Below are 144179 nucleotides of genomic sequence, written 5' to 3'. Positions count from 1 at the left end.
ATGCCCCTAACCTAATGTAACGTAATCGAATGTAATTTAATCTAATCCAACCAAATATAACCGATTGAAGGATGTTTTGGTACATTTTTTCGATTTTTAAATTGGTCCTGCAATACAGCAGTAATACCCTAAATTTATGTTAGTTTAGTTCGGATAATTTTTAGATTAAGAGCTTTGGCTTACTGCTTGAGGTGATAACTTGATTTTGTCTTTCTGTGAATAGTTGTTGTATAATAGAGTGAATAAGTGACCCGCAACGTTTTATTATGACAAAAATACTTAATAAAGCGAGGCGGTATACAGGAGTGGAATAAAGGGGGTTCATCCCCGTTGGAAAATGTTGACCCTGAAACCGTTATCAGGAGGCCCTAATCCGGAATAAAATAGTATGTTGCTATGCTCATAGTCTTCGACGGCTACCTGCTTTAGAAACAGTGTTGCCAACAAGCTGATACAAAAAGTCCCAAAATGGGAGATGAAATGACTCCAATTTTGGGTGAAAAGTCGCTATAAATTATAATAGAATTTCGTCTTCTCTCAAATTGATCACAAATATATATATATGAAATCTTTTAGTTTTACGTCACACGATTATGCCGGTTAGACTAAAGGAGATGGTGATGATGAGGAATGAATGAAATGGTGGAATGAAGAAAGTGTAAGGAAACGGGAGAACCCCGAGAAAACCCACGCACACGGTGTTTGTCCACCACAAAGTTCTTTAGGCGGGGGCTGGGATCGAACCCGGGACCCCAAGCACCAGAGGTGTATATATATATATATATATATATATATATATATATATATATATATATATATATATATAAGATTTGTGATCAACTCAAGCCATAGTACTATCTACGTTACAAAAACGTAAGTAAAAGAATCGTGTGTATCTCACAATAATTTCATTTTTAATACAATATATATTTTTAACTTTATGATTAATTTTACTTCAACGAAATCAAAAATGAGTTTATAAAAACGAACAAAAGTAAGTCTACAAAGAAAAAATCTTACAGACTTCACTTCTACTCATGCTTCTAGAGATACGGTAATCGGTAACGTCTTATTTTGTTTTCTCTCAGCATAACTCTGCAAACTAAAGGACATTGAAGGTTCGAGTTCGTTCCCGTTAGAGGGTAAGAGATAACAGCAATCAAAGCGGAAATATGGAGATAAATGCTATGTACTTCCCATCTCGTCAATACTTGCGCTGATGCAAATAAGCAAAGAGAGAAAAAAAAACATATATTTGAACTGATTCGAGCTAATAGTACTTGATTACAGCACAAGTTGTTCGCAGGACAAAAGTAGCTAGATTTGTAAGTAAGTTGCCAAATAGCTATTCAAAAATCATGAAAAAAGTCACTAATCGGAAGAAATATTTTTGTCACTATCCTAGAGATCGAATCTCCTAGATTTAGCGACTTTTCCCCCATATTGGCAACACTGTTTAGAAACAAGATGAAACATGCCTTTTCTTCTTCTTCGTCTTCTTGTCTTGTATTGGCTAGTTATTTGAACCCCCGCCCCAGGCCCCGTCTTGCGAAGCTAAGAACGGAAGTTTCTCATAGCATTGGGTAGCTATTTTGGACCCCCAACCCTTGTCCGTCGTGCGAAGCTAAGAACGGAGGCTTCTCTAGAAGCTTCTCACCAGATTGTATGAAATTATTCTTAGTTACTAAGCTAAATATTGTATTTCATGATTATTTTTGAAAACGTGGGATGGGAAATGGTATATGCAGATGGTCTCATTGGCTGGGCGCTGAGTGGTTAGTTTTGAAACACATTCCCATAGAAAACGAAGATTAGTAATGAAATCATGAAATATGCTGTTGCTAAGTGTTAGGACCCGCCTGTGGGAAACTTTTCGTCCTGGGAACGTTCCCTGGGCACTGGGTTGCTAAGATGAATATCGCAGTTCATGATTGTATTAAAACGTGTTGGATTCCATTGACTGAACATGATCTAATAATGGAAACTTCCCATAGCGTTTCATAATGTTTTGACAACGTCGGATGAAAATCTGTATATTCAAGTCCCCCAGGGGGTTTCTTTTACACGTGATGAGGTATTGATTTGAAACACATTCCCACAGCACAAAGAACTGCACCGTCAACACTATCAAAAAATTTAGTATCGTTCGTATTCCCTGAGATATTGTTTTGAAACACATTCGCATAGAAAACGTTGACTAGTAATCAAATTATGCGAACGAGTTTGAAATTAGTATAGCCTTGAAGTCACACGAGAAATTAGATGTGATTAACGCGACCCCGATTATTGAAGACGTGTGTGAATTTGGTATGACATGTTTTGTCGAAGGTAATCACGTGTATGGGGGGTGTAGGACGGAAAAAGAATAATTGCAAGTGAGAGTTAACAGAGAGAAGCTGTGTTTAGTCTACATCGTCTTTCGCTTCAAACATGTAAAAGTGTATGTGTGTGTGAGTGCTTGTTCCGCTGGATTCCGAGGGCTGTGAATAATTGTGATCACCGGACGTTTTTATTAAAATAGGTAAGTAAAAATATATATTACTAAAAATGTTACGGTCCATGATTATCCCTGAAGGAATAAAACAGTATGTTATGTCTTCATTTAACTATAAAGACACTGGAGACAACAAGGAATAAAGTGTATTTACTCATAGCGTTTCCGTATTTGATAATGAGACGGAATTCTAACGTTAAAAAGACACATACACATACATATAAGCAAATCTGAACTGAATGCTTCTTCTCCTCGTTGCATAGTTTGAAGAGCAAAAGATAAGGTACCAGAGTGCTTTGATGACTCGTATTGCAACCAGCTCACAGCTGTCGTGAGAATGTCTGGAGTCTTGTATAAAGCAGATAGTAAACGTTGAACGATAAAGACGTATCACTTCTAGTTTAATGTTAAAATAATATTATAAAATAAGAGGTATATTATGTGTTCTAATTTTGATAAAATCAAGTTTACCTGTGTGTATGTGTGTCTGTAGTATGTGCTCGGGGACCAGCAAACATTGACGACGCGAGCTGGGAACGAATCAAGAACCCCCAAGCACTGAGCCCATCGTGCTAGTAAGTGAATGATAATAGAATAAAAAATGGGGAACGAGAGAAAAAAGAAATATTTGTGTTTTACGTCCCATGGTTATGCTGGCTAGGCTAATTGAGAGATGAGTGAAATGGTGGAATGAAGAAAGTGGGAGAAAACGGGAGATCCCAGAAAAAATCCACGTACACGGTGTTTGTTCATTACAAAGTTCACTTGGTGGGAGCAAAATTTTGAACCAGGGACCCCATGCACCAGAGGTGAACGAGCTACCACTGAGCCATCGAGGCCCCCTGCCGAAAGGTATAAAAATTTGGTCATGGTCTCAAGACGATGCGAAGATATGTGTGTATTAGCTATTGATAATATCTTTTTATAGTTTTAAATAAAGTGTATACGTTTCTGTCTGGCAGTCTTTGATCTGGGGTCAGAGAAGGGAGCCGAAAAGTTATCAAACTTTGCTCATAGAATTAGACTAAGACGAAGGGTTTTGGGGATGGTAAATTCTATTTCACGTTACTTCCAAAGTTATCTTAATCCTCATGAGGTAAGGGACACCGCCACTAATAGAGGTGGTTTGTCGGAAACATGTAAAAAATAATTTTAAAAGATCGATATTAGTGGCAAATCCATTGTTTTCGGTACTGTTGTGTTCAGTAATGAAACTCCAAACTCATTAACATATCATCTAAGGAGTTGAAGTATGGCGTCCCAAGGGGCTATATCGAGACACGTAAAAATAACTTAAAATGATCGATATTAGTGTCAAATTCGCAGTTTTCTGAGCCGCTGAGTTCAATGATGATACTCCGACTTCATTAGCATAGCATCAATGGGTGTCGGAGTTGGGGTCGCCAGGGGTGTCATCGAGACGCGTAAAAATAATTTAAATGATCGATATTCGTGTCAAAGTCATAGCTTAAGGGGAAACTGTGTTCAATGATGATACTCCGAACTCATTAGCACAATATCTATGGGGGTTGGAGCTGGGGATCCCCATTGGAGATATCGAGACACGTAAAAATAATTTAAAATGGTCGATATTAGTGTCAAATCCATAGTTTTCGGGGCCGTTGTGTTCAGTAATGAAAGAACGAACTCATTAACATATCATCTAAGAGGATGAAGTGGGTCCCAGGGGTGATATCGTGGATCTGGTTACACTATATGTAGGTCTCCAGATATAAGGCGTACAAGATAATATTTGATTGAAATATATTGTACCTTCGATTGGTGGTCGCAAAAATTTTGATTAAAAATATATTGGATCTTGGATCAAGAGGTCACAAAAGTTTTGAATTGCCCTCTAAATTGAGTTTTCCTATTTGCTACGAAATAAGAATATCATAGTGAGTTAAGTGATAGTTTTCGCAATCATTCAGACATCATACCCTCGTAAGAGAAGACAGAAAGAGAGATATAATATTTTTGTTTAACGACCCACAAATATGCTCCTTACGCTGTAAAGCGGACGATAGTAGTGTCAAATACATATTTTTCGTGCTCGCTGGAATTCTGAAAGGATAAGTATAATGTACAGAACGTTTGTACATTAGGCAACACACTTGAAGCAAACTGTGAACATACATTTGTTTCATCCCTTGGAGTACGAAAAGAAGTTTAAAAAATTTAACTACTTAAAAGTATGCTTTTTTCCTTGAAATTTCTGTCTTTTTGTATAACGAATTGAAATCTATCTGTGTATATATAGTGTTTATATTTATTTCGAATATGGTTATAACAAACGAGATGCATTTCTTTTTTTATTTTAGGTTGAATACAAATAAACAAAGATAAGTGTATGTTCGTTATCCGTATCCTTATTGATATTGTTATTCCTTTTGTTTAAATACTTATGTATATATATATGTCCTCTTTTTACATACCTAAATGTTCGTTTAAAGTACTTATACCCTTATATATATATATATATATATATATATATATATATATATATATATATATATATATATATATATATATATATATATATATATATATATATATATATATATATACCATTTTACATAATACTAATATATTGTATATAGTTACATATACATACATATACATACATATAGGAAACTATTCTTTTTCAATTACTTATATATATCTAGGGGTAATAAAATGGAAAACAAGAGTTCATAAGAAGTATTAAAAGAAATTACAGTCTTTATTAACGACATAAAAGAAGGAGAAGAGGACGTAACAAGTAAAGAGACGCAAGTTCTTCTAAGGGAAATAGATGAGGTAATCGGGATAGAAGAAGATGGTGAACATAATGAGAGGAAGAAAGGAGTTCATAAGGAAGAAGAAGATGATGATGATGAAAGGAAGAAGAAAGGAACACATAAGGAAAAAGTAGGTACAAATTAAGATTACCCCCCCCCCCCGCAAACGGTCTTTGGTTTGACAAAGAAAGACTTCACATTCCGTGTTTTCTCTCACTCAGTGACAATTATTTTCGTATGAAACAGAAAATGCGCTGCCCTGTGAGTTCAGGCAGAAACCATTCCTACTGAACACTGGTCGCCAGCTCTAAATTTCTAGTCACCACTTGGCGACCGGAAAATTTCTGCGCTGAGCTATAATATGGTCATTAACTATAATACGTTTGGATCGGGATCCCCTCCCAAACTTCTACCGGGCTTCCCCTAGATTTTTGGGCTGACTACCAGCCTAGTATGTGATAAGTGAAAGGGCCGTAACTTGAGGAGGGAGGGGGCAAATGCTTCCCCAAGGAAGCTCCCCGCCGTTCGAGGGCACCCATTTTAAGACAAAATTTTCTTACTCCGTATACGACACGAACATTAAATTATAAATGAAGCATTGAATATGTCCACTATATTACATAAACAAAACAACACATAAAAGGTAAACAAAACATCACATAAAAGGTAAATAAAACAAAAATGAGTCGTGGGCCCATTTCAATAAAAAAGTTTACTATTAGGGGCCCTAGAAATAATGTTTATTCGTATGGCTTTCATATTTGTCAATATTGTCCGCTTATTCATTTGTCATGTATGGAACAGGCCCAAAGGTGTAACTAATGACCCGGGCCCATAAAGACTAAGAGAAAGATGGAAAGAGGGAGCCCAAGAATTAGAGAAACAACTTTTTTCTAGGAGCACTAAATACGTGTATTAATGCTTACCCTCCTCCCAAGAAAAAAATCTAAGTTCGGATGCTGGATAAATGGATACAGGTGTAGAATACATAAACATAAAAACATTTCTGTTTTTATGTTTATGTATTCTACACCTGTATCCATTTATCCAGCGCCCGAACTTAGATCTTTTTTATGATTAATGATTAATGAATGACTGTGTGTGAAATAGGACTGTACTATTAATTTTTAAAAATTATATTACGTTTACTGTATGTAAAAACGATGGTGCTGTCCTATTTTACGAGTTTGAATTTGCAAAATTTACGAAAGCAGTATGTAATATATTTGTCGGGTTTTTGTTGGATTACGGGGGACTAAAACTACGTAAAAACACAATGTTTATAGGTGGAATGAGTACATGTTGTGGAAAGATAATTGATATTGATATGTGAGTAATTTGTGAACTGAGTAGACTGGAAATCCCTTATGCGGAATGGAAAATTTTGCAATTACTATTTGCTATTAATTAGAATGGACGAATACAACGTGCATTGCGGCGTTCTAACCCGACTTCGTTTGCTAGCGCTCGCTCGTCAAAATTTATTTATTTATTTATTGATATCAGTCATGGCCATTACCGGCATCTATGGCCTTAAGCACGTCACGTTGGAGGGATAACATCCTCGGCGAGCACACAATCACGGTACGTCGGAGGGATATAAGGAACGGATAAGGAAAGAAGCGGCATGAGGCCTGTAAATTAGATAACATCCCGACATTTACCTGGTGTCTCAAATTGCCAATGCTACACGTAGTAAGGAAAAACGAATTGCATCAATTAAAAGTAGATGGTGATTGGACAGGCCGGATTCAGGAAGAATACACGTGTGGGAGTATGAAGGATTTTGGACACACGGCTATATATTTCGCTACCCTAACGACAGAGATAAACCCATATAACAATGCTACAGACACCATGGAATTTTGATATGAAGCAACAAAAAAGATTCAAAAATTAGAAGATTTTGGCTGTGAAATGCACGAAATATGGGGCTGTGAATTTAAAAAAAATTGGCAGGAAATGAACAGATGAAGAAGTATTTTGGTAATTATTCATACACAAAAAAACACCGTTGAATTCTCGTGACGCTTTTTATGGAGGATATGTGAATGCCATACTTTTGTAAGATAAAGCACGAGAGTCTGAAGAAGAAACAATCTCTTACAAGGATGTTGTTAGTCTTTGTCCGTATATAAGTAGAACTAAGAAATTTCCAATTTGTCATCCCACTGTCTATTTACTTGAAGATTCAAATATTCCCAGCATTGATGAAGTAGAAGGATTAGTTAAACTAAGTATTCTACCTCCAAAAACTGTCTTCCACCCAGTATTATTTTACAAATCAAATGATAGATAGATGTTTCTACTTTGTAGTACATGTTGTGATGAATTAAACCAGACACCTTGTAATCACATCAATGAAGATCGAGTTCTACATGGTACATGGGTAGCAGATGAAGTAAGAAAAGCATTGAAAAAAGGATACAAAATAATGGATATTCATGAAATTTGGGCATATGATGTTCAATATGATGAGAAAACAAAAAGTGACGGCTTATTTGCAGAGTACATATACACCTTCCTGAAAGCAAAAACGGAAGCTAGTGGCTAGCCATCATAATGTGAAACAGATTAGCTAAATGAGAAGTACATACAGTAATTTTATGAAAAGGAAGGAATACGTCTAGATGTAAAGAAAATTAAACATAATCTAGCACTTAGGAATTTAGCTAAATTAATGCTAAATTCATTTTGGGGAAAATTTGGTCAACGTGAGAACATGGGGTATGTAAGTATTATTAATGACCCCAAGGAATTATATGAGAAATTAACATCTCATGATATAGATGTAGATAAAATATTTCCAGTAAATGATGACATGTTACATGTATATTGGAGATACACTTATGAAATTCCTGTTTCACTACCAACAGTAAACATTGTCATAGCTGCCTACACAACAGCACAAGCAAGATTGGAATTGTACAAGTATTTAGAACAATTACAAGAAAGAGTATTGTATTTTGATACTGATTCAGTAATTTATACACAAAAACCTGGTGAAAGCACAATTCCAACTGGTTATTTTTTAGGTGAATTAACAAATGAATTGCTCTAATATCGAATAGAGGCCTATATTTCAGAATATGTATCGGCTCGACCAAAGAACTACTCGTTACGTATTTTTGATCCCAGTACGAAGAAAAAGTTTCAAGTATGCAATATACGGGACTTTTCATTAAACTATGGATCTTCTAAATATCTAAATTTTGATGTAATAAAGAAAATGATAGTAGATAATGAAGAGTCAGAAGAAGAAGCTCTTACAACCAAAGTCAAAATTACCAATGAGAAAAAATTGCCGCAGGAAATGTCATACTATCGTCAGCATGCCCAAAACAAAAATTAAAAAAGTTTATAACATAAATTATATATAAGGACGTAGAATTCCAAATTCATATGAAACTCTTCCATATGGCTACACTCCTTCCAACAAAAGAAGAGAAATGTAATAGGCCCTGTATGAATATACGCATGAAAAGAGAATTATCATAATTCTTAACATAGATACGACGTGGAAGCATCCCGTTTCATGTATTGTTGCAGGACCAAGTGGATGTGGAAAAATTCATTCGTAATACGATCCCTGTCTACTTTATCACGTATAGATAATACATCGTTTCGTCATATTTATTGGTACTATGCAGAATAGCAAAATGCATACCGAGAAATTTCGACAAAAATACAATTTATTGAAGGATTACCTCGAACAAAAGACTTTTTACCTGAAACTGGACCTCATCTTATTATTATTGATCATATGTGTGAAGTGAACCACAATATAGTTGGTTTCTTTACCAAGGGTTCCCATCATAGAAATCTTAGTGTACTATTTATTACACAAGACATATTTCATCATGGAAAAGAAAGCAGAGATACGAGCTTGAATTGTTCTTATGTCGTATTATTTAAAAATCCAAGAGATAAATCACAAATTAAACATATGAGTTATCAACTAACTCGTGAGAATCCAAAATTTCTTTAGAAAAGTTTCAACGAGGCTACAAAGTTACAATATAGATATTTATTTATTGATTTAAAACAGGATACACCAGATGAACTTTGTTTTCAAACAAATTTCTTTCCTGTTGATATTTGTCATCACGTTTATGTTCCAACGAAATAGAAGAAGATATGTTTATAATCCTAGTTTTCAACTGTGATTGTTCGCTCTGGCAATATGTCTCCAAGAGTAAAACATGGAGATCTTCTTCGTACGCTGATCAAAGCAAATCCTAAATTACGTAAAGCTGTAGTGACCAATTTAGACTCTTCAGTGATTCGTAGTATTTGCGAATGTTGTTATAATGTATTAAAAGGGAATGTTTCTCTCACAAGGACAAAGAAAGCAAGATCAAAGCGATACAAAAGGGCGCTTCGATATCTTGTGAAGAAAGGAAACTCCATAAAAAGAAGCATTTATTAGTGCAGCAGCAGGGTGGATTCCTACCGGCTTTATTAGCTCCTATTTTAAGTGGTACATTATAAAGTTTACAATTCCGTTAGTGCAATGGAATACGCAAAGAAAATGATTTTAGTTCCACCTGATGTCCTTAATCGTATACAAGCACCAGCGTCATCATCAACAACCCTGGAGAAGCATGAATCTAGAGTGGATCAAGAAATCCAACAGATTTTATATTTATCATCGCTTAGTGATGAAGAAAATTGGAATCAATATAATAATATGCTTCAAAAATATTTACATTTAATACGCAAACAACAACCTGTGACACTTTCGATTACGTCAACCAAATCACAGAAGCCTGAAGTAGAAGAAGAAATATTGTTATCTATACCCAAAATGTTTCGTGAAAAAGCTGAATTACTACTACATAGAATGAAATATGATGATAATATCACATGGGATATTAAAGGAACTATTTTCATCAAAGGTGATAAACTAGAAGGATCGCACATTGTAAATTTAATTTGTGATGTGTCGCGATCACGGAAACACACAAATCCATCTGGATGGGAAGACTTTTGTAATTATTTATCCTCTAATAACACACCTCAAGAACTTATTGGAAATCCAAAAACTTTGTCATTTATTTTGCGGCGAACTAAAGCATCACCAATAACATCATCGTCAAGGAAAAACTACTTCTGAAATCGTTTGCAGAAGACGAAGAAGAGGAAGAAGAAGAACAAAAGGAAAAAGTAATATCTCCTATAAGGAAAAGAAAACGTGCATATAAACGTCAAGATGGAAACCATAAACAAACAGTTAAGCAACATTTACTACAACCCTTCATATCCTGCTTAGTTTTCAACTGCTAAAATTTGTGGATAACTACAAAGAAGAAAATTCCTTTACACTGTATAAGAAAGTGGTTACTAAGGCAAACAACATATATGTTACACAAGGCAGTAAGTCGTCGTTTTGAGATTTCTATGTAGTGAATAACATTGCTGATCAGTAAGAAAGTGATATTAATGATCTTCAATCTCTTCAGAAATTTAATGATGGATATCGGTATATTCTTACAGTGATAGATGTGTTCAGTCGATATGCATGGGCTGTGCCATTAAAATCTAAAAGTACAAATGATGTCTTAAAAGCATTTCAAAATTGCTTTCAAAGACAAAAAACCAATTACATTCCCAACTGATAAAGGAAGTGAGTTTACTAATAAACCAATACAGAAGTATTTAAAAGATAACAAAATAAAACATATTACATCTAAAAATCCTGATATAAAATCTAGTATTGTAGAAAGTTTTAACAGAACTCTAGAAGAAAAAAATGTGGAAGTATTTTACAAAGTATCAAACGTATAATTATTTAAATGTATTACCTCTTCTTGTGAAATCATACAATTAAGGTTATCATTCAAGCATTAAGGTATCACCTGCAAACGTTTCTCAAAATAACCTATTACAAGTATGGCATAATCGGTATGATACTAAAATAAAGAAGAATCCAGATTACTCAGAACATCTTAAGATTGGTGATACAGTACAAATTAGTAAAACTAAATGTACATTTGATAAAGGATACATGCAAAACTGGACTTGGGAAATATTTAAAGTTAAGAAGATAATACCAAGAGATCCACCTGTGTATGAAATTGAAGATTTAAACAAGGAACCACAGGATGGATTATTTATAGAGAGGAATTACAAACGGTGACGCTATTAAAGACGTTTTACATAGATAAAATCATACGTACAAAAAGAAAAGGTAGAAGAAAAGGATATCTTGTTCATCGGAAAGGATATCCTTCTCTCGATTCTTGGATACCTGCATCATCCGTAAAGAAAATCGAAAAGTATAATGGAACCTGATGGAGATTTTTACGTTACGCTTCCCAGTAATAGTTCTATGGAATATTTTCTTGACAACACCTTAACATCATGCACTACTAAACTTCATCAAAGAATGGAATTTCGTGAAAAGTGGGAAGTGACTTTTGTTGAGATTAATTATCCTCATTAAATATTAAATATTAATAAAAAAATATTTTCATAAACCTGCAAAGAGTGATGAATGGAAATTTGAAATTATTCCTGTGCGTTATTACACTGACATTTCAGAATTGATAAAGATAATACGCACAACAGATTCACAAATTTACATATTTCCTACACTCGTGAGAGTAATACCTGCTTTATAAGGCGTCTTCATAAAGACATAGATGTAGACATTGCATTATCACCAAGTGTTAGTGCCATGTTGGGATTTGATCCAAACCTTGATTTAAAGGATATGCAACAAGGCCAAAGAATTCCAAACTTACGTTTTGGCCTTCCATCTACAATGTATGCATATTGTGATTTAATTCAATCCGTATTTGTTGGAGATAAAGTAGCACCATTATTATGTATCATAAATATGAATCCTGTGAATCATACATTTGGAAGTAGTGTTATAGAAATTTTCAATCCTTCACATTATGTGGCTATAAAGAAAATGCATTTTTAACATATCAAAATAGATATAAGGGATAGTACAGGCTCTCCACTGGCACTCACTTTCAGAACTGTATGCGTTAACCCTTTTAAATTTTCTGGCATGTATACACGCCATGGCGTTGACCTTTGGAATTTGTTTTATAAATCACTTGTAAAGCTTTTCACACCGAGTTTTTTGCATTCATTCAAGTGTGGAAGCACCAATGAGCATTTTTATGGCCATCTTGCATTCACGTGTGCGATGTCTGGGGGCAGTGACGTCAAAAACAACAAAGGTGGCTTTTTAGAAAGGGTAACTTTAGAGCTTTATTCTAAATATTTGTGACGCATCTTTATTAATCTTAGAAATATAGTTTGTCTCTCTTTGGTTTCGCTATAAAGTAGAGTTTCCAAATGTACCACTCAAATTTCCCTATTATGTACCAGAAGCGAGAAAATCCCGCACAAACCGAAAAAGGGAATTTTTAAGGAGGAAATTTCACTTTTTTCTATATTTCTCCCCTCAGGGACATATAGACATATTGGAGGAGATACCCTTGGAAACCTACTCTTATTTGGAACAAAGCGAGATACAAATCATGATCCTAGAGTAAATAGAAATGTGCCAGGTATTTTCCAATGTTTGAATTCTTGCTTTATTTACACATTTTTAGTCAATTTGTTTAGTAAAGTATCTACAGTATTATCACTATTTATCCTCAAATCATGAATCAAGCCTCGTTCTCTTCGGCATGAATCGGCCTTTCGAACGGTATAACTTGCCTTTCGAACAATCCCGCAGCGCACAAAGGGGCCCCAAAATAAAAAAGGGATTTTTTTTACAAAATTTTCCATTTTGGGGGAATTTTCTCCCCTCAGATGCACGACACGTATATGCAAGTTATACCGTTAGAAAAGCCGATGCATGCCAAACAAGACGAGGTACGATTCATGGTCCTACAATGATTAGTTTTTATGCTGAAACGGATTGGATAGAAATGGAATGAAAATGTATTATCGAGGGAAAATTGGTAAATCGGCTTTAGCGTTAAGACTACTTTCTTCTGTACATTCTTCTTTCCTCATTATTTTTACAATGATGGTAAGTTTTTTGGCACCATTCGCATGTGCATGCCATATACCTGAGCGGAGAAATTCGCGATAAAAAAGGATTTTGTTTCAAAAAATAACTTTTTCCCACTTTGAGCGGGAATTTCTTGCATTTGGTACGTAATAGGTTAATTTGACTGATCTAGATGGAAACTCTGCTTCATTAGAAAGAAACGAGGTATTGACCATGATCCTAGCGTCAATAGTGTTGGTACTGTAGCTGCTTGACTGAAAGCCTAAAAATTACCTAAAAACCGCAAAAATTTAAAAGGGTTAAACTATATTTTCGACCAGTGCACCAACATCAAAAAATGTGAACAATCCATATTTTCAATATTATCACAAAAAAAAACTATTTCTGGAACAGGAAACGTTTATGTTGGACCATCTTTTCAAGTTGTACATGGTATTGGAAGTTTGTTTGGAGGATTATTTCGTTGTGTAATGCCCTTAGTAAAACAAGAAGCTAAAACAATAGGAAAAGAATTAATAAAATCTGGAGCAAACGCTATTAATGATGTCTACGTTAATAAACAACCTATTAACGATTGCTTTCATCGACGAATGGGTGAAGCGAAGTCCATCTTGCAAGAAAAAGCTAAAAATAAACTGAAATCTATGCTAGGGTCTGGATATCAACGAAGGAAAAGAAGAATTACACATCATTCCATCTTTAACCCTTCATCATTACACACCACCAAACGCAAGAAGGAGAAGAAGAAGGGCAAAAGAAGCATACACAGAAAACAAAAATCATTCTTATAAGAAGAGAAAATTATCACACGATATCTTTATTTAAATCATCATCATGGAATTCTTACATCATGAATCCTGCGAGTGTGTAAAAAGTGAACTAGATATTTTTTCTATAAAACCAACGCACACCATTATATTGGATAATCATGTTGTTACATACAAACAAATCCGTTCACTAGCTGATAATGCACCAATAGAATTTGTCATCCCAGGAACAAGTGACGAATACATAGATCTACCACATATTCTTTTTACATTGAAGCCTGATGGATCAGCATTTGGTGAAAGTAATAAAGCTGTCGCTCTTATTAATGACTTTTTAAATTCTATGTTCAGTGAAATAGAAGTGTATTTAAATAACAAACTGATCTCATAATCATCCAGATCAATCATACATAGAAAAACTGTTAAATATGATGATTCTGTTAAAAAAAATACTCATCTTCAATGTGCATTCTGGTTTCAAGATACTGCTGGACATATGGATGTAACATCTAGTGGTAATAGAGGATTCCAAGAACGTTATGAATTAAAAAATCACAGTGCAAAATTCGACATGCTTGGACATCTTCATTGTGATATTTTTAATCAGGATATATTTTTAAACCAAGGAGTAGAATTACGCATCAAGTTAATTCCTGCAAAGCCAAACTTTATTTTTATCGCTAGTGATTCGTCTGTTGACGCTGAAGTGAATATTTTAGACGCTGCTTTAAATATTAAAAAGATTGATGTTAGTCCTACAATAAAACGCACATAACAAGCTTCTACAATCAACATCCGCCAAATATCCTCAAACAAGACTGCTAATGAAGTCATTCGTCATTCCAAAGGATCTTCAATCAAAAACAATCGATAATTTATGGGAGTATTACCAACTCGACTGATTGTGGCGTTTCCTCAAAATGATGCCTATACAGGAACGATAACATCAAACCCATTTCATTTCAAACATTTTGACATCAATTTCTTCTCATCATACATTGATGGAAAATCTGTACCTTCCAAACTTTTACAACCAAATTTCGAAAACAACCTCTATGTTTCTTCATATCATACCTTATTCTGTTGATCAGGTATTCACCTTTCCAATCATTGCAACAATATTCCTCGCCTTGACTTTCCTCAAGGATACACTATCTTTGTTTTCGACATTACGCAAGATGGAGAAGCCAGCGCTGTGTAACATTGTAATCTAATACGCCACGGATGTGTTCCTCTGGAAGTTCACTTTAAGAGTCCTCTATCAGCACCAGTGTCATGCACCACATATGGCGAGTTTCAATCTTTCTTAGAAGTGACCATCATAGAACCATCATAATGGATTTTTAAAGGTACGTTATTATTATTTTTTAATTACCGTAACATATATGTACATGCCTGCATTTTTATATATGATATCCTCTACACTAGATTTATTGCATGCACTTCAAACAAATTCTTTATTTCATAATCATTTCATTGGCGATTACGCAGCGAATGAGTTACCAATGTATGTTCCACTACCTGCAGCTATCATGATAAATACAGATGCCGCTAATAAAATCGGTACCCATTGGATTTCCGTATATACTAATACTGATGGACGTGCCCACTAGTACGATACATTTGGATTTCCTCCATATGTAATGCAACATATTCAATTTCTACGTAGAAATTCACTTTCTTATACATTTAATTATAAACAAATTCAGTGTGAAATTTTATCTATGTGGACATCATTCATACCTATTCCTTTGTATTAAAGCTAAAGGAAAGTTCTTAAACGATTTTCATTATACCTTCTCATCAACACCAGAAAAAAGTGACCTCCGATTGTTCGATTTATACTACAGGTAATCATTTCTCCTGTATACATATGATGTCTTCATTATTATTATTATTATTATTATTATTATTATTATTATTATTATTATTATTATTATTATTATGGCTATTTCTTCTTCTTTTTCGTTTGTTTTCGATACGTTTTGTTATATATATATAATAAACCTTAAATTCTTTCTATTACTGCAGGTAGTCATTTCTCCTTTATTATAACGTGTTTTGTATACATATAACAATTTTTTATTTGTTGTTATTTTATTTGTTCATCATTATAGACAAAATAAATTTTACATTATGTTTTTCAATTATTTCATTACAGAGAATAAAAGATCGTCAGCGTGTGTATTGGCAGCATCATTGTACAGTATGACTTCTATCTACGTTCCATCATCATCATCAGCAGCAGCATCATCATCATATATGTCATCTGTGGAGTAATCATCAAGTAACCAAAAAAGACTATTAAATAGATGTGCATATGTAAAAATAGTAACTTTTAAAAATAATTCGTACATGAACATGATGAAGAAGAAAGAAGTTAAAAATCTTTTTTCAAAAAAAAAAGATTACTATACTTACCGTCTTTTCTTCTTGTGTAAATATTATTATCATTAATAAATACTTTGTATTCTTTTTTCTCTTTTAAAACAAATGTTTTATTTATTATTTTCTTCCAATTCCTAATAAATAAATATGTTTTATGAGCAATTATGTAATTAAATAAAGATATATGAAACATATTTTTAAACTCATTCAATTAAAGATTTTCATACTATATTTTTAAAAAAAGAATCTATAACTGATCTTTTCTAAATTCAATGATGTAACCATATAACTAAATAATAATAATAATGAATTCAAATACTTAATCAGATATTCTTTCGTAAATTAAAACAAGTATGTGAATTCAGTATTAATATTATTATTATCATAGGACTTTGTTTTAAAATTTAATATTAATTATTGTAGTTTATTTTTTCAAAATAAACAAGGCCTATCATGTTTAAGACAGAGTTGTATAATAATAATAATGATTTCAGATACTAACTTTTATTTAACAAACAGTTCAAGTATTTGAATTCATTATTATTATTATACATAACATTTATAGTAGACAGAGAAAAATGTTAGGATTTTCTTATCATAAAAAACATTAGTACACTAATTAAAAAATCATATCATATTTAAGTGTATGCAACGAGCACAAAACACAAATAAAACATTTCACTTTAACTATATTTTTTATTTTTGAATTTATAACTACACTATTCAGTATAAATCAGTTTTCTTCTTTATGAAAAGACGTCCACTTCGTTGATACCCTCCGAAAGTTGAGTATCAGTTTCCCCCACCATGCTTGTGTCTGTACACTATCAAATAAATCAGCCATAATCGAATCTATGAGTTTTTGTTTGTGAAATACTTTCATTTCCAATTTTAATCTTTCACCGTCAATGTTCACATCACTGTTCTTATCAAGAGGTACACTTGGAATACTGATGTTCATACCGTTAATAATCTGTTCATCTACACATGTATGGGTTCCGGCAAGTTCTCTCCATGTAAGACACTGCGATTGTACATGATTGCGAAAAGTATCTCTACACAAGTCAAAATATTCACGTAGCCCAACACTGCAAACTACTCTTTTTCACAGTATGTTAAATACAGGGTAATATTTCCAAGAAATAAAGCCAATCACTTGAAGTTAAGTACACAATGTTTCGAGGAGCATGAAGTGTTCCTTTCTCCTCTAACATCTTTAATTTTTCACCCATTAGCTTACGCACCACTAGTTCGTTTTTTCGTCCAAGAGATTTTATAAATGTAATTTCCACTTGAGAATTTAAATAGCATGTAACAAACAGGGTCAAGTGTACCAGTTTCTCCCACTCTACCAAATTTAACTCCACGCAAATCACAAGTCCTTTACAACACGATTTACTGGTTCAAATGTATCACTATCCAGTCCAATACAAATTAATTTGGTTTTCATTGAATTAAGTCCATATTCCACATTTAACAAGTACTATTTCTTAGTATCCATAGTTGATGCACAAGCACTCAAAGACATGTTACTTCAGTAGCTGGTCAACACAAAATAACGGCACTATGCATACAGATGACTGCGCATGCATGAAGAGGAGGGGCAAAGAGGAAAATTCATGTTTCATCTTGTTTCTACATTCCACCATACACTTACGATGAATATACCAACTCAGTAAATTCAAGATCGTGCACGTTACGTCCAGATACATTAATCTTCATTCCTTTATATGTTACAAATACATTTTTACTTTATAAAGACGTCAGTAATGCACCATTATCTGCTTCCAATTCTTCAGTACAGCGTCCTGGTAAAATCACTTTTTCGCCTCCTTCAAAAATTACACATGCCTTCCTGCCATATATCGTTGTAACTATCTAACAGTTTACAATACGAAATGGTACTCCAATCTCCAAATCTCGCATTTTTGTAAAGGGTACCATTGATGGCTTATTAAGCTTATGTAATAAATTCATTGACGATGTAATCTTTAATTTGACGTTTCTTCCCTTGCAACAGCTTGTAACGGAATGATCTACAGAAACACATACGTTCCGCTTACGCTCTTCGCAGGAGGGGATGGGGCGTGGGGATTTAAACAACTAGCCAATACACGACGAGAGCAAAAAGAAGAAGAAAAGGCATGTTTCATCTTGTTTCTACAGCTGGTAGCATTTTTGCCGATCCCAAACGTTTCAGCATTCTTGCCAATTTGATATCGAGAACATAATCCAAACTACCCCTGCGGGGCTTCTAACCCGTTCCTACTACTACTACTACTACAACTACTACTACATTAACTGTGGATCTATATAGTACAAGGGCAAACGTACTACTACTACTACATTTGCTGTGGATCTATATAGTACAAGGGCAAACTTATTTTAATGAAAGAAGTTTAATGAAAATTTTAAAACAATGATCGTTAAATCACTTTTTGAATATTATTTTTAATCTTATTTTAACGAAAGAAGTGTTATAAACATTTTTAAAAGTAGTAAAAAAAACTGTCCGTAGGCAGGATTCGAACCCTCGCCAAAAACATTTTCGTTACTAGCATGTTACGCTAGACCACTCGGTTACCAGACCGACAACAATTCTCGTTTACTTTGTGCTATATGTAGATCATGTCTTGTGATATCGCATCTGTATCGACCAATCAGATCAGAGGATATGCTGAAACGTTTGGGATCCGCAAATATGCCAGCTGGTAGGCGTCTAAGAGCATGAGCATAGCAACATACTAGTTTACACCGGTTTAAGCCCCCTGGGAACGTTCCCACGGCCCAAATTTTCCCACGGGGATGAACTCCCTTTATTCTACTACAGGCTGCACCGCTATAACACAAAAAAAAGAACACTCTTTCCAAGCAGAAATCTGTAGTCCAGGGGATAAACGTCAGCGCGGTGAGTGGTAGACCTGGTTTGTATCTTTCCGCCACCACATACCTTTTATTATAATATTTTTATTTATAATTTTACGTAATTAATTTTTATATAAATCTCTTTTTCCAGGGGGAGTGGGACCCTTGTACTTTTAAAAATTTAGAAAATCACTTTTCGCCACATTTTTCCTTCCTTCAATTTACACATTAGAGCGCGCGAATAGTGGCATTTGTTCTCTTGCGAGATCATAAAGTTAACATTTACGAAAAGATCTTTTAAAAATAATGCTTTTTCCAACTTTTTAGTACAATTTTGCAGAAACTCTGTGCACCAAATAATAATAAATGCACATGTTTGGTTATCTAAAGAATCCAACAGTTTTGTATTTTCTTATTTGTTATTTAGATTAAGCTCATCAAATTTATTTTATTTCCTTTCCTTCTTTCAACCTAATGTTCAGTAAGGTTACCCAGTTATTATTTCTTTTTTAATCTTTAAGGCCTCTTGTACTTCGTCAATTCTTGTTGGTATCTTCCTACGGTCTAAGAGCTACAGACATTGATTTCCTTCTTTATATTGTGTCCCTTCACTGGTTTCATCCCAATGACTATAGTTACCGTAACACATACGTTCCTGTGTGTTAAGGGGCCTCATAAACCGAATTAAAGTACCGCTAATTTTATCATTTTTCTGTAACCAAACTTTAAAGTGTTCGAAAAATTGCTTTGTAGGAACAGTAGTGTGCATGATATAGAGTTATCTCGAGTCGGCTAACGGCTTTCGTTAAGCAGAAATTTCTGGAAATCGCATTAACGAAACCAGTTAGCCGACTCGTAATAACTGTCTCATAAGGGGGCCATACACGTACACACTTGCATGACAAACATGCATGAAAGATTTGTTTCATCATACATGTTGCAAGAATTTTTTGACCACACACGTACCAACATGCTGTCCGACTTACTAGTAGTTAGAGAAATGTGGAGGATCAGGAAGAGTCGAATGGCAAGACAGCACACAGGAATAAGTGTGAAAACGTAGTTGGAATAATGATTTTCTCTCTCTCTCTCTCTCTCTCTCTCTCTCTCTCTCTCTCTCTCTCTCTCTCTCGCTTACAGGTTGTTTCTGTGTTTCTTCCTGATCCGACAAAAATGAAAGTTCATCGCAGTACCACAGGGGTGTAGCCACGGGGAACCCATCAGGGCTAGTCCCCCCAAAAAATGATTCAGTAAATGACCAGCTTTTAAAACATCGCAAGACTACCTCGCTTCAGACATTTAAAACTAACTAAGTTTACAATAATTAATAATTTACGATAAATTTTTCACCTATCGAATGTGCTCTCTTACATCTTCCGTATAAGGAATAACGAAATGTACAACCTTGCTACCACGTATGCTACAACAGATTGATCTAGTGCTCCTGTGCGGATCATGTCCAAATGGAATTGAAAAAGTTTCGATAATGGAACTATATTATTATACACCATTTATAATATTTTGTGTGTGTGATTCTTCTTTAGATTTGTGTCAATATAAACTACATAAACAAATGGACTTCGATTTTTTTAAACAGCAAATTACACAATCTACTGTGATCTATATTTGTCAGTTTGAACACAAACATTTTAACAAGGTACTATAAATACTGCTACAAAACAATGGCACTAAACTGATTTGTAAGCACATTATATTTTTATATGCTGTCAAGTCTTTTAAAAAACACATTTTTTATCAGGTGGAAAATATGGTGAAAATTTTTTTTATTCAGTTTTTCAGTTTGGATTTCATTTGCTTTTTTTCACTTGGTGTGAAACAGGAAATGAGATATAGCTGTTAATAAAATAATTATGATGTTTTTAGTTACGAATAATAAATAAATATTTTTTGTCAAGAAATCTTAAAGAAATTGAGTGATTTTTGTTGTTTTTTTTTTTAATTTTTTTATTAATAATCACCAGATACAACTTCTGATTTTACTTTCCACAAACATGGTAGTTCTTTGTATACCTGAATAAGTTCACGCACAGAATCCCTTGTTATATAACACAGATCATCCATCTTCAACGACCTTGTCAACGCAGATCATTCATCTTCAACGACCTTGGCATGCGACGGAGGAGAGAGTCACGTGATTTCTTCCGCTGTCGTGATTGGCGGACCAAAATATAAAACCACCACCTTGCATGAACGAGCCCATACACGGTAAACATGCATGCAGAACGGCAAAAATATCAAGCATGTTTTCAAAAGATTTTCAAGAAAACTTTCAACACGAATGAACGAGGCCATACACGATCAACTTGCCTGCGGTTTTATCATTTTTCATGCAAGTCGGGCTGTTTCTTCAGGCATGTGTTTATGTGTATGGACCGCAATACACACTACTGTTCCTACAAAGCAATTTTTCGAGTTATTTTTCAGTTTGATTACGGAAAGTGGTCATATTTAGCGGTATTTTAATTTGGTTCCTCAGAAAACTGGCCCTTAAGACTCAGGCATTTATTCATCCTGCACACGGATTTGTGGTCCTAAAAAGCAAAAATCGCTGACCAACGCGCGTGCGACATTTTGGCGGAAGCAGCGACGTTACCGCTAAGTGGGCCGACGACGGAAAAAATGTAAAAACTTTGGCGGGCCGCTGTCGATACTGGCCTGAGGCCCGCTGTTTGGCTGCTCTTGGCAGTTGTATGCCCGCTCTCGGCCCGCCAGCGGATTGTCAATGGGGAACGCTGGTGGTGTGCAGACTACAAAGATTTTTTTGACGGAATTAGTGGAACAGTAAATCTGATAAATTAAGCCATGGCTATTTTTTGTTGTTTATAGTCGCCGGTTTGTGGCCATGCTCGCCAGAAATACTGAAGTTGACGCTTAAATTCTATTTTCAACTAGCTGATGGGAAAACGACAACCTGAAAAGTAAGTATTCCGACGGATTGCTACGGCTTTTTTTCTCAGAAGAAAGCGTTTGCAACGGGCAAATTTTGAATGCATAGAACAGTGTTGTTCCTAGTGGCCCTGATAGTGAAGGATATGCTTTCAGGAGGGAAAATGTACTGACTGATATAAGTTTTTAACATTAGGCCGACATGCGTGTTAATTGAATTATTCTTTACTGGCATTAACAGCTGCTTCGCTTTCAAGCATTTATATGACATTCCCAGATACTTTCTCTATATATGGCTCTTAAATCGTACTGAGAATTGTAGAAAAGTACTGCGTATGTACCGAGTACAACAATACTGGTGGGAATCCGCCATGATTTTCATAGCATTGCTATGCACTTGTTCTGCTGTTTGCCAACTGCTCGGAAAGGTTACTTTCCAGCGGCGGTGTCGGCGCATTTTATGCACCTTTCCGGCTGTTTGCCGACTTCTCGAGAGGACCTCTTTTCGATGTCGGCTTTCCGACCCTCCCAAAAACGCAATCCGACCTCTTGCCGCCGTCGAAAAGTGGCCCTTTGGCGACTGGAAATCAATCCTTCAGGAAGCCAAATTTTCACCATCTTTTACAGTAGCATTGTCTAAGTCTGCCTCCGTGCTATGATTTCTCGGCAAGGGCACAATTGCTAGTTCTGAAAGTATGTAATACTTGCATGTCCCAGTAAATTTCTTTTTTGGCTTAGAGTGCTGAAAAAGAAGAAGAAGAAGAAGAAGAAATTTTGTACTGGAACACACAAAAGAAAATACAAGTATTATACTTCAAGAACTTTCAAGGTTGGGGGAAGACTTAGACAATACTGATGTAAAATGTGATGAAAATTTTGTCTTCCTGAAGAGTTATTTTCAGTCGGCAAAGGGCCACTTTTCGACGGCGGCAAGAGGTCGGATGCCACCAGTGGGAGAATCGGAAAGCCGACATCGAAAAGAGGTCCTTTCGAGCAGTCGACAAACACAAGGATATGCGCATAAAATGCACCGGCGCGGCAGCTGGAAAGTAGAGGTGCGTGAAGTTGGCAGAACCACAAACACCTCAAATTCTGAAACTCCGTGCAGAATTTGAGCTCACAGAAAATCCAACTCCCAGAATTTGAGCTTTTCAATTTAAAGGCTCTAAGTCCATGTGAAAGGTGGTCCTGCCAACTTCACGCTGCAGGACCACCGATAGCTCAAATTATCAAACTCCGTTCAGATATTCAGTAGAATTTGAGCTATCAAAAAAACCAACTCCCAGAATTTGAGCTTTCAATTTAATAGCTCTAAGTCCATGTGAAAGGTGGTTCTGCCAACTTCACGCTGCAGGACCACCGAAAGCTCACATTCTCAAACTCCGTCCAAATATTCAGTAGAATTTCAGCTTTGAAAAAAAACAACTCCCGGAATATGAGCTTTCAATTTAAAGGGTCTAAATCCACTTAAAAGCTGCAATTTTGCACACATCGTACCAGGACACCAAAACTCAAATTCTGAAACTTGATGCGGATACTGAGTAGAATTTGAGCTCTCAGAAAAACCAACTCCCAAAATTAGAGCTTTCAATTTAAAGGCTTTAAGTCCATTTCAAAGGTGGTCCTGCTAACTTCACGCTGCAGGACCACCGAAAGCTCAAATTCTCAAACTTCGTCCAGATATTCAGTAGAATTTGAGCTTTCAAAAACAACAACTCCCGGAATTTGAGCTTTCAATTTAAAGGCTTTCAGACCATGTGAAAAGTGGTTGTGCCAACTTCGCGCTGCAGGACCACCCAAAAGCTCAAATTCTCAAACTCCGTTCAGATATTCAGTAGAATTTGAGATTTCAAAAAACCAACTCCCGGAATTTGAGCTTTCAATTTAAAGGGTCTAAGTCCACTTAAAAGCTAAAAATTTGAACACATCGTACCATGACAGCAACGGCTCAAATTCTGAACCTTCGTGCAAATATTGAGTACAATTTGAGTTCCCAAAAAAACCTACTCCCAGAATTTGAGTTTTCAATTTAAAGACCCTAAGTCCATGTGAAAGGTGCTCCTTCAAAAGTCACGCTGCAGGACCACCGAAAGCTCAAATTCTCAAACTCCGTCCAGATATTCAGTAGAATTTTAGCTTTCAAAAAACAACTCCCGGAGTTTGAGCTTTCAATTTATAAGGTCTAAATCCACTTAAAACTTGCGCCAATAACAGCTCAAATTCTTAAACTCCGTGCAGAATTTTAGTAGAATTTGAGCTCTCAGAAACACCAACTCCCAGAATTTGAGCTTTCAATTTAAAGGCTCTAAGTCCATGTGAAAGGTGATCCTGCCAACTTCACGCTGCAGGACCACCCAAAGCTAGAATTCTCAAACTCCGTCCAGATATTCAGAAGAATTTGAGCATTTAAAAAAACCAACTCCCGGAATTTGAGCTTTTAATTTAAAGGGTCTAAGTCCACTTAAAAGCTGCTATTTTGAACACATCGTACCATGACACAAACAGCTCAAATTCTAGAACTTCGTGCAGATATTGAAAAGAATTTGAGCTCTCAGAAAAAACCACTCCCAGAATTTGAGCTTTCAATTTAAAGGCTCTAAGTCCATGTGAAAGTTGGTCCTGCCAAGTTCACGCTTCAGGACCACCGAAAGCTCAAATTCTCAAACTCCGTCCAGATATTCAGTAGAATATGGGCTTTCAAAAAAACCAACTCCAGGAATTTGAGCTTTCAATTTAAAGGACTTAAGTCCATGTGAAAGGTGATCCTGCCAACTTCACGCTGCAGGACCACGGAAAGCTCAAATTCTCAAACTACGTCCAGATATTCAGTAGAATTTGAGCTCTCAAAAAAACCAACTCCCGAAATTTCAGCTTTCAAATTAGAGACTCTAAGTCCATGTGAAAGATGGTCCTTCCAACTTCACGCTGCAGGACCACCGAAAGCTCAAATTCTCAAACTCCGTCCAGATATTCAGTAGATTTTCAGCTTTCAAAAAACGAACTCCCGGAATTTGAGCTTTCAATTTAGAAGGTCTAAGTCCACTTAAAACTTGCGCCACTAAGAGCTCAAATTCTGAAACACGGTGCAGAATTTGAGTAGAATTTGAGCTCTCAAAAAAAACAACTCCCAAAATTTGAGTTTTGAATTCAAAGGCTCTAAGTTCATTTCTACCTTTCACATTGACTTAGAGTCTTTAAATTGAACGTTCAAATTCTGGGAGTTATTTTTCTCAGAGCTCAAATTATACTCAATATCTGCACGAAGTTTCAGAATTTGAGCTGCTGGTGTCCTGGTACGATGTTTCTAAATTGCAGCATTTACGTGGACTTAGACCCTTTAAATTGAAAGCTCAAATTCGGGGAGTTGGTTTTTTTAAAGCTCAAATTCTACTGAATATCTGGACGGAGTTTAACAATTTGAGCTTTCGGTGGTCCTGCAGCGTGAAGTTGTCAGGACCACCATTCAAATGGACTTAGAGCCTTTAAATTGAAAGTTCAAATTCTGGAAATTTTTTTTCTCAGAGCTCAAATTATACTCAATATCTGGACGAAGTTTCAGACTTTGAGCTGTTGGTGTTTCGGTACGATGTGTTCAAAATTGCAACCCTTTAAATTGAAAGCTCACGAGAGTTGGTTTTTTGGAATTCTCAAATTCTACTGAATATCTGGACAGAGTTTGAGAATTTGTGCCTTCGGTGGTCCTGCAGCGTGAAGTTGGCAGGACCACCTTTCACATGGACTTAGAGCCTTTACATTGATGGCTCAAATTCTGGGAGTTGGTTTTTCTGAGAGCGGAAATTCTACTCAATATCTGCGCGAAGTTCTAGGATTTGAACTGTTGGTGTCCTGGTACGATGTGTTCAAAATTGCAGCTTCTAAGTGGACTTAGACTCTTTAAATTGAAAGCTCAAATTCCGGGAGTTGGTTTTTTGAAAGCTCCTTTCGGTGGTCCTGCAGCGTGAGGTTGGCAGGACCACATTTCACATGGACTTAGAGTCTTTAAATTGAAAGCTCAAATTCATGGGGTTGGTTTTTCTGAGAGCTCAAATTCTACTCAATATCTGCGCGAAGTTCTAGGATTTGAGCTGTTGGTGTCCTGGTACGATGTGTTAAAAATTGCAGCTTTTAAGTGGACTTAGACTCTTTAAATTGAAAGCTCAAATTTCTGGAGTTGGTTTTTCGAAAGCTCAAATTCTACTGAATATCTGGACGGAGTTTGAGAATTTGAGTTTCCGGTGGTCCTGCAGCGTGAAGTTGGCAGGACCACCTTTGGCATGGACTTAGAGTCTTTAAATTGAAAGCTAAATTTCTGGGAGTTGGTTTTTGTGAGAGCTCAAATTCTTCTCAATATATGCACGAAGTTTCAGTATTTGAGCTGTTGGTGTTTTGGTACGATGTGTTCAAAATTGCAGCTTTTAAGTGGACTTAGACACTTTAAATTGAAAGCTCAGATTCCGGGAGTTGGTTTTATTGAAAGCTCAAATTTTGCTGAATATCTGGACGGAGTTTGAGAATTTGAGCTTCCGGTGGTCCTGCAGCGTGAAGTTGGCAGGACCACCTTTGACATGGACTTAGAGTCATTAAATTGAAACCTCAAATTCTGGGAGATTTTTTTCTCAGAGCTCAAATTATACTCAATATCTGCACGAAGTTCTAGAATTTGAGCTGTTGGTGTCCTTTTACGAAGTGTTCAAAATTGCAGCTTTTAAGTGAACTTAGACACTTTAAATTGAAAGCTCAAATTCCGGGACTTGGTTTTTTTGAAAGCTTGAATTCTGCTGAATATATGTACGGAGTTTGAGAATTTGAGCTTCCGGTGGTCCTGCAGCGTGAAGTTGGCAGGACCACCTTTCACATGGACTTAGTGTCTTTAAATTGAAAGATCAAATTCTGGAACTTTTTTTTCTCAGAGCTCAAATTCTACTCAATATCTGCGCGAAGTTCTAGGATTTGAGCTGTTGGTGTCCTGGTACGATGTGTTAAAAATTGCAGCTTTTAAGTGGACTTAGACTCTTTATATTGAAAGCTCAAATTCCTGGAGTTGGTTTTTCGAAAGCTGAAATTCTACTGAATATCTGGACGAAGTTTGAGAATTTGAGTTTCCGGTGGTCCTGCAGCGTGAAGTTGGCAGGACCACCTTTCACATGGAATTAGAGTCTTTAAATTAAAAGCTCAAATTCTGGGAGTAGGTTTTTCTGAGAGCTCAAATTCTCCTCAATATCTGCACGAAGTTCTAGAATTTGAGCTGTTTGTGTCAAGGGTCGATGTGTTCAAAATTGCAGCTTTTAAGTGAACTTAGACACTTTAAATTGAAAGCTCAAATTCCGGGAGTTGTTTTTTTTTTTTGAAAGCTCAAATTTTGCTGAATATCTGGACGGAGTTTGAAAATTTGAGCTTGCGGTGGTCCTGCAGCGTGAAGTTGGCCGGACCACCTTTCACATGGACTTAGAGCCTTTAAATTGAAAGTTCAAATTCTGGGAGTTGGTTTTTCTGAGAGCTCAAATTCTACTCAATATCTGCGCGAAGTTCTAGGATTTGAGCTGTTGGTGTCCTGGTACGATGAGTTAAAAATTGCAGCTTTTAAGTAGACTTAGACTCTTTATATTGAAAGCTCAAATTCCTGGAGTTGGTTTTTCGAAAGCTGAAATTCTACTGAATATCTGGACGAAGTTTGAGAATTTGAGTTTCCGGTGGTCCTGCAGCGTGAAGTTGGCAGGACCACCTTTGGCATGGACTTAGACAGTGTTGGGAAGTAACGTAACGCAAGTAACGCGTTACTTGTAACGCGTTACTTTTTAAGTAACGTTTCCTAGTAACGCGTTACTTTTTAAGTAACGTTTCCTAGTAACGCGTTACATTTTTCCCAAAGTAACTGTAACGGTAACGCGTTACAAATTTTTAAGTAACGTTCCTAGTTTGCGTTACTTTTTTCGCGTTACATTTCGGATGAGTAACTACAATATATGTATATTGTTTTTCGGAAACAAATGTTTCTTTCCTGTAAGTGAATTTCTCAGAATGAAACAATCGAGCATGAATTACGTATGTCAGTGACCGACAGTCACCGACACACAGAGAAACAGATAAGTTCGTAGTGCCACTTGCTGTTTTTTTAAGATGAGGACAGCCTCAGGGAAATCAAATGTACTGATTGCAAGCACCTGGAAGAGTTTGTCGTAGATTTTGACAGCTCCAAATCAATACATTCAGTGAGTGAACTAGGAGTGCAATGATACCGGTAGTCTATTTTACTTTGATTGGTGTTGTTTCTATAAAGATAGAGAACGAAAATATCTTACTGTTCGAACATTTGAAAGAATACTTTTTTCTTGAGAGCTGAGGATGATGGTGGACAGAATTTAAAAGTAAAGTGTCTGAAGTGCCCGGCGGAAAATATTTATCAACAACTAGGGTGCCATAATTAACGATTTACAGTAAGGGGTTAATATGAATAAACTGTTTTGATGAGCAGGCCTACTTTATTACTAGACAATAGTTTGCTGATCGTATGCAATATTGGAGTTCTTTCAGATCAGTTTGCTTACACTAGAGTCCCGTTGATTATAGAGTAGTGTAATGTTTCTCTATATTCTTTATTTTTAATTTTACATAACAACATTGTTATTATTATATAATAAGTTTAGCAGAATAATTATAAGCAACCATTTTTTCTAACGGATAGGGATGAGCACGAGTCAAGCTAAAATTCGACTCGACTCGAATTCAAGTCGAGTTTCGAGTCAAGTCAAGGGTAATATCCTGGAGTCGAGTTCCGAGCCGATTCAGTTTCTCGCGTCGAGTTTCGAGTCCAGTCGAGTTTGATAAATGGCTCGTTCGTTTTAAGTCGTCTTGAAATCATGGCCTGATTACACTGGAAAACGAAAACCATGAGAAATGTAAGCTAAACAGTAATATGGAATAATTTTAGTGTTGCTCACGAGATGGGACACAGCTTGCATCTCGTCTCGTCTCGATAGCGAGACCACAAGAGATTTTTTATAACAAGCTCAGCTCGGCTCAACTGGGAAGATGGCTCGAGCTGGCTCACTTAGGGTGAACCATCGGCTCGAGCTGGCTCACTTAGGGTGAGCCATCGGCTCGAGCTGGCTCACTTGGGGTGAACCATCGGCTCGAGCTGCCTTGGTAGGGATGAGCCATTTGCTCGGTTTGGCTCACTTCTCGGTTCTGGTCGATAGTGAATGAGCTGTGAGCCGAGCTGCTCGAGTCGTTGACAATTCTAAACCCGGGCCAAGCAGTTTTGAAGATATTTGGCCAGTGCTCTATAACTTTTAACAGTGTTCGGCTCGAGCCTGAATACTCAACCTAAACCCTCAACCCAAATTCAGAAGCTCGTGAACAATGTCCTTGACTCCTAGACTTCACGACTACCGAGGTTGGCAATCAACTAGCTTTTTAGTATTCAAATACAAACCGCCTATTTTTCTTTTTATATACAGTGTTGTTATAATTAATAATAATAATAATAATAATAATAAGTTGTAATAGTGTTATTGATAATAATTATACTGTTTATGTAATATACTTGAAAAATGTACTCGAAACTACACACCGGATTTGGCTCTAGTCGACTCGAAACTCGGCTCCAATTCGAGTCGAGTTGGAGGAAAGTTCTCGGGTCGAGCTCAAAGATGTCTGTTTCTAGTCGAATCAAGGGTCAAAGAAAACTCGCTCGAACTCGCTCGTGTCCATCCCTACGAACGAGTAACGCAGTATGGCATTTTATCAATGTTACATTATATGAAAATGTTCATATATCAAGTAAAAATTTGTCCTTCCTTTTACATACAGCGATTCAGAAAGTGCAATAATAATAATAATAATAATAATAATAATAATAATAATAATAATAATAATAATAATAATAATAATAATAATAATAATAATAATAGCGGTAGTAATAATACTACGGAAAATTGAAGTCATATTTTTTTTACATTTTTAAAGTTTCGGACTTAAAAGTAACGCGTTACTTTCGAAGTAAAGTAACAGTTACTTTTTGGGGGCAAGTAACGCGTTACTAACGCGTTACATTTTAAGAGAAAGTAAAGTAACTTGTAACGCGTTCCATTTTTACAAGTAACTTACCCAACACTGGACTTAGAGTCTTTAAATTGAAAGCTAAAATTCTGGGAGTTGGTTTTTGTGAGAGCTAAAATTCTTCTCAATATATGCACGAAGTTTCAGAATTTGAGCTGTTCGTGTTTTGGTACGATGTGTTCAAAATTGCAGATTTTAAGTGGACTTAGACACTTTAAATTGAAAGCTCAGATTCCGGGGATTGGTTTTTTTGAAAGCTCAAATTTTGCTGAATATCTGGACGGAATTTGAGAATTTGAACTTTTGGTGGCCCTGCAGCGTGAAGGTGGCAAAACCACCTTTTACATGGACTTAGAGCCTTTATATTGAAAGCTCAAATTATGGGAGTCGGTTTGTCTGAGAGCTCAAATTCTACTCAATATCTGCACGAAGTTTCAGAATTTTTGCTGTTGGTGTCCTGGTACGATGTGTTCAAAATTGTGGCTTGTAAGTGGACTTAGACCCTTTAAATTGAAAGCTCAAATTCCGGGCGTTGGTTTTTTGAAAGCTCGAATTCTACTGAATATCTGGACGGAGTTTGAGAATTTGAGCTTCCGGTGGTCCTGCAGCGTGAAGTTGGCAGGACCACCTTTCACATGGACTTAGAGTCTTTAAATTGAAAGATCAAATTCTGGAACTTTTTTTCTCAGAGCTCAAATTATACTCAATATCTGGACGAAGTTTCAGATTTTGAGCTGTTGGTGTTTCGGTACGATGTGTTCAAAATTGCACCCTCTCAAATTGAAAGCTCAGATTCCGGGAGTTGGTTTTTTGAAAGCTCAAATTTTGCTGAATATTTGGACGGAATTTGAGAATTTGAACTTTCGGTGGTCCTGCAGCGTGAAGTTGGCAGGACGCCTTTCACATGGACCTAGAGCCTTTAAATTGAAAGCTCAAATTCTGGGAGTTGGTTTTTCTGAGAGCTCAAATTCTACTCAATATCTGCACGAAGTTTCAGAATTTTAGCTGTTGGTGTCCTGGTATCATGTGTTCAAAATTGCAGCTTTTAAGTGGACTTAGAGCCTTCAAATTGAAAACTCAAATTCCGGGAGTTGGTTTTTTCCAAAGCTCAAATTCTACTGAATATTTGGACGAAGTTTGAAAATTTGAAATTGCGGTGGTCCTGCAGCGTGAAGTTGGCCGGATCACCTTTCACATGGACTTAGAGCCTTTAAATTGAAAGCTCAAATTCTGGGAGTTGGTTTTTCTGAGAGCGCAAATTCTACTGAATATCTGCGCGAAGTTCTAGGATTTGAGCTGTTGGTGTCCTGGTACGATGTGTTAAAAATTGCAGCATTTAAGTGGACTTAGAAACTTTAAATTGAAAGCTCAAATTCCGGGAGTTGGTTTTTTTTCTAAGATTGAATTCTGCTGAATATCTGGACGGAGTTTGAGAATTTGAGCTTCCGGTGGTCCTGCAGCGTGAAGTTGGCAGGACCACCTTTCACATGGAATTAGAGTCTTTAAATTGAAAGATCAAATTCTGGAACTTTTTTTTCTCAGAGCTCAAATTATACTCAATATCTGGACGAAGTTTCAGATTTTGAGCTGTTGGTGTTTCAGTACGATGTGTTCAAAATTGCAGCTTTTACGTGGACTTAGACCCTTTAAATTGAAAGCTCACGAAAGTTGGTTTTCTGGAATTCTCAAATTCTACTGAATATCTGGACAGAGTTTGAGAATTTGTGCCTTCGGTGGTCCTGCAGCGTGAAGTTGGAAAGACCGCCTTTCACATGGATTTAGAGCCTTTAAATTAAAAGCTCAAATTCTGGGAGTTGTTTTTTCTGAGAGCTCAAATTCTCCTCAATATCTGCACGAAGTTCTAGAATTTGAGCTGTTTGTGTCATGGTACGATGTGTTCAAAATTGCAGCTTCTAAGTGGACTTAGACACTTTAAATTGAAAGCCCAGATTCCAGGAGTTTGTTTTTTTGAAAGCTCAAATTTTGCTGAATATCTGGACGGAATTTGAGAATTTGAACTTTCGGTCGTCCTGCAGCGTGAAGTTGGCAGGCCGCCTTTCACATGGACCTAGAGCCTTTAAATTGAAAGCTAAAATTCTGGGAGTTGGTTTTTCTGAGAGCACAAATTCTTCTAATTATATGCACGAAGTTTCAGAATTTGAGCTGTTGGTGTTTTGGTACGATGTGTTCAAAATTGCAGCTTTTAAATGGACTTAGACACTTTAAATTGAAAGCCCAGATTCCAGGAGTTTGTTTTTTTGAAAGCTCAAATTTTGCTGAATATCTGGACGGAATTTGAGAATTTGAACTTTCGGTCGTCCTGCAGCGTGAAGTTCGCAGGCCGCCTTTCACATGGACCTAGAGCCTTTAAATTGAAAGCTCAAATTCTGGGAGTTGGTTTTCCTGAGAGCTCAAATTCTACTCAATATCTGCACGAAGTTTCAGAATTTAAGCTGTTGGTGTCCTGGTATGATGTGTTCAAAATTGCAGCTTTTAAGTGGACTTAGAGCCTTCAAATTGAAAGCTCAAATTCCGTGAGTTGGTTTTTTTCAAAGCTCAAATTCTACTGAATATCTGGACGGAGTTTGAAAATTTGATATTGCGGTGGTCCTGCAGCGTGAAGTTGGCAGGACCACCTTTCACATGGATTTAGAGCCTTTAAATTGAAAGCTCAAATTCTGGGAGTTGGTTTTTCTGAGAGCTCAAATTCTACTGAATATCTGCGCGAAATTCTAGGATTTGAGCTGTTGGTCTCCTGGTACGATATGTTAAAAATTGCAGCTTTTAAGTGGACTTAGACACTTTAAATTGAAAGCTCAGATTCCGGGAGTTGGTTTTTTTGAAAGCTGAAATTTTGCTGAATATCTGGACGGAATTTGAGAATTTGAACTTTCGGTCGTCCTGCAGCGTGAAGTTGGCAGGCCGCCTTTCACATGGACCTAGAGCCTTTAAATTGAAAGCTAAAATTCTGGGAGTTGGTTTTTCTGAGAGCACAAATCCTTCTAATTATATGCACGAAGTTTCAGAATTTGAGCTGTTGGTGTTTTGGTACGATGTGTTCAAAATTGCAGCTTTTAAATGGACTTAGACACTTTAAATTGAAAGCCCAGATTCCAGGAGTTTGTTTTTTTGAAAGCTCAAATTTTGCTGAATATCTGGACGGAGTTTGAGAATTTGAGCTTCCGGTGGTCCTGCAGCGTGAAGTTGGCAGGACCACCTTTTACATGGACTTAGAGTCTTTAAATTGAAAGATCAAATTCTGGAACTTGTTTTTCTCAGAGCTCAAATTATACTCAATATCTGGACGAAGTTTCAGATTTTGAGCTGTTGGTGTTTTGGTACGATGTGTTCAAAATTGCAGCTTTTACGTGGACTTAGACCCTTTTAATTGAAAGCTCACGAGAGTTAGTTTTTTGGAATTCTCAAATTCTACTGAATATCTGGACAGAGTTTGAGAATTTGAGCCTTCGGTGGTCCTGCAGCGTGAAGTTGGTAGGACCACCTTTCACATGGACTTAGAGCCTTTAAATTAAAATCTCAAATTCTGGGAGTTGGTTTTTCTGAGAGCTCAAATTCTCCTCAATACCTGCACGAAGTTCTAGAGTTTGAGCTGATTGTGTCATGGTACGATGTGTTCAAAATTGCAGCTTCTAAGTGGACTTAGACTCTTTAAATTGAAAGCTCAAATTCCGGGAGTTGGTTTTTTGAAAGATCCTTTCGGTGGTCCTGCAGCGTGAAGTTGGCAGGCCCACCTTTCACATGGAATTAGAGTCTTTAAATTAAAAGCTCAAATTCTGGGAGTTGGTTTTTCTGAGAGCTCAAATTCTCCTCAATATCTGCACGAAGTTCTAGAATTTGAGCTGTTTGTGTCATGGTACGATGTGTTCAAAATTGCAGCTTTTAAGTGAACTTAGACACTTTAAATTGAAAGCTCAAATTCCGGGAGTTGTTTTTTTTTTGAAAGCTCGAATTATGCTGAATATCTGGACGGAGTTTGAGAATTTGAGCTTCCGGTGGTCCTGCAGGGTGAAGTTGGCAGGCCACCTTTCACATGGACTTAGAGCCTTTGAATTGAAAGCTCAAATTCTGGGAGTTGGTTTTTGTGAGAGCTCAAATTCTACTCAATATCTGCACGAAGTTTCAGAATTTGAGCTGTTGGTGTCCTGGTATGATGTGTTCAAAGTTGCAGCTTTTAAGTGGACTTAGAGCCTTCAAATTGAAAGCTCAAATTCCGGGAGTTGTTTTTTTTTTTTTTTTGAAAGCTCGAATTCTGCTGAATATCTGGACGGAGTTTGAGAATTTGAGCTTCCGGTGGTCCTGCAGGGTGAAGTTGGCAGGCCACCTTTCACATGGACTTAGAGCCTTTGAATTGAAAGCTCAAATTCTGGGAGTTGGTTTTTGTGAGAGCTCAAATTCTACTCAATATCTGCGCGAAGTTCTAGGATTTGAGCTGTTGGTGTCCTGGTACGATGTGTTAAAAGTTGCAGCTTTTAAGTGGACTTAGACTGTTTATATTGAAAGCTCAAATTCCTGGAGTTGGTTTTTCGAAAGCTCAAATTTTGCTGAATATCTGGACGGAATTTGAGAATTTGAACTTTCGGTGGTCCTGCAGCGTGAAAGTGGCAAAACCACCTTTTACATGGACTTAAAGCCTTTATATTGAAAGCTCATTTTCTGGGAGTTGGTTTGTCTGAGAGCCCAAATTCCACTCAATATCTGCACGAAGTTTCAGAATTTGTGCTGTTGGTGTCCTAGTACGATGTGTTCAAAATTGTGGCTTGTAAGTCGACTTAGACCCTTTAAATTGAAAGCTCAAATTCCGGGCGTTGGGTTTTTGAAAGCTCGAATTCTACTAAATATCTGGACGGAGTTTTAGAATTTGAGCTTCCGGTGGTCCTGTAGCGTGAAGTTGGCAGGACCACTTTTCACATGGACTTAGAGTCTTTAAATTGAAAGATCAAATTCTGGAACTTTTTTTCTCAGAGCTCAAATTATACTCAATATCTGGACGAAGTTTCAGATTTTGAGCTGTTGGTGTTTCGGTACGATGTGTTCAAAATTGCAGTCCTTTAAATTCAAAGCTCACGAGAGTTGGTTTTTTGGAATTCTCAAATTCTACTGAATATCTGGACAGAGGTTGAGAATTTGTGCCTTCGGTGGTCCTGCAGCGTGAAGTTGGCAGGACCACCTTTGGCATGGATTTAGAGTCTTTAACTTGAAAGATCAAATTCTGGAACTTTTTTTTCTGAGAGCTCAAATTCTACTCAGTATCTGGACGAAGTTTCAGATTTTGAGCTGTTGGTGTTTCGGTATGATGTGTTCAAAATTGCAGCTTTTACGTGGACTTAGACCCTTTAAATTGAAAGCTCACGAGAGTTGTTTTTTTGGAATTCTCAAATTCCACTGAATATCTGGACAGAGGTTGAGAATTTGGGCCTTCGGTGGTCCTGCAGCGTGAAGTTGGCAGGACCACCTTTGGCATGGACTTAGAGTCTTTAACTTGAAAGATCAAATTCTGGAACTTTTTTTTCTGAGAGCTCAAATTCTACTCAATATCTGGACGAAGTTTCAGATTTTGAGCTGTTGGTGTCCTAGTACGATGTGTTCAAAATTGCAGCTTCTAAGTGGACTTAGACTCTTTAAATTGAAAGCTCAAATTCCGGGAGTTGGTTTTTGAAAGCTCCTTTCGGTGGTCCTGCAGCGTGAGGTTGGCAGGACCACATTTCACATGCACTTAGAGTCTTTAAATTGAAAGCTCAAATTCTTGGGGTTGGTTTTTCTGAGAGCTCAAATTCTACTCAATATCTGCGCGAGGTTCTAGGATTTGAGCTGTTGGTGTCCTTGTACGATGTGTTAAAAATTGCAGTTTTTAAGTGGACTTAGACACTTTAAATTGAATGCTCAATTTCCGGGAGCTGGTTTTTTTGAAAGCTCGAATTCTGCTGAATATCCGGACGGAGTTTGAGAATTTGAGATTCCGGTGGTACTGCAGCGTGAAGTTGGCAGGCCACCTTTCACATGGACTTAGAGCCTTTAAATTGAAAGTTCAAATTCTGGAAGTTGGTTTTTCTGAGAGCTCAAATTCTACTCAATATCTGCGCGAAGTTCTAGGATTTGAGCTGTTGGTGTCCTGGTACGATGTGCTAAAAATTGCAGCTTTTAAGTGGACTTAGACATTTTAAATTGAAAGCTCAGATTCCGGGAGTTGGTTTTTTTGAAAGTTCAAATTTTGCTGAATATCTGGACGGAATTTGAGAATTTGAGCTTCCGGTGGTCCTGCAGCGTGAAGTTGGCAGGACCACCTTTGACATGGACTTAGAGTCTTTAAATTGAAACCTCAAATTCTGGGAGATTTTTTTTCTCAGAGCTCAAATTATACTCAATATCTGCACGAAGTTCTAGAATTTGAGCTGTTGGTGTCCTGGTACGATGTGTTCAAAATTGCAGCTTTTAAGTGAACTTAGAAACTTTAAATTGAAAGCTCAAATTCCGGGAGTTGTTTTTTTTTGAAAGCTTGAATTCTGCTGAAATTCTGGACGGAGTTTGAGAATTTGAGCTTCCGGTGGTCCTGCAGCGTGAAGTTGGCAGGACCACCTTTCACATGGACTTAGTGTCTTTAAGTTGAAAGATCAAATTCTGGAACTTTTTTTTCTCAGAGCTCAAATTCTACTCAATATTTGGACGAAGTTTCAGATTTTGAGCTGTTGGTGTTTCGGTACGATGTGTTCAAAATTGCAGCTTTTACGTGGATTTAGACCCTTTAAATTGAAAGCTCACGAGAGTTGGTTTTTTGGAATGCTCAAATTCTACTGAATATCTGGACAGAATTTGAGAATTTGAGCCTTCGGTAGTCCTGCACCGTGAAGTTGGTAGGACCACCTTTCACATGGACTTAGAGCCTTTAAATTAAAATCTCAAATTCTGGGAGTTGTTTTTTTCTGAGAGCTCAAATTCTCCTCAATATCTGCACGAAGTTCTAGAATTTTAGCTGTTTGTGTCATGGTACGATGTGTTCAAAATTGTGGCTTGTAAGTGGACTTAGACCCTTTAAATTGAAAGGTCAAATTCCGGGCGTTGGTTTTTTGAAAGCTCGAATTCTACTGAATATCTGGACGGAGTTTGAGAATTTGAGCTTCCGGTGGTCCTGCAGCGTGAAGTTGGCAGGACCACCTTTCACATGGACTTAGAGTCTTTATATTGAAAGATCAAATTCTGGAACTTTTTCTCTCAGAGCTCAAATTATACTCAATATCTGGACGAAGTTTCAGATTTTGAGCTGTTGGTGTTTCGGTACGATGTGTTCAAAATTGCAGCTTTTACGTAGACTTAGACCCTTTAAATTGAAAGCTCACGAGAGTTGGTTTTTTGGAATGATTAAATTCTACTGAATATCTGGACAGAGTTTGAGAATTTGAGCCTTCGGTGGTCCTGCAGCGTGAAGTTGGCAGGACCACCTTTCACATGTTCTTAGAGCCTTAAATTGAAAGATCAAATTTTGGGAGTTGGTTTTTGTGAGAGCTCAAATTCTGCACTGAGCTTCAGAATTTGAGCTGGTAGTGGTCCTGCCAACTTCATGCACCTGGAATGTAGGCATTCCGAGCAGTCGGCAATAATTTATATATATTAGATTTTGTATTACAGTTATGTCTTTATATATTTTTCTTTCATTCTTTTCTGTAACCATATCTGTAAATATTCTGTGTCCATTTTTTTTTTTTTTTTTTTTTTTTGCCTTTTTGTAAATATTTTGTATGCATTTTAGTCTGTAACTTTAAGATCTGACGATTGAAATGCTTTGGATGTCCTCTGAAGTTTCTGTAATAAAGACGATATGAATATGAATACGCAAGTTTGTGGTGAATAACACAATGTCCGTGGTTTTTTCTGGATCCTTAAGTTTCCCACACATTCCTAAACTACTAATTCTTGTACAATCATTTTCTTCATTGGTCAATATCTATTTTAGTCTGACCTCTTTCATTGATCAGTATAAATGTGTGTCCACATAAAATGGCCTAGCACCAACATTTTATTTTGCCTCATATCACCACGTTTGGTTCTGATGTAATTCCGTCTTATTAGAGTACTCTCTATACTTCTGCCTTCTGCTGTATTACTGTAACCTAATGTACTGTCTTAGCATAGTTAATAAGCCTGTGTGCTTCAAACACTGACATATTTTTGTCTAATATCATATCAATACGCAAACTCAAATACTCCAGAATTTAGCTTCGTTTTTCTTCCCACGTAATCATCATACACTGATGACTTGTCAAAACGTTTCTCTTGCTCTTATGCTAACATTTCGTCTGATTCCATTCATTACTCTGTAATTTTTGTATTTTGGGACAGTCACGAAAGAAAGTATTCATCAGTTGACAATTTTTTTTCTAATAACTCAACAATAAATTAAGCAATTAAAGTATCGATACGGTAAGTTATCAAATTATAACTATTCTAAGAATAACAACAAAAAGATCCAAATTAATTCATTTTTTCAAGATTTATTGAGAGAAGAAAATTTGTCAATTGTCAAATACTTTCTTTTCCGGGTAGACAAGTAAATATCCGTAGTTTGTATTGTGCAGGAAAGTCTGATTCAGTCGTGTGGCACGACTCATACGATTACATTCTATACCATGATAAAAAAGACAAAATACCAGATTGAATTTTAGCAATTTTTTTTTTTTTTAATTAAACTGTGATGCGTATACATTTTGTAAAATGCACAATCTTAGTAAGACCTCGTCAACAAGTGCATAGCATATTCGAGATGTAAGTGCATTAAGATTTACATGTGACCTTACTTTGCCTCAAGTTAAATACCCGTACGACATATCCTTACACGAGTAGTCAAGTGTGCTGTAAAGTAATTTTGTGACACAATACAAAATATATGAAGTACAAAGTTACATTGTGACCGAAAGCTTTCAAGTATGAGGTATGGGAAAGTGAGAAGTATAAGTAATTATATTTGCCAAACAAAACCAAAGTAATTGTTTAGTAATGGGGGGCCAAGACTATTGCACAGAGAAAACAACGCTCTAACCCGCCTTCACTCGCTAACGCTTGCTTGGCAATACTGTCTTAATTAGATGTTATTAACCTTATATAACCGAATGTGAATAGAATATCGCAAAAAGTCTGTTAAAACCCTTGCCTCCCCAAAGCTAAACAATACCCCAAATAAATAAATAAACCATAATATCTAGCAAGTTAGACATAGTTTTTTTCAATATAAGATAAAAATGGGTAAATTTTACAATATATGCCCAAGCTGCGCATCGGCAAGCAGGGCCGCTTCGAAAGGGTAGAGCAAAGTAGATTGGGTTAGCTAACGGAAGTTTGGATCCGTTGTGTTACAATTAATCAAGTGTAATCACTAGTCTTTGAGTAAGGATACCAAATCCAGCGGCATAGTAAAATTAATTAATATTTTTTTTTTCTTTAAATGATTCTTTACGATGTTCTGGAATGGTTTTTGGTGCAGTTTTACTATACGGATCCACAGATTTTAAAATGTACCCCAAAAACTGTGAAAGTCTTTATTGTATTGTATTTATTTCGTCTTTTTTCATACATTTAGCACTGTAATACAATGCATATGAAGTGGACATGTCATTTATATATGAATACAAAAGTAAAAGAAACAATAATAGTGAAAATTACACACACTAGGTTAATAATTAAGCCTTATCTTATTACACTGTACATTTTGCATGACGTCATTGTTAAAAATAAACTTAGTAATTATTATTTGCAGTGTATTTAGAAATCCTCCAACAAATATCTAATGCTAAAAGCGAGTAATGACATTGCTTTACTGTACATCATGTAACATTTCTATTCACTTAGCAGTTCATGTATTCCTCTACCGAGTAAAAGCAAAGTTGTAATAAATATTTCTGGAGTTCCTTTTTAAATTTAGCAACAGAGTTCTGAGTTTTTATTTCTTTCGGAAGTTTATTGTAAAGCATGATACCCGCGTATTTACACCCTTTTTCATATAATACTGTTCTGTGTTCTACAATAGAAAAGTTTTGTTTGTTTCTTGTATCATGATCATGTTTCTGTTCTACACGCGTAAAGATACCTTGTAGGTGTCTCTTTACAAATATCAATAGATTTAAAATATACAAACAGGGTACTGGAAGTATACGAAGTTTTTTAAATATTGATTTGCAGTCATCTTTTGGTTTAGCAGATGCCATCATTCTTACTATTCGTTTCTGTATCGTAAAAATTACTTTGGCCTTGTGTGTATCTCCCCAAAATATAATACCATATGTTAAATTCGATTGGAATAATCCAAAGTAAATTGTTTCTAAAGTAGACTCTCTTAAAACATTTTTAAGTACTTTAATTGCGAAATATATTTGGTTTAATTTTTTACCCAACTTATGTCGAGAACAGAACCCAACGAACTCCTGCGCGGCTTCTAACCCGTTCGTAATACTACTACTATTCCTTTTCCTTCTTCTACTACTACTATTACTTATGCTATGGATCTGTATAGTAAAATAGCATGATATTTTTTAATAAGAAGAAAAAGTATACGCATAAGCGTATAGTAGGGTTAAGTAAATCCGAGTTAGGTTTTTCAGTAGGGTCTAGTGTCTCCTAGAGTATAGTAGGTTATTTTACAAAAGTTGGTTATTTAGGTAGAGTTCCTTAGTTGACACACTACCTAAACAAATCGAGACTTGGAAACGCCTCAGAAGTGGAAGCAGTGGCGGATGTAGCCTGGCGCCGAGGACTGTCCAGTTTTTTGAATGAAAAAATAATTTAAACTGTTATATATATATATATATATATATATATATATATTTGAACTTTATATTAAACTCATGAAGTTTATATTCTAGTTCTAGCTAGCCCAGCTTTTACCTTTTATATCTGCCACTGAGTAGTTCAATTCATATTTAAAAGCATTTTAGAAAGAAAATCTGCAAAATTCAATGCTGAAAGAAAAGAAAGCTAGGAAAATACAGCGTTTTTACAGCTGTATCGCCGGACCACACAAAAATCGAAGAAGTGGAAATATTACTTAGTTTCTGTGCAAAATACTACGTTGTGGTCCTGGCACACTTGGTAGTGATTATTATTCGAAAATACGGTGTGGACGCATGGCATAAAAACTAGTGCATAAAACACGAACCAGCATGTGCTAGGCGGACACTAAAAAGTTCGAATACTATGCAACTGATTCAGGAATAGCGCAGGAGGGGGAACGTCCTTAGGGAGTAAGTGTCTTAGCGGCGCTGGGCATACGGATAAACGAGGATAGTGGAAATACACTTTATATGTAATAAAACGCATGGCTCATATGTTGCACAGCTTTGAAGGACATACTAAATGCCATCCACAAAAGTACAAAAGAGTACTAAATTAGGTTAGATTTGATTAGGTTTGCTTATTTTTTCTGTAGTTTCAGTTCGTTTCTACACTTACGACAAACTCTTTGCCTGTTTAGCAAACCATCCCTGTCAGACAATTTCAACAACTGACACTCGTTATTTTTGTACAACTCGATAAAACAAATACGACTTGTCATTTTCCACCATTTCTACATTGTCTTTCTTTTAAAACATACTAAGTGTACCTTTCCATCAAATAGATCCTTCCGCCTCCACATATTGTGCCGCCTCCACACTGTATGTTGTACAGATAAAAGGCAACTATCAACAACTAATATTTCCTTAACTTCAACTATTCCCCTCACCTGACTTTCAGTTACTTTCTCTCACAAACCAAAATAAATTCCCCAGTTCATCTAGTAAATTTTCTAAAATTTGTCCGGCGATACAGCACTTAACCCTAAACTAGGAAATAGTCCAAGTCGCGTAATGCATAATGTGGCAACTATATAATCATTTCCACTTTCAATTTCATGGGCCTCCTACCAAAAATATTGTTAAAATATTGCTATATTAATATTCAGAATATCCATATCTCTACTAAAACTCAAACAAAATTACATCAAATAATCAGTATTAGGTAGATAGCGCCCCTTCAAAAGACACAAAAGGAAAAAGAATATGGTTTTAAAATCACTCGTTAAAGGTTACCTATAATCAATTAACTCATAACGCTTTGCACAGACAGAAAATACACATTGTATGTCACCATTACGTTTCCAATCAATCACAATGTGTAAAAAGAACAATCATTATATCAACATGGCAGAATCATCAACTCAGTGATAACTGAAATAAAGCAAACTACGCCGAACGAGGGATCAAAATATTGTAAGTAAAGGGAGGAAAATAATAGAAGTCGACAGATAAATGTAGTACGATCCGTTTTCGGTACGTGTATTTATCAGTAAGATTTTTTTTTTTCTGGACCCAAGAAACAATAACTACTGCCCAAAAGACACGAAAGAATATAATCAGAAATCATTCCGACTGTTTAATCAGTCAATGATATAACCACCAAACTTAAAATATTGTTGAATCTGTTTCAATGGGAGCAAGAAATGTCCCTTCTCTTGTACGCATGTGCTTGACGCCACTTCATCTTTTGTCATTCCAAACGACTGCGCCGAATTAACCGTGATATTTTCATAATAATACTAAGGCACTAACTATTTAAAGTCAGCATTCTGTTTGAAGAATGCAGTGGTTTAAAAGGCTGCGTAAGTTTGTTGTAGAGTAATACTATGGAACCTGAAATGAAACTGAGTGCTGCTGCAAAAAGAAAACTGAAATGTATTAAAAGATAAAAGTAGAATTTAATATAACTTCCGAACTTAATATTCTAGAAAAAAAATCGGGAGTTACTAATGACGGAGCTTTAGAAGACAAAATGCCAAATGCATCATCACTTTTCTAACAGAGCAGTGAATGCGGATTTAATGCGTGTGTAAATACTAATATTTCAGTTGTATGAAAGCACGTAATGTGGTGTAGGTAGGAAGAAAGAAGGTTCAGGAATAGTGTTCCTGTAGACGTGTTAAATAATGCCATAAATGGAGATAAAAAACAAGCGAGTTAAGAGACCTTTACATTTAAGTATTGTTAATGAAATGTACAACTCCGTTTATAACTAATTTTCAGTAAAAGTAGATTCACCTTTCATATAGTTTTCTGTAGTTCGCTTTTTGTTAGCGTTTATATTTCCAATCGTATGTCAAAACAGAGAATACTTTTTTTTTTAACACTTAAACAGTGGTATTTTACTTTTAAATATGAAGTTTTCTTTTTTTCATTCAATATAGCCTAGCTTAATACGTATAATAATTTTCTTGTTAAATGCCCCATTCTGTAATTCTCCGCCTCATTGCGAAACGTAAGTTAATACTTTTGTTATTATTATGTTAATGTGTCATCAGACACTAGACTAAATGCAAGCTAATAAATTTTAAAATAGTATGATCATAAGGAATATTCTGTCTATTGCAGCTTTTCCTCAGAGTTTGGTTAACTGCAGCATGTAAGGAGCGTGCTATAAAAAATTTTTGCACAAAAATATTTGGTTATACTTGAAACCACATAAATAATACACCGCAGTGAAACAACTATATTTCTCTGAGTACTACACATATTTTGCACTGTAGATTATATTCTCATGTTACTTATTACTCCGAGATATTGTAATTTTAGCTAGGCTAAAACTCATTTTTGTGACAATCTATTTCTTCGATATTCTGAAAGAGAAAGTATAGTCGAAGGTGTGAGAGTATCTGCTACAAGTTACAAGAAACGAAACCATTTTCTACCACAATTATAACGAATTCTAATTTTAAGGTAAAAAACATGGTAGTCTAAATTGTACAAACACCCTAACAAGTGGTAAACGCTGCAAGATATAATCAAAGTAACAATGTAGCTCGGAAACAGTTCATTAACAAAACTCAAAGCTTGTTACACTACATAATATTAAAAGTTTAAAATCAACTGTCAACTTAAAAACCTGCTAAATTTACACTTTAAAATAGGTTACATAATTAGTACATAATCATATTTTCTACATCATAGACGAATTTTCAATAGGATTCTTCTGTAACAAATCAAAATGAAAAATTACACACATCAGTTATTATTGTGACATTACATTACTATTTTAGTATAAATTTTATGTTGTATCTTCTGTTGAATCTATGGTACCTGTGAAATATTTTTTTAAGGATTTAGTTTTCCTTTTATGATAAACCCAGGGTTCCTTCGAATGAAAAACTATATGAATAAAATTTTTCAATTAACCTCATTAGAAATTTTAAATATGTGTTGCGTGGAATGCGATTACAATAGCATAAAGTGCAAAGAAAAAACACATTCTTTACTAAAGTGAAGTCATAGTCAATGTATTGATTCAAAATTCTTTTAGAGACCATTCTGGAAGAGGTGTACGTACTAACATATATATTTTTCTTTGTGATCCTTACTGAATACTCACTTTTCATTATTAAGCAAATGTTTCTTTTTCTTTCAGAATACACAGTAATCCAGTACAAAAAACGTAGTTGCAGGACGCTTTAATCATGAATGTACATTCCCATCATTTACACTGAAAATGTACTTACGAAATAATAACTTAAAGATAATATTGTAAAGAATTAATTAAAATTTATTACTACTTCAAAGAAATCTATTTAATAGTTGAGGATTTTTACCGAGTAAAGATTAAATTCCTAACTATGGAGCCTGAGATAGTATGGAAGGAAGAACCAAGCGAATCATATTTAAAAGAAGAATCCTTGGAAGAACCTGAGTATGTGTCTTCGATTTCTACAGGAAACATTGGAAATAGACGGGTATTCCCAGGTGATTATATAGCAACTGAAATGGTAAGAGGAGATACTGCAATGAAGTCGAATTCAACATGTTCATCTCTGGGAGATTCTAATTTATTCCTTCAAACCACCACTACCACTGAACATTCACACGAAACATATTCAGAAAGTATAACAGATGATAAGCTGGATGATGCAAAACAACACATCTATGGAAGGTAATGGTAATTTTGCATAGAAGTCGTAGTTTGGTTGATAAAGTGAATAACAAAAATATTAACAGAGAAAATTAATTGTAATATACTTGTTTATTTTGAATATTTATTTGCAATGATGTCATTTTAATTTACGACTTCAAATGAAAGCGAAACAAGTATGAAAAGTTGGTAATAATCTGTTCTAAATTTAGTTGCATGCAACTTTACCATAAGCTTAAGCGTTTCGCAGTGCATTGCCACCACTCTCTACTTTGTAACACCTGCTGTGTGGGGTCTGACGTAGAAGACCAACACCTGACGGGTCAACAGTCTTGTCTTTTGCGTCGATAGTGCACCTTAATTTGATCCGTGAGTCTGCAGTAGTAGTTGAATATCGGACGTTCGTGTAAAAAATCCACCCTACATTCCCAAAACACCGTGGTAAAACCTTCCTTGCAGAGAACCGAACTTTGGCTTTTACAGGCTTTCCTTCGTCTTTCTCTTACTACTCCATGCTGGGATGTAATGATGCACCCGTGTCTTGTCAGGTAACGATGCGATGCAAAAACGCTTCCTCTTTCACGTCAAAACAAGTGTGAAGCACTCAAGCCAGCGAAATCTTTTAAATTTTGGTCATCATTCAGCAGCTTCGCAACTCACAGAGCTCTGATTTTGCGGAAGCCAACTGCTTTATGATGATTAATTGCACACTCCCATAGCTCGCACTAAGTTCGGCCGCAATTTGGCGCACACTGATGCGTCAATTCCATTCGATAGGATCATAAACACGTGCCGTTAGTCATCCTGGTGCGAGGACAACGGGGAAAACATCATTTGCGACACGTTCACGGCCTTGATTGCATTCGTTGCACCACATTATAACTGTTGCTCAGGAGAGGGTATCATTGTCGAATTGGGCCTGCAGTCTGCGGTCAATTTCGGCCAGTTTGCCGTTTTCCTGGGTGAAGAACTTGATAATTAACTCGTAAGGGCTCACTCATCGTAAGGGCTCACTCATCGTAAGGGCTACTAAACGAAGCATGCGACAAGCCGCCTGTCCGAGTTCCTGATTCTCGGCCACCTACGAACCGCGCCTGCAAAATCACACACAACTAACCGCTCCGACGATTAGCCAATCAAGTTTTGTTAATATTTGATCCAACTGCGTATGTATAAATATTGTTTGCTAAAGTAACAACGCCTCTTTTGAAGGTCATATCTCTCTACTGTTAGAGCTTTTTCAAAATTATTATCTTTAATAACGCCTATCAAAGACGACTCGCAAATTCCACTGACCTTCCCTTGATGCTGGTTCTATAATATAAGTCTATGTCTCTGAAATATAACAGGCCAATTTACGAGTGACATGAACTAAAAAAAAAAATTAGCCTCTAGACTGTCACTGCTTACTTTATTATTTGATATTATCCCTTCACAATTTAATATTTTCATATTCTAGATTTAGTTTTCAATTTTAATCAGATATAACCGTACAATCTCCGTAAAGAATATGAAAATAATAAAGTGTAGTGCGTTTCTGCTATATAGCATATTATTTTCATTTTGTAGTTTCATATATACTATTTGTAGTAGTAGTAGTAGTATTTGTTTTAAGTACCATTTGGTAGACGTACTAAGTCTGGATGAAAGCTCGAGAACTTATCCCGCGTTAAAAATAGATCCCTTATCACAAAGAATGACGTTGAAGTCAGATCATCGATTTGGTATTAAGTACGAAGAGTTACATACGCACTCCTCTCTCTAGAAAATGATAGGCACAAACTCAAGACAAAAATATTTTTGCTGATTATAATACAGTTTAAAGTAATTTCTAGAATAAATTAAAACATTAATGCTTAAAGCTTCTTTTTTTTTTTTTTTGTCGACTTACGTAACATTTCCACAAAGAGAAATTACCAAAATTCGTGTATGTAGATGTTTCGAAAACACCCTTTTCTGTAAACTCCTAATCTTTAATGAAAAATGAATATTTATTGTAGACAACAGAAGTATTGTACGACTAGATTTTCTAGCTACTTCTTCTGTTTCCTTTTGCTATAACTTGCTGCGTAAGTAAATATGAAGATTTTTAAAGCAATGTACTATGTAGAACAAGCTTATTCCTGCAACTGTTTTGCTTTCTAACAACTATAATATTTATCTGGATATGAAAAATGTTATAACAGGATTGGTATAGTAGGATAAAGTTTCTGAAACAGTGAAGTGTAACTAAATAGTATCTCAAACGTGTAAGTGACTAAGTTTGCTTTTTAACGTTAAGTTTTAGAAAGTGATGTTTGTAACACAACAATATACAATTATTAGTTTTAGACCATGAGACATATAAGTGACTACATGAACAACAGATCCTTTATTCACTGGGTTCTCTTACATTGTTACAGGTGTTCTGCTAATTTGACATTCCTTGAGAGACAAATGACTCGTGGAAGAATAGATGGCACGGAACCTAGTAAGTACCTTGGTAGAGGAAACGTAATTATATTTGCAAATTTGATTATAAATGCAGCTACATATCACTTTGGCGAGTTCTATACAGTAATTAATTGCGTGATTTTCATACCAAGGACAATCTTCCTGTTTGAAGACCCGCTTTGAGGGCCTTATATAAAAGATCTGGCAGCAATCACCTTATATCCATAGAGACGACGACAACCTGTTTGCTTCTACGTTTAAAAAGTATGTGAAGTAGAAATTAACAAAGGCTAATTTTGCAGAGAGGGAAAATTATATTTAATAATTCTCTTTCTACAAAACAGGATTAACAAGAATTACTCCTTTTCAACTTTCAGTATGTAGTTATATATTTAGAAATCTATCAGACAAGTTATTCACATTAGGCGGTTGTATGATATAGTCCCAGGAACGTACCTTCGTAACTAACACGAACAAAAAACTTTTATAAATAATTATGGAGATTTAATCCTCTTTACGAAGGAGGAACGATTGAGCAGAAATGTTAATTATTTTGATAGGGAATCTGTAACATTAACTCAGATTATCCTGTGCTGTGGCTTGGATCTTTCCAAATTCACCTGCCTCAAAGAACAGTTCCTCAAATGCCTACACTTACGTACAATCAACTCACACTTTCAACGCGATTGGCCAGACTCGTTTTCTACTTCCGACTTCGTATACACGAAAAACGGGGATCTAGCTTGGTCTTTCCAAGCTCAGTGCTGACGCGTCCACAAGACAACGCCGAAGGGTTTACTGTTTATCGTAAATGAAATATTGTTCATATTTTGCCAAGCACGGGAGGACTCGGCAGATTATTGCTAATTTTATATTAAAATTATTATGAAGAAAACAGTAAAATACTTCCTTAATCTACTGCAGATTTCGAGATTCAATAACATCTGTTTTGTTACTATTATTATTATGGTTCTCCGACGATTTAGGTAACACAAATGTTCTTCAACTACATTTCAAATTCATTTACTTGTGAAATATTACACTGAAAGCAAATATGAGAAACTACAAATAAATATGTATATGTTACACTTGTAATAAAAATATAGAATTACAAAATACATGTCGGAAGAATTGAATTGATTTTCAGTTTAACGTCCGTTCCAGCAACGACGCTATATAACACGGGACCAACTGATTAACGTGGAATCTAAACCACATGAACTCTCGCCGGGAATCGAACCCGTGTCTTCCACGCCAAAGGCGAGTACATTAACCGCTTAGCCACGGAGGACCTCTACATGTCAGAAGAGTATAGTGAATTGCCAAGATATGTACGATAGGTTTAAGACGAAGAATACTTGTGGGCGATTTAGAACACTCGCACCCGCTAAACCTACAGAACTTCATGTATACTTTGGAGCTTCTCTGTGGTTATATAAGTAGCAAATGTGCTTTTGGCATCAAACATTTGGACTCAAATCCAGTTCTCTTGTTTACTAATGTTTAGCGTCCTTGTTCAACATTGTGTTTATACGACAGGTAGCCTACAGGTTAAAGTGAAAGCCAGTCAACATGAATAAATTAATACTTTCGCCCGAAAGCGAAGCCGGTAACACATGCACTGGCCCGTAGATCAGTGGGAATATCTGGTTTGATTTCCAGTAGGAGGCTGTGCGATTTAGTTTCTACATTAATCAGCAGTTATATTTTATTGCTGAAAAAGAATGTTCGAATGATTTACTCATTGCCTTTGCAAGCAATCGAACCAATGCTCTATTTTCAGTTCATTATAAAAATACTGTCATACATATTTTACGATAGGTATGAAGTTAGTTATTCTTTTACCCTTACTTTCTTTTCATCAGTTTTAAATTATCGTCCTGCGCGTACTTTTTAGTGCTCTCCGTTTTCTTTCACTTTTTCATTTCATTAAAACATTCATTCTAATCATCATCATCTCGTTTAGACTACAAAGCATTGTATTGAACATAAAAGTGAAGTATTTCATCTCCATTTCAAATTACACTGATATTAAGTGTGTACTATATGTAAGTGACTACGTAATTGAATTACTTTTATAGAATCGATAGAGAAATTACATTGAAAGGAATGAATTTAGTAGTTTTGGTAATGTTAATCATTTTCCAGTTTGTGAATGACTTTAATTCTTCATGCTGAGTAAAGTGTTTATAATCTCTGTTTGTAAGACATATACTGAGTACATAATTATGAAATAGTAAATGAATTATTTCTTCTGCAAAATTTTCCCCAGACATTAGAATCTATGAAAGCCAGTCACAGAGAAAATCACTGGAACTAAACTGGAAAGGGCTTTCCAGATTTTTTCTGTCTCTGCTGAAAAATATTCTGTTTCTGTCTCTGATTTTCTTCTGTATTTTCACTCTACATCTTATGCTTTCGCTTCTAGCGTCTTGAACAACTAACGTGAGGTACGAACTCAACCATAGGTTAGTGAGAAACATGGAAATTTTAAAACTCTTCTCTTCTTTGAGAGAGCTGTTCTATGGTTCGATAAGGTCTCTTCTCCGTAACTGCATCAAAATACTCTATCCTTGGTCTTCCTCTTCCTGGTTTTCCTTCTGTCTTTTCCTCTATCAACACGGTGATCCAATCGGAGTGTCGAATAAGATGGCCAAGTATACTGTTTCTTCTTTTTCCTATTATCTTTATGGTCTGTCGTCTTTCATTAATTTCCTTTAGTACGTCTTCATTCGTTTTCCTTTCGGTCAATGATATACGTAGTATACGGCGCCAACAACACATTTTAAATGCCTCCAGCTTGGATATTTCATTTATTCTCCATGTCCACGTCTCTCATCTGTAAAGCGCCACGCTCCTTATTAGAGTCGTAATAAATCGTTTACGGACGTCCAACGACACCCCGTCTAGAATTTTGAATAACTGTTCCAGAGAGTAAGGAATAATCGGACGTGTTTTTCTCATTAGAAAATTGTAAGCTTATAATTTAGAAGCCACCATAAAAGGGATAAATAATTTTTTTCTATTTTATTTTAATCTTTTCTGACACAAAAGCACATTAGAAGTAAGGGAGCGTGTTATAATTATTCCTTCCTGAAGAATGCTTAACGGAAATTAGTGTGACTTGAAAGCAAGCATTCTCGATTAATGTAAGTCAAACTCAAGATCTTAATCGTATGTATTATACACCGTCTAGCACTTTTTCTCTGACATCAAATCATTGTAACTATTTACGGATGTAATCATGAGTTTATACTTATTAACACTTACAAAATTTAGACATACAAAATATTAAAATGTGTTTTATATGGTGTTCTGCTACAAGCCTTCGTTTTTGTTCTCTCAAACGCATGTAAACCAAAATCAAACAAACAAAAAAAGGAACAGTGTGCGAGTTGTAAAAAGGTATTTCTCCCATACAAACAAGAAATAGTTAATAACAAACCAAAACGTATACAACTCAAAGTAGAAACGAATTTTAAGCAATAACACTAGTCAAATCGTCATTTACAAAAATCCAAGTTTAAACTTAACATGTTTGCTAAGCATGGTGCATTTTCTGGTAATTCTTCACGATGAACAATGTTCTCAGAATTTTTCCCTTATCCCACCATTTTAGCATTATACCTTATTTGTTTTTTTTTTTTTTTTGTTTTTTTTCTGTTTACGAGAAATATTTCTGACTGTCGTTCTGCAAGCCACGAAGATTTGCTAACTGACAGATGGAACCATTTATAATGTGATGGCTCGGTAAGGTGTCAAATCATAGTTTGAGATTAGGATACCATTTCCACTACTTTTTTTTTTATCCGTAGCAACAACAGCTGTAGTTCAACTTGACTACAAGAGCGATGATCACAGGAAAAGTATTTACATTTTCTCGGGAATGGGGTATCTCGAAGAGGACATATCCTAAAAATTTCTGTCATTTAAGGAATTAAAATATTTAAGTTACTGTTGACGAATGATTTTTTTTCGATTAACAGTTGTTTGTGAAAATATTAACACGAAGAAAGAATTACGGGAATGCATTCAAACCCAGCACTACTCTTCAGGCTAGGGAATTTGAATAATACAGTCTTAGCAGGATTATGCATGCGTAGGCTCAGTAGTCCTCTCGGATATGTAAAGTGCCGTGAGAGCGCGGTTTAGGCACTAGAACTCAATGAGTGGAGCGTGGATAAGAAATGAGAAACTGTTGGGAGGATTACTTGTCTATATACACAGTACAATCAGGCCATTGCGTTCAAACGATGGCACATACTTGATTTCTGAATGTTCTCTTTCCCGTATTGTGAAATTGATGCATATCAAGTTATGCGTGTTAATAATGTAACCAGTAGAACTTTATGTACCCATGATATGCAAGAGGATCGAGCAATGTGACCACATCAGAGAATGTAATACATCCTTTCAGCATGGATGTGATGGATCGTAGAGTATCGTCGACAGTGTAAGCTCGATGCTGTAGAATGATAATGGCTTTGAGAGTGAAAAATTTTCAAAAAAAAAAACTCTAAAAATTAAAATACTATTCTTTTAGTATGACGTGAATGGCAAAGGCCTAAGAGGAAACCTCTAAAAAAATTTAAGATTGTAAGTAAAGCGACAGAATTGTGATTTATCACGGCTCCTACTCTACGTGGTGATTAAATGAGGGTCAGAGAAATACCGGAGAGAAACCGAATGTCTAGAAAATGAGATAATTATTAGTTAATTGAGATCCATGTAATCACCGAAACATCTAAACGCCTTGGTTTGCATACCGATGAATAAACTAGGGGATCCTCGTAAAACAGAAGAAATAATCATGTCAGGAAAATTCAGGAAAAATCAAGTAGGATGCCTACACCGTGCAATGAGTATTGCAGTTGTTCGAAACTGGCAAAACTCACACAGAGCGATGCATGTTGTCGACGTGCAGGAGTCGAGAAAAGTTGTTGAAAATTTAGAACAAAATTTCAAACTATAGACTCAAGCAACAAATAAATAAACACGATGTGGATTGTAATCTTTAAAAAGAACTCCTGGGTTTGAAATACACCAAGATACTTGCACGCGACTACTCTCCATTGAGTTTGCTGAAATTAGGGGTAAAAGTAGCAGAAAGTCATTAATTATTATTTTCATAATTATATTCTTATAGACATATTCATGGTGTATTGCGATGTAGTGCTATGAGGTATCACTGTGAGTAGTAATGGGGCGACTTGAGGAAACTTTTTGGCCCCTGGGTCCCTGCCTCAGGACCCATGGTCCCTGGCCGGGGTCAATGACCTAGGGGTACATAGGACCACCCCCTCTAAATTTTGGCAGGGGTACCATGGCCCACCCCCTAAATTTTGGCAGGGGTACATAGGACCACCCCCCTTAAATTTTGGAAATTGCCAAATCTAAAAATTTGGTATGGTAGCCTAGGACCATAGTATGTACCTCTATCAGTATTGGGTGTCTATGTCGTTCCCTTTCATGGGTAAAAAATTGCCAAAAATTCACATTTCGGAGGTTTTTGACCTAATTTATCCCCTTGGATGAGGTGTTATTACCCTATATGGTTATATGGGCGTATACAGGGGTTCATTACCTATCATAAGACATGGGTATATTAATGCACCTCTTGAAATTCCCGGTAGGGGTACCTTGGCCCACCCCTTCAATTTTGGAAATTGCCCAATTTCAACATTGGGTATTATAGTACAGGACCCTAATATGTATTATGATAAATTTGGGTGGTCCACCTCATTCCCTTTTAGGGGTAAAAAATTGCCAAAAATTCAAATTTCGGGGGTTTTTGACCTAATTTATCCCGTTGGATGAGGTGTTATTACCCTATATAGTTATATGGGCGTATACAGGGGTCCATTACCTTTCATAAGACATGGGTATATTAATGCACCCCTTGAAAAATTTGGGAGGGGTACCATGGCCCACCCCTTAAATTTTGGAAATTGACCAATTTAAACATTTGGTATTATGGTACAGGACCCTAATATGTATCATGATAAATTTGGATGGTCCACCTCGTTTCCTTCTAGGGGTACAAAATTGTCAAAATATAAACGTAAGCAATACGTTGTACCACGTGTTTGGTCTTTTGGCCCAATTTAACCTCTTGGATGAGGTTCTATTACCTTATATGGTTATATGGTTATGTATAGGGGTCTATTCCCTATTATAAGACATAGGTACATTTGTGCACCCGGGAGGGGTACTTTGGCCCACCCCTTAAATTTTAGAAATTGCTCATTTTATATATTTGGTATTATAGTACTGGACCCTAACATGTATTATGATAAATTTGGGTGGTCCACCTCGTTCCCTTTTAGGGGTACAAATTGCCAAAATATAAACGTAAGCAATACGTTGTACCACGTGTTTGGTTTGACCTAAGTTATCCCCTTGGATGAGGTTCTATTACCTTATATGGTTATATGGTTATGTATAGGGGTCTATTCCCTATTATAAGACATAGGTACATTTGTGCACCCCGGGAGGGGTACTTTGGCCCACCCCTTTAATTTTGGAAATTGCCCCTTTTACATGTTTGGTATTATAGTATAGAACCCTAATATATATTACTATAAATTTGGGTGGTTCACCACGTTTCCTTTGATGGGTACGAAATTGCCAAATTTTAGTACAACCACGTGTTTGGTTTGGCTCAATTTATCCCCTTGGATGAGGTCCTATTACCTTATATGGTTATATGATCATGTATAGGGGTCCATTCCATATCCCCTTAAATTTTGGAAATTTTCCAATTTAAGCATTCGGTATTATAGTACATGACCTCAACATGTATCATGATAAATTTGGGCGATCCATCTTGTTCCCTTTCATGGGTAAAAATTACTAAAATATAAACATAAGCAATATGTTGTACCATGCGTTTGGTTTTTCGCCCAATTTCTTCCCTTTGATGGGGTTCTATTACCTTATATGGTTATATGGTCCTGTATATGGGTTCATTTCCTATCATAAGACATGGGTACATTGACGCACCCCTTGAAAAATTTGGGAGGGGTATTTTGGCTCATCCAGTCGGTTTTAGAAATTGTTTTAATATAAGCATTTGGTATTATAGTACAGGACTTCAATATGTACCACTATAAATTTGGATGGTCCACATCGTTCCCTTTCATGGGTAAAGAACTACCAAAAATCGAATTTTGGAGGTTATTGACACCTATTTAGCACGTTATATGGTTTATTACCTTTATATGTTTATGTTCCCTTTTAAATTTGGGAATTATCAAATAACAAAATTCGGTAAACGTTTTCTAGGACCCATTGGTGTTCCTCTTATGGCCAAATATTCAAAATTTAAATGTTATTGACCGGTTTTATTATTGAATAAGTACAGGATTTATTACTTTTTTTCATAAGACACAGGTGTATTTGTGTACCAATCTTAAATTTTGGGAGGGGGTACATTTCTTATTGTCGTATCAATAATTGGTAATTGTTCATTGGGTAAATCATTGTCAAATATGAGTATGATCACGTGATCAGTTATTAACCTATGATGGGATTAGGAGTCCAGGACATTGGTACATTAAAACTTTGTAGTATAATTTAAGAATTGTCAAATGAAATTACGTCATTGGTTTTGATTATTCACGCCAAATATAAACGTAAGCAAGACGTTGTACCACGTGATTGTCCTTGATGAGGTAGTGTACAGGGATTCATTTCCTTTGTTGTGGTACTTCTTAAGTTTGAGTACACACACTTCTAGAAAACAGTTGGTTCTACTCAGGTAAACAATTGACGGACATTATTGACCTTATTGAACATATAATAATATGATTAACTCTAAGACTTAGGTATATCAGGAGAAGTATTCTTTAAATTTGGGAATGGTGATAAACAGAATTTTAACATAAGGCGCGAAATTAGAAACAATACATTGAACTTTAGTCACAGCTCATAGTCTAAGATCATTGGTGGTGATTGATTTGAAATCTGATAGCTATCCTTATTGAATCTTATGACTCATAGACGAAAGGCAATACATGCTACAACACTGGCAAAGTTATTGTTAATGCAATTTGATTGGCTGATCACTATCTTTCCTGCAATCTGATTGGTTGATCACTATCTTTCGTGCAATCTGATTGGTTGATGATTTTCAAATCTTTGCTGTATTCAGTTTTAAGTTTTGTTTAACATTTAAAAATCTTGGTTTCGTTCAACATTTTGCACTCACTGATAAATATGATCAAAACCGTTTATTTGTTAATCGAATAGTTAAAAACCGGATAAAGTTTGACGGTTAACCGTGAAACGTAAAATTTTTTTAGTTTGAAATTTTTTTTGCTTGAATTTTTTTTTGTTTTGAAAATGTTTTCGTTTCCAAATTTTTTTGTTTCAAAATTTTGTTTGAGATTTTTTCGTTTGAAATTTTTGTTTGAAAATTTTTTTCGTTTGAAATTTTTTTGTTTGAAAATTTTTGTTCGAAAATTTTGTTTAAAATTTTTTGTTTAAAATTTTTCGTTTCCAAATTTTTTGTTTCAAAATTTTGTTTGAAATTTTTTTCGCTTCAAAATTTTGTTTGAATTTTTTTGGTTTGAAATTTTTTGTTTGAATTTTTTTTCGTTTCAAAATTTTGTTTCAAAGATTTTTGTTTGAAATTTTTGTTTCAAAGTTTGAGTTGACATTTTTAAAAGTTTGTGCACCTATTAGTAAAGAACCGGAACTGTTTAGAACAAAAACCTTTGACAACATTGTGGTGCAATAGTACACGTCAGAACCTGGGGTTGTACTTGAAATGAAAAAACACAATTCATTGAAATGGATCATTTTATTACACTCCACATACATCCATACCAGATAGTGGTTCTGGATATTGTCGATACAATGTATTTTGAACTTCTTGCACTAGTTTGTCTTTAGCATATAATTTTAATTCCAGTTGAAGTCTTTTAAGGTCTAATGCAATATCAATTGGTGGAAACTCAATGTCCATTTGATCACAAATAAACTGTTTATCAATACAGGTATGCACCCACGAACGATGTTGACAACCATCACAATATCTAGATACATGTTGTACAATATGCATAACACATTTTTCAAAATAGTACTTTTTCAGGAATATACTTGTTTTGTTGCACACTTCCACTGCATGTTTCACACACGGAAATACGCTGATGAATTTGTTCCATTCTGTTTGTGTTAGATACACCATGTTGCGAGGGACATGGAATGTACTCTTTTTACGTAACAACACCATCTTCTCTTCGAGGACTGTACGCATCACCACTTCATGATTTGAGCCTAATGATTTGACTATGGTCACATTTAGCTCATCATGAAAATAATCGTTCATTTGGTCGATTCGTGAACATAATATTTGCCATTCTTCACAGGTCAGTTGTACACCAAATTGTTCTGCTTTGCCCAATCGAATCACAGGTTCAAATGTTCTAGCACTGATACCAATTATCACATGTTTTGTTTGAAATATATTTATTGGATAATAGCTTGCGAAGATGAACTCTTTATCGTTAGAAGTACACATCTTTCCTCCTGAAAAGCACTTGCTCAAATGATTTCGTGGGATGACACTGTATTTGCTGGTTTATAGTTATTGCTGACGTCATTGGTAAGGAATGTGCTGACGTTTGAATTCATGATTTCATCACAGTTGCTGACGTCATGCCGACCAACCAAATTCATACAACTACAGCTGACGTCATTGGAAAGAAATGTGCTGATTCATGATTTTGCTGACGAATCTGGCTGTGTACTAAATTCAAGTTGATGATTTTGACCCAAGAATCCTTTGTAACATAAAGATACAGATCCAGTATTTAAGAAACGCAGCAGTTCTTCTTGTTTTGATGCTTCCATGGGTAAATATCTTGCTGGTAAAATTATATTCTTATCATTTTTCAAGCTTCACTACGATTCTTAATCCAAACTTTGTAGGGATCATTTGGCTAGCTAAGATTCTATAAGGTACATTCTGTTGTAAATCAGTAATCTTGGTAAATGATTTCATCACATCACGTGTGTTTAGAAACTGCAGACAAGTAGCCATGATGACGTTATCATGAATACTAACTCGAACGATACTTATATATGATGCAAAACTGATGACGTTGCATTATCATGTTCTGACGTGTACTATTGCACCACAATGTTGCCAGAGGTTTTTGTTCTAAACAGTTCCGGCTAGTGCATACCTGTATTGATAAACAGTTTATTTGTGATCAAATGGACATTGAGTTTCCACCAATTGATATTGCATTAGACCTTAAAAGACTTCAACTGGAATTAAAATTATATGCTAAAGACAAACTAGTGCAAGAAGTTCAAAATACATTGTATCGACAATATCCAGAACCACTATCTGGTATGGATGTATGTGGAGTGTAATAAAATGATCCATTTCAATGAATTGTGTTTTTTCATTTCAAGTACAACCCCAGGTTCTGACGTGTACTATTGCACCACAATGTTGTCAAAGGTTTTTGTTCTAAACAGTTCCGGTTCTTTACTAATAGGTGCACAAACTTTTAAAAATGTCAACTCAAACTTTGAAACAAAAATTTCAAACAAAAATCTTTGAAACAAAATTTTGAAACGAAAAAAAAATTCAAACAAAAAATTTCAAACCAAAAAAATTCAAACAAAATTTTGAAGCGAAAAAATTTCAAACAAAATTTTGAAACAAAAAATTTGGAAACGAAAAATTTTAAACAAAAAATTTTAAACAAAATTTTCGAACAAAAATTTTCAAACAAAAAAATTTCAAACGAAAAAAATTTTCAAACAAAAATTTCAAACGAAAAAATCTCAAACAAAATTTTGAAACAAAAAAATTTGGAAACGAAAACATTTTCAAAACAAAAAAAAATTCAAGCAAAAAAAAATTTCAAACTAAAAAAATTTTACGTTTCACGGTTAACCGTCAAACTTTATCCGGTTTTTAACTATTCGATTAACAAATAAACGGTTTTGATCATATTTATCAGTGAGTGCAAAATGTTGAACGAAACCAAGATTTTTAAATGTTAAACAAAACTTAAAACTGAATACAGCAAAGATTTGAAAATCATCAACCAATCAGATTGCACGAAAGATAGTGATCAACCAATCAGATTGCAGGAAAGATAGTGATCAGCCAATCAAATTGCATTAACAATAACTTTGCCAGTGTTGTAGCATGTATTGCCTTTCGTCTATGAGTCATAAGATTCAATAAGGATAGCTATCAGATTTCAAATCAATCACCACCAATGATCTTAGACTATGAGCTGTGACTAAAGTTCAATGTATTGTTTCTAATTTCGCGCCTTATGTTAAAATTCTGTTTATCACCATTCCCAAATTTAAAGAATACTTCTCCTGATATACCTAAGTCTTAGAGTTAATCATATTATTATATGTTCAATAAGGTCAATAATGTCCGTCAATTGTTTACCTGAGTAGAACCAACTGTTTTCTAGAAGTGTGTGTACTCAAACTTAAGAAGTACCACAACAAAGGAAATGAATCCCTGTACACTACCTCATCAAGGACAATCACGTGGTACAACGTCTTGCTTACGTTTATATTTGGCGTGAATAATCAAAACCAATGACGTAATTTCATTTGACAATTCTTAAATTATACTACAAAGTTTTAATGTACCAATGTCCTGGACTCCTAATCCCATCATAGGTTAATAACTGATCACGTGATCATACTCATATTTGACAATGATTTACCCAATGAACAATTACCAATTATTGATACGACAATAAGAAATGTACCCCCTCCCAAAATTTAAGATTGGTACACAAATACACCTGTGTCTTATGAAAAAAAGTAATAAATCCTGTACTTATTCAATAATAAAACCGGTCAATAACATTTAAATTTTGAATATTTGGCCATAAGAGGAACACCAATGGGTCCTAGAAAACGTTTACCGAATTTTGTTATTTGATAATTCCCAAATTTAAAAGGGAACATAAACATATAAAGGTAATAAACCATATAACGTGCTAAATAGGTGTCAATAACCTCCAAAATTCGATTTTTGGTAGTTCTTTACCCATGAAAGGGAACGATGTGGACCATCCAAATTTATAGTGGTACATATTGAAGTCCTGTACTATAATACCAAATGCTTATATTAAAACAATTTCTAAAACCGACTGGATGAGCCAAAATACCCCTCCCAAATTTTTCAAGGGGTGCGTCAATGTACCCATGTCTTATGATAGGAAATGAACCCATATACATGACCATATAACCATATAAGGTAATAGAACCCCATCAAAGGGAAGAAATTGGGCGAAAAACCAAACGCATGGTACAACATATTGCTTATGTTTATATTTTAGTAATTTTTACCCATGAAAGGGAACAAGATGGATCGCCCAAATTTATCATGATACATGTTGAGGTCATGTACTATAATACCGAATGCTTAAATTGGAAAATTTCCAAAATTTAAGGGGATATGGAATGGACCCCTATACATGATCATATAACCATATAAGGTAATAGGACCTCATCCAAGGGGATAAATTGAGCCAAACCAAACACGTGGTTGTACTAAAATTTGGCAATTTCGTACCCATCAAAGGAAACGTGGTGAACCACCCAAATTTATAGTAATATATATTAGGGTTCTATACTATAATACCAAACATGTAAAAGGGGCAATTTCCAAAATTAAAGGGGTGGGCCAAAGTACCCCTCCCGGGGTGCACAAATGTACCTATGTCTTATAATAGGGAATAGACCCCTATACATAACCATATAACCATATAAGGTAATAGAACCTCATCCAAGGGGATAACTTAGGTCAAACCAAACACGTGGTACAACGTATTGCTTACGTTTATATTTTGGCAATTTGTACCCCTAAAAGGGAACGAGGTGGACCACCCAAATTTATCATAATACATGTTAGGGTCCAGTACTATAATACCAAATATATAAAATGAGCAATTTCTAAAATTTAAGGGGTGGGCCAAAGTACCCCTCCCGGGTGCACAAATGTACCTATGTCTTATAATAGGGAATAGACCCCTATACATAACCATATAACCATATAAGGTAATAGAACCTCATCCAAGAGGTTAAATTGGGCCAAAAGACCAAACACGTGGTACAACGTATTGCTTACGTTTATATTTTGACAATTTTGTACCCCTAGAAGGAAACGAGGTGGACCATCCAAATTTATCATGATACATATTAGGGTCCTGTACCATAATACCAAATGTTTAAATTGGTCAATTTCCAAAATTTAAGGGGTGGGCCATGGTACCCCTCCCAAATTTTTCAAGGGGTGCATTAATATACCCATGTCTTATGAAAGGTAATGGACCCCTGTATACGCCCATATAACTATATAGGGTAATAACACCTCATCCAAGGGGATAAATTAGGTCAAAAACCCCCGAAATTTGAATTTTTGGCAATTTTTTACCCCTAAAAGGGAATGAGGTGGACCACCCAAATTTATCATAATACATATTAGGGTCCTGTACTATAATACCCAATGTTGAAATTGGGCAATTTCCAAAATTGAAGGGGTGGGCCAAGGTACCCCTACCGGGAATTTCAAGAGGTGCATTAATATACCCATGTCTTATGATAGGTAATGAACCCCTGTATACGCCCATATAACCATATAGGGTAATAACACCTCATCCAAGGGGATAAATTAGGTCAAAAACCTCCGAAATGTGAATTTTTGGCAATTTTTTACCCATGAAAGGGAACGACATAGACACCCAATACTGATAGAGGTACATACTATGGTCCTAGGCTACCATACCAAATTTTTAGATTTGGCAATTTCCAAAATTTAAGGGGGGTGGTCCTATGTACCCCTGCCAAAATTTAGGGGGTGGGCCATGGTACCCCTGCCAAAATTTAGAGGGGGTGGTCCTATGTACCCCTAGGTCATTGACCCCGGCCAGGGACCATGGGTCCTGAGGCAGGGACCCAGGGGCCAAAAAGTTTCCTCAAGTCGCCCCATTACTACTCTGTGGAACCCAGTCTTCTAACATGTAACAGCCTAAGTCGGAAGTACATATGGTTGTATCAGTAACGAGACGTCTTGTTTCTTTTATTGCGTAATAGTAGCATTTAATTCCCTTCAGTTCCTTCTGTTACTTAGCAATCAAGGATCAGCACAACCTAGTTCCATACTCTACACGTAGTGATTACTACGTAGGTGGGCTCTATTTCATGTAAGCAAATGTGATGCTTCACTTCCTGTTTAGAAGAATTGGTTTGCGAGTCACCACGTCTTAAGCGTTCTAGTAGCAAAGGCATAACTCTAAACAGAGTGCAATCTATACCTTTTTCTATTCGTTATCAGAAGGGGTAAGAACGAAAAGATTACAAAATGAGTTCATCACTGTTCACAGACATTTTGAGAGAGTGTATTTTAATGAAATAAACTAGTCTCCTTTCAGTGAATGTCTTGCGTTTGACAATATCATAATTTTAAATGAGTCCACTACTGATGCTTGTAGATCGCGTCACTGCCCATGATTAAATTATAATTTTAGCGGACAATATGCATCCTATAGTTGTATGTGTTTTCGAGCAATGGCGCTGTAATCGAGAATGATAGTGCGTGCATCACACAGCAGTAGCTGCTGCGGCACAGTTCAAAGATCAGCAGAATGAAGATGAATAGCTACCGTGACCCATTGAATACCTCCCTTGAGCTTATCTGGTCCGTCTAGTATACATGTATGCGACGCATGTTTCCGATTGCATAATTTCTCATGTAAGAAACTAATGCATTCCACCAGAAATGAAGTAATATTTCTTTTCTATCACTCATGATCTTTAATAACCTTATTTCAAGTAGCATCAGATTTGCTCTGAGGGCAAGAGGTTGTCCAACACAATATAACTATTGTATTTTGCAGTTTTTCCCATTCAATTAAGAATTAACTGTATACACTGTGTGTAATAATCTATTAGTGTGCTATAGCAAGTACAAATTTTGTGATCACATCATGTAATATCATAACAATAAACTAATACATGTTTCTAATTTCATGTAACAAATATAATTGTGAAGTAGTTGGCGAAATTTGTGACTAGCTATTTGGCATTCCTACTAGTGAACTTAATTGTGTGTGTGAGAGAGAGAGAGAAAGAGAGAGTCAAGAAGTTATAATTTTCTCAGATTTTATACTGTGGTAGTTATTTCATTGGTACGAATGTAAATAAGTGGTTATTATGCATGCAATTTATATTTATATTGCAAAAACCTTGCAAAATTTTAAACTTTCATAAAATGCTATTCGTACAATGAAGTACATGGCTCCTTGTGCCATTAATTACGTTTCTCATTAATAGGTGATGATTGTGTGAAGGAAAATCCATTGGATGAGAAGGAGTGGATGTGTCCTAAAATAAGCATAAATAAATCATTTGCATTCCCAATATTGAGAGAAGGAAACCTGGTTGAGAGCAATAATATAAACTCATGTGCTGGAAAATTTTCTGTTGATTTAGAAAAATCTAAACCTGCAAGTCAGCCAAATTCTTTTGCATGCTATAGAGATGTGGAATTATCGGTTGATTCGAAAGAAGATACAGAGAATATTGTAAATAAATCTGAAACACAAAGGTAATTATTATTTGTTGTATTTACTGCAGTTTTATGTTTATATATGCACTTTTCTAATTTTTCTATAAAGTTGTTTACTTCTCTGTTTGCTTTTTGCCGTCTAAATGATTCGATACATTCAATAATGATGACATTTCTATCATGCAATCTTTGTATTTTCATTTGATATTGACTTTTATTTCTATTCTTCAATGATTACTTTGTTCTAGTGCTTGGTATCGGCCTTGCTTCGAACGTGTACGGAAAGGCGTATTTTAACACAGTTTCTGTTTCAAGTAGTGTGAATATTACAAATTATATTTGTACTTTTGTCTTTTTTGTTAACAAAATTCATTTATGACTTTGATATTGAAAGAAAGATAGTCGATCGTAGACTTCGTTCTTGATAGACGAGAACTGAAAAAGATGTAATTTTTCCTGATATTTCTATTAAATTATATCTGATATATGCAGGGGTGTAGCCAGCAGGTTTACGTAGGAGGGGCCCGTCGTTTTTGAAGGGGGGGGCAGCTACAATGTACAAGACCAAAAAAGCGTGTTGCAGCTAGTGTTTTTGAGGCCTGAAAAACCTAAAAATTTGGCTTTCTTCCGAAAAGCTAAAAACAGTTTTTAGCTTATAATTATTGCTATTATATTTATTTATTTATTTATTTTTATTTTTTTTTTATTTGCTTTTCCTTCAGAAATTATATTCCAGGTAGTTTCTATTGTTTAACCAAGAACTACTCCCCGGACCGATCATTATACCTTTGTGCATTACTTTTCAATTTGAGCCCTTGTATATAGAAACTATCTATAAAAGTAACCAAGAAAGTTATATCGCTTTTCCACCCACCAACTCCGAATATCGATGTCAACTGGGGCTAAGACTACCTGGAAGATCAAAAATAGTCCCCATCAGGATCGACGACCTTCTGCCAATATTCTGGGAGGCCATGGATTACATCGCGATAGAACTTCGTGGGCTGTTAAGCCATCGTGATGTTAGTGCTTTTTTATTCAGGAAAATATATATAATTACAATGCCAACTACTCAAAATTGTTATTACTTTACGTAGAATAATAATTGTTTGCCACTTAAGTACTCTTAGATCGCAAAAGTGCGCTGGGGGGGATACCAATTTCGATACGAGTCTAGAATCGATTCTCTGTACTGAATCGTGTTTGTGTTCGCTGGAAAGTGTAGGACCTAAGCAATACGGCAGTGTAACCAAGATAGCAATAACAAATCTCTTCTAACCGTGAGGAACCTAGTACAACTATATTGTGGACATGCCTCGTAATAATTTTACAACTTTTCCTTTACACGCTACTTGTTTAATCTAAGAATATACTTTGGTGGAATGTTAACTACAGTCTAGGTTCTAAAAGAAGAATATTTCGGAGTTAGATTATAGATGATATTTACTAACAAACGTTTTTTTACAGTGCTTGTTTGGAGAACCAATTGCTTTCACATGTAAGCATGAAAACATTGATGTACGGAACCAATTCCTTCCGGAAATATACCATACCCTTTTCTCAGAAAGACAGCTCAGAATATCACAAGCTAATATATGGTAAAGGAAAAGCGTATGATGGAAATCATGATAGTTCATATCATCAGCTCTACAAAAACGAAGGAAACATGTTAATTGAAACGAATAAAAGAACAAACTTGTGCAACTTTTGCGATAAAGGATTTAAACGAAAATCTCATTTAGAGAATCACATTCTAACCCATACAGGTGAAAAACCATATACTTGTAAGGAATGTAATAAAGCTTTCAGTCGAAAAGGTCACTTAAAACGTCATGGTTTCACACATACTGGCGCTAACTCATATTCTTGTAAGGAGTGTGCTAGAGTTTTTGACGAGAAGGGTAAATTGAAGTCACACATGCTAATCCACTCATTAGAGCATCCGTATTCCTGTAAGGAATGTGGCAAAACATTTACATCTAGTTATAGTTTCAAACACCATATATTAATTCACAATAGTGAAAAGCCATTTTCCTGCGAGAAGTGTGATGAAAAGTTCCGATCGCAAAATCTATTAAAACAACATATATTAACGCATTCAGGTCAAAAAGAATCTTATTTGTGTAACAAATGTAATAAGGCCTTTAATTCGAAAAGTAATTTAAGGCAACACTGGTTAATCCATGCAAATATAAAAAGATATTTTTGTAATGAATGTGGTAAAGCATATTTTACGAAAGGTACTTTAAGAGCACACATTATGTCACATACTGGCGATTATCCTTTCTGTTGCAAAGAATGCCCTAAAAAATTTCCTTATAAGTATCACTTGGATGAACACATGCTCATTCATACAGGAGAGACACCATTTGTTTGCGATGCGTGCGGGAAGATATTTTATCGTAAATGTACATTCCAAGTGCATAAGTTAATTCATACTGGGGAGAAGTTGCATTCCTGTAACGTTTGTAATAAGTCTTTCAGTAGAAAACATCGTTTAAAGGATCACATGCTGACACACATAAATAAGACCCCATACTACTGTAATGACTGTGGTGCTTCATTTTTCCAAAAATATGAACTTAAAAAGCATATATTATTTCACAACACTGATAAATCGTAAATTTAAAGGATTTGATTGTTCATTTCAAATTCAAGAATTTTACACGACCTAATTTTTACTTAAATGTATTACAAACAGCAAATATGCGGCAACTATATTAATCCATTCCTCATGAGTTACTAAAACATTTTACTTAATATTGGTTAAGTGCATAAGGGTTCACTGAAAATTCAATGAAGATTCTACTTTACCATAATGTATGTAGGTATTATGAAAGTTCTTACCGCAAAATTAATTTACACTTTTTGTGTTCTGTAATGTAAGCAATAAGACACCAACTACTAAAAAAATCAAGCTTCAAATATTTTATTATTATTGCCTTAGTGTTAGTATATATTTCACTCTCTTAAGTTCGTATATTTCATACTCTCAATTTTATTAGTAAAAAATTTCCGCCTTTTTGGAAAAATAGAAAGGAAATATAATATATATTTTCAAAGATATTGAAGCAAACTAATCTTTTTTTTTTTTTTTTTTTTCAAAGGAGTGTTTCGGAGCTTGAAACGCAAAGCGAGGAATGTAATCATATGTCACAGAAGTAACTTAAAATATGTACTGCTACTAGTAAAAATTTTACAACGAAAAGAAATGATAGAAGCCACACCAAACTCGCAGTATTTGTTATCGAGGTGTCATATACGCAAAACAGTATAATCAATGTTATAAGTCATGTATACTTGAGTTTTCTTTGGGCTCTTTCCTTTTCTTCATTCCACTAATCTCATCATCAGTCGCCTACAGCCTAAACAGCATAACTCTGGAGACTTAAAACTGAAAGCTCTAATTTCATCTACGTCTCAATCTTGTTTTTATTTCCACAAACGTAACTATATTTAGTACTACTATCCCGAAACTTAATATCTTACGTAGTATGCTTAGGAAATCGCTTTCCTCATAAATCCTCATTTAAGTATGGAAAAAACATTGAATGCGCTATTTAAATGTTACTTTTTGTATTTTAACGAGTCAGTACATAAAAAATACCTATTTAGAAACGTCGGTTTATGGAATGGGACAAGCATATTTGCTACTGAGCTATGTACACCGTTTTTTCTTCTGATACGTTACTTTAGAAAACACTTCAATTAAAATAGATAATTACTAGTTTTCAGAACTATACACAGGAATTTCGTCAGAAAATTAACATAAACTATGAATCACTTTCACCTTAGTAACTACACATGTAAGAGATCAGCAAGTGCCTTGAAAGCTACTACCGTAAAAAAATCCTTAATATTTTGTATGGTTGAAACAGAACGCAGGTATGTTGAGCGCATTTGAATTTTGTAGGGAAATGTTTTGAGAAATCTTCAGGTTAATACATTCCTCCTAATATTTTATTCAAATAATTATGAAGACAAATATCATGACATTGCTAGCTTTTCCTGCGTTAAACTCATGAGATTTGAAGCTCTTTCTTAATTTCTGTGCTAACTACACAGCCTCCAAATATCAGGAGACTTGCCAGTCGCAAAAGTGTGATATAATTTGAAAATTCTTATAAAATTCCGAGACAAGAGTGTAACATACATGTATTGCATGATTTTAGATAAATGTTTGACCCTTGTCCGGGCATTCTCCAACTCCGTCCCTATCACAGAAGAATGTTGCAAACACTTTCTCATCCTATTTTTGTCTCTTGAATTCTTTAGACGAGGAAACATGAGTGACACCCAGTGTTCGAAATGGAGAAAAAGCAGGGGCGGCATGTTTTATTATTATCTTGACTCGTCATACCGGTTATATAAATATTGAAATACAGTGGGGGTATATTGCCTAAAAAATTACATTTCTATTTACATACTGACTGAAAACCATGGAAGAGGTTCTTGCCCCCACTCCCAACTCTTTGAGAAAAATTATTAAAAATACCCCTTCGTTGTATTATAGATAATTATGTAGGTTATGTATTATGAAGGTTTCCTTGCTCAAAAAATTACTTTTTATATTAACAATTTTTAAAAATTTCCCGCAGAAATCCCGAACACCCTACTCTAGTAAGAGGCAATCAGGACTACCGGAAGGTTAGCCCCCACAGCAGAAAACCTCTAAATCCACCCATTCTCAAAACATGTCATTTATATGCATTAAACGAAGGAGACCCACGCACATAAGATAGAAACAGTTGAGTATGGCACACCAAATTTAAAACAAGATATAAACTAAGCAAACTTCTTTGTAGACAACTCATTTTTAAAAGAAAAGGTAGGAAAGAGGTAAGAATATCGGTGCTGGCATCTTAGAAATTATTTCTACATAATAAATAGCATATTTTTACATGCAAAGCTATTCGTCAATTACTGTGTATAAAAATGGATTTATTTAAAGTTTATTAGCGTCCACTTTCCAGTGACGCTATGTCTTGATCACTGAAAAACCATAGGTATAGCACTGCCATTCCTGAAAAAACCAGACAGTAATGCACTGCCTCCCATCTCACTTAGACCACTGGTTCTACCACTCCACTGGCTGTTCTTTCGTTTCAGGATCGTAGTGGTACAACCATATTTTATTAATGGATTATTATTCGTCACAGAAATTGATCGTCGTTATGGTGAAAATATAGAAGACTTTCCTTGATGACGTCACACTTTTGATCTGACAGATTTTTGGAAACCCATTATGCCGAGACCTTGCACGTGTCCAAGTCATTACTGCCGACTTGTTCCAGAGAAATGATCTCAATCTCTGCCACCCGTTTTGCTAAAATTTTGCAATTTTAAAGAATAATGTCACGAATTCGAGGACAGTCAATGCTTTTGGTAATCCTGGATGTAAAAAATCACACGTTGAAAACTCGCCACGTTTAAACTGTGCCATACACTTTACCACTGTATATAATGGAGGAGAGTCCCGTAGTATTTCACTATTTCCTTATGAATTTACTTCGATAAGATTCCTTCGTGATACAAAAGTTTTATGACAGCTGTGACCTCGATGTTCGTGAAATTTCCTGATTGGGTACAACTAATGACTTCCGAGAAGTGAAAAACACAATAAGAATTTCATTAATATGAAAATTGTATCTGTAGATAAAAAAAAAAGTATGTTTTTACTCATTGTACCTACACTCTGGGTTGGGCTATAAGTTTTTCAGCAGCCTCTTGTAATACGCATATATATATATGTTTTTGGGATTATCGTACATACCAGACACCCTTACATGGGATGATCATATACTGTCACTTACCGCGAAGCTAAGTCAAGTGTCCTATGCAATTAAAATACTTTCTAACGTATCAAGCCTCTCTACACTCAAAGTAATTTATTTTAGTCTGTTTCAAAAGATATTGATTTACGAAATTACTTTTTGGGGAAACATCTAAAAGTAAAGCAATATTCAGGTTCCAAAAAAGGATTGTAAGAATATCTACCAAATCAAAATATAATGAGCATTACAGGCCAATATTTAAAAAACTCAATATACTGCCGTTACCTTCTCTATACATTTTCCATCTGCTGTTATTTGTAAAGAAAAGCCTAGGCCATGTTCTTACTCGACATAGTGATCAGCACGAATACGACACCAGAAAAAGAGGAAATATTTCATTAATAGCCCACAATACATGCATTTATAAGAAAAGTTCTTAATATGTTGGGATTCTTATATATAACAAATTACCAAGGGAAATTAAAAATATAAGACTAGAAACTCATTTTAAGAAAGAATTTTAAAATTACCTTATGCAACATTGTTTTTATTCAACAGACGAATATCTAAACAAGAGTTAAAGTAAAATCAGAAAGGGAACTAAATAGATACCTCAGTAATACAAGTTTCTCAAGCATACTATGATAGACTCTACAAACTGCAGGTACCACAAATTCATATTCAGTGTTAAGGTAGCATATGGCGGAAGTACAGTACTCAATATTTCTTTAGGGTTTACTGAACAATGTATACAGGGTTGTAAGAAACTATTTGAACAAACTTCGGAAGCTGATTCCTGACACCGAAACAAGTAAAAAAAAATCCTCTGGAACTTCGGTTAGTACTGACGAATAGTTCCGGCGATATAAGGTGCCGAAAGCGTGTGGAAAATGAACTTCAAAGGGTTGTAATTCAAAAACAACGTAACGTACAGAGTGAGGCTTAAAACATGACACTCGAAGTCGTACTTCTTTCAAAATTTAGAAAATTGACTTAAACTATTGCTTTCGTAAAGCTCTGCTTTCTTTTAAGCCCCAAACCAATATGATGGCACAAAGTTTTGGAAAAGGGTGCTACTTTCACTGCTAGCTTCTGATTTTAGATAGGGTATATTTACAACGAAAGGTGTGCACATGCAGCTTTGCACCCTCCTAAATCCAGCCCTGTATGTAGCATATAGTTACTAGGTATGATATAGACGAATGTGTTACTTGCAAAGTAAACGTCATTCAGTGTGTGTTTAGGCTATCAAATGTTGCATTAAAAATATTTCATGTGCAGACGTTATCTTATTGGTTAGTTGAGCATTTTACTTGAATACCTTCAATTTAAACGTTATACGATGAAACAAACTAACTAACTCTATGGCCTATGTAACCCTAAGGTTCAATGCCGTGATCACAAAAGCTCCCCGCTGACTTCTACCCTTAGCCAATTGGATCCAGTTTCTACTTTGTATTCCTCTCTCTGCAAGATCCATCTTAATATTGTCCTCCCATTTGCGCATAGGTCTTCCTAATGGTCGTTTTCCGATTGGTCTTCCAGTCAAAATTTTGAAAGTATTTCTACTTTCTTCCATTCTAGCTACATGACCAGCCCACTTAAGCCTCCTAGACATAATGACCCTAACAATGTTGGGTAAACCGTACAAATTATGTAGTTCCTCGTTATGGAGTTTCCGCCATTCCCCATTCTCGTTCCTCTTGTGTCCGAATATTCGTCTCAGGATCTTATTCTCAAATGCATTCAGTCTATGTTCTTCAACCAGAGTCAGTGACCATGTTTCCCAACCATACAGAATAACAGACATGATTATCGTTTTATATATTTTAAGCTTCAAATTCCTCGACAGAATTCGCGACGACAAGAGATTTTGAACCGAAGAGTTACATGAATTCCCTGCTTTTAGTCTATATTTCATTTAATTTTTTCGTGAATATGATTATCGTCTGTTAATATTGATCCTCGATATATGAAAGTATCCACTTTATCAAAAGTATTATTTAATATTTTAACGTATTCTTACTTTGCTGTATTACGGTCCCGATAAACTTCCATGTATTTAGTTTTCTCTGCATTTGCTTCTAAACCGGTGTCCCTGGAAGCGTTTAATAAGATCTCTGCATTTCATTCTATAGTTCTCCTATCATCCCCTATTAAATTTACATCATCAACATATTCCATAACCTGGTGCATACCGTTCAACTCTAAGCCCTGGTTTCTATCTTTGATTTTCCTTATAGTGTATTCCAGAACAAAGTTGAATAACAATGGCGACAGCGCATCTCCTTGTTTCAGGCCATTTTCGACGTGAAAGCTCGTGGGAAAAAATTTTCCTACCCGGACTTTACTTTGGGATTCATTTAAACATATTTTAATTAATCTAATTAGCTTTCTCCGTATTTCAAGTTCTGTAACAATGTTGTATAATGTTTCTCTCCTAACCGTGTAGTACGCCTTTCTAAAATCAATAAATACCGTACTTGATATACCGGCGTATTGTATTCCCAGTTCTTTTCGAGCATTTGGCGAATGGTAAATATTTGGTCGATAGTTGATCGATTTCGTCTAAATCAGCACTCATAATCTCCAATAATTTCATCTGCGTATGGGGTCAATCTTGCTAGTAGAATATTTGAAAGGATATATAGGATGTTGACAGAAGAGAAATGCCTCGATAATTATCAGTCAGTTTTGTCGCCTTGTGGATTGGAGCAATGATTGATTCTTTCCACTCTTCCTTGTTCCAGATAAGGAGAATGAGTTTGTGTATCTTGTTCCACAATTTTTTGCCTCCAGCTAAAATTAACTCAGCCGGAATTACTTTTACACCCGGAATTTCTTTATAGCGGTTTCCACTTCTATTCGGTTGGGTTCTGGAATATACGGTTGTGCGGTGTGTATCTCCTTGGCTCTACGCACACTAGTTTTTGGTTGCGTGTTAAGCAAATCGTCAAAGATATCTTTCCATCTATTTAACATGCTATCCGTATCAGTGAGAACTGTTCCGTCAGCTTTCTTTAATATATAAGCACGAGGTTGATAGCCTTTCATAAATTCGTTCATCCCCTTATACATGTCCAGAATGTTTTAATTTTTACTATTATCTTCAAGTTCCTTAATTTTAGCTTTCAGAAAATCGCGTTTCATTGTTCTAAAAGTTTTGGAAGTTTCCCGCCTGATGTCTGAGAAATTTTGTGTAGTTATTTCATTCGGATTTTGTAGCCACCGTAATTTTACCTGTTTTCTTTTCTCTGCTGCTTTAATGCATTCCTGGTCGAACCATGGTTTGTTCCTACGTATTTCCGCGTTTCCCAGTTTCTCTTTTGCTGAAATTTTAATGCTATCTCTGATTTCAATCCAAGTATCCTGAACACTAGTGCACTCCGAATCTTCTACAACCGAAAATCTATTCGAAACTTCAATCTGGTAATCCTCTCTTACCTGGCTCTGTTTTAATTTCTTTAAATTAAATCTCTCCGTTTTCGGACATTGAATATTTTCTTTATTCAATGATAATCTCTCTCGAATTATTGCTGCTACCAGGTAGTAATCAGTGTCACAATCAGCCCCTCTAAATGATTGGGCATCAATTATGCTAGATTGCCTTCTATCTACTAAAACGTGATCAATTTGATTATGTGTTTTTCCGTCTGGTGATATCCAAGTGTATTTATGAACGTCGCGATGTGGAAATTTTGTACTCTTCACGATTAGGTTTTTGGATGTTGCAAAGTGCACGAGTCTAACACCGTTGTCATTACTTTCCTTATGCAAACTTTCGTTCTCAATAATTGGTTTGAAAATATCCTCTCGCCCTACCTTCGCATTGAAATCCCCTAATAGAATTTCCATATGGTATCGGGGGAATTGGTCAAATATCCGTTCCACTTCTTCGTAGAAACTGTCTTTTATATCGTCATCCTTATCTTCTGTTGGGGCATGTACATTTAAAACAATAATATCACACCACCGACCCTTAAGAATAATAAAAAAAAGTCTGCCAGTAACAAATTCAACCTGTTAATTGCTGGTAATATTCGTTTGTGAACGAAAAACCCTGTTCCTAATTGGTGTTTTTTATTTCCTTCCCACCTAACTTCCTGAACTCCTACTAGGTCCATTCTGTATTTCTCTTACTCACTCGTTACGGATTTTAACGTGCCTGCTCTATAAAGACTTCTAATATTCCATGTTCCAAATCTCATGTCAATTTTCTTTTGCTGAGGTCGTACCAAGTTATCATTCCTTGTCCGAGACTTTTCTGAATGTTTCTGAATAAGTGCCTTTTTTACAGAATGTGGTTGTTAGCCTTATCCAAACTCCCAAGCTGGAGGGCCACTCCTAGTTGTCTGTCCGTGACTGCTTATTCAGTATATTCGCAGCTAACCTCTATATCTAGAGGCCTTCTCCTCGATCCGCAACCTGAGGACGCACCATGCCGTGGTGATAGGAACCCACGTTACACGGTTAAAGATGAAAACGACAATGAAACACACCTGCGCGCCTGCGAAACGTTGTATTGCATTCCTACTTCTATTTCTACTACTACTTATCTATGGATTTCTACTACTACGAAACAATAAAACCAAAATTTTGGTATGAAAAATAGCCATCCCTCAAAAAATGTATCTGCCCCTCCTTTGCCCCCTAAGAAATTGAAGCTGGCGTCGTCACTGAGCACTATAATGACTTTTTACCTTTTTCGTTGCGTTGTTATCAGTGGTGATTTCTAGGTGTTACAGCGTTTACCGGCGGTAAACAAATAATTGAAGCACATGTTATTGTTTTAGCTTTGGCTCACCCCAAGTACAAATAAAAATGTCTCGTGGCTTTGACACTACTATACATGATTTCTTTTTTGAAAAAAAAAATTGGCAGAGAAAACAAAAATTAGGAACGCAAGTATTAGTACAATTAATAGCACCATCTATATGGAAATTGTGTAATTACAACTAGCTTCGAATGTTCCCAATCTGGTTCAACATGCATTAGCAACTACATACCGTTATGTAGAGAAGCACAGATTATTTGCCCAATTGTGTCTCACTATGCACTGTAGGGTTAACTGTATGTCATCACTGCGCTTCTTTACGAAATTGCAACACCAGCACCTCTTAGCGGATACAAGAATCTGTTGAGCTTGTCGGAGAATGGAGCAAGCAGTATACAGTATAGAGCAAGCATTATAGAGTATATAGTCTTATAAATTTTATATGTGTTGGTGGATTTTGCCGGATTTACAGTAGGTGCAGTGGTGCTTTAATGTTTGTGAGGGAAATATTAAAGTATAAAGTAAAAACTACAGCATGTATCTAAATGAACAGACATTTAAGCATACAGTAATAGAAATCGAAAAATCAGCATATAGGTTCATTATAATAGTCTTGTATAGAATACCTGACAGCTCCTTTCCCCGGTTCGTTCAAAAATTAGAACAACTGTTAACTCTAGTTAAGAAGGAAAGTTAATTAATTGTATCATGTGGTGACTTAAACATTGATTTCCTGACACCATCAAATCACCTAACAATATTATCAAACACTTTGCAATCCTTCGGCGTACAACACACTATAAACACTCCAACCCGCATTACAGAAAACTCAGAATCTTTTATAGATCAAATTATAGTAGATAATGAAACTATTTCCTTTAAAACAAATCATCTTAGCACATCACTCTCCGACCATAATGCAGTTCAAATAAACATAACACTTTAACCCCAAAATCGGAAAATTGATAGAAAAGAATGTAAGTGGGCAAGAAACTTTCATGAAACAAACGTGAAGTACTTTCAATATCTTCTTAGCAAGGATGACTGGACGGACACATTACTAGAAAATAACGTAAACAACAAATACAAACAGTTTATTAATACCGTTAGGCACTATTTTGAAATAGCCTTTCCACTTAAGAAGAAAAAGGTATATTCTAACAAAAATAGATATAACTGGATAACACGACACATAAATTATTCCTGCATGAGAGAAAAGCAATTACATACAATTGTGAAAAAGTCGAATAATAGAAATCTAAAAGAAAATTTAAATAAATATAGAAGTATTCTAAAAGAAGTAATAAGAGAAGCAAAGAAAATGCACACTTCAAACAGGATATCTAAGTCAGAAAAACATCAAAACCCTATGGCAAATAGTAAATAAACAATCAACCGCATCCAAACTGCAGAAAATGGGAATTAAAAAATAATACACCATGGCCAACAAATAACAAATAAACACCATATTGCAAACCTATTTAATGAATTTCTTGCCAACGTTGCAAAAACATACTCAAGTAATTCTAGGGCTGAAAAGAGTGACATAAAATTGTGTAGCAACTTGAAATCTATATACTTAATACCAACCACAGAGTTAGAAACAAGATCGATTATTTAAAAAAATGAAGACAAAAAATCTTCTGGGCTTGACGATATTCCTTGTATTTGCTTAAAATGTGTCTCGAATATTTTCTTATACCGTTGACTGATACATGTAATTCCTCTCTTGAAAAAGGAACATTTGCAAAAGATCTTAAACTTGCAAAAATAAGACATACACAAAAAAAGAATCAACTACTGAACAGGAAATTATCGTCCTATCTCTATTCTATCTGTTTTCTCCAAAATTTTAGAAAAAGTTATTATGTATAACAGATGGAACCCTTTATGGAAAAGAATAATATCTTCATGAAAAGCCAATTCGGTTTTCCAAAGGAAGTCCAAATCAATTAACAATGCTGTAGTTGCTTTTCTAAGTGATATATATAACGCGAGAGAGAGCAGAAATAAAATATATGGAATTTTTCTCGATCTCACAAAAGCCTTTGACCTTGTTAATCACAAAATTTTATTGAATAAATTGCGTAGTTGTGGTATTAGAGGTCATGTCAATTTATGATTCAAAAATCCTATTTAACTAACCGCATGCAATATGTGGGAATAGGTCTAACCAAATCAGAGGTAAGGCACATTAGGCACGGAGTTCCACAAGGATCAATAATAGGTCCTGTACTTTTCCTTATATATATATTAATAATCTCCCCGATTATTAGGTTCCAAACAAGAGCGTACTTTTTGCGGACGATACAAACATTTTAGTTGAAATTCCAAATAAAATTTGCTCCTAGGAATACATATTTAACAACACGACAGAATGGATAAAAGCAAACCAACTCAACTTAAATACAGCAAAAACGACTATAATGAGTTTCAATGAAGGAAAACTGAACTCTTTAAATATTCATCAAATATGTATAGACGGGGAACTCATGCAGGTATCTGACACTTGTAAATTTTTAGGGTTGAAAATAGCCTCTAAGTTAACAGGGGATGAACATATGAATGATTGTTGAGGAAACTAAGAGCGAGAATCTATCTTATACGTAAACTCAGTGAGATTCTAACTACGGAAACATTGAAAATAATTAATTTCGGCTTCATCCAGCCAATTCTACCGTATGGAATCATTTTCTGGGGTAATACCTTTCATACGATGGAAGTATTTACAATGCAGAAGAAACTGTTACGAATAATGTTATCAGTTCCGTTTCACACACCAAGTAGACCACTGTGTCAGAAACTTAAAATATTACCATTGCCGTGTATATACATTCTCGAAACAAAATCATTCATACATATAAATAAAAGAAACTTCCAACTTAATTCGGACCTACACCAATACAACACAAGAACAACCAATCATATTCATATACAAAATTTCCGTCTAACAAGAACTGAAAATTCGTTACAACGCATAGGAATAAAACTTTATAATAGATTGCCAGATCGTGTCAAACGAATGCCAAACTTGCAGGCAAAAAGACACCTCAAGTTGCTGTTACTTAAACATATTTTCTATGGTTTAGATGAATAACTTCAGTGTGATCTTTCTTTGTAATGTAAATATTAAGATTTATTTGAATTTTGAAATATATAAAACAAGGTAAATTTTTTTTTCTAAAAATACACTTTTAGTTTAAGTTTTATTGCTACGCATATATTTTGTATTATTATAATATATATTGTATTACTATATATTATTTTTCTAATAATTGTATTTGTAATTGTAAGAATGTATCTCTTGACGAAGCCACCAACGCAAAGTTCTTACGGCGCAAAATGAAATAAATAAATAAAGCAACCAACATTTGTTTGTCAACTTGATTCTGATTAAGCAGCATGGAAAGCAACACCCTGACGCATTTTGCTATGTCTTGGATCGGCGGCGAAGTTAACCGGTGTAACAAAGGGCGTCGATTTCTCTGTAAATTTGGGGGAGGGCATTCAGATGCAGAAGGTACATATGTAAGAATTTTAAGACAAATTGCATTCCAATTATGCCAAATATTGTATATTCATAAATACAATGTGGGGCCCACATGAGCTTCGGGCTGGATCGGCGCCCTAGTGTGTAACTTGCGAGAAACTAAGGCTTCTGGTACAATTCTTGCGGACGGGGAAGTGGTTTCACTGGTTGTCACGACATCCTATCAGCACATTTGTAATTACCAGCAGACGAAAAATCTGCTTTTTCTCTCTACATAAAATTAATTATATGGTATTTAGCACATTTTATTGTACGTATAAATGAAATTTTTTCTGCAATACCTATTTTTAAAGATGCAAAAATACACAAAATGTAAAATAAATAAAACAGACTTCAGAAAACTACAGCAACCAAATTGTTTTTCATATGAAACTTATGCATGCATTGTTTCTATATTACTCTAGATTCCATCTCAGACATTGGCCTCCTTCAAAATAGAACAGCAAGGGTCAAATTGTGGAACGAAGAAAAAAAAAGGAAAAAGGGAATAATTTAGTTTACGGGGTTGTGGTATAATCAGCAAGCAACGAAACATGTACAATCTATATATCTATTGATTCAGTATGACAAAACGAATCAATCGACCGATTTTAACTACTTCCGCTTTACTGAGCGCAATTTAGTTTCCAGGGTTGGGGTATAATCAGCAACGAAACACGGGCATGGGGAAGCCGTGGAATATCTTCTCTGTGACCGGAGATATTTTAAAGTTTATAGAGCGTTTAATGTGTAGAAAGGTTGCAGACTGTGTGATATTTCGAGCTTAAGTAGGAAAATGTATTTTCTAAGGATGTATGTCTTGCAACTACTGTCTTTATAAAGAATAGAGGGAAATGCAATTCCTTCTGTATAGATTTGCGGGAATTGTGATGGATCTATGCTCACATTTTGGACTTGGTCTCTGAACATCTTGGTCTTGATTCTTGAGTTTCCAAGTGTATGTGAACAGAAGTATATATCATTTTTAAAACATTTCGAAGAGTCCTAATATTAATGTGAGACACTGTATCTTACGATACATATACCAATTGGTAAGGGTCAAAAGTCAGGGTTGGATGCGATAGTTACAATTTGACTGAAAATGATTGAGAACGTTGGCACATAGTTAAATTCGGATTGACGCGGATTACGGGGCGTATTCGCACCTATTGGTTTTGTTTTTTGACCGATTGTGGCAAAATAATTGAATGTAAGGTTTGATATGTCGGTCATGCAGATACAAAGAAAACCGCTTTAGAATAAGCTATAAGTTCTATCGTTGTGTACGTAAATTAACATATGGCAAAATTTGACGACCATGTGTCATCAATATAAAAGCAGTATTGAGACGTATTGGAGACAGTGCATAGAATAGAACTTCCTTTTCCAAGAAGATGTGAACCATGCTTCTACGGCAATATACAGAAGCTTTATTTCTTCGTTTAGTTAAATAAATATATATTCTGTTGCTGATTATGCTCCACTTCCAGTAAATGAATTATGCTCTGTAAACGGGAAGTAGTTGAAATCTGTATCTATCGATTTAATTTGTCAAGCTGGATCGATTAATATATAGATTACATATGATTCGTTGCTGTTTTTACTCCACCACCGGAAACTAAATTAGGCTCATATAACCAGAAGTGGTTAACCGGAAGTAATTAAAATCGGTATTGATCGATTCGTTTCGTCATGCTGAATCGATTGATATATAGATTGTATATGTTTCGTTGCTGATTATACCCCACCCCCGGAAACTAAATTCTTCACAGGAAGAAACTACAGTACAGTAGCATTTGTGATTCTAAGCGTCTGTGTTGCAGTAGTGCCGCTAGGCTTGTAATAGTAGACAGGCAAGAGGGGAGGCAAGAATACTCGTGGAGTGGCCATGTAACCACACTTGTTTTGCTTTGGATATTATTATTATCGGTTGTATATGTTATTATTATTTTATCTTCTGTTGTTCATAGAAAAATGGGGCGAAGGAGGGATGCGAAAAATATTAGGGTGGCGGTAGCCCTTCCTCGCCCCCTGTAGCGCCGCCACTGCTGTGTCGATTGCAAGGTGGGATTATAACCAGCGATGTAGTTCTAAAGTTTTCATAGCATATACGCTGGTTTTGTGATTATCTATGATTATCGTAAAAGACATGGAAGGCACTTTCTAATAAACAAAGTAAAACTCATGTATTAATTAATTGAATTAAAATATAAAGTACACATTACTATTTTATAGTCTAAAGGCATTTAATGCTACCTTCTTGATGACATTCTTTACTTAAATCACACCATTAGTGAGATAAATGGTGTAGGTATAGAGAAGGAACCAATTCACTCCAAGAAGGAACAGAAAAAATAGCGCCTGATGTGCCAGAATTAAGAAAATTGTGTCCAAATTTAACTCAATAAGATCATTAAGACATGATTTGCTATTTCAATTTAAAGGTTCTGTAATACTCAAAGTTATGTATTAACATTGATGTAATATCAAAAATATTCATACTTTAGTTTAAAAATATCGAACAAGTTTGGTTCTCATCAGCAGAGAACAAGGTTTTCAGCAATTGAAATATCACAGCCAATCGACCTTCAAAACGCTTGGATATCTTCTTAGAACAAAAATGCGTCATTTTGCATTGATCTATCCAGCTGATCTTAAAACTAACAAATGTGTGTTTTAATTCCTTCCTGTATAACAACATCGAAGTAATAGTAGCATAATAACAACAGTAACAATGAAAACCATCGATAAAATAGATAATGTGACAATAACCTTGATAAAGTCTTCTCCGGAAGCTACTCTTGAAGTGGTGGCCACCAGTTACTATTTGGTACCAAAATGTTCACAACCCTCTTAGGTACTGATAAACACCAATATCATCTCTCTATAACTTATGGTTCACGAGATATGACTCCTTAAAGCTCACAAAATCGGCCCTTTTTGTGGCCAATATTTCGGGAATGGTAAGAGTGTCGCGAAAAATCCATCGCTTCCTTCAGGTAGTTTTTGATGCTCTCTCGAATGGAGGGCTCAAAATAAAAATTAAAAAATGCAAATAATAGACAGACAGACAGATACACACACACACACATATATATATATATATATATATATATATATATATATATATATATATATATATATATATATATATATTGAGAATTCGGTAACGAACTAAAGCGATATAGTCACTTTATCATTAATAAATATAGATGAAACGAAAGTAGAAAATACTATACGGATTGAAGCAGAAGATACACTCTAATGACTAGGATTAAGCAGAGTGTATACGGTGTGTACCGCCGTGTACCCTCTACTACAGCCCTTGATTATAAATGTTTTTTTTTTTTTATTTATTTACTCTGGTTTATTTTCACTGTGTGCCAGCAACAATATTGAATTTAACTAGGCTTATTTGCCATAAATAAAAGTGTGGATTTTGGAAGTACATCATAGATTGTGATTGTGATCCAGGGCAACCTCAGTAGAATGGAAAAATAAATCTTAATAAAATTTAAATTTAGGCTATCCTATATTAGTTTAAACTGAAAACCGTTTTTAAAGAGGCATTGTAATGCAATTTTAACACTTAAGTTTCATGGAAGCTTTCGAAGGATACTTGCCGTACCTCATGTACTCTGGGATATTCCCAGACACCCTTTGCTGGTGTTCCCGAATCGAAATTCTGGCTGCGTCCCTGTCAACTATTACAATTTCAACAACACAAATCGTCGTTGTGTCCAACAAACATCTTTTTAAAAATAATTTTCTATTTTTATATTTATATAAGAATGCCTGTCCCGTTGATATTTTAGTAAGTTAAAGCTGATAAAGACGTATTTACGCTCAACAGTGGCCCAGGAAAGACTTAATTGATTGGCCATAGTAGCTATTGGAAATGGTAAAGACAGAAAGTTAGATTTCAGAGAGATATTGTCCACATTTGCTCACAGAAAAACCAGGAGAATGCCATTTAGTGTTTGAATGAAGTTATATATATATATATATATATATATATATATATATATATATATATATATATATATATATGCCATTATACAGTTAATTTTGCTCTCTTCTATTTTAATTTATTAGTATATTTATGTTATCATTATATGATCTTTACAGTACATGTTTTGGAACAACGTATCCTTAACATCTCCTTCCAGAACAAACATTAACCGTGCATTTTGATTTTGAACATAAATTATAATTATAGGATTGAATTGAAGCAAATACAACTCATTACAAACGTCACCTGAAATAGTTACTTAAGTATTCTAACGCTATGATAAATTTACTGAAAAGTTTGTGTGTTAATTGAAAGAAAAGATTTTTTTGTAAGCAAAAGCCAGAAAATTACAGTTTTTGTTGTCACTTACATATTGGGTTATAATATTTATATATTCTTATATATTCTATGCTATTACTATATTGATGTACATCAAGTTCAAAATAAACAAGAATAACACTTGATTTCAATAATTCAAAACCATGTTCCCATTAACTTTTTATGTTTTAACTACAAAAGCCATTCACTTTAAAAGACTGACACAATACTAACTTCTATCTTACATTCCATACTTAAATTTAGGAGTAGAGAATAAACTCTGGATTGTTTTTCAGAATACACTAGGGGAAGCGCCTGGGAACACTTGCCCTGGGCGCTTACAACCCGCGCGACGGCTTTGTCGCTTACATACTAGTCTCTCAACAAGTTTTGAAGAAACAGAAGAAAGTGATATGGGACGGTAGTTGTCTGTTTCGTTTCTACATCCCTTTTTGAACAAGGATTTAACGCCTGAGAGTTTTAGTGCATGAGAAAAGATTCCCTGGAAAAATGACTCATTAATGATGTCTGCTAATCCAGGTGCGATAACGTTGATACATTCCTCAAAAGAAACTGCGGAATATCATCCATTCCTGCAGACTTTTTATTATCAAGTTTACTTACTGCTTCCACGATCTCCTGTGGGGAAGTTGGGGTAAGAAAGAATGACCTACTGATGTACTTAAGCGGCTGTAGTCTACTTGTGTCACTTGGGGTAGGTATATCACGTATAGCTTTCTCTGAACCGATACAAAAGTAATTATTTAATTATTCAGAAAGCAACTTTGGATCATTTCTAGTTAAGTTACTGCGTTTTATACGTAACTCTATATTTTTGTGTTTTTCATTTTTCTTTTCTAATTCATACTTTATTTTCCACAACTCTGCTTTTAACCTGTGCATTGTTTATTTTATTACTATAATAGTCCCTTTTGGCTTTATTAATAACTTTTTTGTACAGGGATTTATATTTTTTTATAGTAATCAAGAATTCCTATATTTGCTTGTTTGCTAAGTTTGAATAGCTCTTTTAGCTTCATACTAGAAACCATAATCTCATTTGTAATCCACGGTTTGTTACGTGTGTTGTTTACTTTTCCATTAGATAAAGAGAAGGCACTTTCAAATAATAGTTTAAACCTATAAATAAAATATCTGTTCATGTTATTAACGTTAGGATTGACAGTTTCGTCATTTACAAAATTTTCGCTTTCAAGCAAAGAGAGAAATGTTGCTATTTTGTGTTCGTTATAGTATCTTTACCCTAACATCCTTATAGTTTGTTCGCTATATTTGAAAAAAAACGTGTCAAATTCAGCGCTTGTGCTACGTGGTTATTCAATGTCATGCTAAGAGTATGGGATCTGTAACGATTTAGATGAAGATTTGTAAATATATTGTCAGTTGAACTGCAGGAAGATCTCGTGAAATGAGTTGGTTCAAATATTTTCATACGTAAATTAAAACTTGATAAAATATTGAGGAATGTATCACGCATTGTGGTTGATTCTTTTGTATCTGTTAAAATCACCGCATAGTACAACTGTATCATATTTATTGGCGACTTCACTTAAAACCTGTTGTAGCTTTTTGAAGAATATACGTACTTTGGAGTCTGGTGTGCGATACACTACATAATAATTTGATCAGTCGTTTTATTTGGCAACTCTACTGCAGTATATTCAAAATGTCTATCAGTGATTTCTATTCTATCAATTACTTTGGGGCGTGAAGCGTTAAATGTGTTTTTCATTAATATGCAAACACCTCACACATTTCATTCTGTTTCTACAACAACTAGTAACCACACTATAACCCGGAATAATTATTTGTTCATTTACCTCGAGCCAATGTTCTGAGAGACATAACACCAGGGGTGTAGCCTAGGGGGGCCCATCGGGGCCAGCACCCCCCAAATGGTTTCCTGGCCCCCCAAATGACCAGCTTTTAAAACATCATAGTAAAATTATCTCGCTTCATTCATTTAAAAGTAACAAAGTTTATTGACAATTAATAGTTTATGGTAAAATAGTATGGAGAAATATTGTTTTTCTATACCGATCGAAAAATAGTATATTATCTCTTCCTTATACCGATCGAAAAATAGGATAGTGTTTGTGACAGCAGATTACACAATTTACTGCATTTATATTTGACTGTTTGAAGACAAACGTTTTAACAAGGTACTACAAATACACCCATAAACCAAAGGTACTAAACTGATTTGTAAGTACAGTATATTTTTATATGCTTTAACAAGTGTTTTAAAAGACATAGACGATGGAAAATTTGGTGAGAAACAATGCTTTTATTCAATTTGGATTTCATTCGCTCTCTCTTTTATTTCTACTCAGTGTAATAACATTTTTGTCACGAAACCGTAAAGAAACTAAGTGAAATTTCAAAGAAAATCAGTCTTGTGTAGGTAGGTTCTATATACAAGGTCTTAAATTTAAATATAAAGGTAACCAAGAAAAGTTTTGTTGCTTTTTCACCCACCACCTTCGAACATCGATATGTCACCTAATCTGGAAGATCAAAAATAGTTCCCATCAGCATCGACGACCTTCTGGAAACGTTCTGGAAGGCCATGGAATCCATCGCGGTAGAACTTGGTGGGCCGTGAAACGAAGAAAGTATCAGGTGCATTTTGGACTTTTACTAGGGATTTGAACTGGCGTCCTCTAAGGTGATTGTCCAAAGAATGGAACAGGTGATAATCGGACGGTGCAATACCCGGGGAATATAGTGGTTGCAATATTGTTTCCCATCCAAGGCGAAGAATGGTGTCCTGAGTCATCCTAGCCACGTCGGACTTAGCGTTTTCCCGTAAACGAGGACCCATTTGCAATTCAGAAGTGATAGCTCCAGAGTTTTGAGTTTTTGTTCAGCACAGCTCAACTGTTGACACTACACAGTTGCATTGATACTCTGACCAGGTGGTAGCAGTTCCCGATGCACCAAACACACAGAAGGACCTTTTTCTGGTACAGTGCTGGTTTTGGCTGTTTTGAAATCGGTTCATGGGATGCTAACCAATGGTGACGGCACCGTGGAGCTTCGTATAGGACACACTTTTTATCACATGTCAACGCACTGTCCAGAAATGGCTCCGAAACAGTAAATAAACACAGTTGACTGCCGCGTTGCCTTCTGGCCCGGAGTCAAAATATGAGAGACCCATTGATGGATGTGCTGCAAATGGTTTCTCCACACACTGAATTGTAGTCCCAGTTCCTCTTTGTACATGCGTTGGTATTCTGGCACGTGGTGTTTTCGGGTGTTTCGTCATCGTCCTTAAACTTGTTAAACCATCGCTGCAATGTCCGCGTCGTCACGACACCCTCACCAAAGGCCTGGCATATATTCTGTCCCGCTACAGCGGCGTTTGAACTACATTTGAACTCGTTCAGCATACATACTCTTATGACGCTCTGTGGATGTCCCATGTTCCCTCTGTCTTTACGCAAGTTCACGGTGTGTCTGAATTGCCACAACCAGGTAGTATCTTGGATATACCCACACCAACAACTGATGTTCGCCTTATCTCCACTCGCATTCAACTCACGGTGTGAGGTCCAATTGAACACAGACCTCCACGAGAAGGGACAGAACTTTCTTGGTTACCTGTATAGCTATGCACAAAAGTATAGCGTTTTGTCCCGGGCAATAGTTCTTGATTAAGCATAATAAAAACTTTCTTGAATATAATTTATGGATAATAATAATAATAATAAGAAGAAGAAGAAGAAGAAGAAGAAGCTAAAATAGTGTTTTGAGTTTTCCAGAAGGAAACCAAAATTTTCCTTTCAGGCCTCAAAAACACTAGCAGCGACACTTTTTTTGGCTTTGTACATTGTAGCTGGCCCCCCCTCAAAAACGACGGCCCCCCTACACAAACCTGCTGGCTACACCCCTGCATAATACATCTATATCATATATCTCTAACATAATTTCAAGATCAATTTGTTTATTCCGAACTGATTGTATGCTTTGACGGACTACCAATAATTCATTGAGCTCTGTTTTTAATTGAAACCTGAAATTTATTTTCCATTGAATTATTTTCGTCTCTAAGCCTCTGAATTGAACTTTGTACGAAGGGCAATTCAGAGACGTTCACATGTTTCCCTGTTTCTGCCACGAAAGGAGAAAAGGAGAAACGCAATTTGCACTAGTCTCCTGTTTGTTCTAAATAGCATGGAGAGTTTTGCAATAACGCTCTTACCTGAACTATTTAAGTGTTGTCCGTGGCGTGTGAAATATTTTCTTTCTACTGACTGTTTCGAAAAAAAAGTACAATTTCAAATTATTTACATACCTTTTCGATCTTATTGTTTGTTTTTCTAATAGCAAGATTAACACAGGGGTTTTGTAATAGATCATTTCTCAGTGGTAGACCAACAGCAATCACTTCACTTGTTACATTTCATTTTAGAGTGAAGAGTAGTACTAAAACTGCCTTATTTCCTTCATTATGGGCGACATCATTTGACCCACTTATAATAATTATACAGTGAGAAGAATTTCTGGATGTATCAATATCTTTCATTATTTCATTACTTCTAGCACCTGGTTTCACGTATCCAGCTACAAGCACTGATCGGTTCTTTTCTTGAATCATCTTGGCCAGACCTCTACCATGGCTATCGGCATAAACACTTATGCATTTCTTTCCTTTACCCTTACCTTGTCTTTCATTTTTAGTTCTCTGACTACCACTTTCATTACCGAACGCACCATCACTTTTAATAAAGGAGCCATTTCCGTTACTACTCACAGATTTACCACGCGTCACCGTGATTTCCTTCTGAACCTGGCTCTTTCTTTCTGGACCTGGCTCTAACCTATTTTGCACTCAAGTTACCTGTGTCTTTTCTGGTGGGATTTCATTGTACTCTTCACCGTTTAAAATCTGAAAACGATTTGAAGTACATTCAGATATATTAAATAATAACAAATTTAACTTGACTGTCAAATCTCCATCGCTATTTTTTGTTTGTTTGTTTATTATTAGTTATGTCAATAGCACGAACAAAAATTTAAGTGGCATAATCGAACACAAGCGGTTGAAACTATTTTGGATATTGTTAGAGAGGATATATTGTCTGGACGTACCTGGATTGAGGCCAACGCTGGCAATCTCTTAAGCTCTTCCCACATGGACCTGAACTGGGGCCTCAACCCAGGTTACAACTTGACAGTGTTGCTTCAATCAAACTTTCTGCAATTTATTGTATCCTGAGGTGATGTAGAAGTCTCAGATGATCCTTAAAACTGGGTAGGTTTTATCAGCACAGCCTCTCGTGGCAGCTGTATTAAACAGACGAAAACAATTTGAAGAATGTGTTACGTACAGGACAATCAGCTGTCGTATTCGTAAATATTATTGTTTTCTGTTTAGCAACATGAGTTCATGCGAAGAGGATGAAATAACCATAGCAGTGATATCTGCTCTGTTGTTAGCACAACCCGTCATAAAATTTAAAAAAAATAGGACAGAGAGAGAAAATAGGAGCTGCTCGGCCAGGGAGTGTCTTCTTCGCCGCAATAGTGCACAGGAAGAGCACCGTATTTTCAATGTTAGATAATGAACTACTTGCAGAAGATCGTCGTTCCTACAAAAAATTCTACAATATCGACTATTCGGAATTCAATACCCTACTGGAATTAGTAACTCCGAAAATTCAGAAGCAAGATACGAACATGAGGGAGTCTGTATCAACTTGAACAAGGTTTGTACATCCTTGCATCGACCAGATTGTAGAACTGAAAATCAAATGACTTGACCTAATATTTAAATGAAGGCAATTATCTGTCACGGAAGGCTAAAATACAGCAGGAAGAGCAATTTTCTAGTTTAGGTACTGAGGGTGACCGCTCAGCTCTCTACCCTCTAAAGATACGTACATACTCCATAAAGTAAATTTATACCGCGCTGGGGGCCCCATCTCATACACTACACCCTTTTGTACCCACTTTTTGTATTGCGCCAGCATTCTAGAACCGTTCTTTAAAGTTGCTCGAAGGGCACTCAACACTGTCGAAAATTAACTCTCATTGTTCCTTTTTTAAAACACATTACATATCGTTTGGTAAACAAGTTGCACAATATACTTAAATCACCTATTTTTAATCTTTTAAACCATTAATCGTGCTTCACGTTATTCAAAAAATCATAATTTCTGTATGACTCTAATAATACGATTGATGCTTCGTTTTCTAGGTAGTCATGTTTTGAAATGACGGCAAGAAATGAAGTTCAATGCCGTCAGGCGGTACTCTTTTCTGATTAGTAGTTGCATGCAAGTTCAGGAGAAAATAGAAACTGCTACTATTGCTTCCAAGTTAAATCCAAATAGGGACAACAGAAAATTTCAACCTGAGTGAGGACAAGTCACGTCTCACACGATCGTTAAGTAAGGTCGTGAGTTAAGGATCGTGAATCGCAACTTTACTTCAGGCCCGTCTGAGACAGGCTTTATTTACATTACTGGCTGTTTCAGTTGTATGGCAAGACACTTATTATAACTGTAAATACATAAAGGAAAAGAAGTACTAGAGGGCAAACTACGAATGAACGTTTTATCTACTTATAGTTTATAAAATCTAATGCCAAATGCACATTGAATCTTGTTAAGCCCTCCTCAACAAGTGCATTAGAGGAAAATGCTTTAAAATTTCATATGACTTTACTTCGTCCCAAGTATAACAGAGAGATAAAGCCCGGACAATATATACTAAAACGGTGAAGTAACGGCACTTTATCATTTTTTGCTATGCGAGAGCATCTCAGTCTTCATAAAGTTACCAGTCATGGTATGTTACACGAGCAACCAAGTATTGAGTATATGTGATACGATATATAATATGCGAAGTGGATAGCAAGGTTCTGACTGATAGTGTTCGAGTATATCTTAATGTTGAAAGCGTACTTACAATTAGGTTTAGTCCGAAAAAAAAAAGTTTTAGACAATTTCGAGCAGGTTTATACAATTGTCTTTAAATGATTCCGTAAGGCATTTTAAACTGAAACTAACTCTGTGGCCTATGGAACGCTGAGGTTGAATGCCGCGTTCACAGAAGCTTTCCACTGACTTCTATCCTAAGCCAACTGGATCCAGTTTTTACTTTGTATTCCAATCTCTGCGAGATCCATCTTAATAGGAGATACATAATAGACGTTGCGTAAGGCATTCTAAACTTCTTTTTCCTGACACACGATCATACAGTTATATACAGATTGACAATATTAGTGTAAACTTAAGTTCCACAAGAGTAATTTTGGTGGTTGTGAAGAATATGTCATGAAAAATGTCATATTACGGTTGTAATAAGTATGTGCATATGAACAAGAAGGATCTAAGATATTAAATTAAAGTCTCCGAAAAACGTTTTCACAGTGTAGAGAACTATTTTCTCATGTTTACAAATGTAAAACTATTACAAAGGCTATACTGGGGTAGCTAGAGGGGAATTTTCCTAATCTAGGGAAATTTCATAGATAAATTTACCAAAAAGGGGAAAAAGGAATTTTCCGATAAAACGTCAAAATTTTCTTACGGAAACCTACCAAGACTGTCCTACCGCGGTGATCCTCAAGGTTGCTTGAAATGACAGGTTGCCTCACACGGGATAAACACCGCGGCGTGACGTCACTGAAGGCCCGCTTTCTCCCTGCGAAATCAGAATACAGGCAAAAATCAACTACGTTTGCCTACGAACGTTGCATTTTTACTGAAGTCATTGTTATTGTTTATTGTAAAATATTTCACTAGTGTAAAATATTGTAAAATATTAGTACACACTGCTGTGTCTCGTAAAGAAATTGAAAGGAAAAAGTGAAATACGCTTCGAACTTCCTTCATTTTCTTCCTCCTTCGACGCGTAAATAGCCGTACAACGGAGGATGCAAAAAAATGGTAAATAATAATAATAATAATAATAATAATAATAATAATAATAATAATAATAATAATAATAATAGTATGCAATTAAAATCAAGTGTCATCCTAACATATTTATGGAGTCAATGAAGTGCTCAGAAATGCAGTTTACGAATTCAAACATACCACTTTAGCATATATATAAACGCTTTTTGGTACACCATAGCGGTCGCGTATGTCAACCGAATCACACCAAACTTTGTACACAATTAGTATGGAGTAAAATATTGGTCACAGTTGAAGATAGGTCAAATCGTTGTAGGGGCTGGTAGTCTAGCCTCCCCCGCCCCCCCAAAAAACAGTTATATTAAGCTAGCAGCTGCATTTTTATTCGAATCAAACAAACTTTGTACATTGGAAATTATTAAGTTTCTTTAAAATCTACAATACTTCGACATCTTCCTACCGCATACAGGCCCATGCCAGAATGGATTTCTTGTTTTTATAATTATTAGTTAATTAATATAATTTATTAAGACCTTCAGGCATCTGTTGCTCATTTCGCGATTGAAGGACGTGGCAGGCGCCTATTTTTAAAGCGTACCATTCCCTCATATCCCGGTGAGATTGAGGAGAGATGCTGAAATTTGTTTTCGGAATTTCCATCAGTAGTGTTTGAACCTATGACTTCAATAATAATAATAATAAGGGTCTATTATTATTATTATTATTATTATTATTATTATTATTATTATTATTATTATTATTATACTAAACACACAGATTTCCATACCTCCTTGAGGTACTGCATATGGCGCATTACCTTTTTTTTCAATGAAAGCTTCCTCTGTAGGCCTATGAACCATTTGGAAAAGTATGCGAATCATACTTTACTTAACTTTTTATGTCTTCGTTTTCAAAGATTTCTTTTTCTCGTTCGATTTTTCATTAATATATCTTAATACGAATAATTATACGCTGCTTTACAAAAGTTTTCATGACACTTGAATCAATGCCCTCTCCATATAGCCTACGTGCCATTCTGTTAGAGATATTTGTTATTATACCTTTGCCTTTGGGAATGCCCTCTCCAACAGTTCCTAAAAATACCTCTTCCATTTTCTTAACTTAGTTGAAGAAAGTATCAGTTGTAACAGTCAAATATCCGTATGATAAATGTGAGACCCAGTCTGGTATAGTGTGATCATGGCATGATGGTGTTTGTCCCCGCGTTCTTAGTCCCAAATTTTTATATGCTTTCTTATGCTTCGTGGTTATCCATCCAGCAAGATATTTCAATCCGTCTTCAGAAGTATCACCTATCTGAAGCTCTTTTCTTGGTGATCCAGTCTTGCTAGCTGTGTCAGTATTACTACTTACAGTTAGATGAGAATCCATTGGTAGTTGTTCTCCTTCCATTTCATCTACGTTGTCTATATCTTCCGCAAGGGTTTGTAGAGCGGATGAAACAACAAATTATTCATCTGTAACATCAGTAGTACACACATTTGTCTTAAACATCTTTGGGCTTTTCGCTAAAACTACCATCCGGAGTTTGTATACAGCATTCAAAGGTGACGGACGGTTATCTAAACCTCCTCGATATCTTATTTGAGAAAATAAGCTTTCAAGCTCGTCCTGGTTAACTTTGGCTGTGAGAATATACTTTAGATTATAATCTCTCAAGTCTTGAAGGAGCATTTGAATTGCGTTAATAGACATTAATATGCCTTTCTGAAATACTATTTGTTTTGTTTTCCCTGTGCATTTCATAGAGCTCACAACATCATAAATTTCTAGTTTCTGCTTCTGTACGTCTTCGTGTCTACCAAAAAAGGATTTATATGGATTTATCGCTTCTTTATTGGACGAAATATTCAGTATATCAGTCGTTCACTAGTTTGATAAAATGTGCCGTCTTCACTGTTACTTCCTGGTTTATAATGTTTTAGCTTAGCAACCGCGTGGGACAGCAACTGTGAAGCCAATTTCACATTTTGCTTTTGAGTACTCTTACACTCCATATGAAGATTGTTAATCTTAGGGCAAACATTTATTCCACTCGATGTCCATTCTATCAGAGTTTTTAGAGGCTCTTGATTAACAACTGACCCGTCTTTTCAATTCATTTTATACTAACCGCTCAATTGATTTTAAAAAGCATTCAAAATCAAGGGAGAAAGTACGCTTGAAGCAAGCAACAGAATATTCGCGCGGGGCAACCGGCCTTCAGTGACATCACGTGTGACGTTTGTTTACCTCGTGTGAGGCAACCTGTCATTTCAAGCAACCTTGGGTGATCCTAGCACATATCTGTTACCTCAAGAACAGAAAAATACCAGGGTTGCCAGTGTATTCAAAGAGTAATATAAACATATCCCATGTGTCTCTCTAAAATCAAACTGAACTCGATACCAGTTTTTGTTCTAATATACAACATGATATTTATATTATAGTCTTGTTGAAGCGGCTTTCAGTTTATGATTAATTAATTAATTAATTAAAACGAACAGTCAAAATTTTCCATATTTTCCTATTATCTATCATATATTAGGAGTTATTCCCCTGGAGTTACAATGATTTTTTTATCATTTAGTATCCAGATATCAGTAGTAAAGTACTGTGTTAGCGGCTTTAAAATGATAATAGCTATTTTAGTAATTAACCTCAGAGGTAAAAATTTACTATTTTATTTAATTGTTTACGTTATTACTGTTGTTGGATTTGCTACTATTAGTCATTTTAAAGAGGACTAGTGTCAAAAGAAATCATGCTTCATTTGTAGTGTTCTTCGTTATAGTCTTCTGTTTTATTACCTTAGTGTTTTTAGTTTGTAATTTTCCTATAATATTTTTAAATTAATCCTTTTTGAATTTCTTATGGGAAAAATAATTATCATGTTGTTTCTGGTTAGTGGAAAGCTACCATATTATTATTATTATTATTATTATTATTATAGTAGTAGTAGTAGTAGTAGTAGTAGTAGTAGTAGTAGTATTTACTTGGTTCTGAAGCTGGCTGAGAACATCAATGTTCTAATTACTAATACTGAAATGGTTACAATGTTATCATCCCGGGTTACAATCTATTATTTCTCCCTATTATATGAGCAGTTTAAGGAAATGTAATGGTATGCCTTATTTTATAATTTTCTAGCAAACATGTAAACAAGTTTCAGCATTCGTTTACATTTCGATACAATGATACATACTAATCAAAGTTCTATGGGAACCCATTTCCGAAATAACTTAGTTTCTCCGGAAGTGACATTTGCCATTATTCTCGCTCGTTCCTCTCATATAATAAAATGCTGACCTGGGGGAAAATGTTGATGGATAGTTTGCCGCTTGGAGAAATATTTTCTATGGCTGGATATTCTCTTTTATCTTCATTATAGGCAAACGTTCTTATGAGATTTAGAATAGACAGGTATTAAATACATGTACCTTATTGTTTGGACCGCCTTGCAAATAACTTATCACCAAACGGAATCTCTCCCTATAAATGTTCAAACTTTCTCTACCGAATACTTTTTGTCTCTTTCCTTTTTTTATTGTAGGCAACAGGGTGCGAAATCATTTGAAAATGGTGGGGGGAATAAGTTCAGCGGTCCATATTAATGCCTCACTGTGCTTCACACATGAAGTGGGGGTTCAAAAAAAGTTGAAATATTCATGTATTATTATTATTATTATTATTATTATTATTATTATTATTAATAATAATAATAATAATAATAATAATAATAATAATAATAATAATAAATGTTCAAACTAGTCGTCGTTGTATTTTAAAATACTTTAATAATGGTATTTATTCATTTAACCTAAATTACTACACTTATCTACTGCATTTAATATACAATTCGGTGCGTATGGGCCAGAGTTAGAGTCCCGTGGGAGCACAGTCCCCTTGTGTTTACCATCATAAGGAAAACTACATTCACGAAACTAGTGATGTGTGATCTAGAAGTAAGAAATAATAGCGCGTGAGAAGCGATGTACTAACCAAACATTAGACATACGAAGTTGAAGCGCTCCACCTGATGAACTGCAGAGTCAGAGTATAGTTTTTATTATTATTTGTGGATTTCACGTTTCTTCACTGTATTTAGTGTTTCAGTTTGGTCGGTCAGATATCCGGCCACCTATATAAGTCTAAATAATACTATGTATCTATATCATATTATTAGGAAGAATGTATTATTATAAATAACATATATGATTTCAACACAAATACTTGAAGGCACAACGAAAATCCGCGTTATCTAGTGGTTTATTTGTGGATTTTGTAGAAGGGAGGAATATTTATAAAGAATTGCTACTAAAACATGCAGTTGAATTATTGTACTTTAAAACAGATTATGTAGCCTATGAGAGGGGTAAAATATCTTTCCAGGCTGGGAAGACTGAATTAAACTTAGAGACAGGGAAGTCAAGACTTAGAAGGGGGAAATTCCCAGGCTTCCTGGCTACAAATAAATCCCTGGCGTTATCTCAGTGGTAGAGCGTTCACGTCAGCTACATGGCATCCTAATTTGTGGCAAATTCTACTTGTGGTATATAAACACTGTGTATGGGGGTTTTCTCGGAGTCCTACCGTTTCGTTCCACTTTCTTAATCTACCATTATCATCTATCTCATCATGACCGCCTTCCTTAGCCTTGGTGGATATTCGTAGGACGCTAAACTTTAAAAAAATGATAGCACAAGCACAATACGATTGATTTGGTGATTTAAGTTTAGCATTCCTTTTCAGCAGCGAGGCTATAAGATGTGGAATTGCAGTTTAAGAAAGAATCCAAACCACCATGATCGTTCAAATTTCTGTGAGGCGCTCCCACCAGGAATCGAACCCGGGATCCCGTACACCAAAGATGGTACGCGCGTGCTAGCCAGTAGACCAGTGGGGACAGCCACAAAAATACTAGTATTGAATGATTTATAGACCTAATATATAGTTTGCAGTAACGTATTATCTTAGAAAAAAAACTTCTCCTCTTCACTTTCTTTCCGTGTGTAACGAGAGTTGGACGTGTGATGGTCAGATGAAACCCACGTATCAGTAGCAGTAACAGCATCCCATAATTTTAAAAGAGACCCATTCAGGGGCGGATCCTGGGGGCAATAGCCCCTCCCCTCTCAGAAGAGAAAACTTTCTTATTTGATATATAAATAAAACCCATCCCGGAATTTGGTGCTCTTAAAAGTAGCTCTAAGTAGCAGTATTACAACCCTCCCCCCAGAAAACCGTTCTGGATCCGCCCCATGGTCCAAAATCATTTACCAACTTAGAACTTGACTTGTACTCTCTCCATTCTGACACTGCAGTGTCATAATTCAATCCCAACAATTTAACTGCATTATATAGACCCTACGTCTATGTTACCGTATAAACCACTCATGCTATTATGATCTTTATTTTCAAACAGTGAAAAGCATTTTAGAACATATTTGAACGAAACCTTCTTTCCACTTCGTCTACTAAATCCCGGATTACCTACCTTTATTTGATCAAACTCTCTATCATTACTCCCTGTATCAGACGCTTGTCTGCAGTGCACTAAATATTTTTCCCTTATAGAAACCCCTTATAGAATATAAGGAAGTTATAGACATGCTACTGATTTATTTTAGCACTATTTAGAAGGTGTGACTATAAAGTTTTTTTATTTTATTAATTTATGGCATGTGTTTTCCATCTGTCCTTCCCCACCTACAGAATTTGGTGGGAGGAAAATGCAAGCATAAAATTTTTGGTGGAGGGGGAAATTCCCCCCGTCCCCCCCCGCGATTTCGCACCCTGGTAGGCAATATAAATGGAGAAAGAATAATATTATTTTTGTACGGCAGTTTGTCATTTAGTTGAGCAAAGCAACGGTAATTAGAATTGTTAGCTAAAGACACTCTTCAAATAACAGGAAGAACTCTCAGCGCAACAATATTTACAAAGATAATCAAAAGTCATGTTCCCTTCTCCACTTTCACGAAACATTGACATGTATAACACGCTACGTACCAAAGTTAATACGGCTACTAATAATAATGAATATTTAGAATTTATTATTATTATGCACATTTTGTTTCAATATTTTTGTCAACAGTGTTATATACATATATATTTTTTCTTTCTTAATCACAAGTCTATTGTGCTAAGTCATTCTGTCCTATTTTATCAAATCTCTCCTTAATATTCGTCTGCCGGGTCTAGGAAGACTCGATGTAAGGAAACTCGGTGTAGAAAAATTCGGTGTACAGAAAAATCGGTGTACGGAAAAGGGGAAAATTAGGTGTAAGCTGGATTCGGTGTAATACATATAGCATATTACTGCTTACGATAACTTATAAAACTCTAATTGTGAAAAAGAAAACGGCCTAAAATGCACCGAATAAAATGTTATTACGTATTTCAAAAAAAGAAAATTAATTTTTTGCATTGGGTCCGATATCTCTTACATGTCTTTTCTGGGGGATTACTATAGTTTGTTTTCACCACACAATCAACCTGACAGTTTTTGTCAGAAATAAAACAATCACAACTTGAAGTTCAGAGAATAGTTATAGAAACAGAATTTATAGAAACAACTTAAAACACCTTCCATATAGTGCATCATAGGGCATATGGATCAAAAAATTCTTAGTCGGATGGGAATATAAAGTACGATGGTTTTATCAGATAACAGTGTAGAAATAGTATTGAAATAATAATAGGATCAAAGGCTAAAATAATAATATTAACAAGTTCAGTAAAATATTTACTAGTCCTAAAAACACCTACAATATGGATAATATATACACAACAAATGCGAGATTCAGAATTATTTGCTAAAATGACAAACTATAGATCATTCCTCTTAAATATTGAACAATATTCTTATTTTCAAAAGTAGTTGCAAGCGACTGCAATTTAAAAGTGGAGCATTTGTGTTTCCTCTTACTATCATGGAAGCGACCCCCATGTAACCGCTTTCGGAAAGTCAGCAAATTTTCAACTTTACTCCTCCTACAGTAACCTACATTTATTTTTGGAAGTAGGAAATTCTAGAAGAAAGCTCTAAAACAGCATAAGAACTTAAATTTGAAATTAAATGTCGATAGGTGATGATGGTCGTTTTGCTAAATCACACGGACGAACATAGAAAAAATAAGTTTTTGTCATGTAGGAGCCTTGAAATGTTAAAATCTGTCGAAATCTTGAATTCAAATTATTTCACGATCACATTTCTTTCAATTCCTTATAGTAGGTAGTAGATACAAAGTTTGAACTTAAAATTAATACGTTCCTTTATTTCCAAAGTTTGTCCGTTCCAATTGATCGTACGGTCTACTAAACGAATATTTATTTACACGTAGCATTTACTACACCGAGTTTTCTGTACATCAAATTTTCCGTGCACCGAATTTTCTTACACCGATATTTCCTACACCCAATCTTCCTGCTCTCATGCTGCTACAAGATCAATTTTTGCATAGACCAATATTCATAAATCAACAACAACAATTCTGTCGCAGTTTAAACCAGTGACTCCCAACATAGGGGCCGCATCCTTTGAAGTCGTGCAAAGCGAGCAAAGGGGTTTCACGCTACTGACATAAATGAGTTACTTACGTAATTATAAATACGTTTTACGAATATTGTAACAACGAGCCGTTAAATAAGGTATAAATACAAAATAGGTATTGGTTAACAAGAACTGTGGTTTTATTTAGAACAAACGAGATAGAAAAGTAAGTTCCTTTCTGCAGCGAGACTATATGAGACGTAGACTTGCTGCTTAATATGGGATCCGAAGCTCTGAAATCCTCCGGGAATCGAACCCGAGTCTTTCATGCCAAAGGTGCGTATGCTAACCGCTTAGCCACGAAGGAGCTCATAAGACATATCGAGAAGCTGTATTTTGCAATAGATTCAGCGTCCCAAAATTAGGAACTATCTCTGCCGTTCACCCTCTACTGAAATCAAAAGTGGTTCAAATCAACCATTTCAGGTTTCGGTGCTTATCGCCATAGAACAAAAACGGTAACAGATAGTAATAACCGACGTTTTGCATTCGATTCAGGATCCCAGTTAAGAAAATCATAACCACCCGTAACATACTACCAAAGCCGAGAGTGTTTAAAAATCTATTATTACTTCCGGTTTCAATATTGATGTCTATAGAGTAAAAATGTATGATATATCGAGAAACGTTTTTTTTTTTTTAACCCGCTGGAGCACTTGATGAAATAAGCTAGTTTGTACTAACTATAGATTGAGTGCTGTTTATTGGTCTAATATATTGACTCAAAACACTTTTATCGTCTCTTCTGGTTGAAATAATCGAAGAAGCTATATATTCCTTCCAGGCAATCACTACCCTTGCCCGTTTCTGGATCGGACTGTTTATTTATAATAATAATAATAATAATAATAATAATAATAATAATAATAATAATAATAATAATAATAATAATAATAATAATAATAATAAAGCATTTGTAAGAAAATAAAATCTTTTTGTAGCTAATTTGAGGGTGGTATTGTGTATTGATATGTAAATGGTAGTACGTAATCTCACTAGTAAAACGATTATCGAAAACAGTGCTTATAATAAATTAGATACGTCATTAATAATCTCGATCACCATATGGTCTAATCAGTGGCGTAGCACACTTTTGCGGGGCCCCCCCGCAAAGTATAGAGAAGGGACCCTAGTTGTAAAGCCGACAGAAGTAAGTTTGAAGTTCTATTTCTTTAAATCTTTATTCATCGCAAGACTTCGGGCCCCCCCGCACTGCGGGGGTTGCGGAGGCAGATGCTACGCCATTGGGTCTAATTGTTTTAAAGAGGTTAAGTGAAAAGATATTTAAATGAGCTAGATTTAATGTAGAAAGAGAAACAAACAAAAACAAAACTTTCTACTAACATCAGAAATTTCTGGGGGAAGTACTAACCCCCAGGACCCCCCCTTTGCTACGTCCGTGTTTGAAATGGAATAATGAATCAAGAAAACTACCTATTTTTATCATAAATATATCTGGACAATATCTGCTAGTATTATGACCTTACCTCCGTTAGTCGTGTAAAAATGCTTCATCGATTGTGCTTAGTTACAGTTTCCCGTATAAAATACGTATCAGATTTTGTGAAAAGATATAACTAAAGCAGTGTATAGGACCTTTAAAACGAATACTTTCCTAACAATAATCCCTAGTAGCAAGGTTCGTTGCCCCACCGTTGGGAATTGAGTGAGATTTGGTCAAAAGGGTGGGTGATGGTCGGTACGAGCCTATAGCGGAAAAACTTACATTCACCCAACGTTGGTTAAATATATCGTTGGCTAACTAACTCTTCCCTCGACCTTTACGCAACGAAACTAGAATTGACTGTTTTCTCAACCAAGAAATACGTTACTTTAGCGTTGGCTACATGCCGGGGAACCGCTCTAAAGAAAGCATTTTTCCCACCACTCAGTCACTTTGTTTTATCGTTGGCTAATGGCAGGGCCGGCGCTAGCAGTTTCACCGCCCTGGGCGGTACTTTCACATGCCGCTTCTGTAATCTAGAACCTTTATTTCAACAGAAGACGTATGGTGTCACGGAAAAGAAGATGTACCATTCAAAAACTTGTATGAAATGGAAAAGTAAACAAAAAATTGAAGTACCTCTCTCGAATGCTTACGTAATATTTAAACGACTATATACATGACACAATATTTAGAATTCTTTATTTCTACGATATATAGCAGCGCGTACATAAAATAACAATAATAAAAAATGCTTTAGTCGCGACTAAGAATTTTAATTTTAAGCTTATTTTATATCAAGGAGTGTTTCCAATACAGTTGAGTTGAGTTCAGTTCAGTTCAGATGATTTTGAGTTTTACGTCCCGTTTAGCAGCGAGGCTATATGAGACGTGGACCTACTGATTAACGTGGAATCCGAATCACATGAGCTCCTACCGGGAATCGAACCCCGGTCTCCCACGTTAAAGGCGCTTACGCAAACCGCTTAGCCACGAAGGAGCTCCTGTTTCCAATGGAGTATGGAGCATGAAAATAATATAGTGAATCAGATATTATGGCAAAATTAAGTGATTAGCTTAAGTCTTATAATGTACTAAAACATATTAGAAATACATAAATTTAACATATCTTAATTGAAAGAAACTTTTCTTGCTTTGATATGAGCAAATTCCTTTCTCATATTCACAAAGTCCAATGTTTCAGCCAATTCGAGTTCTACTGATAAAACCGCTGGCCCACTCAAGCATTTTTCAGACATGGATGAACGTAGATAGCTTTTAATAAGCTTAAGTTTCGAAAAACTTAAGTTTCTCCACTTATCGCTGTTACCGGTAAGATTAACAAAATCCTAAGTGCAATACTGACGTTGGGAGCAAAGCCATATTCTTTAATTTTAAAGTCTCTTTAAGGGTAGCGGATAACATTTTCAGTTCGACTTTCAAATCACTGGTGTTTATATATTTCGATTCTTCGTGTGTTAAGATGCTGGCAAGTTTAGTACACTTTTCAGACAAAAGTTCAGGTGGCATATTTTTAAGATTACTTATAACGTAAAGAAAATCGAAGTATTTGCTGTGATGTTTAAGTGCTCAACCCTTTTTCTTAAATCTAACACAATCACGTGTAGAACTTTGTAATAAAAATCGATCTTGTATCTTGTTTGTGGATCTTCAATACCTTCACCCTCTGCCTCGTACTCAAACTCTCTCTCCTTCTTTCGATTTCGAGCTTGCACTGTATTACCTGTACGTGGATCATCCATATCTAATGCTGATGTCAACTCCATCGCATCAACTAAATAAGATTAATTTTTTTTATCATTTCTGCTCCTCTAAGTATACTCACATATATTTTCAAGTAACCTAATAGCATCCAACACATGAGAATCAACCCTATAGAGACTTTTGCTTCTGTTTATGTGGAGTAAAATGTCATAGCAAATAACGAATGAGCAATGGAAAGTAAAGTTACTCTCCTTTGCTATACACACAGCATCGTGGGCGACCATTCTATCTGTTCTATAGTCGTTACTTATTTGAAGTAAGGCATCATAATCTCCCCTATTTGATATCTAAGTGAAGTCAGAGCATCAATTTGGATCTCCCACCTCGGGTGCTTAATAGTTTTAAAGTGAGACAGCTGAAACAGAGACATTCAATTTAAAGAAATTAGAAGAGAGCCAGGTAAGAGAGGAATACCAGATTGAAGTTTCGAATAGATTCTCGGCTTTAGAAGATTCGGAGTGCACTAGTGTCGAGGATACCTGAATTGAAATTAAAGATAGCATTAAAATTTCAGCAAAAGAAAAATTGGGACACGCGGAAATACATAGGAACAAACCATGGTTTGACCAGGAATGCATTAAACTAACAGAGAAGAGAAAACAGGCAAAATTACGCAGGCTACAAAATCCGAATGAACTAACTACACAAAATTTCGCAGATATCAGCCGGGAAACTTCCAAAACTTTTAGAACAAAGAAACGGGATTTCTTGAAAGTTACAATTAAGGAACTTGAAGATAATAGTAAAAATAAAAACATCCGGGACATGTATAAGGGGATCAGCGAATTTAAGAAAGGCTATCAACCTCGTGCTTATATATTAAAGAAATCTCACGCTACAGTTCTCACTGATACGGATAGCATCTTAAATAGATGGAAAGATTTTTTTGACAATTTGCTTAACACGCAACCAAAAACTAGTGTGCGTGGAGCCAAGGAGATACACATCGCAGAACCGTATATTCCAGAATCCAACCGAATAGAAGAAGAAACCTCTATAAAGAAATAAAAGAAACACAAATCTCCGGGTGTAGATTAAATTCCGGCTGAGTTAATTTTAGATGGAGGCGACAAATTGTGGAACAAGATACACAAACTCATTCTCCTTATCTGGAACAAGGAAGAATTGCCACAAGAGTGGAAAGAATCAATCATTGTTCCAATTCAAAAGAAAGGCGACAAATCTGACTGTAATAATTATCGAGGCATTTCTCCTCTGTCAACATCCTATAAAATCCTTTCAAATACTCTATTAGCAAGATTGACCCCATACGCAGATGAAAGTATTGGAGATTATCAGTGCGGATTTAGACGAAATCGATCAACTATCGACCAAATATTTACCATTCCCCAAATACTCGAAAAAAAACTGAAAATACAATGCCCCGGTACATAAACTATTTATTGATTTTAGAAAGGCGTACGACTCGGTTAGGAGAGAAACATTATAAAATGTTCTTACAGCACTTGGAATACCGAGAAAGCTAATTAGATTAATTCAGATATGTTTAAATAAATCCCAAAGTAAAGTCCGGGTAGGAAAATTTTTGTTCACGAGCTTTCACGTCGAAGATGGCCTGAAACAAGGAGATGCGTTGTCGCTATTATTATTTAACTTTGTTCTGGAATACGCTATAAGGAAAATCAAAGATAGCAACCAGGGCCTAGAGTTGAACGGTATTCACCAGGTTATGGAATATGCTGATGATATAAATTTAATAGGGGATGATAGAAGAACAATAGAAAGAAATGCAGAGATCTTATTAAACGTTTGCAGGGACATGGGTTTAGAAGTAAATGCAGAGAAAACTAAATACATGGAAGTTCGTCGGGACCGTAATACAGTAAATGATGGATGCGTTAAAATGTTAAATAATACTTTTTATAAAGCGGATAGTTTCAAATATCTGGTATCAATATTAACAGAGGAAAATCATATTCACGAAGAAATTAAATGTCGACTAAAAGCAGGGAATTCGTGTTACTATTCGGTTCAAAATATCTTGTCGTCGCGAATTCTGTCGAGGAATTTGAAGCTTAAAATATACAAAACGATAATCATGCCTGTTGTTCTGTATGGTTGCGAAACATGGTCGCTTAGTCTGAGGGAAGAACATAGACTGAAAATATTTGAGAACAAGATCCTGAGATGAATATTCGGACTCAAGAGGAACGCGAATGAGGATTGGCCGAAAGTTCATAACGAAGAACTACATAATTTATACGGTTTACCCAACGTTGTTAGGGTCGTCAAGTCTAGGAGGTTTAGGTGGGCGGGTCATGTAGCTAGAATGAAAGAAAGTAGAAACGCTTTCAAAGTCTTGAATGGAAGACCAATCGGAAAACGACCATTAGGAAGACCTAGGCTCAGATGGGAGGACAATATTAAGATGGATCTCGCAGAGATTGGAATACAAAGTAGAAACTGGATGCAATTAGCTAAGGATAGAAGTTAGTGGAGAGCTTTTGTGAACGCGGCATTGAACCTCCGGGTTAGATAAGCCATAGAGTTTGATAGTGAGTGAGACAGCTAATATGTTTCTTTAGTATGGCCCAACGTTGAACTAACGCAGGAAAAAGTCATTAACTTTTTTAACTATACAAAAAATGAAATGGCGTACTGAGATGCTGTAGCTGCATCGTTAACGAAGAGATTTATTGACTGACTATTGCAAGGAACATAGAACGTTCGGGAGTTTATTTCTAAAATTCTCTTCTGAATACCTGAATGTTTGACTTTCATATTGGAACTATTGTCTTATCCTTGGCCCCTCATGTCTTCGATAGGAATGTTCATTTCCTTTAGCTGTTTAATTATTACTTCTGTCAGTCCTAGACCAGTGGTGACTGTTACCGGTACGGAACCAAAAAAGTGTTCGCAAATTTTTTAAAGGCATTCTCCATTATTGTGTGTAATTTTTACAAAACGAACGATTATTGTCATTTGCTCCGTTCTAGAAATATCCGGCGTACAGTTTAGTATTGTAGTACCTATATAATATTTTGCAGTTCTCAACAAAGACAGTATTTTACTCTTAATTTGTTCACTAAGAATTTCAATAATTTCATTTTAGACATCTTTTCCTAAGTAATGGTCGTATTTATTTTGCCCTCCCATTGGTCTTTTATTGTATTCGACCATGACGCAAACTTTGCAAAGAGTTCTACCAGTTTCAGAAAATTACCATTATTATTTGTGTAAAGTTTTCTGATGTTCCGCGTAACGGTAGACATTGTTCACCTATAAACTGTATTATTGCAACTAGCCGTTAATTTACATTCTTCCAATGTTGTGCTTCGGCATTTAACATTTTCTGGTGTCCTACTTCAATAGTCTTATCGAGAGCTTTATCCACCTTCTTTGCCACTCAAGACTAACCAAAGCTCTCAGAAATGAAGTGCCAATTGTTATAGGCATCAAATGTGATATATATATTTTACTTGTGGAAAAAATTTGCAACAAAGGCATCAAATGTGATATATATATTTTACTTGTGGAAAAAATTTGCAACAAAAACAGAAAACAGCATTCTTACTTTCTGAATAAACTAACTACTTTCTGAACAGTTTTGCCATTGCATAATGTGTACTTGTTATAGTTATCTGTGAACCGACGGTTGAAATTATCTCTGGGACATTGCCAAACTTGGATAACTGCCCTGGAGAACCCCTTTTGATTATGGTGGTTCTAATAAAATAAATTTATACTACGAGGCCAAGTCGCAGGATCTTGGTCTATAACATCAATAAGTGTGATATTTGCGAAAATCTTATCTACGCCACTGCAAGGGAAATATTGAACAAGATACGTGTGGTTAGTAGTTTGATAATTGAAAATTAGGGGGAATGTTCTGAATTTTCCGAGTATTATCCTGAATGTGAGTGAAGTAAGTTTCAATTATATTCTCAGGTGAATACAATGTTATTTTTCCATGTAGGCATATTACAAGTATTATACGAGGGTCGTTTCGAAAGTAATGTATTCTATTTTCTTTCATGGAAACTAATGCAGATACATTAATAACAACAGCACAGCTAAACAGAGCAATATTTCAGGTACAGACTGTCATTTTTCCACATAATTCCTACCATTCGTTACACACTTTTGCCAACGATGAACCAGAGCCTGCATGCCGCGCTTGTAAAAATCGGAACTAGCTTAGGCTAACTACTTCCTTACAGCCTTTTGACAAACAAGGCATTACAGCCAACATTCAGCTTTGTTCACAATTCTCTGGTCGTTATCCGGCGATCAGCGCAAATGAGTTGATCAAGACGCTCTTCATTGCGAGGGATGACAGCTGTGCAGGGTCAACTGGGTCGTGGCTTGTCATGAATACCCTTTCACCACCTTGAAAATGCCGTACCCATCACCTCACATTGTTCACGTCTATTGTATCGTCTCCATAAACCTTTACCAAGCGTCGATGGATTTCAATCCGCGCAATTCCTTCAGCAGTGAGGAATGCAATCACACATCGTTGTTTTATACACAACTCCATATCAGGCTCCATTTTGGAACACTCCTATGCTAGCACCAACTACCGCAGAACAACGGGAGCAGCTGCAAATAAAAGAGAAAGGTTCAAACATTAGCACTACACCAACGACATCTGGCACGGACATAAAAAGTCAACACAAAAAAGTAGGAGACCTTAATTTCGGAACGACCCTTGTATTTTGATAAAATTCTTTACTTTTCAAATTTTCCCGCCGAATAGACTTGCTGCCCTGGGCAGTGGCACTGCTCGACCCCCTCGCGCGGGTCCTGGCTAATGGTCGCTAACAACACCATACTTGATGCTGGTAGAATGCGTCACTGCTCATGCGCAGTTCTTTACCGTCATCTTGTTATGTTCCAATTACGAAAACAAAAGACGAGTTCGTGTTGTGTGTGTTGAATTATTTTCTTATAGATAGTGTATAGTGAGCTTTTCGAAAAAGAAGATTTACAAAGCACAATAACTGTCAATATCCAATACTTGTAAAGTGTGTGATTGAAGCCGAGTTGCCCTCACCGCTGGTCTAGTGGCTAGCACGTGCGCCTTCAGCGTAAGAGGTCCCGTGTTCGATTCCCGGTGGGAGACCCTTTGGAATTTTAACTGTCCTCGATATTTCTGTGTTCGTGTTCTTGTCGTTCTAGGTTACTGGAAAAACGAGAAAAACAAATAAAACTAAGTAAACATTTTGTAATTTGCCGTTTAAAAAAGTTGGAACTATACTTGATTGCCAACCGAGCAACAGGGGTTCGCATCCAATACACTGCTAATTCCACTTTTTCTTTTCCTGCACGGTCGAAGTACAACTAGAAATTAATTGAATATTTAAAGACTAACTCCATGAAATAATCAGAATATCTCAGGAATAGCATATAAAAAGTGAAACGTGCCAACCAAATGCATCACCACCGTACCCACCCACCACGGCGACACGTTGGGGAACGTCAGGGAATTATGTTAGATTTGGTTAAGTAAACATCAGCATTTGGATGGTAAACGTCAGCATTTGGATGGTAAAATGGATAGAATAATCGAAAATATGAACAATTTTGACATTTCACGTTAATTAATTAATTAATAAGTCCGAAAGCGAAAGCCGCTTCAACACAACTATAATATAGATGTAAAGGTATAAATCTGGAGATTCAATGATACCAAGATGATTGAGATTGGAGTGGAGTAACTTGTAATATGTGATAGAATAATCAAAAATATGGAAAATTTTGACATTTCATCTTAATTAATTAATTAATTAGTCCAAAAGTGAAAGCCACTCCACCACAACTGTTATATAAATGTAAAGGTATAAATCTGGAGATTCAACGATACCAAAATGATTGAGATTGGAGAGGAGTAACTCGTGATATGTGATAGAATAATCGAAAATATGGAAAATTTTGACATTTCACCTTAATTAATTAATTAATTAATAAGTACAAAAGTAAAAGCCACTTCAACACAACTATAATATAGATGTAAAGGTATACATCTGGAGATTCAATGATACCAAGATGATCGAGAACGGAGAGGGAATAACTCGTGATATATGATTCAAAATTCGAAAAGATGGTAAATTTTAACTTTTCGTTTGAATTGATTAATTACTTATTCATAATGTGAACAACCTTAAACACAACTACAATATAAATATGATGGTGTATATTAGAATACAACCCAGACAACACGTACTTGTACGGCACATGTGCACTATCCATGCATAACCCGTAGATGTGCACATGTGCATTTTTGTATGGATGATGCACACCTACATAACCCGTGCTCGAACCGTACATGTGAATTTGCGTGGATTAAGCACACGTACATAGTCTGTGTATGTGCACATGTGCATTTGCGTTGGTTATGCACACATACATAACCCGTGATTAAGTCGTGCATGTACACATGTGCATTTGCATGGATGAAGCACCCAATTATATAACCGTGCTTAAGTCGTGCATGTGCACATATGCATTTGCGTGGAAGAAACACACATTTATATATCCCGTGCTTAAGCCGTTATGTGCACATGTGCATTTGTGTGGATGAAGCACATTTCAATAGGCTACTGCACATGTGTATGACACATCCATAATACCGTGCAACTGTATACTTTTACTTTCATTTTCCTAGTATTTAAAACATGCAATATAGCTATAATATTTTTAATTAAAAGTTGTCGGTTTTTCTCCAGGTGGTGTTATAGAGACTTTTCGACGAATGACAGCTGAAAAACTGTAAAAAAAAAAACTCCGTAACGTCGGCTGAGCTAGAATATAAGATCAACAGGTTCCAGCACCGTACTGATGTAACTACTGTCAGACAGTTCATAGCTTTACAAAATTATTTTCGTGACGACTACAGCAGAACATATTACGTTATTTGTCACTTGGCAAACATGTCAAATATACTACCTAAAGCGTTGCTCATTGCAAATAATAAATTCCAAAAGTAAAATTCTCACTGACAATTATTAGTTACTTCTGATATACTTGGCAGGTAAGTCTTTGGTGTTCATCTCTTAGGTCGATAGCGATATCGACCACATCAGCTGTGACGTACCAAACGTCACCACGGCTGCTTTTTGTAATCCTGTCCACGATCCTGGAACTTACTAGTCAGATATTCGCTGAGCAACAGCTATCAGACTTATCTCAGCCAAGGGTAGCTCGTTGCGACACGTTTAGACTGGGGCACTTCCTCACCTAGATCACTATCCGAATGTGTGGTCTTCAACCTACTACCTGATACCTATATTTGTTGTATCAACTTTGTGTTAGGTTTTCACTAGCTATGTCTTCTACAGGACACACTACCACCGATCCCGGCTCTTATGTTAAACGGAAGGAACTCCGTGGAAAACCTCAACCTAGTCCTGAACGCTCACGATCGCCTCATTCTAAATAGGAACCTCAGTCAAAATCACCACGTCCTCATACTCTTAGTGCATCATCACCATCTACTACATCAGATCATTTCGACATGGACGCAGACTTCCGATCTTTACTTCCTTCACAGAATCTACTTATAGTCAAAAATCATGAGTCTCCTGTATTCGTTTTTACTTACTAATTACGACCCAAAATATTAGGATCTAAAGCAGCTTTACCTTCGACTCACCAAGTACGTTACTCGTTCAAATAGTCTCAACTCGTAAAACCATCTTCATCAAAAGTCTTGACTCCAATTTGGCTGCTTCACTGTTAAATACATACTCCTATGAAATCTTTGGCAAGAACGCTTATCTTTCCAAACTACCTGCTTCTAATACAAAACAACCTCCACCACCTTGTCGATCACCAGCACTCTCAGTTGTTATTCGAGGAGTACCACCTGACTACACAGACGAAGAGATTGCCGAGGAACTTAAACTTGATGGACACTCTATCCTAAAGTGCATCCGCATCAAAAACGCCTCTGGAAACACGTACATGTTCCGTGTGCTTACCAATTCTTCATCAACAATCGACAATCTTCTTTCGCATGGCGCTTACATATATCGTAAAAAACATAGAACCCTCTAAATCTCCGGCACCCCTCCCCGGCCGTTGTTAAACCTGTCAAGTCTGCAACTCACATCACACTTCTCAATGCCCGATCACCATTAGTCAATTCTTGTCTTTCATCAATTCTTGTCTTCAGAATATCCACCATTTCCTTCGCAATCACATCTTACAACAGGTTCAACAAACAGCTAAAGCCATCTTTAACGTAGAGTTTTAAGCAACATATTCTGGTCCAATTGTCTATTTTCACTCTGATGTGCTCCAAACAGCAGTGTAATTGTTTTACTCATCTATCTCATAAACTCATTTTTGCTGTTGCCTTCATCATGGAACTAAACTTCCTATTTTTGAACATTCGTTCCTTATCTCAAGAATCAACCCCTTTTAGAGCAACTGCTCTGCGAAGAACATGTTAATACATTTCTCTTAAACGAAACTTACCTTGCTCCGCGCCTCCAACCCCGTACTTCTGGCTATCAGTTCGCCATGGTAATACTCTTCCAGCACGTCGTGCTCATGATGGGGTCGCTATCGGCATTTCTTCCAGTGTACCTCTTCGCCAGCATATCAGTACTGGTTCTAATCTTCCTGAACATCTCATTCCTATACTCTATTTTAAACATCTATCTGTCACTGTCGCTACTATATATGTTCGACCTGGCCATCCCATTCCGCACGACTTTTTCCACTATATCTCTATCAACTTTCGCTCTTTCATTATCATGGCCGATATCAACTTCCACAGTCGCTCAGCCCATCAACAGCAAGATTTCCGTATCTATATCACCACTCATACCACTGGGTTCATACATAATATTCCAAAACCAACTCGTCCCGCAAGTAACACCATACCTGACATGGTGATAACATCGTCAAATCTCTTTTGTACGATCACGGTCCTAGACCCACTTGGAAGCGACCATATTCCAATTAAACTCTCTCTGATTCTTTGCCATTATCCTGACAAACGTCAACCTCGCCCTGCTCGCATAATCCTTCGTTTTGACAAGGCCGATTGGGCTAGTTACTGTTGCCATATAGCTGTAGCTCTTGCAACTGTTACGCCTCCGACTACCGAAACTTACCTCTATATAGATCTAGACACTATTACCAACACTATCCAACTCGCATCTAAGAAGTACATACCCCAGTCTACATTCCACCCCCATAAACCATCTCTTCCACCCCAATATCTTCCATTAATTAAGCGCTCTAGACAACTCTATCGTGATTTTACCCGCACTGGCAACCATGAATCCCTTACCGTCAATTTCAACGTATTGTCCATAATTATCTCGTGGCTTACAAACGTTGAAACTGGATCAAAACTTGCAATACTCTTTCCGGCATTTCTCACCCCACGAAGTTCTGAAAGCGTTTCCAATAACTCACAGGCAAAAACACACACACTACCTATCCACTTCTCGATTATACACTCCCTCTTCCCGACGATACTGCTAAAGCCAACACTTTTGCCACATACCTCTAGGACATATTCACTCCCACTGTACCTGACACAACTTTTCGTAGACATCCCACTGACACATTAGATCTTTCATCGCCTGAACTACAAACCGACTCCAGTCATTCACTACCACTCCAAAATCCCCTTACTGCTCCTATCACTTACCCTGATATCCAGCATACTCTCTCCCGCAAAAAGAACACTGCCCCTGGAATAGATCAAATCACCTAGCTAAAGATTTCATTTCATTTTTTCAAATCACCTTGTGCCACTTCTTGCTTTACCTTCTCTCCATAATTTTCACCTCCATCCTTCGCACTGGCTTTTACCCCTTACCTTCGAAAACATCTACTACCTTAATGTTTCTCATACCTGGCAAGCCACCTCAATCTGTCTCATCATACCGCCCAATTCAACTCACCCTTGTGTTTAGCAGCATCCTCGAACGTATCCTTATCACTCGTCTTCACACACATCTCTCGATACACAATTTACTTCCTCTTTATCAAGCAGGTTTTCGTCCTTCCTTTAGCATCTCCGACCAACTTCTTCGTCTTACTACACTCATCACTAATCAGTTCAATACATCTAAACTCTCCTATCTTATATTATTCGATCTCGAAAAAGCTTTTGATAAAGCATGGCTTTTTGGCCTCCTTTATAAATTTTCCTCTTTTCATCTTCCCCGCTGTTATATTCGCCTCATCCATCACTTTCTTTCCTGTAGACTTAGTTATGTTTAAATAAATAATCTCCCTCTCCCACCCTATCTTCCTTCATTCCGGTGTTCCCCAAGGCTCAGCTCTATCCCCTCTTCTTTACGTTGTATACGTTGCAGACTTCCCCACTCTTCCCCCGAATATTGCTCTCTTTCAATATCCCTACGACACAGCTCTCGCCACAGGAAATACGATTCAACGCATTAATCATTCTCTCCAATCTGCCATAGATTACTTTCTCTCTTTGTGTCAGAAGTGGCGTCTTACCATCAATGCCGCTGAAACGCATCATCTTACCGCAACGCTCACATGTTCACCGCAATCCTACTAACCTCAAGCTCCATATTTCTCACACGCCCGTCACCGTCAGTAAAACAGTTAATTATTTAGATGTTACTTTCGACCAACATCTTAACTGAGCTCCATACCTCAAATATATCTGTACCAAAGCTTACTCACGCCTTAATCTTCTTCGTCGCCTAGTAGGAACTACATGGGGTCTCTCTGCTGTCACTCTTCTAAATACATACAAATATTTCTTGCGACCAGTCCTTACCTACGGCTTCACGGCTTGGATCGACGCCCCATCCTCTTTCTATAAACGCCTCCAAATTCTCGAACGTCACGCACTCCGACTTGCTTTTCGTATCCGCCTTCCAAGCCCCACCCGTGATTTGTATGACCGTACTCCATGTCCACATATTCTATACCACTTTGAAACTCTCCGTTTACGCTATATTTCTCAGCGCTTCCACAATCACCACGCCTTACTCTTTGATACCATACACTCTGCCGTCACTTTTCCCCAAACAGAACCATTTCGCCATACTCCGTTGTCTTTGCTCTTCACGCTATATCATTACTCACTGCCACCTGACAGCATTGATCTTCCCCTCGTTGCCGATTTCATCACTCATCTCAATTCATCTTTCCATCTACTGCACAGCAGTCCTACTGTCTCAACAGGCCTCACACTGTCTTCATCACGATTCAGAGTAACCCTAGATCAGAAGACAACCAGCATTTGTCTAATTAACCCTATCCTGGTGTTGTGATGTCTACTGCACTTCCTCCTCATCTCATCATTCTCCTATGCTATGATCATGGTTAAAGGCCATGATGTCCTGCAGCTCTCCTAGTTAATACCAGTGCTGCAAATTGATGACTTCCTCCAAATGTTCTTAAGACTTTGATATAAAAATAAAGTTATAATAAATAAATTAAACCTAGCTTCCACCATATATCTTTCTCCTCTCCGGAGATTTCCTATATTCCTCATCCCCTAATAAAGGGCATGACCTTTTGTGCGGGGCTACTCGTGCGCGAATAGCAAAAAAGTCTGTGGTGTTATAGACCCGCATGTTAGTGTTAACTAGCCAGGTCGTGCGAGTTTTCATTCCGTTAAAATCGTGTTTTCCGCAAGGGAAAAATAAACTTTTGGTGAAAAATAAACATTTACCTAACAACATAAACATTACGCGAACGATTTGTAAACTCTCGTTCTGTACACAGTGCTATGATAGTGGAGTGGAGTGCATAGTTAGTATTCAATAGGTAGTGAGTGCATGTCGCATGCTGTATGCAACAAAGAAGAAAGCACTCCCCACACCCACGCCGCGCAAGAGCACGGACGAAAACGAAAGCGCCTTCACCTGATTGGCCAAGCCAGCTCTAGTCATCACATATACAAGCAGATTCCACCGTATATCTCTGCATAGTGCTTTACGAGCACCCGGCAGGGTGCGTTAGAACAAAATGGATGCTTGAACATGTGAATAAAGACTGACTATATTGATTCAAGAAGACAAGGCGAAAAGAAAAATTCTGCCTATCCGAGCAAGTCTAATACGCTCATGGCCAGTGTTATCAGAACAATACGAACCAACAAATTACTACCGACCATAACAATAGAGTATTGTTCAGGCCTCTTTAAGAATCACTTAGACCCGTCACATTGCGGTCCTTTTCTGAGCCAATATGCATTATCCCAGTGTATATAATGTCCACGCTACCCTAAAAGTGCAGTAAAGCCCCCCGGGCCAGGCAAAGGAAATTAAAAAGAAGTTCAAGGGACTACGATACACAGATCTCGGCACCGGTCCCCGCCAACGTGTGTCCCTTCCAACCAGCAAGCTAGACAATTGCAGCCAAGAAGTGATAGAAGACAGCCTCCATAACACGGAGCTGTATGCTCCAATTGATCCCACCGCACTAAAAGCTACCATAGCGTCCCCCCTGAAGAGTAGTCTTCTGCTAGTGACCCCAGTTTCAGCTCCCCAGTCGACTTCTCGACACTGAACATCGGCGACCTGGTGGTAGTGGTGGACATGGACGATGCCACAGGCCAAGCTCCAGATCCCCCTGGATTTCAATATCCCAGAAAGACGTCGTGAACTCTACCTGAGGGCCACATCTCCTCCCTAATGAAGTTTAGAAACGTTTTCCCCTGAGTGTCAATGCCCAGAGTGATGAAAATGCAGCCTCCACGTCGAGAGCGCCTCCACCGGCAGTAGCAGCCAAGAAGATCCCCCCGTTCTACATCTATAACATCACCAACAAGTTTGTCTTCGAGAAATTCATATTCAAGACCTTATCCGCCCCTCCCAAACTGGAGCAGCGTCTCGACTGTGTCAAGTTTTAATGCAATACACCGCGCGACTTCGAGAAATTGGACGCCTTTTGCTCCAGCCAACGACACTCCTATTCCACGGAACTTTCAAAAGCATCCCGACTAGACCTCCATATATTTAAAAGACCTGGTCATTCGTCGCAATTCCCATATACTGAAGTGTCCTATCGTAGTTTCGCGCCGGACCGCTTGGTGCGCTGCTTATCGGCCATCCTTCACACCCTGATTTCGTTCGAGCTTTCTAACTCTCAATCGCACACAGCGTATTTGTGTTCATTTTTTTTTAGTTGTTACAGAAGTTGAAAATAAAAGAAGTACAGACAACATACATAAATAGATAAATAATAGGAGATACAATTTTAAACTATTGAAGAGCTTACCTCATGACGAGTTTCCGTTTTTTAGATCCATTCTTCACATATATCTTGCCACTACACTATAGTATATAACTTGCTTGCCACTGTACAATATTCACAAAATTGACCATCAGTTAAAGAACACAAAATTATCCATCAGTTTAGTAATATAATTATGAACACATTTGTCAATTAAGCTGGAAGCATAATTAATGGAAAATTCACGAGTTTCGAACACAGCCATTTTTTTTTAATTCACTACAAAAGCGAAAGCTCGGTATGCATAAATTATTTTATTGTAGATTCTGTTTTGGTATGCAAAAACGCTCTTGAATCCCTCTGAATATTTTCGAAGACGAAATTAATATCTGGAACACATCATACTATTTAGTTGCTACACTTTCAACACTTTTGTTGATAATGGCTTTGTACGAATATCGCGCTTCGAAAGTCTTTGGAATTCATTTATATTTTGAAAATAATTACTGATGTACGGTCGCAGAAATTTATTTAAAATAACACTACACAACTTCTTCACGTGATTTTCATCCGCAGAAGCGTTCCAGCAGATCATGCTGGGATTCATAGAGTTCTAAGTTTGAGGAGAGGTTTCTGCTGCTTATAAACGTGAGGAATTGCTGCTGTAGCCGCTCGATCTAATGCAGACACTACTTTCAAGAACTCTGGAGTGGGAAATAAATAACCACCATGATCTAAGTTTTTCAGAAGCTGTAGAATGGGAAGATCAGAACTTGTCGACACGAACATAGATTTGCAATCTTCGCAATTGATATTGTCTTTCACTGTTCTTATAAGATAGCTAGCAATAACGGCTAATGTTGCTGACTGTAATTTCGGTTGTAAGTCAATATTGATGCTTTCAAGTAACTTCAACTGAGGTTGAAGTAAAGCATGAAGGTCCTTCTCTTCATTGTCCGTGTGGGAGGTTTCAATTTTACGCTTTCTTGTGTAATTAGAGACAGTGGTATCTACTCTTTCCTCTTGGGTGCCGGCAACATTTGCGCTCTGAGAGGAAGCAATAACTCCGGTAGCCAGAATTTTTTGCATAGCTTGAAGAACCACAACAGCATTTGTTTGATCATTGCTTCCCCCAAATCTTCTCCCAGAACTGAACAAAATTTCGATCTGATCGCTTGAAAATTTTCTGGTAAGAACAAAATGAAATCCGTAGCTTAAAAGGTATCTTACGCAAAGAACTGTAGAATTTGTTGTCAATACTATAGCATCATGTGTAGCTTTACTGAGAAATTGCGTCTTAGGGAATTTACATGCGTTTTTCCACTCATTTAAGTAATTGAGGAAGTCTCTTTCTAGCCACTCAAGCCTAGAATCGCTGATTTCGAAGAAATGCATTGATGTTTCATCGCGCGAATGAACATGGTACGTCGTGTTCTTCACATTGTGCATCTTAAACCATCTTCCCATTGTTTCTAAGAATGTAATTGTTGCGTCACATGTTTGGAAGCCTTCTAAGCCGAATAATTCCCCATGATCCTTCAGGACTTTAAGAGACGCTGTTATATCTTCTGAAAAAATCTGAGTAGCTCTTTTGACATTCATTTTTTTTTCAAAATTGCTCGGATTTAGGTGTTTTTCTGATAAAAATCTAACAGGTTTCCACACTTCTTTTTTCTGAATTTCGTAAAGCATCCTGAGATACTTTGGAGTAATTTCTTGTCGTTTGTTAGTTAGAGTTCTTTTGGAATCAAGAAAAAGGTTCCTAACATTTTTTATTATATGACAGTAGTCATAGGATAGAAATAATGGTCGTTGGGGGTCACAAGGATGAGGGATTTGTGCTTTAACGTCGCCTTTACACATTTCTGCAAACATTTTAAGATTAGTGGGATGATTATCAGTAACAATTCTAATTACTTTAAATCCAGAATTTTCTATGCTTGTAATAACTCTCAGAGTAAGCTCATGAAGTTGCGTCCCAGTTACATTGTTGGTAAAAAATATTGAACGGGGATTGCGAAATGAGTTCCTAGCCCTTAGAATACGAAACACGTTAAGTGAGTCGCAACATTAGCCTCTTGCCCACTATTGTTTTCAAGTCCATCTATCTCAACTGTACCAATAACTGAGTCACTTGATCTTACGTATTGTACTTGTGGTCGAATTGTCATATCATCAATTATTAAGGATCCTAACGTCTCTTCATCTAGAGCAGACTGACGCAGATCATAGAGTCGCTCCGATACTAGAGACATTGTGTGCTCTTTAGTGCAAGTTCCTATGTATCGCTTAAGAGTAGATCTACTGGGAATAGATAGTAGGGGTATGTCGCGAATAAAGTCATAAGCAGACGGAGACCTACTTTGCCACAGGACACAGTATCTTATAATAACCTCACTCCACTTATGTTTAATTTGCCCGAATGCTTGAAGCTGTTCTTTGAGAAAGATTGCTTTAATATCTCCCTCATCTGCTGCCGATTCTAATGCCGAAACATTTACCATTTCAAGTTTATTTCACAGTTCACTGCATGACTTTTTTAGTGTTTTCACTGTGGCTTTTAAAACTTTAATTCTACCTTTTAACCTGCGATTAGCACGTTTCAATGAAAGAATTTGTCTGGTTTTCAAGGCAAGGGCCAATGATCGGTTATGAAGTAACGTCCGCTGGTAATTTCTACCTGGTTTCGTTAATTCAATGGAATTTTCATTGTTTATGTCGTTGTCATGGGAAGTCACACAATTAGATTTAATTTTCTTTTTTTCGCACAAACATTTTGAAGGGAAGTCCTGCGTTTCTTTTTAAAGGTCTTCTCGGGGATTTACGGGTATCTTGCATATAACTAGGATAATTTTGAAATAGGGATGGAACACTACCTGTTTTTAGGATTCTCCTCTTACAGTCACTTCTATAATCTTCCTGTCGAATATGTCTGCTACAAACTACACTGCGATCGGATGGCTGCCAATGTCCTTTGTCAATCGTACCTCTGGAAACAGCCTTCAACCATTTTTCTCTTAAACTTAAGTCACACGGAAATTCGTGAAATGAAACATCTTTGTCTTTCCCTTTTGTGCTGTTGCACCGCGGAACACAACAATAAACCATTTCACTTTTATACAGAAAGCAATAACACAACTCAAAAACACTTCCCCACATGCACTTTGTATAAACGCCTTCTTTCACTTCCCACAAGCACTATCTTGCATGGCTGAACAGTAGCGCCACGGCAAAAAGAGGAACTACTAAAAGCCGGACACGTTTAAATGTTGAGTGACCAGGTCTTTTAAATATATGTAGGTCTAGATCCCGACCAATGAAAGCGGTCATACGCAAGCTTCCCATAGACGCTGAACCGAAGGACATTTACGAAAATCTAGTGGACTAAGAATTCCCTTCCGGTCATTTCGGTGACCCAGCTTCAAGGCAGATCTGACAGCACAGGGCAGCGTCCTCGCTTCCCACTCTTTATGGTGCACCTCACTAAGTCAGAGGAAGCAGAAAAATCTATCGCCTCCGCTATATCCTGTGCTGTAGGGTGGAAGTTGAGCCCTACAAAGGCGCGGACATCTTAGAGTGCTTCTACTGCCAGCCCTCGGGCACTCCCAACTGACGAGCCGAGCAGACGCCCGATATGTAAAAGACAGCGGCCAGCACCATACGTCGGATTGTCTCAAGAAGACCCGTGAATCGCCAGCGTAGTGTGTCAACTGCGGCGGCAATCACCCCGCCAGCTACCAAGGATGTGAATATATCGAAACAGCCAAGAGCAGAAGAGCAGCCAAACAACAACAGTTCAACACCTGCACAGAACAAGCTGCTGCACCACCCAACAAAAAAGCTCAAACTGCTTCCAGCCCTTCAACGACCCCAAAGCAAAGTCCACTCGTCAACAAGACCACCTCCCAACCATCAAAAACAGACCCGCAGCAACCACATAAGAACACTTACAGTGAAACTAGTGACAGTGCAACCAGTGACAGTGCTAAGATTACAACAAACACCCAGCCAATGCGACCCACGGATACCACCGCCAAGCACTTTCGTACTAGCCAACAGACCACTCCTCCACCTGCAGAAACCAATCCAGCCAACAAACCCTCGCTAGCAGCCTCTATCAAAGAACTCCTAGATTTCTTCAAGGAACTGAATCTCACATCCATCATCGAGAAGCTGAAGAAGGTTTAAGAAATATAGTAGTAGCCACAGATCCCATCACCAAAATGACTACTGTCCTGGAAGTAGCCGCAGACCTTTTGGATGATGGGACGCAATAAATTTGCTTTTACCCGCAATCTGATAATGCGGTGCTGGAACGCTTCCGGCATAGCAGACCAACGTGAGGAACTCCAGGATTTCCTCACCCCCATCAGCAAAACTCACCTGAAGCCCGACAAGCAATTTACTGTCAGGAACTACACAACATACCGCTCAGACCGACAAGGACCCATGGACGGTACGGCCATTCTCATAAAGTTGCACATTGCACGCAATCATCTTCCCACACCGGCACTAAACTCACTTGAAACTATAGGAGTACGGACCAATCCCCGGATGGCCCACTGCAGCTGATCTCCTATAAACCTCATAATGGGCTTCTTCACCCGCCAGACCTCATTCTCCTCAGGAGGCTGGGACATCGAATTCTGGTTGGTGGAGATTTGAACAGCAAACACCCACACTGAAACTCAAGATCCTCCAACCGAAATGGCCGCATTCTCCATCAGGCCCTCCGTGGCGTCCACTTTCTGCCTTCCGCGCCTACAGAACCCACGCACTTCCCCCGGAATGGCGGACAACCCGATATCTTGGACATGGTGCTTAGCGCAAACATCGCCTTGACGAACGGCCCCATTGCCATTCCGGAACTAAGCTCAGACCATATCCCCATCAACCTAACATCACCTTCAAGCTAACAGCCTCAACAGATGACATCACCTTCAGATTTAACAAACGTGGGCACACTCTAGGCCTCTTCTAGGCATAGAAAGGACCTTTAACAAAGTATGGCACGAAGGTCTCATTCATAAACTCATGCAAGCGAGTTTCCCAACCTACCTCGTGAAAATGTTACACAACTATCTGCAAAACAAGAGTTTCCATGTACACCATACAGACCACACCACCACGTCAAGAAGTATTAGAGCGGGAGTTCCGCAAGGTTCTTGCCTCTCTCCCATTCTCTACAACCTATATATGAGCGACATTCTTCAGACCGCCAACACCACCACAGCCACATATGCCGATGACACCGCACTGTTTGCCAAACATCTGATCCATCGGTATGCAGAAGTCTATTTGCAGGACACATACACATGTTGGAAAACTGGACACGGAATTGGCGCATCAAGATAAATCCCAACAAGATCACCCTGGTGGACTTTCCGAAAAACAGGAAGCAGAGATCCACCCACCTCTCTCTACAAGGAACCAACCTCCCACTCAATCCCCAAGCAAAATACCTCGGAGTCATTCATCCTCGACAATTAACTTTCCTTCATCCCCCAGCTCTCCACGACGGCGAAGAAGGCAACACAACTCTTCCGAGTTCTCCTTCCGCTTTTCCTGAGCCCCCAAATCACCCATGAAACCAAGATTTACGTCTACAAGATGTGCCTCAGATCGGCACTGCTGTACGCTCACCAAGCGTGGAGTCACATACCACATACACATCTCCGCCAGCTGCAAGTGGTTTAGAACAAAGCTGCGAGAGCAATCACAGGACACTCGTGGGACACCAGGGTGGCTCAACTTCATGAAGATCTCCAGCTGGCGACGCTGAATGAGGTCCGATAACAACAATCAGCTTCCTTCTGGCGCCAGGACCCACACACTGAGAACATCGCCACCAAAGAACCAAGAAGACATTTGTACAGGATGCCTCGCCCCTGAACATCCCAGATAACCAGCACGGAGCCAACGACAGTTGCGGCCCCGAAGAACAGTTAGGCCACTCACAAACAAACCACGCCGCAACAAACATGGAAGGCAAGGGCTCAAGCCCGTCACTTCACCAATGAACAACAGCCACGACAATGACTGACTGACTGACTGATTGGTGTTATACGTCATGTTACTGCGTAAGGCAACAAATAAATAAACTTTTTTTCGTTGCGTCTTGTATTTCATCTTACATCACCTCTGCACTACGAGGAAATCACCTGTGTCCTACATGTAAATTATCTGAGTACTGCGTGTGAATTACCTATGTGCTACGTGTAAATCATCTCTCTCTTATATGTAAATCACCTTTACACTACATGTAAATCGAATACGTGCTGTGTAAATCAACTGTGCGGTAGGTGTAAATCACTTGTGTAGGACGTGTGCATTACACATGTACTGCGCACGTGAAGATGTTGAATAGGGCCTGTGACGCTTATGTGCATCACATATACCAGGGGCGTCATTTAGAGGGGGCAGGGAGGGACATTTCCCTCCCTGAGTTTGAGAGTTATATAGATTTTATCAATAGAATAGTAGTATGTCAGTGAAAAACGCGAAATTTTACTTAGATCAAGGGGTCTTGCCTCCCCCCAAGCCAAATCTGAAATGACGCTACTGACATATACAAGCATGCATTTTTACAGATTATGCACATGTTGCATCCGTACAGTTGCACATGTATTATACGGGTACTGTACGTGCATTGTGCTGCCCGAGTTCTATTTGATTTGGGAGAGTTACAGGGGTATGTATAATTGCTCTCTCAATACACTCGCAACCATGGTATCATTCTGTTGTGGATACAAATGCACTGGCAACCCTGGTATCTTTCTGTTGTGGATACAAATGCACTGGCAACCAGCGTTGTCAGATGTAGCACAATGATGCTAGAACTAGCATAATATGCATGTCTTTAGTATCTTGCTTTTAGCATCCTGACCAAATCTAGCATAATTTCAGCAAGTTTATCAAAAAGCCGTAAAACCTGGAGATGAGAAAGAAGTTGATCGTGGGAAGAAAAAGAACGGGAGAAATGTATCTTCTTCCATTGATTCACACAGTCGGTAAACCATACAAGCAGTCTTATTTTCCAAAGTGAGTTAGAAACGCCTTTGGGCTTTTTTTTTTTCTTTTGGCTCCACCCAGGGTTTTCTAATCCTTTAACTGCGAGGCATGGGCGGAGCTATGGGAGGCATCCTCCCCCGAACTTTTTGACAACTTCACCATCTTTATTTGTGACTTCATGACCATTTTTATTCCTGAAATGAAAGGTCCGAGACCGACCAAAAATCTCCCCCTTCCCCCAAGCAGGCAATTCTTAACACCGCTTTTGCTTTTTCTTTCAAAATATGTAAACAAACACTTTGCATTCATTTATACGATATAGGCTATAGCCTACGTCATTGAGTCAGGCAACGACTGCAGTAGTTTAGTTAAGTTGAATCTTAGCTGCGTGAAGTATTGAGTTCTATCCACGCATTCTTGCGCACTGCGTATTTTTAGTTACGTTATCCTATCTCAACTTCGTTTTTTTCTTTCTTTCTTTCTTTCTTTTAAAACTCTTGATTTAGTAATTATGAGGATCTAGCATAATTTCACCGAATCCAGCATAATTTCGATCACGTTTTGGAATAATTCCGAGCTTTACGTCTGGCAACGCTGCTGGCAACCCTGGTATCTTTCTGTGGTGGAAGGAAGAAAAATACCTTCAATCTTGAAAGTAGCAGATATCTGTTAGGATCACCGACGACATTTGTGCTGTAAAGGCAAACCACATTAAAATCGAAGGAAAGCACCCAAATATAAAACATATGGTTAGATTAGATTACGTTACGTTAGGTTACATTAGGTTGACTTCCAAGTCAGTTACTTTCAAATCAGAGGCATGTTAACTTGTGCAGTTTGCAATGGAAACTTATTATTTGCGTATAAATACAGCGTCCTTATGTATGGCATGAAAATTACAGTACAATAAGCAGAAACAAAGCTCTGCTAGATGCACACTCCAGAGAACAATTGCTATCTAACCGAGTCAGAGAAGGATGAAGTTGGCGGGCATGCGCGATAGCGCGTAGAAGCATCTGACGTGACCAGGCGCGTAAGCGAAAACGGTGAAAACAAATAGTTTTGGCAATTATAAGAGTTTCAATAGCATTGCCATGGTTTCATACTAATAATGCTCCACTTGTAACAAAAATTACAGCTTATGTACACTGTGCAGAAATACACCGCCGTAGTAACCACCTAGCACGTTAGGTTGGGTAGATTACACATTTATTACTTTTGCAAAATTCTATAAAATCCAAACAAGATTTAACACAACCATGACATATACGCGCGATTTCCACACCCCCGTTACAGGGGCGTCATTTCAGATTTCGCTTGGGGGGGGGGGGGGCAAGAGCACTTCCAACATAAGATTTTCACGTTTTGCACTAGTATATTACTAGACAGTTGATTAAAGTATATGTATTCCTCAAACTCTTGAGGGGGCAATTGCCCCCTAAATGACGCCCCTGCCCCGTTACCGCCACTAAATCATAAGTAAGCCTATACGCTTCCACCATACGTATTCCCCCTCCGCGTCCACACATAATGCCGCTTACAAAATCAAAAATAACGAAGAACAACAACCACTTTCTTAACTTCAACTATTCCTTTCACCCGACTTTCGCTCAATCTCCCTTACAAACGAAAATTATTTTCCAATTCACCTGGTAAAATTCCTAAAATATCTGCGACCTTACAGTAAATTTCCTAAAATTGGTCCGGCGATATAGCACTTAAGCCGAGACGGCGGTTTAACAGTTCTAGTTTCCACCGCCGAAGTATTTCTGCACGATGTAGGAAAGTTATACTTTGGTTGACTTTACATTCATTTATTTCATCTTTTTAATCATACATACTGCATGAATAACGTGCCCCTTTATAAAGATTTGAAAAATTTACAGGAGAAAGCAGATGGTAATTTGGAGTTCTTAGGTTTGGTAGGTGGAGATGTGTAGGTTTGGCAGTAAGGTTAACTAAGTACGAGAAATTATATGTAGAATTGGGTGGTATTTGCAAGACACGGAAGGTTTCGATGCGTCAGGAGGATGTAGGAGTATATCGGTGCGTTGGATGTGATATTTCTGCCTTGAGGTTTGCTCAATTATATAAGAAAAATGAAGGAGACCTAAAGAATGTCTGTGAGGCCCACGGATTGCTGAACTTAAGAACACAATGTGGAAAATGAGGGAAGGAAGTGAAAATCAACAAGCCTATAGCATGGCAAATCTCAAGTAATGAAAGGGTAACAGGCAAGTATTTACTTTCACTAGAACAATCACTGGAAGCTAATTTAAACTAACCTAACATACTTTAAATGAAGTGAAAACCAGCATTTAGGAGAACCAGTTCCAGTCATTCTTCTAATCTAAGTCTTACCGGATAAACAAAACTAACCTAACAATTTTTAAGGTTAAAACTGCTTTCGCGTTTGAAAGTAGAGGGGCACTTTTAAAGTTCAGCCTTCCCCGCGTTGCCGTGCAAGCTCACTTGCTGCTTCTGCTCAGACTCGATTAGATAGCATTCTGACTTTCAGCACACACCTGCCGCAAGTTGGTTATTGCTTTTTTTTTTTTTTTTTTTTTTTTTTTAGTCATTTTTATGACATACGTTCAAACACATATTTACAGCTCTAAAAGCCCATGTACAGTAAATCTGAACTCTTGAATGCAACTTCTACGCTAAGAAATCTGCTACGACAATGCGAGTAAATTTCGTGATAAAATAATTACATATAATAAGATAGTATAGTTATTTCTAGTATACATCAGTTGGCACTCGTCCATCTGGACATCAATATTTAGAGCTATGCACAAGCATAAGAACAATACAGAACGCGTTATGGAATCATTTAAAGTAAGAAAAGTGGAAGATAAATTATTTTTTTTAATTTACCGGACTATTCTCAATCTGTAACCTGATGGTATTTGAAAAACAAAAACGCACAAACGTATGGTAGAGTAGAGTAAAGTAATTTAAGATAGGTTTTTCAAGTAGGGTTGAGCGTCTGCTATGGTATAGTAGGTTACGTTAATGAAGTAGATTAACTAGATGAAGTTCCTTAGTTATCATATCCCCTAATAATAATAATAATAATAATAATAATAATAATAAAACTTCAAAACAGTTATCCGAAAAGTGGCATATTGATGTTTAATTGTGTTTCTGAAATGAAATCACCAAAATTAAAAACAGATACTAAAGAAACCTGTATATAAAAAATTTGCAAGAAAGTAGTTCCAACTCTCGTATTAGATACTGTTGAAAGATGAAAATGATATAATCATTACTACGTTTATTTTTATTCAGATATTTCGTCTCTACTTTTACTCGATAAAACTAAAACAGTACATACATAATCGCATTATTGTAAAATCTAAATTCCTACCTCCCTTGCTTTTGACAGTTACTAAAGTAAAGAATACTTTCTTAATGTCATTCTTTAAAAGTTATGTATAGTCGATTTCCTGATAGACTTTTCGCTTGTAATAAGCACATATTGAAAATCTACGTCACGTCTATAAAATAACTGTGAAACATAGATTAACATACAAATCATCAATTCATTCTTAACCAAACAAAATAAACTATCCTGAAGTATGTGTTAAGGAAAAATCGAAATATTCTCAGTGGAGTCAGGCAATTAATGCAAATCAAGAAATAGATCTAAAGTGATGTTCTTCTGCAACCTTTATGTATTGTCAAAACAATTTCTTCTAGACCCATGAAGCAACACAATAACTTCTATTCAAAATAGAGGAAAGAAAGTCATTAGGAATCATTATATCCGACTCTTTAAACAGTCAAGATTATAAACACCAAAGCTTAAATTTCTGTTGAATTGCTTTCATCGAGAGCAAGAAATTTCCCATTGCTTGTACACATATGCTTCATATCATTTGAAAGTCTGGTTTATTGCAAAGAAAACATGGTGTAAGTTGTGTTATTTTGATGAATAGTGGAGAGGTTGCTACTTGACGCACAGTAATTTTTTTTTTTTAAAAATGCACTACTTTAAAATGGCTAAATATTTTTTTTTTTTCCTAGAAATAATGTAATGAAATCTAAAATGAAATTGAGTGTGGATGTGAAAAGAAAACTCAAATATGTATTAAAATCAAAGGTTAAAAAGAAAAGTGAATAAAACTCCGAAATTAATGCAATATTTTAGAAAATCAAATTTCAGAATTTATAACGACAAACTTTTTCCAGATAAAATGCAAAGTGCAACGTCACTTGTGGTAACAGTTCAGTGAATCTAGATTTAATGCTTGCGTAAGTAGTTTCGTGCATTAATAGACGTAATGTAATGCACATAAAAGGAATAAAGGTCCAACAATATTTGTTCCTAAAACAATAACTGAAAAGTAAATGAGTTAAGTCTGAACTTGAGTGATAGTTCAATTCCTGAGTATTCAAGAAATTCCGTGTTAGAATATATTTGAGTTTTAGTAAGAAATGTGCGAATTTTGGTCTTGAGCATTTTTAAAATAGCAATTTCATTTACTTAAACAGCAAGATTTCTTTAGACTAGACGTAAGACAGTAAATTTTGAAAAGCATGTATTAATAGACGGAATATTCTGCTAATTCCAGTTTTTGCTGAAGATTTTGATATCTACAGCACATTTAATTTCAAGAATATATTTTAAACTAATTTTCCACAAGATTGTTCCGTTATAATCAAACCACATAAATAATAATATATGTTAATATACTGCAGTAAAATTACAGTTTTCTCGGTTTTGCGCTTATTGATATTATTGATAAAACCTCACATTATGTGTTAGGGTTACATATTCTTATTTCAGCCAAGCCATAACACATTGTCCATATTAACGCTTTTCTTCAATATTGTGAAAAAAAAGGATAATGTAAGATATAAAAAGTAATTGCTATAAGTTAAAGGACTTCTCATCATAGTTATAAAACATTCTAATTTTAAAGCTAAAATAAATATAACACTTTCTAATTTCAAAGGTAAAATACAGGATGGTTAAAATGTGGAAACACCCTAATAAGTGGTAAACGCTGCAAAATATAAGCAAAGTAACAATGTGAATGAAAATACTGATCAACGAAATGTTTGTGGACATATTAGATGACGCCGCCATGTTGATTTTTATCCAACTGTATGAATGGAAAACATAATGTGTGATATTTCATTTTAGTAGCGATTTTATAGAAATTGAATTGGACTATTAGTTTTGTTCTGGCATAACTATTCTTAAATTACTACTTATATATATATACAATTGATTTACTACAGCAGATTGGTTTTAAAGCATGCAAAACCTCTCTCATTCGCAACGTAGTCCCATCGTCAATGTTACTTTGTTCAAAGTGTTCAAAAAATTCGAAGAAAGTAAATCTGTAACAGATTCACCCAAGAATAGTAGACCAATGATGGGTGATAGTCTAGCCATTAACTGTGGCAGTGTTAGTACCATTCCATAAAAACACTGCTGAACAAGACTGCACTTATTTAATAAAAGGACATTTGCACGTGACATTTCGAACTTTTAGCCAGGATCCTCATCAGACGTACACTCTGATGAGGATCTTGGTTAGAAGATCGAAACGTCACGTGTAAATGTGTTTTTATTATATAAGTGCAGTCTTGTTCAGCAGTGTTTTTATTTTGTGATTTTATTTGCAAGACGTATGACTATGATTGTGTACCATTCCGTGAAAGTCCAAACAAAGCATGCGTAGTAAAGCCTGTGATCCTGATATTAGTCATATCAATCATTCACCTTTTATCAAGAATCAATACCAGCCTCATAACTTGCAACTTCACCAGCACCTTACAAAAGAGGATCCAGATCGTCGTTTACAATTTGCTCAATGGGCCACAGAGCAGCTACATTAGCCTCTGGCGTATTGTTTATTGATGAGACAAACTTCCATTTTCCCAGCGAGGTTAACAAACAGGACGTGCGATGCTGGAACAATAGGACGCATCTGCAGATGTTCCCTGTAAGTGATGATGGTATGATGTATCATTTGGAAAAATTCTGTTGTGGGGTCATTCTTCATTAAGAGGTGCATAGCAGCTATGGGTTATCGGCACATGTTAGGAAATTACATTTTGCTACCACTGCTGTCAAAAGGTAGGTCCCATGGTGTCCCACCCAATTCTGTATCTATGCCCGTAAGTACCTCGTTTAGCGGTCTCCTACTGGATTAATCTGCGAGGTGCTGCGAAATGACCACCCCGTTCCGCTAATATCCTCCACTGGACTACTGCCTAGGGTTATGTGAAATCGATTTTCTATGCGATTAATATTAGAGATGTCCAGCATCTCAAGATTCGAATCTTGGACACATATTCCAATATTACAGCCGATATATTGCGCAAGGTTTCACGTGATCGGAATTCGGTATTTCGGTGCTGGAACGTGTAAATACATTTTGTCGTGCTAAATGTGCATACCAATATTTTTCCCATAGTACTTTTCACCCCTGTGTGTTGAAGCATCCCATCGCCCCGGGGGAAACCTGAAATCATATCTGAATTGCTATATTTTCAGCATTGTAAGTCATTGCGTTTTCGCGACACGAAAGCGACAATTTATTTTCCATCAACTTGGTAACTGTACCGAAATGTGGTCAGGTCAATTTTAATTTAATTAATTACCTAAGCAAATAACCAGAATTGGATCTCAGCAATCCAGTGACCTGAATATTGTGTATTAGTAATAATGTGCAAGTAATATACATGAGTATTGTATTATTAGTCTATTATTTTGTTACTATTATTCTCAAGCGTTTCAGAGAAGAATATCATGATTAATTATTGAAGTGGAATTGAAAAATATAAAAGTTTGGTTAGCAGCAACTGCTGTTTGCGTAGAAAAGTAGTTTATAAAACCAGTTAATTGATAAAGCTGTAATTTTTAATACATAGGATAATAGGTAAACGTAAAAATACTCCATACCAATTTCAAAATCGTGTACTGACATTCTCTGATTTTTCATAAGTTTATCAAATTGATAGCAGTTAGCGAAAGTGATAAAAGAAAACCTAGTTTCGTTAATTTTGAAATTCATTCATTCATTTATTTATTTGCCTGTTTCATTAGCTTACAAAGCATGAGAAATTCTCATGTAAGCATTACAGTTGTCAGAAAGAAAAAAAAAACATACAATACTGTCAAGTACCAGAGGTATACATCATGCATCTTTCTAAAATACAAAACGACATAAATAGGATATACTAAGTATAAAAACATGACAATTTACATCTAATTAGGTAACTGTTTGTACCACACCGGGCATGTACTCACGGGTAAGTATCTGTTACCAACTCTTCAGTTAATGAGTCATTTAAATATTCTTTAATTGTATAATAGCACTTTCCAGTGAGTAGATTATATAAAGTCTTACCAAGAATGGAAACATTTTTCATATTTTCCAAGTACAGAGGAAGTTTATTATACAATCTGACACAATTCATGTACACGGTTTTGCTTATATTAGCATATTTTTGATGCATCACAAATATGTCACTACCTTGTCTTGTATTATGGCTATGAACATTTTTGTTAAACATAAAAAGATGCTTGTTTTTCACATTAAAAAGAATAGGTTTATAGATGCATAAGCTGGGGAGTGTTAAAATTTTTGCTTCTCTGAAAACCTTTTTACATGTCGAATTTGTGGCTAACCCAAAAATTATTCTAATCGCTTTCTTTTCCAATCGGAAAGTGCGTAAACTATTTTCAGCAGATCCCCAGTGTATTATGCCGAAGTTAATTAATGAATTAAACTTGGCGTAGTAAAAGCTAAGAAGTGCTTCTCTCGATACAGTACCTTGAAGCTTGTATAAGGCAAAACACACGCTACTTAGTTTCTTGTTTAAAGTGGAGATATGAGCAGACCATGAAAGATCATCACTTATGATTACACCTAAAAGCTTTGTTATGCAAGAATATTGGAGTAAGTTAGAAGATATTTTTACTCTAGGTGATATACGCGGTTTTCCTGGAAAATGAAAATGTAAGAGAATTGACTTATCATGATTTATAATTAACCTATTCGCTGTTAACCATTTTACTAATTTGTCCGTAAAAATGTCAGATTTCCTCTCAACTTCTTCTATTGATTTTCCTGATATTATCATACTGATTTCATCAGCATATAGAATACATTTTGCAGGATGCATAAATTTTAACAAGTCATTTATATACAGTGCGTTCCAGGAATAACACTAAGGTCCACCTCCTGAAGAAAGCAAGGCAGATAGAAACATGAAACCTTTTGGAACCTTCAAGGGACATAAAAGGCAACATTATGCTGAGAAGAAGAATCCCCCACAAAGGGGGTTACTGGGGGTAACTCAAAAATTTTAAATAGCAACCCCCATCGTGTGGTACCTCGTTTGAAAAGTAATCACGAGTAAAGACCACTTGTGGAAATTGTAAGTCGCTAGCATGTCCGTAGCCAACATGGCGGCCATCCGTAAAGGACGGTCGAAGTGCGTTCAACGAATAACACTAAAGCTCGTCTCCAGAAGAAACGAAAGCAGATAGAAACATGAAACTTTTTGGAACCTTCAAGGAACTTAAAAGGCAACATTATGCTGGAAAGGAGAATCTCCCTCAAGGAGGGCTAAAGGGGGTTACTGGGAGTAACTCAAAAATTTTAAATAGGAACCCCCACCGTGTGGTACCTCGTTTGAAAAGTAATCACGAGTAAAGACCACTTGTGGAAATTGTAAGTCGCTAGCATGTCCGTAGCCAACATGGCGGCCATCCGTAAAGGACAGTCGAAGTGCGTTCAACGAATAACACTAAAGCTCGTCTCCAGAAGAAACGAAAGCAGATAGAAACATGAAACCTTTTGGAACCTTGAAGGAACTTAAAAGGCAACATTATGCTGAGAAGGAGAATCCCCCACAAGGGGGGTTACTGGGGGTAACTCAAAAATTTTAAATAGCAACCCCCATCGTGTGGTACCTCGCTGGAAAAGTAATCGCTTATAGAGACCAGACCATGTCCACAACAAACTCTAAGTCTAACGTAGGTCTAGTTCGGAACGAATGCACAATACACATACCACACAACTAACACTATAACAGTATTGCAAATACAAAACATGCAAATTGAACTGAAACCGATAGAAAAGAGAGTACCATAATATTATTGAAAAATCTGAACCCTCCGAGGCTCGAACCCCGGACCGCACGTGAACTGAACCAACGCTTTACCATTGCGCTACTGTCGAACTGCTACTCTTACGGACGAGGAGATGTAGTTCATGACGATGAGTCGCCCGTGGTGGCGCTTTGGTGTTGGACACACGTACTTTAGCAAAGCTACTCTGTTTACTCGTGCACCACTATCAGATGTGCTTTTCCGACCAACAGTGCGCTACATTACAACCCGGAACAGTCGGTCTGAAGGACGTAGACGTGTGTTTGTGCTGGTGCATTTGACCATCCTACATTGCATACATAATGTGGTCTCTTGAACAGAGAATTGAAATTTTGTTACTCTTTGGTGCTACGAATCGTTCGTACAGTGCAACAGCACGGTTGTTCAATGAACAAAATGTGCGCAACCCAGTGTTTCTTCTGTACGCCATTTATTAATCAAATTCTTTACGACAGGCAGTGTGACCAATGCCCCAAAGCCTCGAAACCCTAGTGTTGTTACGGAAGAAACACAGATACAAGTGTTGGCGGAGCTGAATGTGCATCCTCAACAGTCCATAACAACTGTGGCTCAAACGTGTGGTGTGTCACGCACAACGACGTACAGAATCTTAAAAAAACATACCTTCCATCCATACAAACTACATATGGTCCAGGAGTTAAGTGAACATGATCCCGATATGCGTATCGAGTTTTGTGAGCAGATGTGTGAGGCATTGGCACGTGGGACCATTGTGCTGACAAACGTGTGTTTCAGCGATGAGAGTACGCTCAACTTGAATGGCAAGGTCAACAGGCATTACTGCCGATATTGGTGTGACACAAACCCTCATGTATTTCGTGAAGGCAACACTCAACACCCAGAGTCGCTGAATGTCTGGGCGGGTTTCTTAGGTAATCACATAATCGGGCCCCTCTTCATCGATGGAATATTAACGGGTGAGAAGTACCTGGCGTTGCTGCAAGACTTTATTGCACCGTTGATTGTCGAGGCAATGGAAGAAAATCCGCAAGAATTTGGAGAGATTCCGCCCGTTTTTCAGCATGACGGTTGTCCTGCCCATTTCCACCGCCTTGTACGTGACTATTTAAATAGTGAGTTTCCGCGACGATGGATTGGTCGTCGCGGCGCCATTGAATGGCCAGCCCGTTCGCCAGACTTTGCTCCACCCGACTTTTTTCTCTGGGGCTATTTGAAGACTATAGCGTTCCGCACGCAGCCGAACAGCATTGCGGAGTTACGCCAACGCATAGTTGATGCCTGTCATTTTATACCGGTAATGACTTTTACCGTGTTCGAGAGGAGATCGTCCAACGTTTACATTACTGCCAGGAACTGGGCGGTGCACACTTCGAGCATCTCCTGCATTAATGACGTATGTTCCAAATCATACTATGTTACTCTCTGCTTACAGCTTTGCAATGTTTCTTCGATCATAACTTACGAATGACAGCCATGTTGGCTACGGACATGCTAGCGACTTACAATTTCCAAAAGTGGTCTTTACTCGTGATTACCTTTCAAACGCACTACCACACGATGGGGGTTGCTATTTAAAATTTTTGAGTTACTCCCAGTAACCCCCTTTAGCCCCCCTTGTGGGGGATTCTCCTTCTCAGCATAATGTTGCCTTTTATGTCCCTTGAAGGTTCCAAAAGGTTTCATGTTTCTATCTGCTTTCGTTTCTTCTGGAGACGAGCTTTAGTGTTATTCGTTGAACGCACTTCGACCGTCCTTTGCGGATGGCCGCCATGTTGGCTACGAACATGCTAGCGACTTACAATTTCGACAAGTGGTCTTTACTCGTGATTACCTTTCAAACGCACTACCACACGATGGGGGTTGCTATTCAAAATTTTTGAGTTACCCCCAGTAACCCCCTTTAGCCCCCTTTGTGGGGGATTCTCCTTCTCAGCATAATATTGCCTTTTATGTCCCTTGAAGGTTCCAAAAGGTTTCATGTTTCTATCTGCCTTCGTTTTTTCTGGAGACGAGCTTTAGTGTTATTCGTTGAACACACTTCGACCGTCCTTTACGGATGGCCGCCATGTTGGCTACGGACATGGTAGCGACTTACAATTTCCACAAGTGATCATTACTCGTGATTACTTTTCAAACGAGGTACCACACAATGGGGGTTGCTATTTAAAATTTTTGAGTTACCCCCAGTAACCCCCTTTAGCCCCCTTTGTGGGGGATTCTCCTTCTTAGCATAATGTTGCCTTTTATGTCCCTTGAAGGTTACAGAAGGTTTCATGTTTCTATCTGCCTTGGTTTCTTCAGGAGGTGGACCTTAGTGTTATTCGTGGAACGCACTGTGTATCAGGAAGAGAATAGGACCCAAAAGGGAACCTTGAGGAACACCTCTGATTACAGTTGATAAAGACGAACAAGTTGTTTGAAACCCATCTGCAGCTAATTTTGATATTTGTACCGCTTGTTGCCTACTGGATAAATAAGAGAGAAACCAGTTGTGAGCTACTCCTCTAATACCATAAGCATACAACTTGCTTAAAAGAATAGCATGATCAATTGTATCAAAAGCTTTGGATAAGTCGATGAATAGACCAACAACATATTTACTGTTTTTTAATTCAAGAGCAATATTGGACATGTAATCAAACAAGGCTGTTTCAATACTTTTCTTATTTTGGAAGCCATGTTGTGATGGTGATAGTAAGTTACATGACTTCAAAAAATTGCAGAGTCGTGACTTCATCACATATTCAAAAATTTTTGAAAACGTGGAAAGAATGGAGACTGGGCGATAGTTTCTTACATCATGCATACTCCTCTTTTTATAGAGAGGAATTACTTTTGCCACTTTTAACACTGATGGAAAATATCCTTTCTCAAGAGATTGATTTACTAAATAACAGAGATGATGTACAATGAAAGGAAAGCAAAATTTAATAACAGTCACTGGAACTTCATCAAAATCTGAAGATCCCGAATTATACATCCTACTCAATATTTTCCATAACTCCTGTACTGTTGCTGGAATTTAAAAAATCGTATGTGAATGCATTGGAAATTTCATCGAGTCGTCATAACTCGCTTGTATGGGGTCAGGTAATGGTACACTATCTAGAAAATAACCATTGAAGACATCTGCAATCCGCTTAGGTTGTTTAATAATTTCGTCCCCAACTTTAACATACTCAAAGTCGCTCTTTTTGTTGTTTGTTCCACCATTTAAGATTTTCCACATAGTTTTAGCTTTATTAGTAGAATTAAGTATTGTGGAGCTATTTGATAGTAATTTAGCTGTTTTAATTACTCTTCTGTATATTTTCCTGTACTTAAAAATATAATTTCGAAACCTGTGAGGAAGTGATGTATTTATTTTGAGTAACCTGTTATATCTAAATAGGTTACTTTTAGAAATTTTAATTGCTTTAGTTAACCACGATTTAGTGGACGACGTCCGGATTTTACGAGTAACTTTTGGAAACGCCATATTGAAGTAATGTAAGAAAGTTTCAAAGAAGTATTTAAACTTACATTCAGTGTCAAGCGTATTATATACGCCATTCCAAGACTCGTGAGAAAGCAAGAAATTTAGATATTCCATATTATGACCTGGAGAAAATTCTCTTTGTAACTGTGTATACTTTACACTTAAGAACAGTGGTATCGTTTAAAGTGATTTTTAAAATAATGTAAGCAGATCAAAAATTAATTTTTGGTTTCGGTGTTGCTAGATTTACGTATTCTGTTTTATTTTTAATAAAATATCGCGAAAGGAATTTATTAACCAATCTCGTAGCTCGTTACACAACATAATATTAAAATTATATAATCAAATATCAAATTGTAAATCAACAAACTTTAGTTTAAAATGGTTTGAAAAAAATAACACACAATCTTTTATTATAAATCATAGATTAATATATTCAATAAGATATTCCTGTAAAAGATCAAAGGGAAAATTTACTTTGTGTGTTGAGGAAATATAATTACTAGCAGCAAATAATATTTAGATATTACATTACTATTTTAATAATATTCTTAGGATTTTTTTCTCATCTATGGTACCTCTGAAGTGTTTTTTAAGTGTTTACTTTCTAGTAAATCATGAACCCAGAGTTTCTAAGGCGGAATAGCTAAATTAAAAAAAGGAAAAACACGTATTAATGTTTTCCAAATATCCAAATTAGAAATGCTACATATGATCTTCCGAATTGCGTAATTGCATAAAAGACAAAGAAATGAAGAAAAAACATACCGTGCTAGATTGAAGTCGTAATTCATGTACTGTTACATAATTCTTGTTGAGACCAGTCTAGAAGAGCTGTACTAACTTATGCATTTTCCATTGTGATTATTACTGAATACCGAAAAACTTAATATCTAACATTAAGCAAATACTTCTTTTTCTTTCAGAATACACAGTAATTATATACAGGACATCACAGTTTGAAGATACTCTAATCATGTATATTCAGTCCTGTATTTAGACTCAAATCGTAATTTTGTGACAGTAACTTAAGAGTGTAAAGATTTGATTAAATTTTAATACCAGTTCAAAGAAATAGTGTAATAGTTGAAGAGTCTTATAGAGTAAAGAGTAAATAGCTAACTATGGAGCCGGAAGTAGTTTGGAAAGAAGAACCAAATGAATTGTATTTAAAAGAACAATCTTCGGAGGAAAATAAATTAGAGCTGCCGGTTTCAACAGAAGACATTCAAGCTACGCCGGTATTTCCATGTGACTTTCTGGCAAACCAAACTATGACTGGAGAAACTGCAGTGAAGTACAACTCAGCATATTCGACTGTGGGAGATATTCGTTTATCCCTTCAAACTTCCAACACTACTACAAATTCACAGGAAGCATTCTCAAGAAGTACAAGAGACGGTGAGCTGGAAGATAAGAAGCAAAACATCTATGGAAGGTAATATTATAAATTTTATATAAAACATAAATAAAACGTAGTATATGCTTCTTACAGATAACGGAATTTGAAAACAAAACTCAAAATGATTCTTTGCTTCCTTATTTTAAGCAGTGCTTTGCAATAACAATTTAAATGTATGTTGTTATACAAGTTAAAAAGAACAGCTAAACGAATACGAGAAACTCGTAGTAATTTGTTCTGCATTTAGTTGCATTTAAGTTTACCAAAGCTTAACATTTAGTTTCCTAGAGAGTACTTTCTGTCATCAAAATCATTAATTTTATATCGCTCTGCTGCTAATTAGTTTTACCTTTTGTATGAATTGAATTATTTCTTCATTTTTCCTAGTATGATTTTGCAGAGGTGTATATCAACAAACTTTTGTGCGACATTTAATAATCTAAACCCTAGCATATTGTTTTGATATTGAATGCAGTGATGAACGTCCAGCGTTTTGTGTAAGTATTGTTGATGGTTTAGCTGTTCATAACACTTTCGTGAAATTTTTATACACAATATAGTGTTTATATTACGTGCTCCCAAACACACTTTGTACATCTTGCGAATGCTACTAATTCAGAGACAAGTCCATTTTAACTTTCCTTTACATAAACACTTAGAAAGAAAGTTTCACAATTACATCTATACTGTTCAAAAGTTGACTTTACTCAGTAAATGACACCAAAAATGTATTTGCAAAGGAAAATTAAAATCAGGGGGCTTTTCAACTGAGTATGTATGAAACCATTAGGAAAATGGAAACCATCAGGCAAAGAGTATATATAATGTTACAGAGAACTACACTTCTCCGACAAATAGTAAATAGTAAAAGGGTTCTGGTGAAAAGTTCATTGAACTCATCGCTTTACGCACAAATTCCATAGATAATTCTAGATATATATGGCTTTATATGGGATCCAAAGCATGAGCTCACACCGGCAATTGGCCTAGACTTTCTCGCGCCTACACTAATCATGAAGTGAAATAATATCACTTGAAGTATCAGTACTGAGAGGTTATTGTACGATTCCTATTACGTGTGAAAATATATTTTTGCACTTTCCATAAGATCCTAAAACCGATACTTTTTTTGAAGTTCACGTAAAACTTACACTTCCGTATTGGTTCAAAAGTCCAAACTTGTTTGTGCTTGCCGATGTCGAATTAAATTTCCTAATATCGCGGATCTCTTTGTTCCCAATATCATATAAAACCGATTCGTTTGCTCGTAAGAGCGGAATTTTCTTCTAAATGTAGTATCAGGAATTGCGAAACAGCTCCTGTAAGTATGAGCTGAAACAATTTTCATATATATTGCTGGTAGAAAAACAAAAATATTTCTCTTGCAAATTCCTGGGATACGTGAGTGTGTTATGGCAACCAAGTACAGTATCGTCAAAACCAACCAGTAGGAAACTCATAAATTTTCCATACGTAAGCCACACTCAGAACATTGCGACTTCCGGGAAAAGCATAGTTATGGTGCTAAGCATATATATCTCTACAAAATATTTCTGCTCAACACAAGCGTCACACTTTTCGCTTCACTGTTTACGGAACGCCTTGGATACTTGCATAAATTTGGTATGGAGTTTCGGGCGGTTGGTGGTTGAACTAAAAAATCAGAAGAAAAATTTAAACAACTAGAGCTTTAAATTAGACATGATTTTTACGTTTATTTGCAGCAGACTGAACAATTAGTATACGCTAATACACTTACTTCGTATTGATGATTTTTCGGGAAATTCAAAAGAGATATATTGCATTTTATTATATTTATTCTTATTTATGTCCCCGATCTACCCTCTAGGCTAAAGTACATTACGATAAAGTAGTGGTGAACTTGAAATTAATATGGAAGAAAAACTATACCTTCGTACCCAGTGCTGAACGGATTCGAACGGCCGACATTCTAGATCTTGTGGTCACCGGTCTAACGTAAAAATTTGTTGCAAATTCTTAGCAGTTGTCTTCTCAGAGATAACTACTGACTGATCAAACTGAATAATATTTCGCACATATCAGTAGATTTAATTAAATCTAGCCAAAGCTAGACAAAGTATTCTGATCCTTGAATAAAGTGCAGTTAGGAAAATGAAGCTGCAATTCATCATCCTACAATAAAATGCACCTACCGAACAGTTATATGTATGAATCTTTCTCAAAATTAATTTCGCCTGGCACTATCCACTTCTTCATAGCCATTTATCATCAATATTTCTCTTATTTGTTATATTATAGTCACCCTTATATCACCACTTAATTTCCTTAGGAAGGTTTGTACGTTTTCTGTATCATATCGTTTCCAGTTTCAATGTGTTTAAGCCATTGCAAACTTAACGTTTCTTAAGCTTTTCATGATAATGTGGCTGCTTAAATATGCATCCCTCAGAGTGTACAAAACAAAATTTATCCTTGTTTAGTGCTCCCTATGTGTGTGTTAAAGTTACGATTTTCCTGTTTACATTTGAAAATAGTATATTACGCATGTTATTTCTGAGCCCCTAACCCAGTAAATACCATATCTCAGTAAAGTAGAATACAAATGTTTTTATGGTAATCTGTGTGGAAAGTTTTGTCGATTTTCCTATTGAGTGATATAACCATTACTTCGTACCAGGCTTTATTCGCTCGCGTTATAGTACAAACTTAAGACATTAAACTACCAATGCTAATTTTAGTTATTGTTTTTCCTTGTGTTGTTAATGCTTTCTTGGAACTTGTCATCCATTTTACAGCGAGGCTATGTGAGATGTTACCTATAGGTTAACGTTGGATCTGAACCATATGGGCTCCTGCTTATTATTATTATTAATATTATTTTCGTTAATAAACTAGTAAAAGTTTAATTATGCGAGATTTTTTTAATCGCTTAAATATCTCTTAATGGATCATTTATTTTAATAGTGGTAATATTTATCTAGATCTTGAACAGTGCAAGAATAACTTTTTTCTCTAGAAGTACCTCCGTTGTTCTTGAAATTCAATCGAATTGTGAGAAGAGAAGTTTTATTTGTGAGAGAAGACGGGTGTTAGTTGTCATCTTTAGGAGAAAGGAAGCAACATGGAAAAAATATTCAAAAAAATCTTTTATGACATGCAGTTCGAAAGTCCATACAAGAATTACCGACCACTATTTTTTAAAATCTATTTCCACTCAAAATCCTCTTGCTTTCTAACGAAATTTTAAAATCTCAAAGCTCTATGAAGAAATAATGTACGCATTATATTTATTTTGACACAATACTTGTTCCCCAACTTGAGAATGATTGAATTGTGTATTTATAACACCAAATCTTTCTGTCTTATTGCGATACTTCCTTCAGGTTCCTGTGCCCAATCTCGAACAAAATACTGCATGGTTGTTCAGTGATACTGCGCTTACCTCTGATCCGTGGGGTCCCTCGTTTGATCCCCGGCCAAATAAAATTGTGATGGACAATATTAAGTCTGGGTTTTATCGCGGTACAGCCATTTGCTACCACATCCTCATTCCACTAATTGTTTCATCGTCATTCACTTTCCTTCATTATCGTCTTTCTTAGCCTAACGGACACAGTCGTGGGACATTAAACTGAAAGATTTTCTCGAAGAAAATATTTCCAATCTAATTGCATTCACTTTTAAACATTCTAAATTAGAGAAATTAGTTCTTTTTGAATTGACATCAAAATAATCGTTACTCCCATAGCACTGAAACCACCTACATTCCTTTCTCAGAACAATACATTTGACTGCTATTACCACCGAAGTATTCTCGAAATCATCCCCAAACTTTTCGTTGTCCCTGAAGGTAGGCACTTATATTCCCTCCGTATCAGCAAATCCTACCTTGGTAATTACTGAATATGCTTCACCATTTTACTACAACCACTTAGTTTTCAACCAACATTTTCATCTTTGTGCACTTATATTATTATTACGCTTCTTTGACTCCGCACTCTATACCTATTCTAAAGTCCTATAATATATCATTAATATTAGTTCCCGCACTTTATACCTATTCTAAATTCCTGTAATATATCATTAATATTAGTTCCTGTACTATCTGTTATATATTTTCATATTTCAATTCTTTTGATTTTTTATTACCTACTTAAACTTGTCAGTATTTCTCGTATCTCTACAACTGCACTTTAACCTAGATATCCATCTCATTATTTATATTTTCGCCTTATTAAATTCAGTTCACTGCCAGCAGTAATACTATCACGTGAGGCTCTATTGTGGTGCTTACCTGGATACTTAAGAGAGAATTTTTTATTACCCATACTTTGCTCCAACCTTGTATAAAGTACAGGACAATAAACGACCAAAAATGCCATTAAAACTATCGGCGTTTCTGCTCGTTTATTTTTAGGCTCTTACTGATGGCTCATAGTGAACTTCGTTAGCATTTATAATTATGTAAAGTATTTCAGTATATTCACTTCAGTTATCCTTTATTCAAGTTATATGTACCGATTTAATCCTTACAGCTTAAACGAGTTGATCGATTTAATTTAATGAAAACAGCTTAAATGAGTCTATAATACCAAATTTTTAATATAATAACGTTGTTCATTGTCAACATATCTCTGATAAGACGCGGATTGCAATAATAAAAGTTCTGGATAATATACCGCTCCAAGAGGAATATTACTCCATTCGGCGTGCATATCAGTCAGTTTAGTAAAACAAATGAATGCGTAAATCTGTAGTGGACCAGACTCGATATCCAAAATTGACTATGTATCTTACGTCCAGATTCAGGGATTTAACGGAATCAGAAAAGGGTTTTACTTAGTCATGAAGTACCTTGTACCACGCCCCACCCGCTTCAAATGTGTGAATGGAATTTAGTGTAATGGCTTACAAACATCACAACATAGGATATACATAGTCCTCTAGAATAACAACCTAATTGTAGGCAGTGATAATACTGGTTAGCATTAACACATGATATACTGAACAGCAGGATGTTGTAAACCCATTTGATCACAGAGCCTCAGCCATGTTTCAAAGTTTGACTTAAATACTGTAAACCATGAGCTGATATGGGGATCCGACACAAAAATCACGACTCGTGATTTGTTAAAAGGTAAACGAAGATTCATGCGACCACGTCACACGTTTGTAGTTAATCAGCGCTTCATAACCATTGTGTCGAGGTAAAGCGTTATGATCCTTATCAGCTATTTTGTTTGCACAACCCAACTCTCTACATCCATGTTATTTAACGCACAGAGGACTGTAATTGTTGACACAGACTGAGAAACACTGCGAGTTTTTAAACCATCATCACTTTAACACTGTCATTCGTGTTTTACCCAACGCACGTGACACTTCTCACGTTTACACCACGTAACAGAGTCAACCATTTGCTTTCTTCGAAAATTATAGCGATTGCTTACTTTACGTATCACCGTCTGCTCAGTTCACTGCACACTTCATTCTACTATACAGATAGTACGGAGTCTGCCGTAAAACACCAGCGCCTAGATTCTGGCACTGCGGTCGCCATTTGAGTCTTGCTAATTCAGACATATCTTGCATTTTAAATCCTGGTCATTCTTATAAATTAGTAAGAATCTCCATATATTTTCGTATATACATATATACTCGCGACTATTCTACATATATTTAGTTACCTAAATTTGAATTGAGAGTTGTCTCTCCATTATAATGTTAACAAGACAGTATGATCGTAACTAGTGTGCCTTTTTTGGTCCATAGTGTTATGAATAAAAATATTTTGTATTGTAAAAGAAATTCACTTAAAATCTGAAACTGTCTGGCTCTCTATTGCAGATTATATTTTGTTTTGATTTTTCACACATTTTGAACAGAAACTTAGCCCAAAGTAATATTGTTAATAAAGTGAGATGCACAGATACTTCCAATAATACCTTAATATATTTCTAAAAGATTTTCGTTAGTGATATGTATTTAAATAATTCGTAATAGCATCTCATAGCACATTTTTTTCTTACAATATTGTAATTTTACTTTTGATACTGCATTTATTATCTCTTCGTATTGTAGCATATTTCATTTTAGTACAAACATTTTCGTAAGGATGGCATTTAATTCGTGGTAAGACTTTTTGGGACAGAAAATGCATATCCTATTTTAATTGGTTTTTATATTTCATTATTTATTTTTCTCTGTCTCTCAGTTTTCATATCTAATGAAAAACGCTTAATAATCCGATGGTTTGAAATCAGAGTAGTGCGGCTTGGAAAAGAAAGCGTAATGATTGTGTGCGAATATAATTGTTTATAAATTCAGGTTGTGTACACGTCTCATATATTTTATTGTCTGGTATAAGTACATTTTGCCCTTCTGTAATAAAGAATTAGCTTCAGAACAAAAGTATTTTGTACAAGCTATTATACGCATTATGATAATGCTATTATACGTCATTTTTTCGCGATGAAGTTAGAAGCGAAATCTAGAAATCAAACAGCACATAATCTACATATTAGGAATGTTCATCTTATAGCAATTTCTTCTATACCTATAGAAATTTATTTTCTAGCATAGAATAAATGTAGAACAATGTCTTATCAAATGTTCGAAACAACGTGCGCACACACACACTGCTAAAAGGGAAGGCAGTAATCCATTCTCCTTATGATGTTCTTTTCCACACACACAATGTCTCTTTTTATCTTCAATATGTATATGTTGATGCAGGCCAATTTTTCTTTATCATATTTTCGTTTAAATCAACTGCTTACTTAAGAAAATTCATATCAACCAATGCGTAGTTCGAAATATTAAAAATAATACTTTTAACTTTTTAGAAGCATGATAAATATTTTGGTTGTGAAGTATTTATTTAATAATTTAGTATTTTAAAGGAACGTTCTCACCCCATTGTCTTTATTTTTGAATAGCTTTGTGTATCGATATTGACCGTGATTACTTGCAAACCTCCAAGCGATGTTCGATAGTTCTAAAGAATTAAGTATTAATTGCTAAACTCTAGATCATGTTTAAATATACCAATGCACGATTTCGTTTCCGGACTGACGAGAATATTCATGTATTTTCACCTCTCGTCATGATTTGTTGTAGAAACCGTAAATAAGATCTCCGTTGCGTCTGACAACAAAACAAACTATGTTTTCCACCATAAGCACACATTTCTAGAATCAAATCCAGCATCTTCTATACTTGAACATGACAATGTGACCAGGAACTGTCCCATGCATTGGCTTACTAGCTTCTCGGTAGCTTCAACATTGTAAATAGTTAATTGTGAAACAATTTCTTGGACCTAAATTTCATAGAAAACAAGTAGATTTTCTTAAATTGTTTGTTCGGACCATTGTTAAATTTCTGTTGTGTATTGTAACGTGATCAATTCCAGTTCTTTAGAGTTGAAATAATGTGGCGGAAAAGTGTTCACTGTAAACTGGTCTTGATGATAGTTGTCCATGCATCTACAACTTCTAATCGAATACCAGATAGTTCGGAATGTTCGGAACTCTTAAGCATAGCAATTCCCATCTCTATAACCATAACTAATGTTGTAAAAAAACGGTATTTTTCTGTGAAGTTTTTTAAATAAAAAACATCATTCTGTTTCATGTTTTTTTTTCAAATGTCTGCCTTTTTTTCTGGCAACTATTATTTATTGAATTATGTTGAAGATTATTCAAATAATCAATAGAACTTGAGTCGAAGCCCTCGTAACTTACAAATCGTTTGTTTCTGTGTACCTATACGAGCAAAATCGTGTGATTATCCCTTTCGGGCCCAGGTCATTTTTGACTTTTTCCTACATTTTCAGTTAGTGATTTATTGCTCAAATACCATTTACCCGATTGATATGGTTAAGGCCTTGTTTTTTAGAAAAGAAAAGTGGATATTTTTTGGTGTAAGTTACATTGCAGTGTTACCAGCGCGTAGGAAATTACTGAGTTAAATGTAGGGGAGAAAATTACAAAAAAATCCCTAACCGAATTTCAAGATTTTTTTGCATCTAGCACCACTGTTGCCATATGGGTCAAAGTCATCTAAAAGAAATTCTTTGGTATATTGATAAGACACAGTGAAAACCTGAAGTCGCTGGCTTCCATTCAAAAAGAGAGAGAAAAAATTCTCTGTTTCCATACACATGAAATTTGACACTTTTTTACATCTCAAAAGCAAAAATCAACAGATATGCCGGGGCTACAACTTCTCCAATTATCCTATTGAAACTTTTTATGGTTGGTTCTGTAGGCTAAAGAGAAGACTTTCAGGTAGTGGTTCATTTGTTCGAACGTAGCGAGCAAGAGGAAAATAATAGAGCGGAAAAGGAAAATTTGCCGAATTTTTCACCTAAAATCGGGAATTAATTGTTTTGCTGGAAACACTGCCATCAAACAGACGTAATCTATCAGAATGCAAACCTTGTACTCCGAGAAGATATCCTACAAGTATCATGGCGATATCTAACAAAATAAGCATGACTTTTCGAACAAATATCATTCTACCTCTGAAATTCCTAATTTTCTTACCATTTGCAGAACATGGTTTATTATAAACCGCAACTGTACTTCCCCTAATTATTCTACCGAAACTTTTTTTGGTGCGCTGTGTATGCTAAGAACAAGACTTTCAGATAGTGGTACGTTTGTTCGAATTTAGCCAAAAAAGGAAAATAATACAGACTAATAGGCAATTTTTCCAAAATTTCCCCCTAAAATCCAAAATTAAAATTTTCTGTAGCTGGCAACAGTGGTAGCAGACACACACAAACTATCTTAAAATAAGTTTTGGTATCCCTCGACTATATCCTACAAGTATTGTGACGATATCTAATAAAGTAAGCAGGTCATTAAAAATATTTCGTTGTACCTAAAAAAAAATCACAGTTATCTTTCCACTGACAGAACAAGTTCTACTCTAAACCTCAACTGTACTTCCCCTAACTATCCCATTTAAACTTTCTATTGTGTGTTGTGAAGAGCAAAGATAAGACTTTCAGATACTTGTACGTTTGTTGCGATGTAGCCAACAAGAGGGAAATAATAGACAAAACACGTAATTTTCCCGAAATTTCCCCCTAAAATCTGGAATTAAAATTTTCTGTAGCTGGCAACACTGGTACCAGATAGACGAAAAGCATCTTAAAATAAACACTGGTACATTACTAATATATCCTACGAGTATCATAGCGATATTTAAGGAACAAAGATCCTAATTACCAAAAATATATTTCGATAAACAGAAAACTAGGGAAAAATCAGGAATTAGAACCTAAATTCGAATTTTTTCTGCGCTCACTAATTATCCCATTGTAACGATATGCACTCGCGTTTGTTCAGTAAGAACGCATGTTCGACTGGCGTAAGCTGAGTTGCACTCGGGCGAATGGGTACGGATTTATAACAAAAATTTCGAATTCTTTGCTCAAATTTAATTCAAGGAAATTTTAATTTCCGTAGTTGGCAACACTGCGCGCAGGCCCGTCCAATTGATGTCAACGATTAGGTATTCATCCGACGTATCTACCTGACAAGTCTTAAAATGGTCTATCTACAACGAATGAAGCTACAGGGGTAAAGTAATAAAGAAAATTCGAAATTCAAAAAGTCTCAAATTTTTGACTGGGGTGAAATTTGAGAAGGAAATTTCAGAAACTAATATGATAAACTACGGTCCAACCATATCTGGCAAAAAAAAATATCCCGATATCAGTAGTAATCGCCCCACTTGGCCTAACTTTGGATTATCCTCAATGAGG

The 144179-nt window shown here is 36.2% G+C and overlaps 1 protein-coding gene across 4 annotated transcripts; it reads left to right on the top strand.

Annotated features, from left to right (window-relative positions):
* The first annotated feature begins 38505 nt into the window (after positions 1 to 38505).
* Positions 38506 to 134295, top strand: LOC145675563 (uncharacterized). Of its 4 annotated transcripts, none has more exons than XM_081746078.1 (5): positions 38506 to 38676; positions 44677 to 45195; positions 47577 to 47644; positions 62941 to 63214; positions 64643 to 68047. In XM_081746078.1, the coding sequence occupies exons 2-5, from the start codon at positions 44882 to 44884 to the stop codon at positions 65796 to 65798; spliced, it is 1812 nt and encodes a 603-aa protein (XP_081602204.1). In that variant the 5' UTR covers positions 38506 to 38676; positions 44677 to 44881; the 3' UTR covers positions 65799 to 68047. The 4 variants fall into 4 exon arrangements, with proteins under 4 accessions (XP_081602204.1, XP_081602203.1, XP_081602205.1 ...); XM_081746077.1 differs by lacking the exon at positions 38506 to 38676 and adding an exon at positions 38872 to 39018; XM_081746079.1 differs by lacking the exons at positions 38506 to 38676; positions 64643 to 68047 and adding exons at positions 39025 to 39184; positions 133944 to 134295.
* Positions 134296 to 144179: the final 9884 nt, after the last annotated feature.

Source organism: Thermobia domestica, chromosome 18, assembly GCF_964235325.1.
Source record: "Thermobia domestica chromosome 18, izTheDome1.hap1.1, whole genome shotgun sequence".
NCBI lineage: Eukaryota > Metazoa > Arthropoda > Insecta > Zygentoma > Lepismatidae > Thermobia > Thermobia domestica.
Note: the sequence above shows the minus strand (reverse complement) of the source record. Positions and strands in the feature narration are given on the sequence as shown.

Bases quoted from the DNA above. Each gene is read 5' to 3' on its own strand.
- LOC145675563 (XM_081746078.1), top strand. From the start codon at position 44,882: ATGGAGCCTGAGATAGTATGGAAGGAAGAACCAAGCGAATCATATTTA. The intron at 47,645-62,940 runs GTAAGTACCTTG...TCTCATTAATAG, and splicing joins AATAGATGGCACGGAACCTA to GTGATGATTGTGTGAAGGAA. The intron at 63,215-64,642 runs GTAATTATTATT...GTTTTTTTACAG, and splicing joins AATAAATCTGAAACACAAAG to TGCTTGTTTGGAGAACCAAT.